The sequence below is a fragment of the Molothrus ater genome, chromosome 17 (genome assembly GCF_012460135.2).
Source record: "Molothrus ater isolate BHLD 08-10-18 breed brown headed cowbird chromosome 17, BPBGC_Mater_1.1, whole genome shotgun sequence".
Classification (NCBI taxonomy): Eukaryota; Metazoa; Chordata; class Aves; order Passeriformes; family Icteridae; genus Molothrus; species Molothrus ater.
The window spans coordinates 5,926,139-6,061,176 of NC_050494.2; the positions used below are offsets into that span (position 1 = coordinate 5,926,139).

Sequence of the window (135,038 nt, forward strand, 5' to 3'; positions counted from 1 at the left end):
ATTAATGTGTGGATTTTTGTTCTATAGTAAGGAAGAATTTTCTGGATGAAAGCTTTAATTAGATTTGTTTGGACCATGTTCACATGCCTCCTGGGTTCACTTTCTCTGAATACTTTAAATAACAGTTTTATTGGCAGGAACATTTGTGCAAACTGCAAATTTGGGGTCAGCATGTCAGCTGATATCAATCAGCATGGGCCCCTCTGAGGTGGTGGAGGTACACAGATTTACACCCACAGAAAGGCAGACTCCCTGAACGAATATTGAGAAATTAGTCTTGGAACACAAACTTGGAGAGAAAACCTCCAAGTGTTTGTACTGGAAACCCTATCCTGAGGCTGCAGCAGCTTTTGAATTGCAGCAGGGAGCATCAACCACTGGTCAGGGGGGATCCTGGCATTCTCCTGCACCTCCTCTGTCTCCCACACTGCAATGCTCTGCTCCCAGCCAGCCCTTCCATGCTGCTCACCCTCCTGTTGCCACCAGCCAGGCTGAGCTCCACAGTCTGCACTGGTTGCCCCAGCTGCATGGAGAGCCCTCCTCACCCTTCTGGGACATGATCCAGCCCAGCTCCTCGCTGGGGGCTTTGGGGGTGTTGAGTTTGGAGGCTTTTGAGGGATGGAAAATTAGGGGGGCTGGGACTGAGCCTGGGGATGGCAGGAGAAAAAGGAGGTGAGGGGCCCTCTTATTGCTGCCTCCTGGAGGAACTGGAGCATGCCCAGAAACAATAAATGTCCAGCGATGATTTGATGTGAGTTAGGATGGAAAAGCATCACAGAGGGTGAGTCTGAGACAAACTCATTTTAAACTGCAGTGAACTCTTGAACAAATTATTGTGCCTTTGCAAAGCTGTGTTCCATATGGGCCAGGAATCCTTGGAAAGGGGGCTGTTCTCTCCCTGGGATGCAGAACCTGCTCAGGACACCTTTGGCTAGTGCTGCCTCAGCTCCCTGTTGGTCCAGGGGGCATTCAGGACCAGACCCAGCAGGGATCAGGTCTAACTATGGCACTGCTGGCAGGATACTTCCCTGGGTGCATCAGTCTTTGCACACAAAGTGCTCTCCAACACATTTGTCTTGCATGATGCAGACTGCAATATATTGTAAAAAATTATCTGTAAACCTAGAAGAGGCAAAAGCTACTCCCAGGTTACTGCAGGTAAAATTGGAGACAACCATCATGGAATCATGGAATATCCTGAGCTGGAACAGACCCACAAGGATGGTAGAGCCCAGCTCCTGGCCCTGCACAGGACAACCCCAAAAATCACAGCACATACCTCAGAGCATTGTCCAAGCACTTCTTGAGCCATGCTCAAGGTCTTTGTGGACTTTCCATACACAAGTGACAAGTCCCACACGGTGATGGGGACAGAACCTCTCTGGTCCCACACGGTGATGGGGACAGAAGTCCCAGTCCCAGCTGGTACTGGCCACTGAAGCAGGACTGGAAGAGGACTCAGGTGGGATTCAGGCACCCTCTGGGAGCAGCCTTGCAAAGCCCCCATTTGATTTCAGCACCCTTGGCTCAGCCATGGAGCTGAGCTCTCTTGGGAAGCCCCAGCATCCTCATGGCAGCAGGGCAGCTTTCCCTGGGTGAAACACACAGCTGGAGCTGGAGCCCCTCAGCACTGTGCCAGTCTTGCAGGGGCATCACAGTTGGCTGGCTCTCACAGCCCTTTTTAGGCAAATTCTGCACATCTGGCTGGAGCCCCCAGCTCCAAACTCCCTGTGTAGGACTGCAGGTGGGCAGAGGGTTTTCATCCTTCACTAAGCAGATTATTTTCCCTTCCCAGGCCAAACCTCTCAGAAAGGAAGGATGACATTGAGTATGCAAAGCAGGCATAAATGCCACCCAAACCAATTAATTACCTTGCTGATCACAACATGTAGGGCCAAGGGGAGCTGCTCCCTGCCTCCCCAGGCAGCCAGGGTCACAGGGAGTTATTCAGAGAAGGAAAAGTCCTGTTTTGATGAGGGGGGCTGAGAGGGGCATGGGGGATCCAGGCCTGGACTTGTCCATCACTATCCACCCCCAGAGCAGTGGAGCTGAGCCCTGGGGTCAGGCAGGTAAGGGGCTCTGGAGTCTGTGCAGTCACCTGGAATAACAGGGGAAGGAATGTGCAGAGTGTGGCCTTGCTGAGGGGCTTTGGGGTGATTGGAGTTGGTAGAGGAGGGAACAATTATCTCCTGGGGCTTTGCAGGGGGCACTGCTCTTCTGGGAATTGGCTGTCAGTCCTCAAAATAACAATGCAGCAGAGGGAAATGCTGCATCCCACACATCCAGGGTTTGCCTGACACCAGGGCTCAGCAGGCAGCACCTGAGCAGCCCCAAAGCCACCTCAGAGAGCAGTTTGGCTCCTTCTCCCATGGCTTCCATGCAGGGCTTCCACAGCCCAGCAAGGGGGTCCTGCACATGAGCACATCTGTGCAGAAGGTCCCAGCACACACAGCAAAAAGGATCCCAGAAAAACAGTGTGAGTCCTCCAGCCCCACTCCAGCAGGGTTTTGGGGAGGGAGAGGAGGAAGGCCGGATGTGGGCAGCCCTGCCCTCACACCCAATAAAGTGAGCCTGGGTCTGGTTTGTATCGAAGGCAAAATGAGAGAGAAAAAGCCTCTCCAAAATGAGATTCCTTACATGACAGCATGCTGACATGCTCCGGAGTGATTTTGGCAAGAAAGGGGAATACTAAGCAGGAGCTGGGGTTTGTAGGATTGCCCAGGCACTGGGGGAGCTTGGGGAGGGCTGCTGTGCTCCCCCTCCCCAGCCCTGCACCCTCCTGACCCCTCGTGCTCTGAAGATGCCCCCCAATCTGGGTGCTGATGTCCCCAGGGCACTGCCCTGCTGAACAGGGAACTCTTTATAATGCAGGGGGTTGGGGTTTTATTTTTTCCCCTGTTTTTCTCTCCCTATGGTCCCTTCAACTCTGCCTAAGCCATCAGTGAGGGTGCCCAGCCCCGCTGAGCTTTGCAGACTCGGTGCTGGTGGTGCAGGTGTGTCCCCAGCTGGGGACAAATTGAGTGGGCACATGAGGTGGGTGATGCTGCCCCTATCCATGGGGGAAAGGGAGCAGGAAAACATCAGTCTCCAGTGCAAAATATCTCCCTGTAACTCCATCCCTGGACTCTGAGCAGCCCTTTGGACTCCACTCATGGACTGAGGGAGCAGGCAGTGCACTCGGGGGTGCAAGCACCCACAAAACCTGCGTGTCCAGGGAGCAGCTGCACGCCCTGCTCTCTGGGAATGTCCCTCCAGAGTCATCCCCGCGGTTCAGGGCATCGAGCTCCCAGCTCGCAGCCCCTCAAGCCGTTCCTCATCCCCGCCGGGTACCCGCAGCCTGGCGAGCGTTTCGGCACCGCGTTCTTTACGAGCTGCCGGCTTTGGCCCCGGCAAGGGCCGTGTCCTGTGCTGCTGCACCGGCCCAGGGTGGGATGTGGGATGGAGCCCGGCAGGATGCGGCAGGGACCGCGGGCGCCGCTCCCACCGACGCGCGGGGGAATTCGCCGGCGCTTTTTCAAGCATCTGGTGGTTGAATATTTATGAAGTAGGAGAGCAAACCAAACACGGGGAAATCAAAGGAAACTGAACCTAATACTTGGAGTTGCTAAAACAGTCAGGAATCGGTTTCTTCCTGCCGGCTGGAGGGCAGGAGCAGCGTGTCCCTGCGGACGGTGGGCTGGGAGGGAGCAGAACCCATCAGGCAGCTCCATTCCAGCAGGACCGAGTCGGGCTGGTGAAACCAGCTCATGACAGCCACACTAACTTACACCCCTGCTGCTGCTCCAGCCCCAAACTATCCATCTCCTTCAGCAGGATCCCAATCCTAAGGTCTGCTTGAGAAATTCAATGCTGTCTCTGCACGGGTCTAGTGCAAAGAAATGCCTGTTGCTTCCCTGCCTGGAGGGCAGGGACAGCCTCATCCAGCCAGGAGGAAAAGAAACCTCTGGGTCACTGTTCCTACCTGGGCTCATAAATTTTGGGATCTCTGTGCCACAGCCTTGGCTGCCATGCCAGCAGCACAAGCACAGGCAGGGACTTGGACTGGACTCCAGTGCCAGCAGCACTGGAGACTGGGACTTGCATAGCCAGGATGTATTTCTTCAATCTCTCAGCATTTATTTGGTTTGGTTAATTTTAAATTATTTTTAACAGTTTTTCTGAGTGCTTCCTGGGGCCTTTTTTCTCAATTAGGGATTTGAGCAAAGCTGGAGCAGAAGGGAAATATCATCAGCCAAGCTGGGATTTCTACCAAAATGAGGGGGTTTGTGGTAGCCCCATGCCCATCAGGACCATCCACCCACACTCACACACTGACAAAAGCCAAGGAAAGGGTCTTTTCCAGTCACTCAGCCCTGGGAGCACAGCATCCTGTCCTTTCCCTAGCTGGCTGCTACCTCTGTGTCACCACCAAAGCTTTGCTGGTGACTGGCCTGTGTCCCTGCTCTGAGGCCATCAGGAGGACACTGGGGAGAACCTGCAGGATTGCAGGAGGCAGTGCAAGGGGTAGTGATAATTTTATTCTCCTCCACAACAGAGAGAGGACCTCAAGCTCAAACATCCCACATTGCCAGGCTTCTCCATGCTGATGGTTCCACCTCACCCTGCTATTCCCCAGGCTGATACAAGCCTCACCCCCAGTGATACAGCAGCACCTTGGACACAGAGCCCATGCTGAACCATCCCTGTTCACCTTCCTTACTTGCCAAGCAGAGCTTTCTAAAAGGCTTTTGAAGACAGATGTGCCAGAGAATCCTACCCTTGGAGATTTCATCACTTAGAAGTGCTCTGGGAGCAGGGGATATCTCTTAGCAGTCCTTGTCTCCAGCAGTGTGGAGGATGGAGGGAATCCTGGAGCTGCTCAGCACTGGTACTCATGGCCCTGGCAGGAACTCAGTGCTCTGCTGTATCTTGGCAGCTGCTGCTCCCAGAGTTTCAGTGGATCCAGCTCAATCCCCAGCCCCTCTTAGAGGGTTTCCAGCTCCAAAATCTCTGGATTTCCAGTGCATATAGAGAGGGTTTTGCTGGGATGAGTTTCCAGCAATGCCCATAAGCCTGCCCTGCCACTGCTGCCATGGGATGTGGAGGGAAGGTGGGCAAATGTTCCCCACATCAGGAGCACTACTTTGGGCTGCTTGCACATCCCCAGAGGAGGTAACACCAGGAGTTGTGGGTGTTCCTTCCTGCAGATGGAATCCAGCCAAGGAGCCCAGATCTGACATCATCCCAGGAAAACAGGAGAGTTTCAACATGTTCAGTGGGAATGATGCAAACAAACCCATCTGTAGGAACCTTTCACGAGTTCCCATCCCACTCCCAGCTCCCATCCATCCTCCTGTCCAGAGCTGGGCAGTGCTGGGATACAGGCTCATCACTGGGGTGGCACAGAGCAGAAGAGATCAATAAATCCCTTTGCCAACAGGAGATGATGCTGGAGGGGCTCACATGGAGGCTGTTTCCTGGGAATGCTGTCAGCATGGCATGGAATGCTGGAGGCACTGCCAGCTGCCTACTCCTGGAGGGACTGGGCTAACTAGGAGAGCTCTGCAGCACCCAGTGCTCCCAGCAGATGGGATGGGTTTGGGTCCAGGCAGCCTGGCAGGGGGATCTTGGTGGGGCACAAAGTGGGATGGGAAGGGGAGGACGAATGGCTCTGCAGAGAAATCCATATCAACAATTTAATAAGACCTAGGAAAAAAAAAAAAATCTCCCAGCTGGGATTCATCAGTGAGAGCTTTCCAGGAGTTATAATAAGGAAAGCAGACTGCTGCCAGCACAACAATACCTTCGTGCTGGCTGGGTGAGGTGTGGTCCTGGGAAGGCAGGTTGGGCAGCAGATCAGCTGTGGGGTGCCTGTGCAGTGGGGCAGGAGCTGCCAGGCACAGAAGGGCTGTCTTGGAAAGCCCTTTGCAGGCATTCAGAGCAGGGACTGCTTCCCTGCAGACAGCCCCTCAGCCCAAAGCTGGGTTGGGGAACAGGCTCCTGCTCCTTCCCAGCCCTGGTGTATTAAGCCTAAAAAGGGAATTGTTGGAATCTTTACCAAAGAAGGCCAGCTGTGCTGCTGGCAGGCAGAGCTGGGGGGAGGGTGCCACAGCAGAGCCCACAGGTCTGGGGCTCACTCTCCTGCTTGTCCTGGGCTCCCTTGAGTGCACAGGGGCCAGATGCAGCCCAGAGGTGCTGCACGAGGGCTGCTGCAGGGAAGGAGCTGCCTGGACCCTGTGCCTTGTGTGCAGCAGGTGTTGGGAGGCAGTGGGGGACGAGAGCTGCACTTCCCTCCATGGATTCACCCTGATCCTTCCCTGCCTGCACAAGTTTAAACAAGGGTCCCACAGGGGGAGAAGGAGTCATAGCCCAGCTTCTTCCCAGTCCTCCTCTATGCTCCACCTTCCACCTGTTCTACAGGCTCCAACCTCAACTTTCTATCCTCCACCTTCCATCCTGCATCTTCTACCCTCCACATTCCACCCACCATTCTCCACTCTCCATCTTTCATCCTCTCCCAAGCCCCCAGATCCAGGTGGAGCAGCAGAGGAGAGCTCTGCCCTGGATGTGCAGAGATTTTGCACTGCCCTGCATCCCACAGAGGGGCCCTGGCCCTCCTCCCCAAGCTGGCAGATGTATTCCACCTCCTCATCCCTCTGTCCCTGTCACCACCACCAACCAACTGAAGCTCAGGCAGAGACAGGCAAGACACCCTGAGGCTGCAGGGCTGTGCCACCAGAGCAAATCTGCCCTGATCAGTGAGTGCTGCTGTGCCCAAAGGTCCCAGCAGGGACCAGCCAGAGGATCTGGGGGTGACACTCCCAAGCTATTTTACAATGAGGGATGGCAGCTCTTGATGGGCTGCAGGTCAAATTCACAGTTATTAGAACTTGGTAAATGTGGTTTTAACAACCATCTGGCTCTCCTTTTATATGCAATAACCATCCCATTACATCGAAATAAAATCCACATTTAAGGCTCTTAATTGCACAAATGGCCTTTAGCTTTTTTTCCTCTCATTTCAAAAAAAAAAAAAAAAAAAGGAAAGGAAATGTCCCATTTCCATCTGTCATAGCAGAAGAATTTGGCTGAGAGTCTCCAGCCTCCTCCTGAGGCGGGGCTGGTGCACGTGGAGTGTTTCAGCCCTGGGAGAAGGCACTGGGGCCAGCCAGGCTCCCCATGGCCCCTGAGGATCCTTCCCTGGGGCAGTGGTGGGGTCAGGCACCCTGAGGGGTCCCAGCACCCCTGGGGATTGTGTGGCCATTTCCTGATATGGACTGGAATAGGGTGAGGATAAAGACTCACCTGGTAGCTTGAATAGAAGAGAAATACTATCTCACAAAGGGGTTTGAGTTCATTTTAGTTTGGTTTTGCTCCAGTTCTGGGCAAATCATCTTCCCCTCAGCCCAGTTTCTCACCAGGAAGGGCAATGGCGTGGGAAATGCCATCTCAGATGGCCAAAATGTGACATTTGGTTACTGCAAAATGTGAGGTGATACAAACCCAACCTGGCAAAGCAAAAGCATTTTCTCAGACAAAGCAGTAAAATCAGGCACACCTATGCAGGACATTTTCTGCCTTCCCCCAGGAATTTCACACTTCAGAGGAGCTACATCTCCCAGGAGAGACCAGGACAGGAGTGACCCAGTGCAAGGCAGCAGCCTCTGCATGGCACGTGCTCAAAGTTATGAGCATCTCCTGTTGTCTCAGACATGTTCAGGCTCAATAATTGGGAGATTTAGCTGAGATTGTTGGGTTAGCACTGTGGAAACCAACCTGTGGGCAGCACACCTTGGCTGGGCTTTAAACACTACCAGGGAGCCCTTCCAGAGCTGACATCTCCTCATCACTCTGGCACAGAGGGAGAAGCAGAGCAGGCCGATTTCTCAGCAGTGGCTTTTCCACATTAAGCAGCTCCTTGGTTCCTGGCTTGCCCCCAAGAGCCCTGTCCATGTCACACCAAGTGTCCCCAGCCCCAGGGTGAGCAGAGGCAGCAGGGTGGGTGTGCAAGTGGCAGCTGCACCAGCTCCAGGGGATCTTTCCCAGAAAGCAGAAAGAACAAGTTCCCAGTGCCCTCTGCAGGAGGAATCACAGCCCTTTTCCCCAAATTTTGGGGCCTTCCAGGAGGACAGTGAGCATTGGGATAGGTGTTTGTCACCCATGGTTTGCTGTGTCCCCTGTGGGGAGAGGGACAGGGAGGCCCATCCCCAGGGGCTCACAGGGAAAAAAACATTTTCTACCTTAATTTGTACATTGCTTTACTGAAGGAACCTCAGGACCCTCATAGCATGGCCATGGCCATTCCCAAGAGCCACCTGAAATAATCACTGCTGTTTATTCCCACAGGAAATCCAGCTTGGTTAAATGAGAGGTTTGGGTTGTACCCAGCAGAGCTGGGGCTTAACATTACACTTGCTTTTTTGTCTCTTTTTATTTAGCACTTAAGGAAAAACAAGGGGAAGAAATGAACAGATGGAAAACAAGGTTCAGCACTACGTGGCCTGTGGCACAGGATTGGTATCCCAAGCACAGGCTTGTTCCCCAGTGTGCAGCACCAATTCACACACCAAGGGGAGGTATTTTGGGTTTTTTTCCTAATTTGCACAAAGTAGGGAGCTGGGTGATAACCCACAAAAGGCTGGCTCCCTGCTCATCAGGACTTTACATTATTTATACATTTTAACAAAGCTATTAGTATTCATTGGTTGCAAATTACAGAACTTTTTGTTAATTAGCACTCAGTCCCCTAGATCGTGTCTCTTGCTAATTATTCCACAGGCAGAGTTCTTCCCTCCATTGGAGTCTGGGGTCTGTTTGGAGTAGGTGATCAGTCAGTGGTTTTACTCTCCCACTTCCAAAATTACCTTTCCCCTCAGTTACCGTTCAGTTCTCTAACTTCACTCCTGGCAGCTCTCAGCCAGACAGCCCATTCCTCTTTCCCTTAAAACAAAAGACTGGAAAATTACAGAATCAGAACAGAACATAGATTAGAATATTGTGAGCTGGAAGGGGCCCCTCATGATCACGGAATCCAACTCCTGGCCCGGCACAGACACCCCAACAACCCCACCCTGTGCCAGGGAGGGTGTTCCCACGGCCAGGCTGGGCTGGGCCAATTCCCTGGGCCTGGCACGGCTCTGCACAGCTGCACACAGCCGCTTGTGAGAGTACCGGGCCATAACAGCCCGGAGGGCAGCCCCCCACACACACCCGGGCACTGCCCTCAGCCGCCTGCCCGCCGCGGCCCCTTTAAGGCGCCCCGGCCAATCAGCGCAGCCCACATCCCCCGCCAGGGGCCGCCCCCGAGGCCCGCCGGGAGGCCCGTACCACTCCTCCCACCCGGGGGGGGTCACTCCTTCCCGTGGCATGGCAGCCCGGCTGCCGCACGCCCACGCCTGCTGTCTCGCCTGCCCAGCTCGTTTCACTCTCATTCACGGGTTTTCAGTTATCGTAGAGGGCAGAAGTGCAGCTGAGGGACCCTCGCATAATACACCGTTCCTCTCATCCCCCCGTGGCATGATGGCGCGTTCCGGGCGGGGCGGGGCGTGGGGCGGAAGCGGCGCCGTGGCGCGGGAGGGGGCGGCATCATGGCGGCGCCGGGTGAGGCGAGGGCGGCAGGGCTGGGTCAGTGTCGGTACCGGTACCGCGGGGATGGGGGGACGCAGGGTAACGCGTTTATCTCTCCGCAGGCCCGCGGCTGCGTCTGGAGGCGGCGCTCAGCTTCCTGCTTCTCCTTGCCTGTGCCCAGGCCCTTGTCCCCAGCCATCGTCTCGATGCCCGCGACCTGGCGCGGCTGCGGGCGGTGCTGGAGCGGCCCTTCACGGACGTGCGGGCCGCCTTCTACTCCATCGTGGGGCTCAGCAGCCTCGGGGTGAAGGTGGCGGACGAAAAGGTGAGCGAGGGAGAGCCCGGCTGTCGCTCCCCCGGGGCGCTTTGCTGTGTGAGGGGCTGCTGCATAGCAGTGAATGACGAATTATTAATATAATATAGGTTTATAGAGAGAGCTCTGCTTGGACAGGGCCGTGTGGGAAATGTAAAACGTTTACAACCGCGTTATATCCTTGGTAAGCACCGGAGTATCACTGGTAGTTGGCGAGCCTCATGTGTTGTTTGCATAAATTGCGTCTTTGTGCGGGCAGCAAGGTGGCCCTGGCTCGCTTACACTCACTGCTGTGAATGGTGCCTTCAGGGCTCGCTCCTCCAGGGCCCGCTGTGATGGTACTGTGGATATCAATTTGTCTAACTGCCTTTGAATAAGTTCCCTGCCTGTGGCACATTTGGTGCACTGTACTGTTAAATAGAGCTCCCATTAATTTGTTTCAGTTCAAGTGCTGAATTCAGGAGCAGTTAAATTCTTGGTTATTTGCTGGTTAAAATGCATCCCAGTGATCCATCTATCCAGCTGTCAGCTAACACAAATTAACAAGCAGTCCAATTTCTTGCCTTTATGCTGTTCCTACTTGCCCCACTTTTCTCTCTGCACTCTTTGAAATTCTATATTTGTATCCATTAATGCTGGTGTGATATATAGCTCACCTACAGAATTTCTGTTCATCTGTTCTCTATCTGGAAGTTTGCCCTACTAAATACACCTGTTAGACTTTAATTTTGATAGGCTTTATAATTATACTCAATTTAGGTTTGAATTATGGTTACAGTAGGGCTTATGTGAAAATTCCTTATGTCTTTTAGGAGGAACCACCCTTGTTTCTGTGCAGCACTTGACAGAGTAGGATCTGGGGGGTGTAAAAATGCACGGTATTCATGGAATTGTCTTAGAGTATCATTTAAATCTCTCAGTGGTTTAATTTAACTTCTGTTTCTGCACAGGCTGCATGCAAGTTCATCAAATCTCATGTGGACTCCAGCAGTGTTGAATCCCTCTTTTATGCTGCCCAGGCCATGCAGGTCCTGTCAGGCTGTGAGGTGAGTGTGGAGTTCTGCAGACAGATACTAACAAGGAAATACTTGCCTTGATATTTTTCTTGGGTTTATTTTATGCATAACTTTTACTTTCTTTTAGTGGATTGTTCTCTGTTGTGCCTTAGGTAAATAAATGTTTGGGTGTGTTCTACACAAGGCAAAGTGTAAATATGTAACACAAGTATTTGGTCCTGGGTAATCCTGAGGTGATATTTTTTAATTAAATACTGATGCCTGAAAAAAGGCAGCACATGTTGTTAGAATCCTCAGCACTGTGTCAATTAGAAGCTCTCTGTGTGTGTGACAGACTGTTTGGGTGCTGGATACAGATGCAGAGCACCCTTGCTGAACTGGGGTGGGTTACCCAAGCCCTCTCTATCATCAGTACCCCTGGCTACTGCACAGTGAGGTGATGCCACATGAAAAGCTGTAGCAGGTTACCAGGGTACAGCTGAATGGATTATCCTGACTAATTGATGGTTGACAGCAAAACTTAAGGATTTAATCAATTAAACTAAAAAGTAATGAATGATAAAAGGATTTTCCCCAGAATTTTATGGAAGTTCACCAATCTAGTATTGCTCCAGGAGGAAATCCGAGGTGATTTGAAGACCATTTTTTTTCAAGTGTGAATCACTGTGATCCCTGTGCTCCTCCTCAGGTCACCATTTCAAATGAGACCAGGGAGCTGCTGCTGGCAGCTGTCAGTGAGGATTCCTCAGTCACCCAGATCTTCCACGCTGTTGGTGCCCTGAGTGGCTTTGGCCTTCCTTTGGCATCCCAGGAAGCCCTGAGTGCTCTCACTGCTCGGCTCAGCAAGGAGGAGAGCGTGCTGGCGTGAGTCTCACGTGGGAGGGAGCCATGTTTATCCTCCAGGCTACTGGGGTTTGAATTAAAGGCTGTTTTACTCCTCAATATTTGGAATATAGGTGTGGTAGAGTAGGTGCTGTCCAGTTCATTGTTGTTTCTCGGGGGAAGGAAATATATGGGGGCTTGAGTTTTGGGGCTGTTTTCGTATGATTTTGTAAATGAACTTATATATTCACTTTAGTTCAAGGATAATGGTCAGTAGAGGGATGGTATGCCAAAAAAGCCTCCTCTTAAAAGGATTGATAAGAGAATTTTTACTTTATAATCAACCATGGTTCTGTGTCATTTGTGGTTGCAGCAGACTTAATGCTCTTTCTCAGCCCTGTTTGTAGTTTGGGGTGCCTGCATTTTGAGCTGGAAAATATGTGCCAGTGAGCTGAAGGAATCTTGGCATTTATCACCAAAAAAAAATTGTTTCACTGTGAAACAAGAGAACAGAATGTCCCTTAAAGGCTGGGGAAGAAAGAGAAACTTAAAAACTTTTTTTTTTGCTGACTAAAAAAGTGGATTCCTGGAAGCCTCAGAGGCGAGTGTGGGATCTCTGCTCTGCAGGGATCAGTTTGTTCTCTGCTCTGCCATTGAGTCCTTGCAGGTCTGATGCAGCTAAAGTGACACTCTGTAATGAATGCCAGGTTCACACTAAATCACTTCAGATTAATTCTCTTGAGTGAACTGAAGGCAGGAACAGCTGTTTTACACTTCATTCAGAATAGAAAATGCAGTTGCTTTGATTTAAATTGTTTGGCTTTTAAGGAAGGAATAATCACACACTTGTTTGGTTTTGTTTGTTCTTGTTGAAGAACCATCCAGGCTTTGGAGACGGCATCTCACCTGTCCCAGCAGGCAGATCTCAGTAGCATTGTTGAGGAGATTGAGGTAGGAACACACTGTGCTCTCTAATTACTCACAAATTTGCTAGATTGCTTTAGAACTAAAAGATGGATTAATGTGAGAAACAAAATGAAAAACCAGCCTGGCTAATTGTCTGCCTGCATGATGTGGCTTGGCTTTCAAGCAGATAATTCCTTGAACTTTTATCTATTTCACAGTGGACTGAAAAACAGACAATCTTGACATTTACATATAATTAAATCCACTAAAGGCTGGAGGATTTTCTTTCTTCCTATTTCTAAATAACTATTACAAAATATATCATTGCTCCTATACAGATAATTCTTGGTTAAAGACCTAACAGCAGAGTTAACTTCTGTGGATCCACTAGAATGCAATTGAAATTTTAATAACTCTTTCTGTCAGGATCTTGTGGCTCGCTTGGATGACCTGGGTGGAGTTTACCTGCAGTTTGAAGAAGGAATTGAGACTACTGCCCTGTTTGTTGCTGCTGCCTATAAGCTGTCAGACCATGTGGGTACAGAGCCAGCAATAAAGGAGGTGTGTACCTGCCCTTTCCTTCCTTGCACACTCCAGCTCCCAGAAAGGATCTGCTCAGTCCCTGTGGTGCAGTGCCAGAGCCTGGTGTAACTGGGTAGAATTTCTACTGCAAAAAGTATTGAGCACACTCAGTGAAAAGGGACATTGTGGAGGGAATGCTAGGAAACAGTATCTAAGAGGAAATTCCAGCTTAAAGATCACAGGCTGGTTTTCTTGGGTTCTTTGCTTTTTCAAGTGTACAGAAGGAAATTGCAAGTGAAGCTTAGTTTTTCTTTGTTTATTGAGACATGGTGTTGAAAAAAAACCCTTGTTTCAGAGTTTATTCTGGTATTTGGCACTTGCAGCACTTTCCAGCATTTCAAAGTGTTTTGCAAATGTTATTTATGAGGAAGTGCAGGCACCCCAGTTTGGGGTGCCCAAAAGAGAGACAACATTACCTTGTGCCTGCAGGAATCCAGATGAAAAAACTTATTGTCTAAGATGAAAGACTGCTGGAAAATTCTTTTGATCTTGGTTAAGCCAGAAGTCATTACTGCAAGCTATCCACTTGATTTTTATTTTTTTTTCCCCACAAGTTAATGGAGTTAGATGTACTTTGGAGTGAGAATGGCAGCTCCCTAAAGCACGAGCCTAAGTGGCAGGGTTAAGACAGAAGCCAGTGTAAGACATCTGAGTTCAGTCCTGGCCCTTTTCCACACTGCTGCCAAACAGACTAATGCAAAGTAATTTTAATGTCATTTTTGAGGTGGTGATTCTGCCACGTGCAATTCAAACTGTCAGCATCCAAATGATGCTTTAAAAAAAGACCAATTAAAGGAAACTGTTTAGTTTTTTTCAGAATTGTGCTGTCAAAAGTGCTGCTGTTGGGGCATGAGGCTTTATCTATGGTGAATAGTGAGAGTGCCTTTGGAATGCCACAAAACTGTCTTTAAAAAGTAACATGTAGTATTTGAAAAATTAACTCCCTCGTTTTTTTCCCCCACAAGTTCAGTGAGAGTCTCTGTTGCTGATTAGGGTCTGGAGCAGTGTCATGCCCTCCACAGACATGAAAAACACTGCAGGATTTGCACTGTGCAGGAGTTTTGTAGCATTTGTCTGGATGCTTTCTCTAGTTGTGATGTTGTTTGTTGTTCACTGGTACAAGCAGAAGAGTGAAAATTTGATGTGCAGTGGATTTCATTTAGAAGTGTTCTTTGCAGGTCACTAACTTGTATCCTTATTGCTTTATTTGAGATTGTCTTTGATTGTACTCATTCTCATTAGGATTTAGCCTGAAATCCTTGGTTTGGATCAAAGTCCAGGTAGCCAGTCCCTGTTTTCCGCACTAGCAGGGAGTGATGGAAGAAGCTGAATAATGAGGGGTAATGAATAATCTGCAGAGAGTGGTGCAGATGCCCTAACCCTACTGAGTCAGCCTTCAAAACCAGCTGGGGGGATTCTGTCCCACTCCTGCTTTGGGGAGAACAAATGAGCTTTGGCACATCCCAAAGGCAGAGCTGGCTCTGTGCTCCTGGTGGTACTGCTTTAAAGCTAATCCTCTTAGCTTGAGGACACTGCTGAGCCTGAGGGGATAAGCCTGCATGGACCTAGGCTGGCTCCTTCCAGAGCCATTGGGGTGCTTTGTTCCATGGCCTTCCCAGCCAGGATATCAAGCCTGGTTCTGCTCCACTGAATGAGGACAGTTGTGCAGCTCTTGCAGCCAAATTGTCTTTTTGCAGCCCCATGCAGTCTGGGTAGTTGAGCTGATGACATCTTTTTACTCTGAAACACATCATTTGCAGAGGTGGATCCATATTCTGCTTTTCTAAGTTCTTGAGACAGTTCCAGCTGTTGTGGTTGGAGTCTACCAGCCAAGAATAAGAATGCACATGAAATTCCAAAGGTAGATAATTTTTGGTTTGCCTCATAATTTGAACTGTTTTTAAAGCAAATGGAAAATTAAACAGTCTTTTATGAATGATGTTTTCACTAATAACATAATCCTCAGCCAGTTTGCAATGTTGTGGGAAGCTGCTGGTGCTTAGATGTGGTTGGCTTTTCCTCTTTCAGGATCAAGTTATCCAGCTGATGAATGCCATTTTTAGCAAGAAGAACTTTGAGACTCTCTCAGAGGCTTTCAGCATTGCTCGTGCTGCAGGTGCCCTGTCCCAGAACCGCTTCCACCTGCCCGTCATCGTTGTCCCTGACGGGCCTGCAGCTGTGTCTCACCACCAGCCCCTGCTCAGGGTAAGGCCTTAGCCCCACAGCTTGGCTCAGTCTGTGGTGCTGGAACTCTGGGCTGGCTGAAAGTGTGAGGTGATGTCTTTCACTTTTAGCTCTGTGGCTGAGGCTCCAGCAGATCTGGGATTGTAGCGCTTTTGTGAAGTGATTCTTAAGAACTTTGGTTTACCAGGACGCTGCCTCAAGGAGGCGTGGTGTGGAAGTCAGCTCTTCACCTTCCCCCTTGTGTTAGAAAGAACCAGGGAGGCTGGGATGCTGAGCAGGGGAGAGCTCTGGGTGTGTAACAGAGTTGTCTGTGCTCCTGCATTCCTTTTGGGCCAAGTCTCACAGAAATGCTGGTTTTTCTCTCATAGCTTCAAGTGACCAATGTTATGTCCCAGCTACTGACTCAAGTTTCTGTAAAGCTTGACCAAGCCAAGTCTGTGTCTAGCAAAGCCACTGTCCTTCAACAGCTACCATTTACTCTCTCTGGGTAAGAAAATAAGATTATTTTTAGAGTAAGACAAAGAGGTGTTATTTAAGCAATGTTATACTTTCTTTTCCATAAGTATTTTTCCACCAGAGAAATCTTTCTGTGATAGAAAACTCAAAATGCTGTGGTTGTGTTTTGTTAGTGTAGAGTGACTGATCACATTTGGTGATGATGGTGAATTTCTGTTGTTTTATCTTTTGAGTGGGAGTGGGAAATTCCAATGTTCTTTTGACTTTGGTCAGCTTTGAAGAATTCTTTTCCTGCTGCACTTAGCAATGTTAGTTTTATACTGTTTTTGTTTACCTGTTTAATGTAGCATATTTGGAGGCTTCTTGACACCTTGGGTTTTTTTTGTTACAGAGATTTCTTTGAGCTGAACTTCATGAATGTGAAACCTGCTAGTGGATATTATGATTTCTCTATCAGTGTAGATGGAGATAAGCGATTTATTGCTAATAAAGTGGAGGTGGGTGTGCTCTTTGATGTATTTTCATTCTATGCCTATTCACTGAAACAGCTTTTTATTTATACTTGTGAAAGATGTTGCCAGTTGTATGGAATTTTTATCACATGCTTTTCTGTAATGCATTGGATTTTGACTCAGGATTATGGCCAGTAACCAGATTAAGACATGATCAAAAGGGATTTGTGTAAATTTCAAACCTGTCTTATCACTTAGATGCTGATCTGACAGCGTATGAACCAAGGGTAACAGTGGAGGTGTTTATATGGCAGCCCTAAGTCGATATGCAGAAATGATTCCCAGTGTTAGCTCTTCAGAGCATTCCAGAGTTGAGCCCATAAATCTAAAGGCTTGGCTGTCAGTTGTCTGGGGATTGCCTGCTGTGTGGAAGCTGAGCATTTGTTGTTGTCTGTTTGTATAAGCTCTGGAGCCCTTCAAGAGAGCCAAGGGGGTCTTTTGGCATTTCCAAACTGTGTAGATGGTGAAGATTTTATAGTAGAGAAGCAGTGGCCAAAGCAGATTAAGTCTTCTTTTCATGCATAGACAGCCCTTTTTTGGTGACAAAAACTGTTAAACCACACCTTTCTGAAGAGCAGTTTTATATAAACATTTGGAGTTTTTCTTTCCTCAAGTTTGTTACAGTGAGAGGAATGTGACCTCTCTGATTGCTCATGTAGTCACCCCAGTGTCAACAGCTGAGAATGCTCTTCTCCAAAGAGGTCTATTCCCAGGGTTAATTTTTGCCCTCAATCACCTATTTAAGGAAACAATTAACATTTCAAGTCTTCCAACATATTTAGCTTGGAGTGGAGGAAGACACAACAGCTGACCTTTACTCTGAGTATCAAATTGGCTCTGTCAGTGGAGCACTAATGGCCCTCAGGGGTGTCAGAAGGGGCTGGATTGTCCTGCTTAAGCTGGGGCTGGCACAGGGAGGCACTGGCAGGAATGTATTAGCTCCAGCAGCTTTGTGGGAACTGCTGCTAATAAGACACATTGTTATGGGGGAGGACTGCTGGGGAGCTGCTTTTTTTCCTTACTGTTATTAGCATTAATTGTCCTTAATGCACCATCGTTTTGACAGTAATGAGCTAAACCAGTGGGTTATTACTCAGGCAGAGACTACATTTCCTGGCATTAAAATATTTGAGAGATGTTTGTGTACTGTGCAGCTGGGGGGGCTGTGTGCAGCAGTTCTGAGTTGCTTCCACACAACTTTTTTAAAATTAATATTTCTTAATCCATCTTTCTTTGCTCCTGTCTTGGAACAAATGAAGGCTTTGCTGAAGTTAGCCTGAATCATCTGCATGTTAATGGATCCATTTTTTGGGGTAGCCTCTCTCTTAAATTACACTTTTTTTGTTGTAAAGCAACTGCCAAGATGATTGTGTTTGAAGTCTGACCTGAATAGTTTAGTTAATGTTTTTACATATTTTTCCTACAGGTTTTCTGTGAATTATTTCTCAGGCTGAGGGTGTGGGGCTGGCTCACATGAGCAAACCTGTAATAACAAATTGTAGTATAAGATGAAAAATGTCTTGGCAACGAAACTTCAGTTCTCTAGGGGAGCATTTGTAAGCTGTGAGAACAAATGTGCTAATTAAAAACTACAGACTGCAGTAACTGCTTGTGTTTGAGAGAAGAATTGAAATCAGTCAAACCCACTCGGCTTAGTGCCTGAACGGGCTGTGGTTTGGGGCTGGGGAAAGGGCAGGAAATCATTTCTCTGCTTGAGGTTTATACTGCACTTAGCACAGAGGAGTGAGATAAATGGCAGGGCTTTATTGGCTGCCCTGCACTGAGGGGTGAATGCTGTGACTCTGCAGCAAAGCTTGCTGGACAAAGTGCAGGTCTGCAGGAATGCTTTGGCATTGGCCTGCTGGTAATAAAATCAACAGAAACCTCTTGGGCTTTAGGAGCCAACAGAGGCAGAACTGTTGCTGTCCAGAGACCTCTTGTCTCAAATTGCTGTCCAGAAAGCAGAAGGACATAGGCACAGGCAGTGTGAAGTTGTATCATATGTGACGTAATCTCTACTAGCTAGCTTCTGCTAGTTCAGAAGGAAAACTAGTTGGATCTGGGGAGCTGGACTGTTTCATTCCAAACAGCTCTCTCAAGGACAGCTAATTGCAGCCTGCCTGAGAACTTGGTGTCTGCAGAGCTGGCTGCTTGTGCAGGGAGGAAGGGGATGGGTCAGTGATTGGTGCTGGAGCTTTGCCAGAAGGAAAATTGCTGTAGATCCTTCTCTGCAGGTTAGGCTGTGACTTGGGCTTAGTCATGAGACCCTTTTTGGGGAAGAGGCACTGAAGAGCTAAAACATCTGCAGTGACCTTTGCCATAATTGGTGTACGTAGAGTGCTCTGAAGAATTTTCTATTGTGTTTTATTGCAGCTGAAAGTAAAAGTTTCCACAGAAGTGGGGATTACTAATGTAGATCTTTCTACTGTGGATAAGGATCAGAGCATTGCACCAAAAACAACCAGGTAAAACAGCTTGGGGTGTGTGATCCTGGAAGGGCAACCCTGACTCTAGACTAGAGCCTTGGTTTCTCTGAGCACCAGGCCTTCTCTTGGAAAATCACCTCAGTCTAATCCTCAGTTCTGTCGGTTTTTTTCCTCCTAGGGTAGCTTACCCAGCCAAAGCCAAGGGCTCATTCACTGCTGACAGCCATCAGAACTTTGCTTTATCCTTCCAGCTGATAGATGTGAACAGTGGAGCTGAACTCATCCCTCACCAGGTTAGGACAATTTTTGTCATTGCTGTGTTACCAAGATGTTCCATCATGAAGCATCTGAAGTGACAGTTGCTCTTGAAAAGATTTGATGGGTTTTGAGAAGCCTTATGTTTCTGACATGTACTGTGAAGATCACTGATCTCACTAGCTGGGAGATTCACTTCATTTGTTTTGTCTGTCTGTTAAATGAAACCTCTCCTGGCTCTGGTATTGTGTTGTATTTAACTCCACAGATTGAGTGCGCTGTAAAAGCACACTTCTGATTTTTTTTTTTTCAATGTAAATTGCTAACTGAAAAGTCCTTGAATGTTACAATCTTCCTTGCAGACTTTTGTTCGACTTCACAACCAAAAGACTGGCCAGGAGGTGGTGTTTGTTGCAGAGCCAGACAGCAAGAATGTGTACAAATTTGAACTGGATACTTCTGAAAGAAAGACTGAATTTGACTCTGCCTCTGGAACCTACACACTTTACCTGATCATTGGAGATGCCACTCTGGAAAATCCAATCCTTTGGAATGTGGTATGTAGCTGGGAGTGGGGTGATGTGGTTTTGTCATTACTGACAGTCTGACAGGAGGGCATGGTATGGGCTTGGAAGCAAAAAGCTCAAATGTTTTGTTCTTTTTAGTGAACCAGAATTCTTTTGGCCATTTGTGGGCTCTGAGGTTTGTTGTTCATTGCAAGTTTTAAGTAAATATCAAAGCAAGACAGGAATTAACATTTATTTCCTCATGTGGTGGTGCAGAAGCTTCAGAATGGGTTTGATGCAATTTCACAGCAGGCTCTCAAGGTTTAACCTCTCTGTTCTTTCTCTGCTGGAAATAAGTCCAATTCTTAATGATGGGTGAATGACATTACTGCCCCTGTTTAGGAGAGGTTCCTTCTTAAAAAATATGATGTCTTTTTCTCAATTGCCTTTAAAAATTATGTAAGTCATAGATTATCAAATAATGAAATAGAGCACAGTAATGGAATAGGTTTTATGCTTTTAGATCTAAATGCATGAAGCTGCACAATTTCATTTCAGGCTGATGTTGTGATCACATTCCCAGAAGAGGATGCACCATCCACAGTCCAGTCCAAGAACCTCTTTGTTCCCAAACCTGAAATCCAGGTACAGTCAAGATTATATGTGGAGATGAGGGCTTAGTGTTGTGTTCTCATCATAATTTATTTGTAAGTAGTGTAATTAAAGGAAGCTCTTCTTAATGGAAATAAATTTGTTGGAATTCTCTGATGTATGAATAAAAAAGCTGTGTGTTCTAGCTATGAGAGAGCAAGTGGTGTCAGTGAAAAGACCCAAACATGAAAATTTGGCCAGGTAAGCAGCACAGAAAGGTCTCTGTTTCATTCCAGCCATCTGGGCTGATGTCAAGCTGACAAGTGCTTCTGTGAGTGCAAGGAAAAGTTAACTGTGCAAGAAATCAAATGTGCAGAGACTGGAATAAACACAGTGTTAAAGAGTCAGTCTTTGCCTTAAGAGGAATGGCTCTGACCCAGAGGAGCCTCTGGGAGCAGCACCAGGGCTGCAGCTTGGGAGCAGAGGAGCTGCTCTCTTGGAACACTGCTGCTCATGAGTTGGTTTTGTTTGTTTGCAGCACCTCTTCAGGGAGCCTGAGAAGAGGCCTCCCACAGTGGTCTCCAACACTTTCACAGCACTGGTTCTCTCCCCACTGCTTTTGCTGCTCATCTTGGTGAGTGAACTGGGTCACAGAAGAACAGCAAACACTTCTTCCCATTCAGTCAGAGTCACTTAGGAGGTTGGACAGCTCAACTTCTTGCTAAAACTTTTGGTTAATCATGACTGGCACAGCAGTGCTGGAGTCACAGCTAGCAGATGTCAGTGCACAGCACTGGTCTGGTTTGGTTTTTTGAGGTTATAGTCAAAGCAGAATAACACTGCTGCCAAGTTGAAGTAGGTGGATGAGTTTCTTCAGTGTGCTTCAGCTGGGGCTGGTGAATAACAGTGGGCAGATTAAGTTAAAATAACATTAGACTTCCACAGGAAAAAGGCAGTTTTTCTGCCTCACATGTAATAAATCCATCACAAAATCTGTGTTACTTAATCCTGTCAGATTGAATTCCCATTTATGGACATTTGAGTGTAGTTGAAACATCCCCTGCTACTCACTGTATCATCAGGTCAGTGCTTTGAACTTAATGCAATAAAAATCTCACTGAGACAAGTTAAATTATTCCTTATTTGGGAGATGAAACTGGTTCCAACAGTCATTTCCCATTAGCCAGTCTCAGTGAAAGCTGGCATTCAGCAGTCATGTCCTCTGGTCTGTGGACTTCACAATATACAAGTTGATGACACTTTAATGAAAAAACTCATTGTTGCTGCTCCTCTTTTCCATCCTTAATGCCTTTATCTTTTGTAGTCAAAAACTGTAAGTGTTATTATGAGCAAACATCTTGTATCTACAGCTGTTCTTTGGATGAGTCCAAAATGAGAGCATTACCCTTTTTTAAATTATTTTTAAAGGAAATTATTTCATCTGGGTAGAAATAGCAATATCTATTTCTTTTTCACTATTTAAATTTGGTGCAGTCTTCTCTCATCAGTTTAAGATATTTGAGGATCTGCATTAGGGCAGTCAGAAGTAGCAGGAGACATTTCCACTGAAGGAGCTCAACAATGCTGCCTTTAGCAAAATTACTACTGTCTCCTCTTGCAGTAGTAAACAAGTGCTTCTGTAGAGAATACACTGGATTCACTGAAGATCTTAAACAGGCCTGAAAGATGTTGAAGCTTAAAATAAAAGCTTGTGTTTACAAGGCTGTTTAACTCCAATTTTGTTTCTTTTCCTTTTTAGTGGATCAAGATAGGTGCTAACATCTCCAACTTCAGCTTTGCTCCCAGCACCATTGTTTTTCACTTGGGACATGCTGGTAAGTGTCAGAGGCTTTGTGTGTGTTTGACCTCCTCACCTGGGAGTAGGAGATGAGAGCATGTGGTTAATGGGCTCGTGGTCTATTAACTCTAATGACATAACAGCATAACACTTGTTCTCTTGTTTCCATCTGCCTTCCTGCTTTTCATGATTGTTAGTATGGTGATAAACCTGTTTGGGCCATCAGCTTATAACAGCCATCATTATCCAGGCCCCTCTCTCACTCCATTTATCTGTACTTAATAGAACTTCTTATTTCCAGAGGTCACACTTTATTGCATGTTTGTCCTCTGAGAGTGGGGAGGTTCTCTGGGGATTGAGACCTGCAGGACTCTCAACAGTGAAAAGCTACATCTTTTCTTTAAAGCTCTTCCCGTAAAAGCACTTCTGGTTCTCTGGCTGAACCAAATTTTTTCATCCATTTTATTGTGTCCTTGGTTACACAGTTATTTACTGTCTTGGTAGAATTTCAAAACCATAGCAGGTTGGGAGAACGCTGATTTCCAAATGTCACTTTTTTTCTCAGTCCAAGTCAGGTTACTTGGAAACTTTATAAAGCTGTAAGCCCTTAGAGATGTGTGAGGTTAATATCCCCTATTGAAATCCAGAGTATCCTCCTCTTTTTAATAGCCCTTAATGTCTATAATATGTCCATAATTCTGCCACAGGAGAGTTGGTTTCAAGCTGTCAGTGTCACATTTTCACTCCAGAATGGGAACCCAGGTGTCTTCATTCCCTGGCAATAATGTGTGGTCTTTAGAGCTGCCATTCAGAGCTGCAGAGATGGGATAGGACCCAAATGCTTAGGCCTGGCAGTACAGTTGTTCTGAGGATGACAAATGGTTGGTCTTTGAAATGTAGTTCCAGCCATGGGCTGTCTCTTTTTTTTTCCCCAGCAATGTTGGGACTCATGTATGTCTACTGGACTCAGCTCAACATGTTCCAGACTCTGAAGTACTTGGCCATTTTGGGTGGCATCACATTCCTAGCAGGCAACAGGATGCTGGCTCAGAAAGCTGTGAAGAGGTAAGGGGGGCACAGAGCTTTAACATCAGTGGGGAGGAGGTGACAGGGTGCTGCTGTGTGTCAGTGACCACTGCTTTGGGCTCTTGGACCTTGTGTGTGGGGCTGGGCTGCTCAGCCCCATTCCCTGCCTCTTGATCTGAGCAGGGCAGTGAGGGACTGTGCCCAGGGAGCAGCTCCTGCACAAAGAGTTGGCCATGTGGCATGTGCTGAAGGAAGCTCTTAGAATAGTGTTAGATTATAGAAGCCACTATAAATGTAGAAGAGGCCCAACTATTTGGGAGCTCTGCTCGTGATGAAGGTTTTAAGAGGAGGAAGATAAGGTGGGAGTAAATGACTGCTGTGTTCCTCTAGCTAAGGGGTGATTGTAGGGAAAAGGGAAGCAGCTGCTTATCAGCTGTGCAGCAACAGACAAGAGGCAACAAACACTGGCAAACCCAGGGAAAATTCTGCTAGATATGAGGGATACAGCATTCCTTTCTTACTGGATTGGATTGATTCTGCACACTTGTGTCTTCTGCCACACAATGTCTGGTGACTGCCTTGGTGTGGGCAGGCAGAAGTTTGCTGACCCAAACTGCCACTGCAGTGCCTTGGTTAGAGGTCACACCATTCCCTCTCCTTCACTTCTGCCACACACAGTTTCCATGTGGGACTTAAGCTTTTGTACTAATGTAGCATTTGACTTTGAAGATGATTTACTGACCTGCTTTGCCATCACACCTGTGCTTTCCTTACTTTCCCCTTTTTGAGCTACTGGATACCCACCTGCATAGATATCCCTGGGGTCTCACCTTTTTGATTGCACTCTATTAAAACCAGGACAAGTGCTGTAAAAAAACCCCATAAGAATATAATTTTCAGGAGGGTTGCATTGATTTCTTTTCTTTAAAACATCTCTACATTGATGGCTGTGTCAAGGAGGATTATTAATGTAATTAACCATTTTCTTACTGTCCTCCCTGTTTTCTCAGCCTTGCTCCCTCAGATGTCCAGCTCTCTCCACTGGCATTTTATTGTGTTAACATAACTTCCTATGGGATTTTGTTGCCCCTGGGACTGTTATGTCATTTAATAATGAGTAATGAGACACTGTTATTAAGTGCAGATTGCCTAGAATACAGATTTGGGGGAAAATAATACAATGAAGCAAATTTCTAAGTGTCTTGGCTTAACCAGGGCTTCTGTTAGCAGATAAATGCATGTGGTTGGTTCCTGCTTCAAACCACTGCAGGGGGTGTCCGTGTGCTTTTTCACTGTAAATGACACGAAGCTGCAACTACAATGGCAAATTTGAAAGTAAAACTTCTCTCTGAGGCTAAAGTTAAACCCTTTGTACATGACTTTAAAGTTCAAAAAGATATCTTGTGAAGGCAGTGCCTGCCTGTCTCAGATGCTGGAGTGCAGTGACAATTAAGCAGATTGCACTTTGAGGCCAAGCTGTGGAGGCCAGCAGCAGGCGTGGGAAGGGGGCTGGCTCTATAAACCAGCTTGTTACAGAAGTTACCAGAAGGCCTGGTTTTGCTTTTTGCATTTCTTTCACTGGGTCTGGCTCCTGGAACAGGGCTGCTTTCTTCCTTCCTGTCTTCTCTGAACCTTTCTCCCTCTCTCCTTTTGGCAGGATCGCTGCAGAGCAGAGCAGTAGGTTGGCAAAGTATAGAACGCTGCGGTAAAAGGGGGTTTGCTAGTGACCAGCTCTTCAGGAAGTAAGGGCCTTTTTGGATTTTGCCTTTCCCTGGCCATGCTGCCTGCTTCATTTCACCTCATCACTCACTCCTTTGATAAAAAATATGTGAGCTGAAGCTGCTTCCCCCCACATTGCTTAGTGGCTTTAAACCAGTCCTTGGGTGCCCTGGCTGCAGCTGGGTTGGGCATATTAGCAGGACAGGTTCTCTGAGACTAAATTGCATTTGTGTGATTTCCTGAATTATCTGAAGTCTCTCTGGTGATATGTGCACGTGTAAATATGCTGTTGTGGGCATCAAGCAGCTCTCAGGTGATGAAATAAAACAATATTATTGCTCCTATAAATAAATTATTAGCAATGTCAGCTGGAGGAGATCCTGGTGAAAGTGGCTGACACTGGGGCTGTTCCCACCCTGCTGCTGGTCCTCCCTGTCCCCACCTGCAGTATGCTGGCTGTGCAGCTGCCAGGCACTCTGCCTGCTGAATTACATCCTCATTTGGGCTGGTGAGGGCTCTGTGCAGCAGAGCCAGGTCAGCACCACCTCTCTCAGCTGAGAACACGACCCAGTCCCGGGTCACCCTCCCATTAGACTGAACTGGTCATGATGGCTCAGGCAGCAGCAGCTCCCAGCCCCCTCCATTCCAAACAGTCATGTGCTGGCTCTCCATTGCCCTTTGCCAGGAGAAAGCCCTTTGTGTCCTTTCATTCCCAAAGGTAAGGTCCCAGTTTGCTCTGTGCACTGTGCTGTAGGGGGCAGGAGTTCTGAGTGTGTGTGCATGGGGGCTTCATTCCTTGTTCAGTGCACTGGTTTGTTGTGGGGAAGAGGAAGAGTTTGTGGGATGGGTCCTGTGATGACACAAATCACTGTGCAGTGTGCTGCACAGGTACATCTGAGCATCAGCTTCCCCTCACATCCACATCAGTGCTCCAGGTACGTGCGGAGCTGAATGGAGCCCAGTTTCTGTGGTGCAAATCAAAACCAGCACTGGGGGGTTGTGCCACACAAATGGTGTGCACTGTGCTCCTGTCTGCAGATCAGGGAGAGTGCAGGGTGGTTGCATGGAAATTACCTGTGGAAAATCTGGCACCCTGTCAGAAAAACACCCTGTCTTTTCTCTCCCTGAAGTGTTTTGAGATACTTGAGCACAGAACAAACTACAGCAAGTTATTGGAGAGGAACTGGAGGTGGCTGTCACTTGTCCTTTTGACTGCTGTGTTTGCTGTTCAGGCTCCTGGATGCTTCTCTTTAACATCACTTTGGGCCAGTGGTTTTCAGCTTTTTAGTGGCCTGTTACCAAGTGCCTCATGAGCATGTTCTCCACAGCCTGCATGTTTCCTGTTTCGCAGCCTGGTATTTTAACTCCTTCATTCCTTATGGGCTGTAAGTAATCCTAGAGGATCATGGAATCACTGGTTTGGGCTGGAAGGGATCTTAAGGTCCTCCAGTTCCAACCCCCCTGCCATGGGCAGGGACACCATCCTCTAGACCAGGTTGCTTAGGGCCACATCCACCCTGGCTTTAACAAATTCCAGACATGGGGCAACAACAGCTTCTCTGGGCAACCTGTGCCAGTGCCTCACCACATTCTGAATTTAAAATTTCTTCCTAACATCTAATCTAAACCTGTCCTCTTTCAGTTTAAAACCACTGCCCCATCTGCCTGTATAAAACATCCCTGTCACTCCTTTTCATAAACCCCTTCAAGTCCTGCATGGCCACAGTGAGGCCTCCCTTGGGTCCTCTCCAGGCTGAGCATCTCCAACTCCCTCAGAGCAGAGGGGCTGCAGCTCTCAGAGCTGTCTGTGGCCCTAAGATCTTGCAAATAACTTAAAACCCACAGACCCTAATTTAGATTTTGCTGCCATTTGGGGTCACAAACATCTTTCCTCACAGCTGAGTTTTCTGATGCCCCAGCTATGGCAGTTAAGAGTGTCAGGCCATGTGTGCCTGTGTGGCATCATGGAAGGCAGAAGGACCTCAAAAGGTTGGGTTTGCTGTGCTAACCATACCTGATCTTCCTGGGGAGATGAAGATCTTTGTGTTAACATGGACCAACAATTGCCAGCAGATGGATCAGCCCTGTTAAAAGGAGAAGTTAAGGTACTTGCAGGCTTTGCCTTCAGCCTGGGTTGTTTTTTCTTTGTTCAGTTCTGTAATTTAATGGGCACATTCATCCCTTTTGCACCAGAAATTAATCTTCATTTTCTCTGACCATTTCCATGCTCCTTGGATTCCATCCCCCATTCCAGAGCAGTACTGGTTTCTCACTCAAATAAGCTGCTTTGGGGAAGTTTGTCCAACAAGCTGCTTTTGAGAGAGAATGAGGGGTCTGGGGACACCTGTACTGCACAAGCAAGTGCTTTGTTGCCTGGAAGAGTTAATATTTTTTTTATTTTTCTTTCCAGGACACAATAGTACCAGAAGAATGGAAGAAATGTGGAAAAACAAAGCAAATGCTTTCAGAACAGAAACAGATAAATAACTGAAAGGCCAGAAGAAGGAAGGCAGAAGATAAAATTCTTTTTTATATATTAAGTCAAATGGGTGCCAGTTAAACTTTTTTTAAAATCTTTATTTTCATCATTGTGTTCATGCTACTGGAGTGCTTTTCGTATGAATCTGGAAAATCTTTTCTTCCCTGGATCCTCTCCCCTTCTCCCAGGACATTTGAATTTCTTTTTGAGAAAAAGGAAGAAGAAAATACAAATCTGCTTTTTCCCCAGGTGCCCTTTCCTCATCCTAAAGATTTGTGAATAAAGAGGAGGAAAGGATGGTCCTGAGTGTTGTGTTTTGGCTGTCTCAGAGGCAGTGATTGGAAGCTGGGCTCACATGAGAATGAAAAGAGCTTTTTCTGGTGGGTAGTTTTGTGTGTGAGTCACTGTGAGTGTGAAGCTTCCTGTTCTTTCATGTCCTTTCCCTGGGGGCTGTGTTCATTGGGGGGGACTTCCCTCCTGCCTGTCCCTTGGGTGAGGCTGTGGCTGCCTTTCTCCACTTGTCTCTGCCACTCCAGGCTGTGCCCAGCTGCTCTGGGCCCTGGGCTCAGCCCTTGTGGGGGCCAGCTGTGCTGGCTGTGCCTGACCCAGCAGCTTTGGGGGTCCTGTGGGGACTGCACTTCCTTTCCAGCCTCTGGCAGTGACCTTCTCACTCCAGACTGATGGAGGTTGTTGCTTCTGCTCTCCTATGAAACCACAGCCAGCTGGCTGCTGCTTGTCATGTGGCTGTGTTTGAGTTACTCAAACTCTAATTTCCCACCTAATTACTCCCTTCAGGACCACCAAGCAGTGCTGAGGCAGCAGATTTGGGTGTTTCTGAAGGACTCACAGATAGTAATAACAAAAGGCCTAAATCTCCTCCTGCTGAGCAACTTTCACATGGAAAACTTAACAGTTGCTCCCTCCCCTGCTCCTGTGCATCCTGTGTCAAGGGTAGGTGCTTTAGGGGCCTTTTGGCAAAGGAACCTTATCAAAGTCTTCTGGAAATCCAGGAAAATTACATCAGCAAGCAAGCATGTGGATAGAGGGTGTGGAGCTGAATCCTCAAAAGCATTTCACGTGTGTGAGACATGACCCCACTTTATTAAATCCACCTTGCCTGTTCCCCATGCTGTTGCTCACACTTAGCTCACAGTTCCTGCTCTTTGTAGCTGTTCCTACCTGCTGGTGCAGTGTAAACATTAGGGTGGGCCCACAGAGGTTTAATGAACTCCTTTGACCTCCCCTGCACTCCTTCAAACACCAGCTCTCAGGCTGCATTCGAGTCCTCTGGGACTAAAGGAGTTTTAGACAAGAAATAACTAAGCTATTCATAGTCATTTACCCTGAAATATTTTTTTTTAGGCCTGTATTTTGTTACTGCTCACTTAGCAGCTTTGTTTTGTAACTAATTCTTTCTGCTGATGCTTTGTGCTAAGACAGAACTTTCCCTGTGCTTATAGAGCTGCAGCATGTTCTCCAAGGAGAGCAGTGATGCAAAAGGAAAATCATGGAATGCCCCTATGAGGTGTCTTCTCTAAGTTATGTGTGTTGCTATTGATTGTACTACTTATGGATTAGGAAAGATTGTTTTTATTATTTTGGTCTTTCAGTCCTCAGATATTTTTTATTTGCTTTGTTTGTTTTTATATTTAATCTCACAGAGGTTGAGCATTTGTTTCCTCATTTTGAAGCAAACTGAACCTCCAAAGGAATCTCTTTTATTCCAAATAGCTACACTCACCCATCCATTTAATCACAGACTTAATCACCCAAACACTTTCTGAAATGTTTTTGAAAGGGTTTTGATTTTATTGGCAGTATCCAATCCAATGTTTGCATATGCCTTTTATGCCACTTAACAGAGTTTAAATTCATCTTGCTACTATGTCTACTTACTGCTTTAGGAATCTTCATTTTTTGAAATTCCTTTCCTTGGAGGGAGTAAGTCCTCATGGCTTTGAGTGTGTTGTTACAGGATATGTTTAGAAATCCATTTTGGACTAGGCTACTCAGGTAATTCTTTTGTGTATTTCTGCACTGTGGAGCAGGAGGATGGCTCTGGCAGCTGCCTGCCCATGGAAGGGCAGCACTTACCCTTTAGTGCTCCTGCTGCTGTCACAGCTTCACTGCTCTCCCTCAACATCCTCTCAGTGTTCCCCATCCTGCTGGGTGGTTTGTAACACCTCCCTAGAGCTGGAATTGTAAAACCTGAACAGGCTTTAACAGGGAGGGAGTTGGTGCAAGGATGAAATCATTTCCATGCACACTGGAGCCTCCTATCCTAAAACATGGCACCTGAGGAAAAATGAGATGGTAACTACTGCAAACTAACGTGGAATTGTTGGAGTGCAAGGAGGGAAGGCTTCCTAGGCCTTAACACACATTTGTATTGGGATATATATCACAACATGTGATGTGTATGTATATTATATATATCATTGTGGTTCCATCCTTGTGGTGTTATTGGTTCTGGAGCTGGTGCCTTTGTTAGCCCAGTTTTGAGTCATCCTTGGTGCACCTGACAGTTGTCTCTGAGGAGCATCTTCCTCAAGAAACTAAGGTCTCAACAAAAGAGCCATCTTGACCTGCTGTTGGACAGGTTTATTTAGAACAACTCTTATTTCCTGCTCTGATGGGAGACCAGACCCCATCCTGGTGATATTTACATTTCTGAAGACATAATAATTACACAAACAACAGGGGGATGGGGGTGAGAAGGAGCAAGGAGCTGTATGAGATCACTGGGCTTATAACTTACTCCCTGTAAAACATTCACAGCTGCAACAGGAGGTTGAGTTGAAACAGTGACAGCCCAATCTGATGCACAGGGATCTCCTTTAGCTCTGGCAGAGCTGTAACTTCAGCTTGAACTCCTCAAGGCTGAGCAGGAACCATAGCTGAGCATTTTAGAGTTCATTCTGTGTCAGGCAGGCAGCAGCAGCCCTGGGCAGTGCTTCCAATGAATGGGAGATGTGTGAATTCATCCCTCACCTCACCCTGATCCTTGCTGTGTGTGGCTGTGCCATCAGCATCAATTTAGAGAACGCTGTAATCAATTTACTAAGTTGCCTAAAGGTGCCCTTTTGGTGGCCTCATATTTATTAATCAGGCCCTCAAACAGAAAGATGACTTGGCAGAAATTTTGCCACACTTTGTGATTTGAAACCTTAATTAGCAGACAGAGTGTCCCCAGGATTACAAGTGTTTCTCTTGTTTTAGTCTCTGTGTAAAGCAGCCTGAGGTTAAACCACAGAGGTGGGGTTTTTTTCTGATTTTGTACAGAGCAGTATTTCAAGAGGGGAGTTAAACTGTAAAGACTGGAGTAAATTAGGTAGTGCTTCAGCACTGCATTCCTTTGATCAGATCTGAGGAGTGTATGCATCAGTTTCCAGCTGCTCACATCTGGGAGTGTCTTCACTGCCACGAAGGGCTCACTGTACAGTTTGGTCCATGAGCTCTGAATTATTCTAGACAGAAAGAGGAGGGAAAAGAGAATTACCAGAAAACTTCATAAGCACACACAGAAATTTTTTCATCCTTTGGAGGCTTTTCCTGACTGACCTTTTCTGTGGAAAGGTAACCAAGTCAGGCTTGGCAAGGGAGATGCTGGAATATTATGCTCTCATAGCTGTGTGATTTATGTAGAGTTCTGATCTTCCCCCTCTTCCCCAGCCCCTCTTTTGTTCAGTGTGCACACTGATCTCTCCACACCCCTTTGTATTGTGCTGGCAGGATTGGACAGGCTTCATTTCTGTGGGACAGCAGATCAAGTGAAGGGATTCCCGAGGATGGATGGTGTGCTGGCACTCGTTCCCCCAGGAATGGCAAGACTTAGAGCATAATTCAAGTTCCAGCTGACTGTTTTCATGAGTGAGGGATACAGAAAACAGTAAAACTTTCTCTGCTGTCCAGTACAGGGAAAACCTGACATGTCCCAGGGACCTAGAGACAGGTTCTGCTGCTGGAGAAAGATTTTGTCTGCCTTGAGCCTGGGCTAGACCCTCAGGCACTCCATCTCAGATGGCTTTGCAAGGCTGCTGCAAGCCTGTTCCCAGACATCCACATGCAGCTTCTTCAGCACTTGTGTTCTGTCTGTTCAATCTAGCAGGGCTTTAGGTACTTGGCAATACTGATTGGGAGCCTTTCCCCCCTTAAATTGCAGCAAGCATCTTTTTCATGGGCAGCAGTGGGAGCTGGCATTGCTGAAGGAGAGCCTTCAAACCTTGAGCAGTGCAGCAGCAGTGAGTTATGCACAGGATTGAGCAGGGAATGGTACTCACCAGAGCGTGGGGAGGTGGAAAAGGGAGAAATATTTACATGAGCTTGGCCAGGGTGCTGGGAAAGCCTTCTAGCCCACTGCTGTCAATGTCCTGAGGCCTGTCAAGGAAGACAGGGATGGCATCATTGGCATCAAGAGAGAAATTCTCTTTTCTGCTACTATTTGACTGCATTACAAGGCTGAGAAGACAGCAGAGTGATGTGCTGCTGTGTGGTGCAGGCTGGTCAGGACAGGCTGTTCTTATCAGCACCCTGCTTGTGAGCTCAGCCTCGTTCTTTCCCTGACTGTTCCTGAAATGACCCTTAATTCAGTAGGTTCACCCCTGGGAGGCAGGCAGCAATAAGGAGCTGGGTGTGTTCCTGCAGTGAGCAGAGGAGGACCTGATTGCCACCCACCTGTGGCTCTGCAGGATGGCTCCCAGGAAGTCCCTCAGCACCATCTGCTGCTGGTACTGGCTGTCCATCAGGATGCTGTCGGACTGGCGCCTGCTCAGGAATTCCTGCAGCCCTTCCCCTGCGCTGCTCTCGCTGCTTCTGTTGGGTGAAGATGAGAAACCTCTTTGTTTCTGAGATGCTTTTTTGTCCCTCACTCCAAGTTCGGCTCAGCACAGAAAGGGAGCCTGCTGGGACTGAGCCTAAGGACACTCTGCTTAATTTCAGCAAGGAACTGGTCACTGTATTTGCTGCTTTGTTAGAAGATGGATTGGGCTGGCTTGCATCTGACCAGTTGTTCTTGTTCAGTGTCAGTCAGTGATCTAAGTAGCCAAGGGTAATGGAGAGGCTGTTTTCTGTGTTCAAATCAGGCCAGGATAATGGTTCCTGTCACAGACATATTTTGTGAAAAATCCTTTCATTAGGATTTTTCTCCTGAGAAGCTGAGAGGCCTCAGAAATGAAATGTAAACAATGATTATCTGCTGCTGTGGAATGCAACAGGTGCATCTGGGATTGGTCTCAGGTGGTTGTTTTTAATTAATGGCCAATCACAGTCAGCTGTCTCAGACTCTGCTCAGTCACAAGATTTTATTATCATTCCTTCCTTTCTAGCCTTCTGATTAAATCCCTTATTATTTTAGTATAGTTTTAATATATCATTTTCTTTTAATGTAATATATATCATAAAATAATAAATCAGCCTTCTGAAACATGGAGTCAAGATTCTCATCTCTTCCCACGCTGGGGTTGCCTGCAAATTCTACAGGTTCCCTACCAGTGAAGGATCATTGCAAATATTATCCACAAATATTATTGCTTGCTGGTATTGCAGCAGAACTCTCAGCTGATCTGATGCTTACAGCCTTGGAGGAAAGCATTAATTAGGCTGCTTAATGATAACTGTGATTAGGGGTATCCAAGACTGTAGGGATGCAGGATGCCCTTTGGGACGTGGAGCAGCAGGAGAGATTGCTTCTGCTGCAGTGAAAGACAGCCACTTCTGCCCAGGGTAACAGGCAAAACCCAGCCCCAGGGCAGCAGGGTGCTGGGGCTTACCCAAGCCTCTTGCCAATGATGGTCTGGAGGAACTTTCGGGCTGAAATCTGCCCCAGGAATTTCCTGTAGTTGTCAGTGAATATGGCGTCAGCGTGGCGCTGCATCCTGGGGAGGGAAGGAAGCACAGGGTGATCTCTGAGCTGTCAGTGAGAAAAAACTGAACAGCCCACGTGTACAGGGCTCATTCGAGGGCAGGTCACCACAGCAAACACCTGGTAGTGTTGGACTGCATTAGTGTTGGAGGGTAAAAGGATTTGAGGGAGCTCAGTCCTGACATGGAGGCAGCAGGCAAAGGGAAATATCTGGGGCAGGGCTGTCCCTGTGCTCTGCAGCAGCACCAGCACCATCACCTCCTGGGAGAGCTGTGTCTGGGACAGGGTGACAGAGCCTCCAGCACATCTCTAGCCTGTGGTTAGACCCAGGCTCCAGAAAATCCACAGGTAAGGGAAGCACAAACCACTGGGCTGGTGCCGCAGTTCTAGGGATGAGTCCCCAGTGCTTCAGACAGAAATAATGATCCTCTGTCTCCAGGCAGAGGGAAAGGAGAGGCTCTAGCATCCCTGGAGATAGAATTGTCCACTGAGCTCTGGGAATCTGTTCCCTGCAGGAGCCCTGGGCCTGTGAGCCTGCCCCTGTCAGTGTGTCCTTGCTTGGTGGGACAGCAGGACATGGCTCTGGACATGGGTGATGGTTTGGGACCAACTGAGCTGCTCCTGGGCTGTAACCAGCACTCTCTGCAGCAGCAGGGCTGGCAGGTGAGGCACAAACCTTTTCTCAGCGGGGTCTGTGAACAATCCCTCCTCCTCCTGCTCCTCTGCCAGGGGGCTGTGGCTCTGCAGGGAGCTGCTGTGCTGCAGCTGGAGGCTCATGGCCTTGCCAGCAACCGGCCCTGGGCTGAACCTGCAAGAGAAACCCCAGGCACACTGTGAGATGTGCTCAGGTGCCAGCTGGGGCTCAGTCTTCTTAACCATCATTCCCTACTCTCCTGCTTGTTCCTTCTCCATTTGTCATCCCATCTTAGCGTGACACAAGTAGTGTCTGTCACTCTCCCCAGCTAGAAACTGCCCTGAAGCTCTCCCAGCAGTGGGAGGATGGTTTGTAGAGCTGCCTCAAATACACACCCCCCTCCCTGAGCTCCCAGCAGAATCCCACTGTTGTTCCTGGTGTCATTGTGCCATGCCTTTGGCACAAGGCTAAAGCATCTTCTATGGGACATTGCAAATCCACGTCAGAGAAGCCGACGCTCAATTTTGGGTTTCTGTTGAGTTGTAGAGGTACAAATCAGTGTTGCAACTTGTAAGACCCAACAAGGAAATACTTAAAATATTAATAGGTATCTGTAGATTTCGTGTTCTAGAATATCTGCAGTTCTGACTTCAGTGCAAGTGCCCTGCAGCCACAAGTTTTTATCAGTGTTTGGGCTGGAGGTGCTGCCTGCTCTGGAGATTGCCAGATTTCCCTTTACAGAACTCAGCATTCAATTCTAAACCCAACTGTTTGGGCTGAAATATTCCATCAGGTGCCTGCCTGCTTGGCAATCTTTGGAAATCACCCCTGCTTGGAAACCACCCCAGCACTGTACCCAAAAAATTCAGACAGGACAGAGAAATAGGCCTAGAAACACATTTAGAGCTCATCTGGCTTTCAGAAGTGCTGGCAACCTTAGTTTGGCACCTGCTTACTCTGCACAAGGTCAGAGATGAGGCAGGTGAGAGTGTGGATAAAGCACTCAGCACTTACCTGAGAGCTGGGTAGAGAGGGGAGGAGATGGAGCAGGTGACTAAATGCAGGAACAGGAGCAGGGTGGCCTTGTCCAGCATCTTGCACCCCTTGGAGTCACCTAAAATGCAGAGCAGCTGAGTCAGGGCACTGAGGGGAGGCCAAGCTCCACCTTGGTGTTCTCAGTCCCTGTCACTAACATGTTTTATGAAAAATCCTTTCATTAGGATCTTTTCTCCTGAGAAGCTGAGAGGCCTCAGAAACAAAATGTAACCAATGGTTATCTGCTGCTGTGGAATGCAACAGGTGCATCTGGGATTGGGCTCATGTGGTTGTTTCTAATTAATGGCCAATCACAGTCCAGCTGTCTCAGACTTTCTGGTCAGTCACAAGATTTTATTATCATTCCATTCTGTTCCTTTCTTTCCTTTCTAGCCTTCTGATGAAATCCTTTCTTCTATTCTTTTGGTACAGTTTTGGTATAGAATTTTCTTTTACTATAGTATATATCACAAAATAATAAATCAGCCTTCTGAAACATGGAGTCAAGATTCTCATCTCTTCCCATGTTGGGGTTGTCTGCAAATTCCACAAGTCTCTCTACTCATTTCTCAGCACAAAGGGACTGGAAACGTTCCTCTGAGGCTGTGGTGCTTCCCAAGGCAGAGATGTCTTGGTGTGGCACAGTGCCCCCATGGAGGGCAGCTCCTGGGTGTGATGCCCTGGAGCTGGTGCCTGCTCTGTCAGGGTTTGCTGCTGTGGGAGCCCCTCACTGACCTGGAGCTCTCTCTTGGGCTGCTGTGAGCCCCAGGAACCCCTGCAGGGCTGTGAAAGCACCTGGATGAGGCCAGCAGCTGGCAGGGATGTGAAAGGAACCTGCACAGAACCTTCTGCAGCCAGCCCTGGGAGCACCCCTGCCCTGCCCTCATGGCTGTACCTGCAGGGCACAGGTCTGTGCCTGGGCTGCCTCACTGGCTGCCCAGAGACTGGGCAAAAACAGGGAAATCCAAATAAAACTCCTGGGCAGAGGGTTAATACTGACTGGTACCCCTGGCAAAGCCATTTATCAAAGGCAAGTGCTGGGCTTGGTTTGCCAAACAAAACACAGCCTGTTCCTTCAGTGGAGAGGGGACTGGACTGGAATATGGAAATATGTCCCTTTGGAAGGGCTGAGATGCTGCTGTGGAGAGGGGACTGGACTGGAACATGGAAATATGTCCCTTTGGAAGGGCTGAGATGTTGCTGTGGAGAGGGGACAGGACTGGAAAATGGAAATATGTCCCTTTGGAAGGGCTGAGATGCTGCTGTGGAGAGGGGACTGGACTGGAACATGGAAATATGTCCCTTTGGAAGGGCTGAGATGCTGCTGTGGAGAGGGGACTGGACTGGAACATGGAAATATGTCCCTTTGGAAGGGCTGAGATGCTCCTGTGGAGAGGGGACTGGACTGGAACATGGAAATATGTCCCTTTGGAAGGGCTGAGATGTTGCTGTGGAGAGGGGACAGGACTGGAAAATGGAAATATGTCCCTTTGGAAGGGCTGAGATGCTGCTGTGGAGAGGGGACTGGACTGGAATATGGAAATATGTCCCTTTGGAAGGGCTGAGATGCTGCTGTGGAGAGGGGACTGGACTGGAACATGGAAATATGTCCCTTTGGAAGGGCTGAGATGCTGCTGTGGAGAGGGGACTGGACTGGAACATGGAAATATGTCCCTTTGGAAGGGCTGAGATGCTGCTGTGGAGAGCAGCTCCAGCTTTGGAGCAGTGAGCTGGGCTCAGCCGTGGGTGGAGTTTTTGTGTGCTGGGCTTGGCTGAAGGGCTGAGGATGACTCAGGCCAGAGTGGCCCGGGGTCACCCACGCTCGGGGGCTGGATACCGAGCTGAATGCCGAGCCTTTGTCCCTGGAAGCCAGCAACAGGAGGAAGGTATTTCAGTGAATGCCTCTCTTCCCCAGCTTCCATTGAAAGCGACTGATCTTTTGCTCAAAGAAGGTTCTTTAAGAATGTGGATAGGAACCTTTAAAATACCAAGTTTCCCTGTTCCCTGTCTTATTATACACAAGAAAAGAGCAGAAAGGTGTTTGATCTCCCTAAGAGGAGGGGAAAAAACCCTCTTCCAAATGTATAACGAGACTTCCTGTAAAAGGAGCAGCTTCCAGATGGAAAGGGTTTGCTTGGACTTCTGGTTGCTCAAGTGAACTTTCAAGGAGTGGGTTTTACCCGTGGGGGGAGGAGGGAGGGAGGCTCTCTGCTGGCAAACACCATCAGTGAGCTCTCCTTTCTGCTTGGACAGAACAGGGCAGCACAGAGAGGGGGAGGCTGATTCAGGACCTGAGCTCGTGCGGGTGGGTCTGATGCTGACACCAGGCGAGTTAATAACAGAATTACTGGCAGTGCCCGAAGTGCACAGACAGACATGGAGAGGTGTCCCTCCAAGAAATGGGGTTTCTTATCACAAAGTCATTCTCACCCAGGCTCTGTTTGCAGTTACTTGTGCTCCCAGATGGGACCAGCAGCTTCCCCAGCCTTTCCCCTGGGAGTAGCACAGTAGCTCCTGCAAAGCTCCTTGTGCTCATGGGGGGCATCTCCTCCTCCTGCACAATCACTTTGGCCCCCCAAAGAGCCAAGGAATGCTTAGAGGGACTTTGATAGATGTACAGGACTTCTGCTTTTAGAACAAATCCCCTGCTTCCCTTTCTTTTTTGACTTTTTCATTTGAATTTGGAAAGACATGCTGCTTCTGTGCCTCTTCCCTAAATATCTTCAAGAAAATCCCAAGTCAGATCTTTCTAGATAGAGGAAATTATCTAAGGCATCTATCAGTGGGTACCAGCAGACCAGTATCTATAGAAAGTGCCAACCAGGAGATTTAATCAGTATTAGAGAAGCTTCTATGTGAGCTCAGAAGTTAAGTGCCCATGTAAATGCCCAATGTTGTCTGCTTCCCCTTCCTAGGACACAGCCCTGATTATCACTTTCTTTCTGTCTCTGGCTTCTCTTTAAATGTTGGATTTTTCTCTAGAATTGCTTTTTGAATATTTGAGATTTTTTTTTAATTTCTCTACTATTAGTTTCTTTGAAATTATTTTTTCTTTGTTTCTGGCTTTGTTCTTCTTCCCCTATCCTGCTTTGTCTTCTCTCCCTTAGCTACAGCTTGCTTCCAGATTTTGGGGTACGTCTGTCTCCCTTTTTCCCTCAGGAATAAATCAGAAATGAAAGTTCTACATCCCTTCCCAGATGTGTCTGCTATTTCAGAAGAGAAGCTGGGAAATGGAAGTGTCACCTTGTGTGCAGGCAGCTTGACAGCTCTGCAAAACATTGTCACCTTCGAAATTCTCCTGAGGTGAGGGACACCTTCCCTTTCCATTCTGGCAGCATGTGAAAAAATGATTAATAAATAAATCCCCCTTAAGATGAAGAGCTTTTAGCACCATTCCAGCAGATGAAGTGTAATAGCTTTGTTCCATCCTGTGCCGTGGGAACAGCAGCATTGTGACAGTGATGTTGGAGGGCTGGGTAACTGCCTCTGGCCAATTCTGAAACCTCACCCTGAGCAGTCTTCAAAACACCTCTGTGTAGATGAAATGAAGCTTTTGCCATGCCTGCTGTTTTATAAAGCTGAAACTTTCATAGCCTGAAATGCTGCATTAGAAAAGCAGAAATCCTTTCAAGTGCCTCCCTGTGCCCAGGCTGGCTTTGCATTACCTGTGGCACAGAGTTGTGTTCCTCCTCACACTTTGGTTTGGCTCAAACACAGTTTCATTGCTGGGTGAGTGAAACACCGCTCATTTGCCAGGGAAAGAGAAACTCACATCAACATAGCAAAAGAGAAGAACTGTGCTACAGCTGGTAATCATCTAGCATGTTTTATAAAGCTCATCTAAACATGTTTTATAAAGCTCATCTATAGTATAATTCCATTGGTTTGCATTTATGATGTAGCTCAATTGTTGTTTCATTCTATAACTTGGTACAAAAACATGTTGGTATAAATCTTGATATGGTACAAAGGCACCGGGCAAAGCTCATTCCTGATGCCAGTTTTGATTGCATTTCAGTGGAATTTAATTGTCCTCAACTTCCAACTAGACATTATCCTGTTAAATGCACAGAGAGAGTCTCCCACTTACCGTTCCTGGAGAAAACAAGCTCTTCTTGGACCAGCTCCTGCCCAGGTGCTCCTTCCCCTGGTGCAGATCCGAGTTCTCCCCGGGAGCCCGCAGGGTTGTGCCGGGCAGGGCACTCCCGGAGCTCCCCGGTGTCCTCTGGCTGCCAGGGAGCTTCATCTCTGCCTTTTATACCTGAGCTCCCTCAGGAGTCCCGTGGGCTTCCACCGTCACAGCATCAATTATCCTCCTGAATTTCAAAGGCTGTGTTTGCATCCTCTTTGTGTGTGTGTGTGTGTGCGCGGAGGGGGCTGTGCCCGCAGCCCAGGGTCATTTGCACGATTTCTCTTTATCCCTCCAAGAGTGAAGAGCGAATAACAGCAGTAATCTGGCAGAGTGAATGACAAATTTACTTTGCCAGGTAAACTTCGTTTTTCCTCTGCAATTCCATTTTTTCCTTCTGCTCCACAATGAGAGTGAGTTAACCATTAGTACTTTCTCACACTGCATGAACAGGAGGGTTGATCTTTTATTGCTATTTTATTTTTCTTTGATTCTCAGCCTTTTTCTCCTTCTCCTTTGTTACTCACACCTGCACCAGGGGGGCAGTTCAGTCCCTCACAAACCTCACAGCTTCACACCAAGCCCACAGAGCAGCTGGAGAGCCCTGCTCCATTGATGTGCTCTGGAAAAAGGCAGGGGTGTTCCCTGGGGTGCTGCACCACCAGCAGCTGTGCTCATTCCTGAAACAAGGTTCATGAAAGCCCCATTAAAACCAGCACAGAGCCTTCAAGCCAAGAAGACCAGGACAGTTCAGAGGAGCTCAAAATGAGGCGACAGCATCGGCTCCACCTGCCAGGTTTTCCATATTGACTTCACAATGCCCAGAATTGATGGGGATGCAGACTGTCCTGTCTGAGGGCTTGCAGGACTCCATGTTGGGAAGAAGTTTCAGCAGGTGAGATGACTCATGTCTGCCTGCTGCCAAATGCCTTCACCTGGCACCGCAGTGGCATCCCAGCTGCTGGAGGCAGAGAGGGATTGCAGGGAGCCTGGTGCAGCTGGGGTGCACGTGGGTGCCTGTGTGTGCAGGGGGTCAGAACCATCCAGTGATGGTCTAACCCTGTTACTGCCTCTCATTGCTTCCTGCAAATCAGGCAGCTGTATCATCTGTCATCCCCTGGAGATGGGGATTCCTGGCTAGCACAGAGCAGGTTTTCCAGAGTCCTGGTCCTGGTGCACACAGCTGCATGCAGTCCCTGCAAACTGGAAAGGGATTTTTGTTGGCTTTTTTCAATCTGTTTTTGTTCTCTCATGTGTGAGGCCAGTTGCTCTAATTTTTCAGCATGACTTATTTTTCTTCTACTGTCTTGGTGCTGCACTGGCTGAACAGATGAATCAGATCAAGCTGTTAAACCAGCCAAGAGCCAGTGCTATTTCAAGGTATTATCTTCTAGCCTGGTCTTGAGCTGATTCTCCATCCAGCTGGCCCCTTGCCCCTTACACAGAGCTGATATGACACCAGGCAGTATTTCTCTGATAGGGAGAATCAGTAGATCAAGGATAATCATTCTATAACTGACTTGTTTATAGCTGCCTGCTGGCCAGCCTGGGTTAGGAGAGCTGGGGTCTGTGCTCATATCTCAAGTGAGCTGCTTCCACAGAGGGCTCTGTAAAGCTCCATCATCCCAGGGCTTTCCTTGTGCTGCCTAGGTTGGGTTCCTGCCATGCACAGCTGGACCTAGCAAGACCCAAAACAATGGCTTTGGGTTAATTGAAGGAGGCAGCAGAAATTTCTAAAAACCCTCGAGGCTCTGTTGGGTGCATCCAGCTTAGGAGTTCTGCAACAGCATAAACAGAGCAGTGTTTCTGTCCTGGGATTTCCTGTCTCAGCTCCAATCAAAACCTTCCTGTCTTCCCAGGACCCAGAAAGGTCATTTTTGGAGCTTCTCCACCAGGCTCCACAGGCTCTCCCTCTGGCTTATGCAGAAATATCTGTGAGAGGTGGGGTGGTGACTGACTTGTGGCAAATGCCCTAATAGAGAATAAAACAGAACTGCCTAAGACTAAAAATTATGGGTTTTTTCCTGGGTTTGCCACCATAGAGGTGGGATGGAACCCATTTTGGTTTAAGTGTCTTATCCCAAGTGGCAGAACTCAGACACATTATAATAAATTCATAATCATTTAATTGCAGTGTTCATTACTGCTGTGTTCACAGTAACTTTCATTTCTAAGTTCTTTGTAAAAATCCTGTCATTTCTGTGGAAGGCAAGCAAATTAAAATGAGATGAGAAAGACAAGATTTAGCCTGTGATACCAGTTCCTTCTAAGGAAGAAACAAAAAAAACAAAACTCCAACCCAGCGGGTGTGGTGAGACTTGCCATTAGGAAATTATACAAGACTCGGTTTCTTCTTCTTGGAAGGATAAAGTGTTGAGACTTGGATCTTCAGATCCTCCAGACTCAACCCTTTGAACATCAATAGAGTTCCTGAGGAGAATTTTTCCTGGAGGAATTTAAATTGGTAGGAAGCCCAATACAAACATTTATCAAAATAATCTCAAGGAAGGAGACACTCTGGGTGAAAGCACTGTTTGCACTCTGAGAATGAGTCTGAAGCAAGGGATCAGATTAAAAACAGACAAAATAAATCAGAAATTCAAAATGTGCAAGAAGGGCTGTTGGAAGGACTGTCTTGTGGTGTTAAAAGCCTGCTTGAAAATCCTGCTTAATCTTCAGACATGAGCTGTCCCTGAGCCTGTACAACAGAGCAAGTGGCAGCAGCCTGTGAGATGTGCATCTGTCAGGAGGCACGATGGGCTCTGCAGGTGGGATCCATTTATAGAGCCTGTAGATACCTGTCTGCCTCTGTTTATTTCCTAGCAGAGCTCTGGAGCATTTCAGCATCACCCAAGTGAACTGCCAGGAGTTTCAGCCAGGCATCAGCACGTTACACTCAGCTGGAGGCTTGAGAGTTACTGATTCCCAAATTTCTGGCTCTCTAAATATCATCTCCTTCCTCCTCCAGCCGTGGCAGACAGAGCTTAGATGCCAGCAGTGAATGTCAGTAATTAGGGAGCTCATTTTTGGTCTTAGCACTCTCATTTCAGTTTGGAAAGGAGCCTTGGCTAGAAGGTTACACAGCACATTACAGCCAGGATCAGTGAACAGGGAGAGGCAGCTTCAATCCTTTGAAAAGCCTCTGATAAAAAACTGAATAAGAGTGAGATGGTACTGGCATAAAGAAGGCAAAATGTGGTTTATGGAGAGGGAATGAGGAAGGTTTTTTTTCCAGTAAAGGACGAGAAATGAGAGCAGTTGTGAGTAATTTTTTTCCTGGCTGAATACGAATGTGCAACCTGAGGATGATGAGATCCTGGAGAACAAGGGTCACACATACAGTGAGTGATAATAAAGAGGCCTCACTGCAAAGACAAGCAGCAAATACCACAAGAAAGAAATGTAAAAAGGACTAAAAGAAGCCAAAGATTATTTGGATTTGAAGAAAGACTTCTTGCCTGAGCATTGTCCCAGTTTAGAACAGAGTGCTGACAAAATTGTCATGTGCACTTGTTTAATCAATTTTGGCTTTGAAACCCACTTACATCCAGTAAGCTTTGGGGAAATCTTCTCTTTTTTTAGAATAAATAGCTTTCTTTTTGTCATTTCCAGTCAGGTGCAAGGAGTGGGTCAGTGTGGTGCTGTGCAAGGTGGGGAGCCACAGAGGGCGGATGGCACCACCTGCTTGTGGCTCCCAGCCTGGGGCACTCCTGGCCTGGAGGGTTTGGGGTGAAATAGAGGGGGAGAGAAGGGGCAGGAGCTGCCTAAAACCTGAACATTTCACCTGCCTAATTCTGCTTGGAGTGAGTTGTGCCATTTCTGTTGGGGAGAAAAGAAAGAGATTAAAATATACAGTAACAAAGGTCTTTTCCCCTTTGCCTGCAAACCCCATCTGAGAGGACTGAAGCGTGTGAGAAGGTGTGTGGACAGCAGCACCAGCACATTCAGTGTACTGGTAATACTGGGAAGAATTTAATCTGTCTGTTAATCCATTCTGATAAGATCCCTCCTGACATTTTCAATAATTATTTCTTCCTTCTCAGCGATTTTTTTTTTCATCCTAAACATTTAAAGTTTGGGAGGTAAGAAGGTGAAAGGGCAGAATTTACTGCTTTCCTGAGCTCTGGCATTATCCCTTAGTCACTCACCAGGGGCAGGAGAAGCTCCATTTAAGAGGAATTTTCTCTTAGGATTATTATGCCAGGAACTTTCTGTGTATAAATGTCTCTGGCTTCTGCCATTCACTCAGCAGTGTTCTCCAGTTGTCTGTAATGTCTTCTGCACTAAAAAACATGAAGGATTATCTAATCCAATTGCTAAAAATCTTTGAAATTGTTATCATTAATATCCACTTAATTCAAATGCTTGGTAACAGCCTAGAAAATCCTTTTATTATAAATACCATACCTTACTTCCTCAGTAGATAAGTAACTGATTCGGTTTCCCCCAAAGTATTTAGGCTCTCTGGTAATAAAGCTCTGCAGAAAAACCAACCTGGCACTTCTGATAGTTTAGGGATAGGAAAAGGGCAAAACAAATCAGATTCCTTAAATACCACAAACAGAGCAAAACAGAGCCCAAGGCATTTCCCCCTTTGTAGCTCATCTTATGGAGCCATCCTCCAGTTCAGAGCTGGAAACTGGACAGAACATTAAAAATAAATCCCTGTCAAGAGCAAAGACAAAAGCACATCTTAATTGTTGCTGCCAGAGTATGTCAAGGGAGCAGGTGAAAACCTTGTGGATAAAGAGAGACCCACCAGGACTGGAAGGCCACAGAATTGATGGTGGGATTAAAACCCTCACAGGGATTTAGGGGGTGAGTACATTAGGCCTGAGGTGTAAAGGCCTGGGGTGCTTCTGCCATGGGCATCCAACAGGATGAGAGGACACAGCCTCAAGCTGCACCAGGGGAGGTTTAGGTTGGACATCAGGAGGAATTTCTTCACAGAAAGGGTGTGGTGGTGTTCACAGGGGTCCCGGGGAGAGGGAAGAGACGAGGATCTGACTCCAGGTTTCAGAAGGCTTGATTTATTATTTTATTATAGATATATAATATTAAAACTATACTAAAAGAATAGAAGAAAGGATTTCATCAGAAGGCCAGCAAGCAAGAAAAAGAATGGAATGATAACAAAAGCTTCTGACTCTCAGAGAATCCAAGCCAGCTGACTGTGATTGGCCATTAATTAGAAACAATCACATGAGCCCAATCCCAGATGCACCTGTTGCATTCCACAGCAGCAGATAACCATTGCTTACATCTTGTTCCTGAGGCCTCTCAGCCTCTCAGGAGAAAAAATCCTAAGGAAAGGATTTTTCATAAAAGATGTCTGTGACAAAAGGGTGATTAGACATGGAATGGGCTGCCCAGGGAGGTGGTGGAGTCACTGTCCCTGGAGGTGTTTAAGGAAAGATTGGACGTGGCACTCAGTGTCCTGGTCTGGCTGACAAGGTGGTGTTGGGTCATAGGTTGGACTGGATGATCTCAGAGGTCTTTTCCAACCTCACTGATTCAGGGATTCTGTGACCCACCAGGGACCCACAGGCTCCCACAACTGGGCTGGGCCCACGCACCATGGGGCTGATTGGCCTCAGGGGGTTTGAGGGACACAGCAGGGCAGCCCCCACTGCCCCTGCTGCCCCAGGCCCTGGATCACCCTGAGGCTGCCCTGGGAACACAGTGCACAGGGGGTGTGGGTGCTTGCACAGGGCGGCTGTGGGCGGGTTGCTAGGGGCTGTTGATGGGATGGTTGCTAGGGGCTGTTGCTAGGGGCTGTTGATGGGATGGTTGCTAGGGGCTGTTGCTACAGATGGCTGCTGGGAGCCATTGCTAGGGATGATTGCTGGGATAGTTGCTAGGCACGGTTGCCAGGGGCAGTTGCCGGGATTGTTGCTGGGATGGTCATCAGGGGTGTTTGCCAAGGCAGTTGCTAGGGATGGTTGCCAGGGGCAGTTGCCAGGACGGTTGCCAGGGCAGTTGCTATGGATAGTTGCTGGGATGGTTGCCAAGGAAGGTTGCCAGAGCAGTTGCTGGCATGGTTGCTAGGGGCAGTTGCTAAGGTGGTTGCTAGGGATGGTTGCCAGGGGCGGTTGATGGGACGGTTGCTGGAAAGGCTGACGGGATGGTTGCTAGGGCGGTTGACAGGATGGCTGCCAGAATGTTTGTCACGGTCGGTTGCCGGGACGGTTGATGGGATGGTTGATGGGATGGTTGATGGGATGGTTGATGGGATGGTTGATGGGATGGTTGATGGGATGGTTGATGGGATGGTTGCCGGGATGGTTGCTTGGGCTGTTGCCGGGATGGTTGTCACGATCGGTGGCCAGAGGCAGTTGCCAGGGATGGTTGTCACGGTCGGTGGCCACAGGCAGTTGCCAGGGATGGTTGTCACGGTCGGTGGCCACAGGCAGTTGCCAGGGATGGTTGTCACGGTCCGTGCCGGGGCGGGGCCGGGGCGGGCGGTGGCCGGGCCGTGCCGGAAGCGCTTCCAGCGGCCGGGAAGCCGTTCCGGGGCGGCGGGGCCAGGGAGCGCAGCGGAGCGGGCGGTGAGCGGGGCCGTGCGGGGCTCTGCGGGCACGGGACACTGGCCAGGGGCGGCGGTGGCTTCAGCATCTCCCCGGGAGCGAGTGCAGGGCCGGGGGGGCTCGCTGGTCCTGGCGGGGCCGGGCGGCACCGCGGGGCTGGCCCGGCAGGGACGGAGGGATGCAGGGACGGAGGGATGCAGGGATACAGGGATGGCGACAGCGGTGTCCCCTCCCTGGGGCTGCCCAGCTGGGCCAGCCCCCGGCCCCTTGTCCCAGGCTGGGCTCCTCGGCCATGGATCCAGCGGCGCGGGCAGGAGCACCCGGTAAAAATTGCCCAGGCTCCATCCCGACACCTGCTGAGCCTTTTGAAAATTCCAGCTTGAGCTTTTTTTTGCCCTGTCCTTTGACGGAGGAGGCAAAAATTGGGACAATTCTTTTAATTGTCAGAATTGTTTATTTATTTATTTGTTTCCACCCCAAGAAGAAGTTAATACATATTACTTGAGCTGTTCCCGTGGCTTTGCCCTCTGCCAGTTATTTATGTAGTGCCAGGTGAGGACACCAGCTGGGAAACACAGTGCAGCAAGAAGAAAGGCTGGAGTCTCTCCTGGCTGGTGCACTCTGGAGTCTCTCCTGCTGGTCCTGGGGATATGCTGGTTATTTATCACGGGGGCTGTGGGGATATGTTGGTTATTTATCACAGGGGCTGTTCCTGAGCCGTGGGGAACAGCCACATCCTCTGTGATGCTGTCACTGAGCACAGCAGGAGCTGCAGCCCCGAGGAGCCCTGGCTGGCTCTGGGATCTGCCCACTCCTCCAGCTCATTCACTGGGTATCAAACCTTGTGAATAAACTGGAGGGGCAAGGACAGCTCCCTCTCAGGGTCTGACAGACGAGTATTCATCTTCAAAAGCAATTTAAGAAGAGCTGCTTTAAGTGTGGCCATGGAGAGGTGGTCTGAGGAGAAAGGCAGCTGACAACCTGTGGAGAAGAAGAGATGTTATCTGAGGAATAAGTGGCGAAACTGAACTTCTTGGGAACAGGGAGGAAGGCTCCACCATCCAGAGACCTGTTGGTTTAGGTGAAAGGCAGAGGCTTTGGGCACTGTGTGAACCACTGGAGTTTTTTAAAACTGGAGCTTTGCTCAGAGTTGGGCTCCAGTGATGGCAGGAAAATCAATGGTCAGAGCATGGGTTCCCTGAGCAAGCAAGGACACTGCTGTAATTAGCTGGAGCACAATGCCAGGTGTTTTCTGACCCTGTTTCATGGGGTACTGCCTCAAATGGTGGTGGCAGCTGCTGCCAGGAGAGCTCTTAGTGCCAGGTCATGGCTCCAGGATTTGTTAGAGAACTAACAGGGGAACTAACTTACTGATGCCCTCAGGGGAGGTGAGCTAGAAGAGGGGAAAGGAGGGGAGAGTTGTAGAAGATGACAGAGGATTTTTTGCTTTCATTGTTTGTGTTTCCTTTTCCTGTTTATCTCTGTGTGTTGTGTTTCAGGTGTGTGAATTGGGGTTATCAGCAGAAGGTTGTCCTGAGAAGACTCCAGGTGAGGAATGAAGGAATTTCCCTTCCTGCTGTGTTTGAGGACTGGGGCCAGTGTCAGGCAAGAATAATGTTTTCAAAAGATACCCAGATGAGATAAATGCAACTCAAAGGTGATTCTCTGTCTTGTTTAGGAACTGCTGCCTTAGTGGGCTGGGAGAGATGATTTAAAAGGCAAAAGCAGTTGGGATGAGCCACGTGCATGCAGGCTGTGTTCAGGCATTGAGGAGCCATTGGCTGAGCCCTGGGTCAGTGTGTCCTGACTTCGTGTACAGGTCCCACACAGCCCTTGCTGACTGGATTGAATCAAAATTTAAAACATTTTCCTTCACTGAAGTACAGACCTGGACAGGACCTCGAGAGGTCACCTGTTCTTATCTCCTGGTTCAAAGGCAGAATTGTATATACCCACACCCATCCCAGGGCAGTGCTTATCTGATCTGCTCTTCTGAATCACCAGCAGCAGGGATTCCACAGTCTCTCTATTCCAGTGGCTGGCAGTCTGTGAAGTTGGAAATGTTCTCCTGTCCTAAAATTCAAAATAACATTCTGTGTTTCAGCTGAATGAAAACAAAATAATTATTTTTTTAATTTATATACCTCTCCCTTTAGTGTGTCACCAGGTGATAGTTGCCTCTTGAGGATTGAGTTGATTCTCAAATTTATCAACTATTACTTTGCTGGAATTTGCCACATTTACCATCCTTCTGGACTGGGTCACATCTAGATTGTAGATTGTAACAATCTCCTCCCAGCCTGAGAAATGCAGAGATATCTCCTGCTTTGGAGATAATTCCTAGGGGTAAACTCAGCACACAAACTCAGTCACACCCAAATTTTAGTGGTACAGAGAACTGTGGTTCTCAGTGAGCAGTGCTGATGCAGGGAATGCACACTGGGATCATCCAGGCCAGGAAAACCGAGTGGGGCACTAATCACAGCTGAGTGTGATGGCATCTCAGACTAATTGGATTTCCCTTTGGGGACTTCCTGAGGCTTACTCTAGCAGTTCTGGCAGGAGAGTTCTCCCTCGTTGTAAAAAGCCATTACTCATTCATAGGACAAATTGACAACTCCATTAGCAGAAGATAAAGGGAGGAAGGAAGGATGGTCTCATGGCTGAGAAGCCTGGGACCCAGGAGATCAATATTTAACTCTGCCACAAACTACCTGGGAGACTGTTTTAAGTTGTATGGGGCTTAGTGTAACCAGCCACTAAAGCCACACTTAAATTTGTACACATAACTTGTTCCTCTGCCTTCAACAGCTCTGCTTCTGTGTGGTTCAAGTTGCTGGGTTTGTACAGCATCTAAAACAACAAGGCTGTGACCACAGAGACAATATAAGTAAAAATAAGTAGTAATCACCTTGCATGTGTGATCAACTTCAGGAAGAAATTTATTCTTGCTTATTAAGCTTTTCCCTTATTGTTTTATGAACATGGGTTGTATTTTGTCTGCTCCTCATCCACAAATGGCCTAATACCAGGAGTTGAGTGCTGTTTTTGTAGGCAGGTGACAAACACCCAAATTGAACACAGCTTTCATTTTCCTTTTTGTTATTGCTCCAGTAGATCAAGAGTATCTTCCAAACTCCATGAGGGAGTCTGTCATTTTTGGATAACAGAAAGCAAATGCCAGAAAAGATGATGCAAAAAATTGCTCTGTATTTTCCCCCTTGCAGTGACCAGTTTTCCTCAGAGCAGTAGAGGAGAAGGGTGCACTGACAATGGCTGCAGAGTTGGATTTCTCCCCACCTGAGATCCCTGAGCCCACGTTCATGGAGAATGTGCTACGCTATGGACTCTTCTTTGGAGCCATTTTCCAGCTGATCTGTGTGCTTGCCATCATCCTGCCTGTGTCCAAGTCCCACAAGGCAGTGAGTAGTGCTCTTTAATATTGATATAAATGGGCAGAGTCAGGGAAAACAGGATGGGAGGGAATGTTGAGTGGCTAATGGAGACACAGCTGCCCCTGGGATTGGTGACAGTTTCATTGTTCAGTCTCCTTCCTTCCCTCTGGCTTTCCCTCCACCAGCTTCTATCTTGTGATTTACCACCAGATAGGAAAGTCAGGAATAAATATCTGAGCCAGGATCTCAGTGAAAAAAGCAACCTGAAGCACTGACAAGGTGCTAAATGCATGTGCAGTTCCTGGCTGCAAGAGAAGGCTTTGTCCCAACCCATATTGTTGTCATCCTGCTGCTGTTTTCCTTCATTTATTGCCAGGCAGGACATCCCCTGGCAGGACCTGCCTTCAGGAAGGGACTCTGGGCTTGAGTTTGTGTGTGATTTCTGGAAGCAAGGTGCAGGTGAGATTTCTAGTATCTCCTAAAGGTGAGGAAAGCAGTTTTCTGGACTGACATCCCATCCACTGCCCAAGGGTCCTTTGGTGTAGTTGGCACTGGAGAAGTTGAAAGGGAAACGTTGAGGTGAAGCTGAAGTTGAGGTGAGCTGTTCCTCTAGACTGAGGGATCTCCTGCATCTTCCTGGCTTTTCTCATTAAAGAGAAAAATGTCTTTGGTGCTGGGGACAGGTATTTCAGGGCTGCAAGGTGATCAGGATGCAGGTTTGGTGCTTTGATACAGATGTTCATGGTATATTTTCAGTAACAACTCAGCATGGGGAGTTTTGTTTTCAGACTTTTTATTTCCATGTTTGCCCCCTCCTGTGCAGAGGAAGACTGGAAATTATCAACCTCTTGGGGGAAGGGCAAGTTCATGATCCAATTTTTCCACCTTTAACTGCTGGTGTGATGTGATGCTGTCCTGCCATGGGTCATGCTCCCTCCTGCTTGTCCTGCCACAGGAACAGGCAGTTGTTGGACACCATGCAGTGCCATTGCAAGTCTTAGAATCTTACAATCATTCAGGTTGGAAAAGACCTTCAAGACCAACCTTTGCACTGTTACTCTGCAGCCACCAGCACCTGTCTGTCAGAGCCCATCATTTCCCCAGTAAATTTTTGAGAAATACCAAGTAACCCCATTTTTGAAAGTTGGAAAGAGTGAGAGCTTTGGTCTGGAGTGGGAAACTGGAGTCCAGCCACCAGTTAAAATAAGGCTCAAGGACCTTTTACTGCTTACATCTGTAGTATGCCTTGATGTTTGCATAGTCTAATGTTTATTTTCTCCATATATAAACCGTTCTCTTGATGTGCTGTCCATATGACCTGTAAACAAGGCCATAAACACCCCAGGCTGCCCCTCCAGATCCTGAGAATGATGTTTGAGTCTAGGTAGGATATTGGGGAACTTTGCTGCCTTGGAGCCTCAAACTTTGAAGTTTGGACATTAGAAGGCAGCAGTGTTCACATTATGGCAGCAGCTTTCTGCATCCCTGAGTAACAACCCTGTGCACTGATCACAGCTTTGGAAAGCCATCCAAGTCTCCTTCCTTGGAAAGCCACACAGATGTGAGCTGTAATAGCCCAGGAACTTGAGAGACTTTGAACCAAGCTCTTTGATTAAAAGGACACTGTCAGATGCTGCCTCCCCCTCCATTATCTGGAGTTCTGGCTGGGAAGCTTGGAACTCGCATGTCTTGCTCAGCCATTTTTTGTGTGTCCTTTTCCAGTTGGCACACTCAGGCTGAGAGAGCCCAAGATGCTAAAGCAATATTTATACTCAAATGCATTTAATGAAAGGAGGCAGTCTGGATGTGTGTGCTTTCTCAGAGGAGACTGGCACTGTTCCCTTGTGTTTTCACAAGATAACTGGGTTTTATTTCCCATGGCTGCAATATTATCTCTCATCTTCTCTGAAGGAAACAAGCATCACATCTCAGTATTTTGTTAGTCCAGGTGAAGAAAGCTTTGCCTGCAATTCCCTCCTCAGATTTTAGAGGCTCTCAACTTTATATTCTTACTGCTGCTTTGGGGAATATTTTTTTGTCTTGCACATGATAGTGATTAATGTTTGGCAGAAATGCCTGATGCCTGTTTCCATGTATCCTGGTCATTATATGTTATCTTTTCCTAATTCAAATAGTTTTCATTTAGTGTTGATTTTCTTCTTGCCTTCAAAGTTTTTCTTCTCCAAAGCCTGTTTTAGCTATTTAAGGTTTTAATGGCATCTCTGGTAACAAGCTGTTTCTGTGCAGAAACTCACACTCATCAAAAAGCACATGCAGAAGGAGCAGAGATGCTGCTGCTTGAGTCTCATTAAATGTGGCCTCAGTTTGACATCAGTGTGTTCCAACAGAGATACTCAGCCCTTGTTTCCTCTGGTTTATACGTGAATCCCCAATGCAACCTGTTAGCAAATGGTAAAAAAATAGTTACTGACTGTTTCTTAATTGATTCTTGTAGGACTCGGACAGTTTTGAGCCTAAGAATTCAGAGCCAGTGAAGAAGCCAAAGGCAACTGCTCCACAGATAAGCAAGAAACCTAAGAAGGAAACCAAAAAGAAACGATAGAGGTGTGACTGATGAGCCTGCCAAGACCAAACAACCACCTATAATTGTGCTTCCTCAGAGACAACATCAAAGGCAACTAACTCTCTTAATGGTTTTCTGGCATTGCCATCTTTTACTTTTCAGGGGCAAGGGAGAAGAATCTTAGAAGAGTGGAAGGGTTGGGGTTCTGCCATAGATTTCTTACAAGCAAAGAGAACTTCACATATCCAGGACTTCATTTGACTTGATCAATGTGTCAGTCACCATTAAAGTGACTTCTTCCAGTTCTGGTGGGCAGGGAGGGCTGTTGGCCTGGCTCCTCCCTGCTGGCTGGGATTTGTAGTGAAGTCCCTGTGGAAAGTGGAGCATGAGTTTGCTGCTTTGGATACCGGTTTGTGTTGTGCTTTTTGAAGGCAGAGGGATCAAATGGATCAAGAATGCCACACTACACAGCTTTGTATTCATCTCTGTTGTCATCTAGTCTGAAATACATAGCTGCATTTTATGGCTTAATCATAATGCCTTTGTCATATTCTTTAATTCTTTAGGTAATAACTCACCAGATTCCAGACTGCTGGAGATGAAAGCTTTCATTTCCCCAGCGTCGCTGTTTCCCCACCCATGCACTCTTCCTTTCCATTCCCACCTTTGAAAGCAGGTACATTTCAGGGAACTGAGGCTGTGCTGGGGATTGCAATGACTACAGGAATCAGGAAACAATTGGACTCTGGAAGGTGCAGAATTTAATGCCTGTGCTAGGGGAGTTGTTCTTGGAGACTTGGGAAGACCAGGTGCTGGAGAGGAGCTGCTGAGGTGGGAGCCTGGTGCTCTGGTGGTGCATCAGCCTGCTCTGCCTCTCTGTGCCATCAAAAGGGATAAACCCTCCTGCCAGCTGGCTGAGCCCTGACCATGGCTCTCTTTCAGCACAGCTGGGCATCATTGCACTTGCAAATCCCCTCCCAGCCTTCCCTGCCACAGTCTGCTCCATCTCCTCTGGCTGAATTCCTCCTGAGGGTGAACACCTTCTCAGCCTGAGGAGATGAGGTATTTTAAGATCCAAGGGGTGGCAGGCCAGCTGTGTACCATGGCTGCATGGCAGGAGATACAGACACTGTGTTCCTTCAGGCTCTGGCTCTCCAGGCCCAGGGACAATCCAGGGTTGGATTTAAATATGGCTAGACAGGACTGGAAGGAGATAGGTGGTGACGTAGCCACGGAGTCTCTGCAGAGCAGCTCAGGCTTCCTGATGCCAGCTCACATCTTGGTTTGTTTGATCAGGAGTGAGTCAATGGGAGGAGAACCTGCTCTCTGAGGCGCACCCAGGGTTCAGAGCAGCTTTGAAGGAAGGGTTCTCCCTGGCAGGGCTGCAAGTCTGTGATCCTCTTTGCATACACAGACTCCCATCCTCGAGTCACAAATGCCTGGTGAGCCCAGGTGTGTGTTTGTAACAGCAGGTGAGCAGCACATTCACAGAAACCATCAGTGCTGAGAGCAGCCACGTCCTCTGCTCACTCTTGCTGTTTTTGGGGGTGACAGATGGATCCCAGAACCAGTGTGGCTCTGACTTCCCTGCTCCAGGCTCTCTGATGCTCTTTGCCAGAATGCTGGCACCAAGTTGCACTTCTTAAAATCCAGCTTGGAGTTCTGCTTTAAATTCTGCTTTTTAAATTAATTTTTTTTGAGCTACATGAAGGCAGTACTAGGAGGACAGAACAAAGCATAGGAGACACAAGCACTCTAAAGTTGCTTTAAGTTCTCAGTACAAAGAAATATTACAAAAAGTTCCCACGCAGATAGCAAAGAACAGTGTTGTGCCATGAGTTTCCATGATGGACCTGTGCTCTGTCTCTGATCTGCAGGGCAAAGAAAAGTCCTGAGTAGGAACTGCAGATCACTCTTTCCATTTTAATACATGAGAATGGTTTTATGTAAATCCCAGCTTTCTGCAGGTTACCTAAAGCAGGGAGTTAATGCTTTAATGGAATCACAGGACACGTTATCCAAAATACAGAGTCACTTCTGCAGCTCAGAGCCAGTTAGCAGTGGGCACTGTGTGGCTGTTACTGAAACAGCAGCTGCTACATCAATGTCCACACCCAGCTGTTTGCAGGCTGCTCACTCATTGCTCAGTAGAAATCATGGATGTTGGGGTTTGGTTTTGTTGGGGGGAAGAGGGATGAAGAGAAATTCCCCACTCTGTTCCTGACACCTTTATACCTATTTGAATGCTCTTGTTTGCTGAACTTAGAGTATGTAGAGATTACCAATAACCCATGTATTTTAGTTTATCCTGAAATGTGTAATAAATGCCATCAGAATCTTTGTTATAAAAGAAATCTGTGTTTAAAGTTGTGCTGTCTGTTCCCTCACATTTCACTGTGAAAGCTGCCAGAACTCCCAGACTATAGGAACACAGGGACATAAATAACCTATTCATTAAAATGATCCATTAAGGGAAATCCTTTCAGATCCTTTAATCTGTGAGAAATTGGTTAGTTAATACTGTCAGGCATGTGTGCATCTGTATCTATGTTTGACTTGGAAGTAGCAAACTGTTTCCTAACACTGCTTCACCTTCCTGGAAGGAGGTAGAAAACCAGCCAGTGACTAAATCAATTTGCCCCCATGAAGGTATCCCCAGTAAAGGCATTGATTGTTACCAATGCAAGCAGGGGATTAGGTGGGGATTCAGTAGGCTGGTAAAAGGGATTCTCAGGAGCTCAGGTTTGCATGGCTGGAGCATGGGGCTGTCTGGTGGCTCTTCTTGGCTGCAGTGAGACCAATGTGGCAGCCAAGCTCTGGCAAGTGTGTGTTGGTTCTTGGTAGCCAAACTCTGGCAAGTGTCTGCTGGTTCTCTCACCAGAAAACCAAAGCAGAGAAGGACTAGTGTGGCGACTCCTTTAATTCCCAAGCACTTTTCTCCAGGCTGTTTTGTAATTAACATCCCAAAGGGAGCTGAGACCTCATTAAGTCAATTTTATTGAAGGGGAGGTTTTCAAAGGTCTGTCTCCAGGTACCTGCCAGTAGGCAGCACCTCTGCAGCCACACCTTGCTGTGCCACCCAAAGCCAGGAGCTGGCTGAGGATTTCCTCTGCTGATGTGTGTCACAGGGTTCCTGTCCCTCAGCAGGCCATGCTCCAGCTCTGAAGAAACGTGGCTGAGAGCTCTTTCCCGTGTTTCTGATCACATTGAAGCAGCTCTGCCTCTCTGGCCATGCTCCTCTCCAGAGCTGTGGCCATGGCTGTCCCCTGGAGCTGTCCCAGGCTCACAATGCATCCTTGTGCTCCCCCAGAGCCAGCAGCACAATCCCTTGAGACAGACTAATAAGTAGCTCGTGACTGGAGTTCCAGTTCACATAGTTCAATTAAATCCCTGTTAATCTTGTTCAGACCTAATTTACTTTCATTCTCATACACACTCCTCTCTCAGCAGAGGGATTCTGCTGAGGTTCCCTGCTGCCAGGGCTGGAGAGCAGCCCCAGGCCCTCAGACACTGATGTTTGCAGAGCAGCCCCCTTGTCGAGTCAATAAACTCAGATTATTTCCCAGCCTGTCACAAAGAATGAAAACACTCCTTCAGTGCCTGGCTTTAGGGAGGGTCAGGCTATCTGGCAATGCTGGAGGAGACCATAAGGAAGCTGTAGGAAGGGAGGACCTGCTCTGTATCTGCCAGGGCACTGCTCAACCTTTCCTCTCTGTGTGTGTGTGTTAATTTTTGGGTGCTGGACTTCCCTCCTGGGAGCATCTCTTCCACATTGATACTTCTTCCTTTCAGGCAGAAGTTGTGTTGTTCACAGCCTGTGGCCTGAAGGGATTGAGATGACTGTATTGATTTAGTTGTTTGTTCATTAATCTCATGAGGCATCAGAGACTGACTGCATTGAGAAAATGGGATGATGAATGGAGAGTGCTGGCATTGCTGTGTGCTTGATGATTAGCCTGATTGCTGGCCTTGGCACTGAGAAGGGATCTGACCCTCCTCTTCCTCATGCAGCCATGGGGGATGATTTGTTTGGGAAGCATTCCCTTTCTCCCTGGCCACAGATGTGGGCTGTAATCAGTGTTTGCACTCCTCCTCCAGCTGACAGTCACTGCAGGTCCGAGGTCCAGCTCTTCTCTGGCACTTTGTGCCTTTTGAGTGGTGGTTTGTGGGGGTGTTTTCTGGCTGTTGGTACCCAGGCCACTGGGCAGTAGCTGCTCCAAGTGTCTCTTGCTTGGAGCTGGCAATCGCAGGGCAATGAAATCGGCTTCCTGCCTCTCCCTTGAAATTCAGCTGATGTTCCCATTTCATGGTGCTTCTTCCCAGTTTGTGACTTTTCTGTCACCAAAAATCACTCCTCTTGTTGCTTCCAGCCTGTAGACTCATGTCCAGGGCAGTAATTCTGTCCTTGCAGACACATTTTACCTGCCAGTGACAGTGAGCATTGCCTGCTGTTATCAAGGACTGATACAAAGAAGGAGCAGGTGCAGGAGCACCCAGGATGGAGGAAGGTGTCCCTTTGTAATTTTTGGCAATTATATTTTCAGCCAGCAGATGTAACAGCCAGGGAAGGAATTCTCCCTGCCTTGGGAGCCCTGGGTACCCCTGGAGAGCTGTGCCAAGCCATGAGGAGCCAAACCCATCCCACACCACACTTCTGAGCTGGTGATGAGCAAGTGCTGTGGTGCTGCATGTGCCCCACACCACCCCTCAGAGCCTGCTCCTCATGGGCACACACAGGATTTGTCTTGTGCAAACCCAAACCTCTTGCAGTGCCCACTTCCCTCCTCACAGCTTCCCTGGTTTCATTTACTGCCTGCAGGCCCCTGTGTGGCTGTGATGCCCCCTGCACTCTGCTTGCCATCCCTAGGAAACCACAGGCCAGGTGAGGACTCAGTGATGCAGAGCAGGGGGTTGGAGCTCGGAGGCTGATGGGCTCCTCTGTGGTTCCAGTCCAGCCTTTCTGGCTGCTGGGTACAAGGTAAACCTGCTTTGGTCACATTTTAAAGCATCTGTTGCCTGGTTGATGTCTCTCATTGGATGAAAGGAGCTCAGCTCCCAAATGGGGAGCTGTGGGTAGAAGGGCTCTCACTTCTCCCTATCTCCAGCTCCAGGCAAGGAGCTGTGTCTTTAGCATCATGCTCTGCTGGAAGTCCTGTTTGCACAGCATTCCTTTTGTGTGAAACCTGCACAAGGGACAGCTCCATGTCTCTGCCAGAGGCTGTCCCAGCCTCTGAGCTGCCACCCCTGTGTCGAGTTCAGCCAGTCCCAGTGCATGGACTGGGGCCATAGAAGGCATCAGCAGTGGCCTGAGACATCTCATATCTTGCCCAAGCTAAACCCAGGTGTCCCTGGCTCCAAGGCTTGTTCCTGCTGCCTTCCCTTTGGCTGCTCTTGATGGCAAAAGCCATCCCAAGCTTATAAATTCACCTTGCCATGAGCCAAAGTCCAGAGTACAGCAGACACCATCGAGCTCTGCAGGCAAAGCTGCTTGTGCAGCTCCAGGAATCAGCTCCAGACGTTTCCTGCTGTTATTTGTGCCTCAGCTCTGGCTGCACAGGCAGGATCCCTGCTGGAGCTTGTGGGGTGACATCCCCGTGGCTCCCTGAGGGCAGCTCTTGCCCAATGCTCTAGCCAAAGGGCCAGGCTGCAGCTGCAGGGCTGTGTGCAGGAGAGGCTCCTCATGGCTGTGGTTCCATGCAGCAGCTCCTTGTGGTGCTGTGGTGGCTCCTTTGGTGAAGCAGATATCCCCCAGTGTCAGGCCTGGCAGGAGGAGCAGATTTTGAAAAAAGGTACAAGCAGTTCTCATCCCTACCTCCCCCCTCACTTGACTTGTTTTAAACTGAGCTGGGATCCAAGCATCACATGGTTGAAGCTTTTCAGATTCAGACTGTGGCCTCCTTTGCCCATCCCTCGCTCCAAGGACCAAGGCTGGATGATTAAGGGGAAACACCCTCGTGTCTGCTCCAGCTCTGCCTGCTCAGGCTGCAGGCAGGCCAGCCAGCAGCTGGGTGCTGGCAGGGAGGGAACATCCCAGCCCTGGGGCAGGGTCTGCTGGATGTGGCTACCAGAGCTCTGCACCAACCAGCCATCCTCTACTGCTCTTCTCCCAAACCAAGCCAGAAGCAGGGCTATAAATCTCAGCTGCAGGAGCTTCCCTGAGTTTTTCTGAATCACTCTTTTCTATGGATACTAAGACTGGCCAAAAAGCAGAATTTCCATGCTGGGAGATGCCAACATCTTGTGTGTGGCTTTCATGCTGAGCTGAGGCAAGAAGCAAAACGTGTCAGATTTTTGCCCAAACAAGCTGTATTCCCAGATACTTAATTCAGATTGCATCAAAGCATATTTTATCAGTCAGAACCCTGACAGGAAATGTTGTGCCTTTATTGACCATGCAGATAATTTCAGCCCACAGCTGTTGAACTCAGTGCCTCCTTATTAAATATTTGCATGTCACCGAGTCAGTGGCTTCCCCGCAGCCCTTTCCCCCAGGGAATTTTGCAATGACACTTCCTGGCAGGGGCTAAGGGCCCCTTTTGCATAGCAGATTGTCACCACACTGAGGGACACAACAGGTCCTGAGCCCCCCTGGTAATTTCTTCTCAGGTGCCCCTTTTTATCCTATAAGCTGCAGAGTGCTGGCGATTGCTGCTCCTGCAGCCCCGATGCTCAGTGTGGGAGAGAATGGCCAGAATGAGCATTTCTAGCATGAAATATTGCCAAATGGCTCGTGCTGCAGGGTTATTCTGGTCAATCCCCCTTAGTAAATCAGCTCCTGAGCTTGAAACTGCAGCTTCCCTAACAGGGCTGATGGTGCTGATCATTTCCCATCTCACACTCACTATTTACAGGGCTGTAAAGCTCAGTGATCATAAAATCTCAGGGCAAGAGCCATGGCTGCCTCTCTCTCTCTCTGTCCAGCATCTCAAACATAACCATTATATTATTAATAGTAATAATTCCTGCAACTGTATTTGCAATTTGCAGTGAACAAAGTGCAGCCTCAGGAGCAGAATCCAATATACAAAACTTATTCACGTGTGCCAAGGGGATGCTGAAAAATAAAGCTGGCTGGAGATGAATAGATGTTTTGTTGTAAATCCACAGTTACTTTGGGGAGGTCAGGGCTCAGATCAAACACTGGACCCAACAAGCACCCTCTTACCTCACAGGAGGATTTCGGGAGCCCTGTGGAGCAGTTTGATCTGCACACCTGGAGGGGAAGGAGCCACGTACTTACTTACTTACTCATGAGCATGACGGCATCTGCCCACAGTAACTCTCATTCTTCTTGTTGCTGATGAAACTCGTGTAAAGGTCAGCAAGAAAACACAGAAATACCTGAGCGTGTCTTCATTTCTTTTTAAAGTATCTTTTCAAGCCGTCCTGTAATAACCAAGCCACTGGAAATGCTCACTGCTACTTTTGTTCAAATTGAAAGTATCTGGTTTTCAGTTTCTGTAACCCTCTTCCTCTCTCTGGGGTGGGTTTTATCAGCTCTATTTAAAAGTGAAGAATCATATCAAGAAAATGAGTTTCGGACGAGAGACCGAAATCTCTGGTTGGGTGAAAAAAGCAGCAATTTGCATTAGACTGCTTAAAGATAAATATTTGAAGAGAGGCAGGAGGCAAAGGGAAGTGGGTGGCCAGGGGCTGTCGGGCTCCAGACCTCATGTCTGAGCCAGGAGCGTCCTGAGGTGAGCTGGGTTGTTTAAATGGTCTTAAATCGCACTATCACCAGCACTTCGTGTTTAATGTCAGCCCTGTGAGGGCACATTCCAGCATTTGAGACCAAAAGATAAGAGTCTGGCTTTAGACTGTGTCTGTTTGTAATTTTAGATTTGCACATTGGCATCATCTTAGAGGAAGAAGAAGAGGTTGTGTCGTGGACTTGGTCTGGCTGTTGAAAGGCTCAGTGCTGTGGGTGTTTGCCTTCCAGCCATGGGCCGGCACCGCCAGAGATGGGAACTCCGATTGGGAGGACAGCCTGCAGAAAAGAAGTTGATTGCAAAAGAGAAAAACAAAATACAAATATTTATAAGTCATAATTGCATCTTAGATTTGGGTCTGCATCCAGTAGAGGCTGAGTCATCCTCACCAGCTCACCCGGGGCTGGAGCCAGGTCCCCACTTCCCTGGGGTGTTCTCCCCTCCGGCAGAGCTCCGAGCTGCAGTGGGTGCTCCTGGGACAGGGAGGGACAGGGGAGCGTCCCTGTGTCCCTGTGCAGCACAGCAGGGAGGAGGTGTGGGGCTGCCCAGGCATTGCTGTGACCCCCTCTTTCCCCTGTGTTACATCCGTGGGTGAGCAGAGCAGTACTCCACACCACAGGGTTAACCCCTTCATCCCACATCGGATGAAAAATCCCTCTCTCCACAGCTGAATAGCAGAGAGGGTGGGCTAAGAATTAACACCCCCAAGCCTGCGGTTGGAGCAGACAGGGCCGAACCCCCCAGACCACGCACACCACGGGTGTCCGGGGAGCCCGGCCGGCCTGGGAGGGAGCCCAAGGCGAAAGCGTCTCCTGCGCGGCCGGAGGGACCTTATCAGCGCCAGCTCCTCCCAGGGAAGGGCCCCTCACAATGTGCTGGCCACGGCCGATGGATCGGCGCGTGCATGACTCCCTGTTCCTGGTGACTCATGGATTCGCTGGCCTTCGCCAGTGTCATGGGAAATACTTCTTTAATAACTCAAAAGGCGGGGGGGGGGGAGTGGGAAACAGAAAGAAAAACTCCACCACATAGTTCTTTCAAAGTTGTTAACTTCCCAGATTGTTTCTGAAATGTCAGATCTTGCTCAGAGGAAGGAGGATTTTGAAAAGCCCCCGCGGAGTGGCTGCAGCGTTGGTCGGAGGGGTGGGCAGGGACGGCAGAGGTGCTGCTGGCTGTGGAAATACAAGGGTCACTGCAGCTGGCCGGCAGCCGAGCGTGCCGCATAAAAGAGCTAAATGTGGGTTTAAGGAGTGGACTGCTTCACCCCCTTTCCTCCTGGAGGATAACGTGACAGGGAACACTTCAATGGATCGCCAGTGGGGGAGGTGGGAGGGCTGCCAGCGCCGCTGAGCTGGTCGGGCAGCCCCGACGGGCTGGGTGCAGGCACCGGGGCACCCGGCAGAGCCTGAGCCCGTGTGTGCACCCCGGTGCCAGGGCAGAGCTGGGCATTTCCCACCTCCCGCTGCTGATGCTGAAAGGGGAGGCTGCTGAGGAGCAAGGGGAACGATGGGTGGAACTGTTCCCGTGTGCCCACCTGCCAGAGTGGAACTCAGGGACACACACACCTGAGGGGGGGATGCTGCCAGCTGGGGACTGGGACCCCCAGAACACCCGCAGCTCCACTCTGCCTTGTTTTGGATCCGACACCGGCTTCAGGGGCGAGCAGGGGTGGGACATGTTCACCCCTAAACGGAATGGATGCCCCAGCGGAGCTCAGACACCGCTGAGTGCCTGTGCTGCCTCCAAAGGGCCCCACAAAGTTCCCCGGGGAGGCACAGGACGTGGTTTATCTTTCTCTGCTTTCCATCTGAAGTTTTGCCTCCTTCCGACTTCAGGGAAGGGGGAACGTGGGTTGCAGTCCTCTGGGAAGGCGAGGTGTCCCTCCTGGGGATGAGGAGGAACAGAACCTGACAAAACAGCATTTCCCCCGCAATTCGCCGTGTGTTAGAGCTGTTGAATAAAGCGAACCGCAACCTAGCCAGGAGGTTTCAGCCTCCTGAAAATCACTTTTGTGTTACCAGCTCCGGCTTCCAGGTACCACACCAAGCCAGCCCGCCGGGGCGAGCAGCGCTGGGCTCGGGTGGGAGCACCCCCAGCCCGTCACCCGCGGGGCGACGCGCCCTGAGGACCGCGGCCGCCGCTCCCACGCGTGTCCCCGGCGCAGCCAAGGCGCTTCCCCCGCCGCGGGCCGGGACGCGCCGGCAGCGCCGGCGGCGGGGGCGGCCCCTGGCCCGTGCGCGCCCCGCGGAGCCCGGCTGCCCGGAGCCTTCTCCCTGGAAAAAAAAAAAAAAGCCACGGAGGGAGGGGAGGGGCTGCTGCTGCCTTTTCCCCCATCCTCCGTTTCCGGTTTGCTGCCATATTACTCTTTTTTTTTTTTTAATTTTTTTTTTTTTTATTTTCCCCTCCCCGTGGTGCTCCCCCCCGCCCCGCAGAAGGGGTGAGCGGGGGCGGGCGAGGCACCAGCGCGCCGGGGCCGCGGCGCTGCGCGATGCTGCTGCCGGCGGCGCAGCCCTGAGCCCGGCCCGGTGCGGGGCGGTGCGGGCACCGAGCGCGGCGGCGGCGGCGGGGGGCGGCGGCCGCGCCCCCGGCGCGGAGACAAAGCCGGGGCCGAGCGCTGGAGGCGAGCGGCGGGGGCGGCCCCGCTCCGCGGACAGGCGGGAGGTGAGTGCCGGGGGTGCCCCGCTGTGGGGCAGGCGGGGGTCCCACGGTCCGGCAGCGGGCTCCGGCGGGGGGTGCCCGGGCTCCGGCAGTGCATCCGGAGGGGGATGTCCAGGCTCGGGGCATGGGTTCTGGCGGAGGATGTCCAGGCTCCGGCCGTGGGGTCCGGCGGGGGATATCCGCAGTGGGGACCAGCGGGGCGGCGGGGGGATGCCCGCAGTGGGATGCCCGCAGAGGAGTCCGGCGGGTCGGCGGGGGAATGCCCGCGGTGGCCCGAGCTGCTTGTGGGTCCGATCGGGGATGCTGGCAGCTCGGCAAGGAGGCGATGGCTCCAGCCGAGCGTGCCCAGGCTGCCGTGGGGCAGCTGTGGGTCCGGCAGCGTGCGATACCCTGGCTGCGGGTCCCCACAAGGATGCTGGCGCTCGGGCGCCGGGTGTCGGTGGGGCGGCGGTGGGTCCAGCGGGATGCACATGGTCTGGTGGGGCAGCCGTGGGGCCGGCTGGGGGTGTCACTGCCCGGCGGGGCAGAGCTGGGGGCGCGGGGGCTCCGGCGGGGCGGCCCCGCCTGCCTGCAACTCCCCTTTGTTGTGCTCAGGGGCTGTGGGGGACCCCCGGGAGCGCAGGGCGGGGACAGCCGGGCTGTATGTAGGCCAGGACATGAAATATTCATCGCCCCCCTGCTTTGATGTCTCGTGATCCGCTTCCCTTGTTGTGTTTGTTCACCGGTGATTCTGGGACCAGTGTCCAGCCCTGGTGGACCGGGCAAGTCGTGCCCCTCGCCGTGCCCGCCTGGCTCAGCTGCTGGGGGGCTGCAGAGCCCCGGCTTCTCCCATTTAAGACTTCTTCCAGTCGGGAAGTTCCCCGTCGCAGCCTGGGCGATCCAAGCCCCGTGTGCGGCTGCGAGTGGTGGCAGTGGCGTGTCCCCACTGTCACAGCCCCCGGTGCCATGGAAGAGCATCGTGGGCTTTGCCCTGAGCCACACTGGGGTCAGGATGAGGTTTTATCCTGCTCACTGCCCAGACAGGCTGTGCTGCATCCTGGGGCCACTTGGGATGGACATGGGAGGCAGCCTGCAGGGCTGAGGCTGCTGCACAGGGCTGTGTGCATGGGGACAGGTGTGGCAGAGCGCTGGCATCTTGTGGCACTGATCCTGGCATGGTCCTCTCTGCATCATGTCAGGGAGCTGTGCAGGCTCGTGTGAGACCTGCTGGACTGAGTGGGGATCTGCTCCACCTCCCTGTGTTTTGCTGGCCCTGCACAGTGCCCTCCTCCCTGGTCCTTCCTCACCCCAGTGGCTGCTGTGGTGTGCCAGGGCTCAGCCCTGGACTCGGTGCCAGGAAGTGACTGTGGTCCTGGTCCCGGTCCCAGAGATGTTGAGCAGCAGTAAAGGCTGTAGGTGGCAGGGAGCAGGTTGTGCTGCCCTGTGTGTGCCATGGCCCATCCTCCTGGCTCCCCAGAAGTGATGCAATGGAAGGGACATGATGTGACATGCAGCCAGGGGTCCCTCAAGACAGGGGCATTAGGAGCTGGGGACAGTGGAGGGTGCAGAGCACAGGGCTCCCTGAGGTGAGCTCCTGCCTGTGCAGCAGGGACAGGGACAGGACAGCACATATCCAGCAGCGCTCTGTGAAACTGAACGAAGGTGGTAACAAAAGACTTGATTTTTCTTTCTCCTGCCTGGCTGGTGCTCCCAGAGGAGGAGGTGCTGGGGATCTTTGTTGCTCTCCTCTCAGCCGAGGAGATACCCACTGCCAGCATGACCAGTGCAAGAACCGAGTGGTGACAAACATTCCAATATCCAGCCATTAGTGGTGGGAATCCTTTTGTCCCTGCCAGACTTGGAGATGCCCCTCAGAACCCAGGGGCTCAACATGTGCCCAGGCCCCCTGTGCAGCAGGTGTTGGTCAGACAGTCACAGGGCTGCCCAGGAAGGCATGAGGAAGGGGATGTAGAGGATGACATCAGCAATCTTGCACTTTAAAGCAACGTCCTTTCTGTCATTTTCACTGTTGGGCTGCTCCTGACACCTTTGCCATAGAGTTTGATCCTGTGCTAAGCCATCAGCTTCAGCTGGTTCCAGATCCACCCAGAGCAAAACTGTGGCACTCAGTGTCTGAGCCGAGGCTTGTGTCTCTGTAATCATTAGCCAGTTATTGCTTATATATCAGGGAGGAACATCTTGGCTTAGGAGATCGAGGGTCAATTCTCACTTCCAAGCTTTGACCTGGGAGCAGCAGGGCAGATGCTCCTCTAAACACCTCTCAGCTTCACCAAAACAGCCCAAGACAGGGTTATTTATGGGCTACACAGCAGCAGCAGGGAAGGGAAGTCCAATGTTCCCTGTCTCGATCGTTAGTGGCCTTGCAGTGCTCCCTGTGTGATGGAGATGCCCTAATGATAGCTCTGCCCTTTAATGACTTTGTGCCAGAGTGATGGAAAATCAGGGAGGTTCCACGGGGAGGCAGAAAGGGCCATCCCAGCCCCTGGCTGGGGAGCAGGGGATGAGACGAGGAGAGCGCTGCGGTGACCCAGCAGTGTGGAGGCTCTGCTGCAAAGACAAGAGGGTCCTTTTCTGCCTTGGTGGCACAGAGGGGACATCAGCAATCCTGAGAGCTCCTGCAAAGCAGCATCATTTCACTGAACTCACTGAGGCAAGCAGGGGATGGACCATGGGGCTCCCACGCCTTCAGAATCCCATCTGCCTCTCCCTGTTACTGCTGTGGGATCCTGCCTGGCCTTTGAAGTCATCACAGAGCTAAACTCTTATTTAATGACACCTGAAGGACTTGGTCCACAACCTCTCATTTAAACAACCAGCAAATGCCTGTAAGATCTTGAAAGAGAAGAGGTAGGAGGGAACAAGAAGCCTGCACCTCCTCCCAGCATGTCTGAGCAGGGGGGGACCCACGAGCATCCCTGGGACAAAGCACTGGACTCCTGGCACGGCTGTGGGAAATTGGAAAGCCTATCTGAAGTGCTATTGTTTCCTGTGCTGTCTATTTTGCAGCTCGGTTTCCAACTTGTTTCTTTATCTCTTGGAACAATTTCCCATCTGAGCTCACTTCCGCATCTCGCCCCGGAGCCCGCCTGGAGATGTGTCCAGCATGCATCCCATCAAATACAGCCTTGTCAGACAGCAGCACACCCCTGCACCTCCCTGCAGAGGGGAGCCCTTGAACCCCATGCCTGGAGAGCAGCTCGGACCTGTGGATGGAAATAATCATCCATGCATAGCTGTTCCTGGGACAGGAGCGTGGATTGTCACTGTTTCCAGTCCAAGCCGCTCTTCCCGACTGCCCGTAGCTGTGGGTGGTGCAGTCCAGCTCCCCAGGGCTCGTGTCTTGCTGAAGTTTCCACCCATCAGCAGAAAACACGCCGTGTCACGGGGCTGTTTTAAAGCCTTTGGTTCCTCTTCGCTTAAACGGGCAGCAAAGTGGGAGATAGTCCAGTACATCACAGAATTGTGGGCTGGTTTGGGCTGTAAGGGACCTTAAAGCTCATCTAGTTCCCGTTCCCCTGATCATCTAGTTCCAGACTTGCCCAGAGTGTGCTTAGGAGGGCACCCAGGCCCCCAGCTCGGTGCCAGGTTGGCACAGTGACCTTGGCACTGGCTGTGTTGGGAACCAGCGCACATGGCTCTGCACACGCGCGCTTCGCAAAGAAAACCCTGAAACAGATTTCAGGAACAAATGTGGTTTGAACCTGGGCCAGGAACCAGGACCTGCAAATCTGCATGTTGCACTGACTTCCCTGCAGGCTATGGATCTGCTGGCTGCTCTCACTGGGGAGCAGGGAGGGGTTTTCAAGGGCTGGGGGCTGGCCAGGCTGCCAGGGGGCATCGGCCGCTGGGCAGGGTGGGACTGGTCATTGAGTTTAACTCAGCCCTTAAACAAATCTGCCCAACTCCATGTAGTCTCAGTGGAGATGCAGCATCTGAAACATCCATAGGATGGCATGTGGGATTGGTGAGCTTGTCTGGAGAAATGTGGAGAACAGAACTGCCTGGATGTTTAAGGCAAAAAAATAAGAAATGGGGCCTGTGCATAGCAAGCTTGCCCTCACCTCACAGCTGTGGGCCCCATGCCAGGAGGGCGCTGGGATGGCTTTGGGGTCTGCAGCCAAGAGGGACATGTGTGACTTGGGCTGTGCTGTGGTTCTTTCCCTGAGCTTCAAGACTCAAAGGCTGGCCCTGAGTTTCCCAGCCCATGCTTGACCTGTTGTGGTCTCACTCCTGTGACTGTGAGGTTTCAGCTGGGCCTGAGCCCCCTGGGCTGAGAATGGATGGCTGGATGGATGGATGGAAACCTGACTGCATGCTGTGCAAGAAGCTTCCACCCAGTGCAGCTGCTCCCACCGTTCCTGACTGTGCTTGGCAACCTTGGCCACCAAAAACGTGGGAGATGAGGGTAAAAACCCATTTCTGCATTGCCCCCTCTACCATGGCAGAGGTTAACAAGTCCAGCTACTGTCCTGAGCAATGTGTCCCCTCCCACACCACACACCAGCATGGGGGCAGCATGAGAGGGTCAGGTCAGTGCTAAATTGATCCTAAAATTATCTCACCTCGGGGCACCCTTTTGCAGTAATTTGGGGTTGGAGGCATATCATTGTGTCTGGGTTCACTTCTCCACTTGCTTTCCCGCTGCATTCCTCAGTTTCCCCTAGGAACACCTGAGGAGAAGCTGTTCTTGGAGTTGGTGAGGTTTTACACAGAGTATGTGCCTCAGTTTCCCCTTCTCCCAGCCCCAGCGGCACTGCCCTACCCCATGCACACACCATGGGCAAAGCCTCCCCTTAGGGCAGACAGAATCTGATCTCTGTGAAGCACAAGCACCTTCCTCATCCTCAGCTGCAGCAGGGTCAGGCAGTGCTCTCCCTGGGCTTCCCATGTCCCCGGGCTGAAGCATGTGCTTGCTGACTTATGCAAAAAAACTACACAGAAAGGCTCTTGGAGCCACTCCCTGCTCAGATGGGCCCTTTCCTTCCCCTGCCCAAGGGGCGAGTTCTGGTGGGGCCCTGCTGTGCTGGGAAAGGGATTTGGAATCCTTGGAGCAGCAGGAGGGAGCTTCCAGTGAGCAGCCTGCTGCACCAGGCAGGGAGGGTGACGTGGGATCAGGAAGGGTGCAGATGTAGCTGCAAAGTCACTGTGACCAGGATGATGAGTTCCATGCTCCAATGCCATGAGCAGCTGAGCTCAGAAGGCTCAGGCTGCTGGGAGCAGGGCAAGGAGGGCAGCTGCCTGCCCTCCTGGCTGCCTGCACAGGTGCAGGTGTGTGGGGGGGTGTGCACATGTGTGTGCACGCTCACCTGAGCCCTCTGGCTGATTTGGGGTGGGCACAGCTCTCGTGCTCCACAGTCAGCACAGGGGGGCTATGCTGAAGGCACTGTGAGCCACAGGTGATGGGAAGCAGAGGAGACGCCCAGTGTCCCTTTGTCCCTGCATCCCTTCAGTCTGTCCCTGATTGAGGATGAGCAGCACAAGCAGGGGCTGGGGAGATGCCATGGGAGGGTGCAAGGTTCACGTGTCACTGGTCACATCCACCTCACCCATAGTCCATCTCTGCTCCCCACCACAACTGCAGAGCAGTGCCAGAGGTGGGCAGAGCCCAGCTCTGCTCCAGGAGCGACAGGGATAAAAGACACCAGCTCAGCATTTTTCTTTGTTTTTCATCTGCTCAGGTTGTTGATAGTGAGCACCATCAGGGGCTGAACCTCCCAGCTGGATCCTCTCTGATGTGAGCATCCCACTCACCCTGGGAGCAGCTGGCAATCCAACACAGCATTTTGGGCTTGGAAAAGCTTTTTGGGGCTGGCTGATCTGGGTCTGCTCCTCAGGACCCTCCCTGGTTGTTCCTCTGATGCATCCTGAGCGATGCTTTGTTTCGGTGGTGCAGATGGGAGTGTCTGTGGGGACCAGCATCTCTCAGGGCTCTGTTGCCAGTGATGTCCTTGGTGTTCCAAGGCCAGAGCCACAGTCCATGCTGTGATCACTCATATGGGACCTGCTCCTGGTCCCATCCATGCCCATGGAGGTGAAAGAAGGAGTCAGGTGTGCACTGCTGGAGGCTGACTCTGCTCATCCAGCCCTGACCTGCAGCCACACATAGCACATGTACATTAGGGCTAGTGGCTCCATGGTTCCCCAGAGCATGAGGCTTGTGCTGGGCAAATGCCCCAAAGTCCCAAAGTAACCCAGGAAAATGATCAGCATAAATTTGATAAATTTGCACTGTGGGATCCTGATTATTTATTTGAAAATGTTCAGGGGTCTGCAAAGTGGAAAATGGTTGAAATTTGTGACAGAAGAGCCTTGGCCTCTGCTGGGCTTGTCCTTCATCCCCTCCCATTGCAGTGAAGCCCAGCAGGTGTCCTGCCAAGTCTCCAGCTGGGAGAGGGGCAATTCCCAGCCCCATGGGTGCACATACCCACAAACCCTCCCAGCATTTTTCCTTTTTTTCCCCAAGAGTGTTTCGGTTCCTGTTCCATGTCAGGAGGGCTGTGGGAGGTTTCCTGCCATGGGGGTCCTACAGGACCCCTCAGCAGGGCTGATGGGGCTCTGGCTGTGGTCCTGGAGGGCCAGCGGAGCCCTGGGAGCTCCTTGCCTGGCTGGACTGGATGGGCTGGTTTCTCTGAAAGTGGAAATGTTTTAGCAGTGACGCCAGCGTGGCCAGGGGTGGTTGTAACTTGCTCAGATGTGGAGCTTTTCTGCCTCCTGCGTTCCTTGCCCCCTTCCTCCCCCTGCCCTGGAGATTTGCTGCCTGCCTGCACTGATGTCTTGCCCAGGTCAGAATGGGTGTGTCAGCCCTACAGCCACTGTTTTATCCGGATCTGAGACACCTGTGAGTCACAGCAGCCTCCTGCTGCCACCTGCCCCTTCCCCAGGAGCTGGGCAGGGCACGGGGTGGGCTGGGTGCTGCCACAGCCATCCCCTGACAGCCCCCAGGGTGGATGTGCACTTCCAGAAAGCAGAAGGAAAGCACATTTCCTGGAGCCTGAGGCTGCCTGTGCTGCAGGGAGAGGCGCTGCAGAAATGGGGAACAGAAATCACCCCTCCTCCTCCAAGGGCTAGCTCGTGTCACCAGGTCTCCATCACCCCCTCCAGTGGGATCAGTCCCTTGTCCTGGTTCTTTGCCTGGAGGAGGATGGGAACAGCAGGGCTGGGATGGGCCATGGGAAACTGAAGAGTTAAGTGGCTGGCAGTGGGAGCTCAGAGGTGCCAGCATGCCCAGGGGCCAGTGTTAAAAGGGCACATTTTGAGGAGTGCTGAGCCACAGGGCTGTTTTGGGGAAGCATTGTCCCGTGGCTCCAGGCAGTCCTGGTAGCCAAGAGCTGCAGCTCCCAGTGCCATTCCAGCTTGACATCAGAGTTTCCCTGCCTAGCATTGTCTCTTCCCAGCCCCACGGGCACTCCTGCCCTTGGAAGCATTTCCTTTCGGTTTCCTTCTCCCGGACTTGGCAGGAGGAGAGTGGTGCCCTCATCACCTGCCTGGGAGAAGCCAGCTCAGGTTAATGCAGGCCAAGGGCTTTGTGTGCCTTGGAAAGCATTTGCTGGAGCTGGTTGGGCAATTCCTGGCTTTGGCTGGTGTCCTGATGGGAATGCTGGAAGTGCAGACTTGAGTCAGGCTGGGAGGTACTGGGAGGCATCCCTGCTCTGACCCAGAGCACAGTCAGGCTGCACAGCACCCAGCCAGCTCTGAGCATCTCCTGCTGGGGATCCCACCACCCCTCCAGCCCCTGTGCCTGTGCTGGACCACTCTCAGGGTGAGAAAGCTTTGTGTTCCCTTCTGTAGTTGTTGGATGCCCCTACAGTGCAGAAAGGATGCACCCACACACTGACAGATCCAAAGATGGTCCCTGTTGGTCCCCAGGCCTGCTGCAGCACAGTGACAAGGATGTGACAAGGTGTGGCAATGGCCACCTTCCCTTCTCACATCTCTCAGTGGAGAAAAGGCTTAAAACTGAGTGCTCAGCTCAGCACCAGCAAGCACAACTTGCAGCACATTCTGCTTCCTGCATCCAGCTGCTTGCATGGTTTCAGGGAGATAAGACTTGTGGCTTTATGCAGGATGGTGCTTGGGGGTGTCCAGTGTCAGGATGCCCCTGCCTTTGTCTGGTTTTGGGCTGCTGTGGGGGCAGGGGGGGCACAGCCTGCAGCTCTCTGTGCCACTGAGCCACTGCCCATCACCCCAGCAAGCCAAAATCTGCCCGTGGAGGGGCTGACCCTGTGATGGCTGGGAGGGCTCAAGCTCCCTACATGCTCACAGTGTGCTTGCTTGGAGTTTCCCAGTTTCTTGGCCACATGAACATGCAGAATGTGCTTGTGTGCTTCTCAGGGTTTGTTTTGGTCTTTTCAACTCCCTGTTTTGACATGTCTTTTTGGAGGCGTTTTGCATCGCTCCTGACTGTGCTCTCCCCCATGCTTAGGGGGAGTGAATTTGGATGGTTGATCTAATTATCCTTTCCCCTCTTATGAAGCACTGGCCTCTGCTGTCTTGGGCTGAGGAGCTTTAATTAAGATGGTCTTAATTTTAACGGGAGTTGACAGGGCCAGAGAGGAGGAGTTGGGACTCATATCTGTGGGGAGTGTGTTGGAACTTATATCTGTGCTGGGCCCCTGCACAGCAGCTGCACTGCCCTCCCTACTCCAGCCATTCTTTCATCTGGAAGAGCTCTCCATCAGCTGGGGGAGCCAGGGGAAGGCTGGCCTGCCTTGGCTCAGATGCCTTCATCATGCTGTTACTGGGTGAAGCAGAGATCAGGACTGAGGACACCTGCCTGTGGCTGCTCCTGGCTGGAGCTGAGGGATGAAGTGAGCATCCCTGCATTGTTCCTCCTGTTTTAGGAATCAGTGCAGGTGAGAAATGAGTGTCCTTGTGGAGGAGAAGGGCTGCAGGCACAAGCCAGACATGTCCTCACTGCATCAGCCAGGCAGGGACAGGGTCTGCAGCATCACACCCCACTTTGGGGCTGGGGCAGCAGCTCCCCCTTTTCACAGCTCCTGGGACGCATTGCAGTCAGCCTGGTCCCAGCCTGGCAGAGACAAGCCTGTGTTCCCTGTCCTGTACTGAGCAAAGCCTGATGGCAGGGACAGGGGACAGGAATTGTCACTGGCTGGACACAGTGACTGTGTATTCAGGTGGCAGAGGGGATGGTGGGCTGGGCCAGGGCAGCCAGGCTGTCCCCAAAGCACGGGGGCTGTGCTGCTGCTCGCTGGCCCCCAGCTGTGATGCTTGCCGTGGGAAAGGGCAAAACCAGGAGCATCCCCTGGGACAGAGGGGGAAACTGTTCTGTGAGCATATCCGGGGCTGTGCATGCACTGAAATGTGGGGAGGGAGCAGAGAGCAAAGCAGGGAAGGGGACAGGGTGCCACCTTAAGATGACTAAAAGACTCCTCGATGATTAAAAGACCACCTCGATGCCGTGGTAATGGCAGCACTGACCAAGCTGGGATTTCACCCACAGCACTGACCCCACTCTCTGGGGGCCACGCTGGCAGGGGCAGCACTGCTGCCACTTCGTGCCCCCCAAGCAGCAGTACGGGGAGGGTGGCAAAGTGCCCTTCGGTTGCCTCCAGCCTGAGACCTCTGGTTTAATGCCCCCCTTGCGGGCAGCTTCCATTGATCCTGCACGGATCTGCCCCGGCTGGCCCTGCCCTGGCTGGAAGGGGGCTGGTTGTGTGCCAAAGGGATGGAGGGGCTGGGTGTGTTCGGGACCTCTGCTCTGTGCCTCTCCCTGTCCCCGGTGCCGGCTGCCATGGGCTGGGTGCCGCCAGGCTGCTTTGTCTCGCCCGCCGTCCCGCACGCTTCATTTTTCAGTCTGGTGTGAGACAGTTGCCGTGATTAATCTCACCGGGGCTCTGCGAGCTGAGGACACGGCTCAGCTCGTCTCCCTCCATCAGGGGCTGGGTGCTGGTGCTCCCAGCCCCTCGCCCCCTGTCCCCAGCACCCCCACCCTGCTGCGGGCAGTGCTGCTCAGCACCCCCGGCTCTGGAGCAGCTCCAAGGACAGCGCCTTTATTGCCGGAGATGTTTGTTTCCCTCCCCAAAGCTCGGGTGTCTGGTGCTGGGCCCCAGCTTGTCGCGGCATTTCCCAAGGTTTCTGCCTCTGCCGTGTTTTGTCTGCTCCCAATCAGTGTCTTTTGTTAGTGTCTTTGCGAAGGCGATAAGATCGCTTCCCCTGCGCTGTCAGCCTGCCCGTACCACGGCCATTGTATCCTTGGGCGATCCAGGAAAGCAGGAAAGCAGCCGGAGCGGGACTCGCCGCGGAGCTGCCGCTTCCCCTCGCTGCCAGAGCATCTCTCCTCGGGGAGGTAGGGCAGAGGATGGAGCCTTTTCCTGCCACCCAGCTTGCCAGTGAATTTTCTGGGGGGAGACAGCCCGGAGCGTGGGTGTTGGGCGGTCAGGTGGCATTTCCAGCGCCGGCAGCGGGGGACGGGGATGCCGCTGCCTCGCGTACCGTGATCTGATCCGAGCTGAGCTGTGCAGCCGAGTGTGCTTCATTTTTAATTGCTTTTGGAGAGGGTAGGACTGGGCTGGCCTCTCCTTGCTGCGGCCTCTGCCCCGGGCAAGTTGCTCATCCCTGGCACCCTCCCCTCTGTCGAGGGAGGAATGGAGGCAGGGAAGACCCCAAATGCAGAGCCAGCAGCACAGGCGATCGGTGGGGATGGCAGTGCTGGTGTTCTCTGAGCCTGGCTGTGGCTGTGCCAGTGATGTGCTGGTGAGGATGGCAGCCCCACTGCCAAGCCAGCAGCAGGGCAGTGCCAGGTCGTGCCAGATGTGCCAGGGAGTGCCAGACCGCTGCCACAGCAGCCACTTTCAGCCACCAAACAGGCAAATCTCTCAGCATGAGGTTGCTAGTGCGTCCATTCACCCAGGGACCGGCTCTTCCCCATCAGCAGACCTGGTACCTTGCGGCTCTGGCACAAGGCTGACCCAGGCTGAGGCATATTTGGATTTTCCTCGTGGCTTTTTTGGGGGTAAATTATTGTTGTGGCCCGTGTCACAGTGTGCCCGGGGGGCAGGGACAGGGCACCACGTGTGTACACGGCACAGCTTTATTTGTATGTGCTGCAGCCTGGAGTTGGGGCTGCAGCTTCCCCCCTGCATCCCGCTGTGCAATCATTGCCAGCCAGTATTTGTCAAGTACAAATTACAAACCATTCAACGTCTTAAAGAGCTGTCAGTCAGCTCCCACTCATTATCCTAATCAAATGCACTAAAAATAGTGACAAAACTTATTAGTAAGGGGAAGGGGAGGCCATGAAAACAAACCTGCGGTGCGGCACGGCCCCTGCATGCAGACACTGGGATATTCCCTTTATATGAGGTGTGAAATCCGGGATGTTGCCCTTGGATCAGGTGTGAAACCGGGGCTCCAGCTGGGACAGGAGCCTGGTGGGATACTGCTTGGGGCCTTGAAGTAGGGTCTGAATCCCCTCTGTGCAGGAGCAGGAGCCCCTCGGTGGTGGCTGAAGCCTCTGCCCAGCGCTGGGTGAGCAGGGCTGGTTGGAGAGAGAATTTCCTTTCTGTAGGAGAAGAAGGAGCAGTTCCTGCAGGAGCTGGCACTGGGAAAGAGTGGCAAAGCCAGGTGAGGGGCTGCCCTGGCTCTGCGGGGCCATGTCCTGCTCTGCTTTCCACCTGCAGCTCTGCTTTCCACCTGCAGCTCTGCCCCGAGCTGCTGCTGCTGACTGGGGTCCCCCCATCACGCAGGCTTGTGACAGAAAACCGTCCTTTTTGAAAAATTTAGCTAAAGCACGCTTTTCTGGATGAGCCAGGGCTTGAGCAGCACAGGTTGCTCCCATACCTTGTGCTCAGTTTGTGCCGTAGCATTTGTCTCAGCTGTTGGAGCAGATGACTCATCCCGGGGGACGAGGTCTCTGCTTGGTGGCCGACCATGCCCTGCCACAGGTCGTGGCTGTCCAGAGATGGAGCAGCAGGGCTGGAAATGCTGGTGTGTCTGGAGGAACTGGCTTTGCTTTTCCCCTGAAAAATCCCTTGCTGGGCTGGGGGTGCCTCTGCTCCCCTTCCACTCTGGGACATGGCTTGGGGTGGCTCCAGCCGCCTGCTTTCCCATCCCCAGTGGGGTTGATGAAGTGGAGCAGAGAATCATCCCCTCTTCACACAGCAGAGATCAGAGTGAGCGGTGTGAGCTCGCCAGAGGGATGGCGAGGAGGAGGAGGAGGAGGATGAAGGCAGCCCTGGGCACTGAACCGTGGCGTGGCGGGAGAGGGTGTCGGGGCTGCCGCGGTGCTGACGCTCCCTCTCCTCGCAGGCTGCAGCGGGAGCTGAGCTGAGTTCTCTGGCAGCACCTCCCCACCCCGCGGCCAGGCTGTAGCCGAAAGCACCGGTAAGACATCACCGATGGCCTGGGCACCGGGCAGCTTCACCTTCTGGGGGGCTCACAGCGGCGGCACTGCGTGCTGTGCCACAGCCACAGCATCCTGGAGCATCCCGGGCGGGCTGGGGCTGGCTGCAGGTGCGGAAGGCACGGCCCTCCACAGTGCTCCTGGTGGAGCTGATGCCTCGCAGCCCATGCCAGTGGTGGTTCCGAGGCCCCTCAGCCCATGCCGATGGTGGTTCTGAGGCCCCTCAGCCCATGCCGGTGGTGGTTCCGAGGCCCCTCAGCCCATGCTGGTGATGGTTCCAAGGCCTCACAGCCCATGCCGATGGTGGTTCTGAACCCCACAGCCCATGCCAGTGATGGTTCCGAGGCCCTGAGGCCCCTTCTGGTGCTGGTTCTAAGGCCTCACAGCCCATGCCGGCGGTGGTTCTGAGGCCTCACAGCCCATGCTGGTGATGGTTCTGAGGGCTCTCAGCCCATTCCATTGATGGTTCCAAGGCCCCTCAGCCCATGCTGGCGGTGGTTCTGAGGGCTCACAGCCCATACCACCGGTGGTTCCGAGGCCCCTCAGCCCATTCCAGTGCTGGTTCTGAGTCCTCATAGCCCATGCTGGCGGTGGTTCTGAGGGCTCTCAGCCCATGCCAGCGGTGGTTCTGAGGGCTCTCAGCCCATGCCAGTGGTGCTTCGTGCCGTGCCGCTGGCGCTGCCCCCCAGGCGGAAGGCAGGGAGTTCCTGCAGGCTGCGACGTGCCCGGGGTGCTAATCCCTGCCGCTGCAGGAAAGCTTCAAGCCGAGCACAGGCAGTGCTGGCCGTGCTCCAGCCCCCTGCACAAGCCCTGGCAGGGGGACAGGGGCAGTTCTGCTGAAAGGTGAATGATGGGGAGCGATGCTGAGCCCCCCGTGTCAGCACTGTCAGCTGTGAAAAGCACGGCAGCTGGGCAGAATCCCACTGGGCATCAGCCAGGCTGCCCTGGCTGGGTGCTGGTGGTGCTGAGCCTCCCTGCAGCCTGCTGCGTGTGGAAATGCTGTATTTATTAGACATAAATTTATTAGACATAAACACAGCATAGCTCCTGGCAATGGGTGTTTTTTGCAGTCTGGCTGCTGTTCCACAGCTCCCAGTGATGCTGCTGGGGTGTGCTGGGAGCAACCAACACTTCCTCCCCTGCCCTTTAACTCCAGAGGGATTTTCATTGTCAGCTGTGCCAGAAGCAGGGGGGTCTCTCGCTGGTGCCTCCCGAGGACCTGAGTGCACAGCACATTCCTGCTGTCATTAATCACTCCTTTGCCAGGCTCTTGCACAACCCTGTGTTCTCCCAGGGGAATCTGCACCCTTTCCTTTCCGGCTGCCAAGGGGGTGTGGGAGCTGTAAGGGTTTTCTCAGGCCCCTCTCCTCCCTGGGGACAGGTGGAGAGCCACAGGGCTAAGGCCACATGGTCATGTAGGCTGAGTTACCTGGGACTCAGAATGGTCATGGTGCAAGGCTGCCAGTGCCCCTGGGCACAGTTTGGGGTTGCCAGCCTGTATTTTGCATGGGCCAGATTGAAGGCAGATTGAGATGCAAAGCAACAGGAGAGCTTGGAGTGGGGCTCTGCAGCCCCTTCCCCAGAGAGCTGTGGGCTCCTGCCTCCTCCTCCTCCATCTTTGGCTCTTGCAGCCAAAGCCCTGCCAGGGCATCGTGTCCCAGTGACCAGCACATCCAGCAGAGCCCTTGCCTGGGAGGGTCAGCACCCCAGTGCAGGGTGGGAGCTCTCCCTGCCCAGACTGCTGTGTGAGGAGGGATGAACTCACAGTTCATGGTGTTCCTGGCCAGGACATGGCTGGAAGTTGCACATCCTGTGCTCACAGGTGTGAAGGTGAGGACCCCCTTGATTTAGGGAAGTCCCTCTCCCCTCTCTGTGCTCTGCTTCTACCTAATCTCTGGGCATATTTACTATTTGATATCTTGATTTCCTCAGCACACTGATAAATAATTTTCTGACCCAGGCTAAGAAAATGTGCTTGGGGGACACTTGTGTCCCCAGAGTGCTGCTAAATCCACCACCCTGGCTGGGGTGTTTTCCTGCCTGGGGAAGTGCTGGTTCCAGGGGAAACTCTGAGCAGCTCTGCTCTTGCTCACTGTCCCGTGGGGAGTCACAAGCCACACGGTCACAGCCCTGCCATGCTCCCACTTTTCTCCCTGCACTGCCACTGGCATCCCGGGAGCCCCAGCGGGTGCCAGAGCCCCGGGCAGAGGTGAGCAAGGGGCTGGCTGGGGACAGGGAGGTGGGGGCTCCTTGTCATCACTCCTCAGGTCTTGCTCTCCCCTACTGCAACAGGCTTTTAAAGTGCATTTATGGGACAAACTCCTTCTCCTTGGCTGCAGGATCTGCCTCTGGATTGCCAGAAGTGACCATTTGCAAATCCAAAGCTTTTATTTGACCTTTATTTGCTCTGAGACCCCCAAAGCCTGGCACAGGTATGGGTGGACTGAGTCCTGTGCAGATAGAGGCATAGCCCCTCTTCATCACCTGCATCCACAGGGGAAGGACAGCTCTGCTGCCCACTCTGCTGGAGTGGCTGCTGGAGTCATACCCAGCACAAAAATCCCCAGTTTATTACATTTCCCAAACCATGGCAGGATCTGAGCCTGCCGGCACAGGTCACACAAGGACACTGCTGGTCCTCTGTGCAGTGTGGGAGCTGGAAAGCAGTAGATGGAAATTGTGTCTTTTGGGAAATGAGCCCTGATCATCAGTCAAACCCTTGCTGTGGGAGGGGAGCTGAGGGGGACAGGGAGCAGCTTGTGCCTGGCACCCCTCAGCTTTCCCACAGCAAGAGCCAAGGCTTTGCCCCAGTGACACTGGGGCTGTGCAGGCTGCTGGGGCTGCACATGGCTCTGGGGGCTCAGCCCGAGCTTCTCTCCAGAGCTGGGCTCAAAACCCTCTGCTGGATGAGGCTGAGGCCTCCCAAAGCCTCACTGCATCCAGGTCTGCACCCTGTGGGCAGCAGCTGCCTCCTCTGCTGCTTCTCTGCTTGTTTTCTTATCAGAGATACTCTCCTCCCTGCTTGTCTCCACCTCCCTTTTCCCTCCTGCCATGCGTGATCTAGCCTAAATATTTCCTGCCATAGCTTCAGGACACTGCTGGGTATCCTGCCATCTTTAGAGACTGCAAATAATTCCCTGCCTTCATTTATGTCATTACCTTGAAGGTATTTATAGAGTGTGGTCTTGAGTGGAAAGGAAGGCTATATATAAACTATTTCACTATATATAAAAGCGAGATCCCTTGGTCCTTAGCTGCAAACTGCCTGAAACTGCTCCTGATTTAAACTTTTATCCTGTTGGCTGCATGCTTTGGACTTCAAAGGTCCATCTTCAGTACTAAATCCCCATCCTGGTAGAAACTCGTGTGTAGGAGGAAACACGTGGGGACTGAGCTGTGTCCCATGGCAGATGCCTGGCCCCAGAGCTGCCACAGTCTCAGCACAGGTCCAGATTCCACACTCAGCATCTTTGCTCTGCACTCCCACAGCTCAGCATGCTTCCGTCTGCTCCCAAACCATGTCCTGGCTGTTTCACTGCCTGCTGCAGCCGCACAGGAGGTGTCTCCATGTTAATGAGGGGCAATGGTATCCCAGGGCAAGGGCAGCATGGCCAGACTGCCCAGCAGCTGCTGCTTGAACTGACTCCAGAGGTTGTTTCGTTTCCTGGTGGGCAGGCATCTGTCACTCGAGCCCTGGGAAACAACTTCTTCTTCTTAACAATAATAATTACGATAATAATAATAATGATGATGATGATGATGATGATGATGATGATGATGATGATAATAGAAGCCCTCTGTGTGTCCTCCAGCCCGGGACCATGGGGAGCAGCAAGAGCAAGCCCAAAGACCCCAGCCAGCGGCGGCGCAGCCTGGAGCCCACGGAGAACACCCACCATGGGGGTTTCCCAGCCTCGCAGACACCCAGCAAGGCGGCTGCCCCCGACGCCCACCGCACCCCCAGCCGCTCCTTCGGCACCATGGCTGCTGAATCCAAGCTCTTTGGGGGCTTCAACACCTCGGACACCGTCACCTCGCCGCAGCGCGCCGGGGCGCTGGCTGGTCCGTGGGGCTGGGGCTCGCCAGGGTGGGGTCCGGGTGGGTTTGTGAAATGTGGGGCTCCTCGAGCCAGCTCAGCTACCTTAGAAGGCATAAAATCAGCAGGGTGGCTTCTGTGGTAGTGTTGGAAACAAAAAGGTTTTAATAAAAGGCAAAATAACAAAACTCTTTACTGAGAAAAACCGAGCCAGGTGCAAGACGTCCTTGCCCCTGCTAAAACACCTCACAAAAGTTATTATTTTCTTTGTTCTCTTCTTTTTCTAGTAAATTGCTTAGGTGGGACTTTTTGGCTTCTGTCCAATTAGCTGTCATTAAGTTTGAGGTGAACTCCCCAAGGTTCTATGAGATGTCTTTTCACCTAATTGAGGAGTGAAACTTCTGGGCTTATTTCCTTTTTAAGGGGACAAAGGATATTTTTGTCACTCCGTCAACAGGGGGCACATTCCTATAGGTTTGTGTCCAGCTTCTTGGGGTTTGGGGTTTTTGAGGGACTCTGGGCTTAGGGGAGAAGCAGCTCTGTGTTATCAGCCAGTGGGAGGATGGTGGGAGGGAGTGTCCCTGTGGCTGTGCCCCTCCTGAGTGCTCTTTGTCACAGGGGGAGTCACCACATTCGTAGCCCTCTACGACTACGAGTCCCGCACGGAAACAGACCTGTCCTTCAAGAAAGGAGAGCGCCTGCAAATCGTCAACAACACGTGAGTGTCCCTGCAGCCAAGCCCACGGGGTGAGCTGTCACTTCTGCCCCTCCTGTGGAACCCCAGCCCAGCCTGGCAGGACCAGCTGCCCCAGGGGTGGGTGCTCAGAGGGATGTGCCAAAATGCACATGGACACGGTGACTTGTCCAAGGACACTGACACTGAAAGCAGTCATTTGCCTGCTTCCTCATCCTCCTCACCCTGCTGCTGGTGACTGTGGCCTCACAGCCTTGTCACCAAGCCATGTCCTCTCTTTGCTGGCCATTCTGTGCCACCACAGAGCCATTCTGTGCCCTCCAACACAATCCTGACTAGTCCTGTCCCCATCCATGCTCAGCTGCCTCTTGTTAGCCTGGACACCTCCCTCAGCTTCATGGGTGCTTTTACCTGTGCTTGTGTGCTGCCTCTGGTCTCAGCTTCTCTCTTGACTCTTCTTTCTCTCCCTCCATGCTGTCGTTTAGGAGAAAAGTGGATGTCAGGTGTGTATTGCACATTCTTACTGTTATTATAAATGACCTAAATGATCAAAGCCTGTCTGCTGCCCACTTGAGGGCAGGTTGGATGGAGCAGGGCTGGGAGGAGATGGTTTCCAGATGGTTTTGTGGTTGGTTGCATTTGTCCTCTTTGAGTGACCAGAACAGAGCAGGGAGTCCCTTCCCATGCTGGGAAAATGTTCCATCCAGAGCTGTGTCTGCACCTGGGAGCTTGGAACCCATCCCCTTTCCTTGTCCATGTGTGGCTCCCCTCTGCACTCTCTTTCCAGCTGGCTCTTCACTCCCCCCTGCCCTTTGCATTTTTCTTTTGCATTATTTAATTTTACTTTTATATTTATGAGTGGCTCTCAAGTGGTGATTCAAGTATTTCCTCAGGGGTCTGACCCCCTGGTTTGCTCCCCATCCTGGGTACCACAGCACATCCATCACGTGCAGGGCAGCATGGCCAGCTGGAAGATGCTCCTGAAAATGATCCTGTATTAACCCCATGTGTGCTCTGTCGTGTCAGGAGGCACACACAGTCCAGAGCCTGGCTGGCAGAGCCAATGTCCCCAATGTCCCCAGCTATGGAGCTGCCACAGGGTCCTGAGGGTCTGCAGCTGCTGCTCCCCCTCCACTGCTGCCTTCCAACCTGGGCACCCAAAACAGCAAAGTCAAAGGGTGGAAAGACAAGGGAACATCCCAGGAGTGAGATTTCTCCTGCAGTGCTTGGGCAGTGTGGCACAAACATGTTTTCAATCTGATCCTTGTTCTCGTTGTTCCAGTGCTGTTTATTAATGATTTGTTTCATCTATGAAGTATGGGATGTGCAGCGTTTCAACATTGCAGGAAAAGCCTGAATTTGGGATTTTTGGTGCTTCTTACTTTCAGTCTCAGCAGTGTGTGAGCCCCATGCTTGAGTTCTGCTCTCTGGCTGTTGCAAAGTGAGCTTTGCCCGTGGGGGTCCAGATCAGGCCATATATGAGGGGTTTTTCTTTTCACCTTTTATCAGTTCTGGGGTTTCCACACTTTTTTTCCCCTTTACTGCTATTTGTCCAAGGCTCAGTCACAGGGAAGGCTCAGTCTGTGATGGGCTCTGCATCACCCTGGGGAGCAAAAGGGCTTTTTTTGGTGACACAGTCCTTTGGTGGAAGATACAGGATGTGGCTGCCAACCTTCCCAGTGCCTGTGTGGGTGAGATGTCCACAGGGAGAGAGGTGGTGGAGGAAGTTGGGAGTTTGTTCAGTGCTCAGGGGTGAATCACTCTTCTCAATGACCTCCCAGAGATGCTCACACAGTCTGGGAACAGCTCAGGCTGCTGCACTCTGGGGACAGCCACAGACAGATGTGTGATGTCCCCTTCCTCTGGTCTGCCTGGCAGGACAGGCAGTGCCCTGGAGCTGCAGGGAGAGCACTTGGGTTCAGTCCAGGAAGGGCTGGCAGGTGCTGGGCACAGTGGCCAGGGTGGCTTTGCAGGGTAGCAGCAGGTTTTGGCTGCTCTGACAGGGCTGGGGTTGCTCAGGGAGAGATGAGAAGCCTCCACATCGCTCACCTCCCTGCTCTGGGTCATCCTACCAATCTACCCAGTGCAGAAAGGCTCTTGTGGTACCATTTCCAGAGGGAAGAAGTCTCCTCCCAGCCAGCAGGCAGCCAGCTGGGATGTGGTGGGATATTTTGGGTAAGATTGTGCAGGGAATTGTTGAAATGCTTTGTTTTGATGATGATGATTATTATTATTTTTTTCCCCACTGAGACATTTTTGGAATAGTTTGTTTTGCTGAATTCCCAGCTTGTAGCCTTGCAGCCCAAGCTGGAATAAAGCCACAAGTCAAAAGCTGGGCATTTTTCAAGCAGATGTTTACTATGGTCCTGTGGGAAAGGAGCCCAACCAGCCTCCTGTCCCCTTCAGAGCCACCTCAGTAAAGGTGACTTGGGCAACAGCCCTGGCTGAGGGGCACAAGCTGCCTGCCACAAGATGTGCTGGGGCTGGAAGAAGCTAAAATGTCATCCAGGGCTGCTGTGAGGCTGTTCCAGGGGCAGAGCCCAGCTCTGTGAGTAGGAAGAGATGCCTGGAAGGTCCCCACCATCCCCACCAAGTGACACCATCACAGGGAGCTGGGGGCATGTCTGGATTATTCCAGTGCTTTGAAGCATCACTGGTTTAGCTGGGAAAAGCACAGATCACAAGCAGCTGGTGAGTCTGAAGCAAGGATGGAGGTTTACACGTCTGCAGGGTCAGGATGGGTCTGGATGTGGTCTGGTGATCCTTGTAGTGGTGGCTGAGGTTATTGGTGTTTTTCTGTAGCTTGTTTGTGGAGGTTATCCTGCCAAGTTCTTGTATCCTTACGGGGCTGTTCCCACGAATCTGCACTTTTCCCGTAGCCTCATCTCCCTTGTGGTCAGGATGAATTCAGAGGCTGTCTTTGATGGGCAAGAAGATGCAGGTGGTGGGAGGAAAAGCCCTGCTGTCCACAGGAAGGGGAAGCCACCTCCTGCCGTGCTCTTGTTGTTCTCTATTTGTTGTCCTTTCCAGCCCCGTCCGGAGCAGGAGCCGGTGGGAAGGAGGGCAGAGCACCCTCCAGCTCCTGGGGACATGCCTGGGGCCACTGTGCCCGGGGCAGGAGGGCTGGCTGGGGCTCAGCTGCAGGTTTTTAGGGACAAGGAGCCTCACTCGTGGCTGTGCAGGCACAGCCCTTGCTGGGGCAGCAGGAGGCTCAGGGTCGGGCTGCAGCCTTGCAGGGGCTGTGAATGGGACACCCGGGCTGGACAGATCCTGCTGCATCCAGGCTGGACACCACAGACCACAAACCTCAGCCCTGTCCTGCTGCTTTTCTGCAGCCTGTGTTTAACTAACTCCTTGGGTTTTCCTGGTTCCTTTTTCAATTGCTGCCATCATTCTGTTGCTTCTCCACGTTTCCTGTCCCTCCCCTTGCCTGCTGCTCCCTGCTGCCAGGACCCCGAGTGGCCCCCAGCCTCCAGCCAGATACCCTTCCCATTCAGGTGGCTCTAAAGGTGTTTTGGCTTGCTGGCTGCCCTGCCTGATTCGGGTTTAAAGCATTCCATATGTGGATGGATGGCCCCAGGAGCGAGAGCTCACCCAAACAGAGCCAGGGGCAGGGGCTGGCAGCAGGAGCTCTCCTGGCTGGGCTCTGGCTGTGGGGCTGGGGGCTGTGGGGCTGCACCTTTTCCCAGTGGGGCTCTGTGCTGGCTCATCCTGCCCCAATGCCTGTGGGCGGGTGAGGGGCTGGCTGGGGGGCTCCTGGCTCCACACTGAGTGTGTTTTGGTTCTCTTGCAGGGAAGGTGACTGGTGGCTGGCTCATTCCCTCACTACAGGACAGACGGGCTACATCCCCAGTAACTATGTCGCGCCCTCAGACTCCATCCAGGCTGAAGAGTAATTGCCATCTTTTAGACAGTTTATAGACAACTGATAGCAAACACACCCTGAGCACTCCCCCTCCACCCCTGCCCTGCTCCTGGGAGAAGCCTCCAAGTCCTCTGGGTTTTTCCTTTTTGTTAGTTTTCCCCTGTGAATGTGCAAACCAGCCTCTCTTTAAGGCCATAGTGCAGTGCTGCAGCGTGCTTGCATGGTGGAGGGGTGAGTGGTGGCATAGCAGGGCTGTGGATGCTTTTGCTCTGGTTTTTGTGGAGAGCCTGGAGAAGAGAAGGCTCCAGGGAGATCTCATTGCAGCCTTCCAGAACTTAAAGGGCATTCTAAAAAAGAGTGAGGTGTTTTACACAGGCAGAGAGGCCTGTGAAAGGATAAGGGGGAATGTTTTTAAACTAGAAGAGGGGAGATTTAGATTAGATGTTAGGAAAAAACTCTTTACCCATTGGATGGTGAGACACTGGCACAGGCTGCCCAGTGTGGCTGCCCCATCCCTGGCAGTGTTCAAGGCCAGTTTGGGTGGGGCTTTGAGTAACCTGGTCTAGTTGAAGGTGTGGCAGGAAGGTTCCAGCTCCTCTGGCAGGGAGGCGATGCCCAGCCCAGGCTGTATGGGGATGTGACACACACCGAGGTGCCCAAGCCCAGACACAGCCCCTGCTCTCCCAAACCTGCAGTGGGAGGTCAGGGCTGAGCCCCCTGCTTGGGCAGGCAGTGGAGGGGGGTGGTGCCAGGGGCTGAGCCCCTGCCTTTGTCCTGCAGGTGGTATTTTGGGAAGATCACTCGCCGGGAGTCCGAGCGGCTGCTGCTCAACCCTGAAAACCCCCGAGGGACCTTCCTGGTCCGGGAAAGCGAGACCACGAAAGGTGAGCAGGGCTGGGGGGGTTGCTGGCCTGGAGGAGACCCTCTCTGGGGGGTGGGGGGGTACCCTGAGTCCCCTCAGTGTCTGCTGCTGGTCTCCAGGGAGCCAATGCTGATGTGGCCATCACATCACCAGTGACATGCCTGTGCCAAAGGCACTGTTACACCACTGAGCCCATGGGCTGGAGGGATGTGGCCACTTCTCTCCCACCTCTGCCCACCCAGTGAATGCCCTTCTCAGAGGTGGTTCAGCTTATGGCAGGGTGGAAGCCAGGGGTCTCACCAACTCTGGCAAGACCACCAGGCAGGATGGTCTCTTTTCCTGTTTTGTTGTTTTGTTGTTGGTTAATTTGGCTGGGATTTTGTACACCCCCAACTAGATTTTTTTTTTGTTTTCTCCTGGTCCCTGTATAGTGACAGAATCTTGAACACATGCTGCCTGGGCAGCCAGGCTGAGGGAATGATGAACTTTAGTCCTTTCAAGTCTGACACTTCTGAAAGTGCGAGTTGTGATCTTTGAGGTCTGACTGCCTGAGGATGTTTCTTACCTGATTTAGTTTGGCTCCAAATGCACCTTTGGGAAAAGCTCTTTGATGTTCCTTTCTGGTTTTATGCCTTGAACTTATCACTATTTGTTTTATTCTCATGGAAGCAGCTTCTTCAAGCAGCAGCATAAATCTTGCCCTCTGCTATCTGTGGCCCCAGCAACACCACATTGTTCTCATGTGGGCAGAGCAGACCCAGGCTCCTGAAGCCTATGGTGGGACTTGTGCAGGAGGGAACTGGGCCCACCAGCCCCTTAGCTCCTCTCTGAGACACTGAGGAGCTGTTGGTCAGCAGCTCCCCCCAGCCTGGCTCTGCCTGCTCCGCTCCCCTTGTTAGCACATCCCATAGGATGGCTGCTGGTAGAGCTGCTGTGCAAGCAGAGGGCAGCTGGAGGTTGTGATGGTGTGGCATGGCTGTAGCTGGGGGATGTGTGCCATTCCTCCCTGGCACCTGGTGCCAGCTGGTGCAGCCAGGAGCTGCTCCCCATCCTGTGCTTTTGGGTGAAGGCAGCACCTCCATGCCCAGCCCTGCAGTGGGACCCCATGGGGAGCACCCACCCATGGCACATCCCCTGCAGCCCCTCTGTTGTGCCCACAGGTGCCTACTGCCTCTCTGTGTCTGACTTTGACAACGCCAAGGGGCTCAACGTGAAGCACTACAAGATCCGCAAGCTGGACAGCGGCGGCTTCTACATCACCTCCCGCACCCAGTTCAACAGCCTGCAGCAGCTGGTGGCCTACTACTCCAGTGGGTAGCCATGTGGGTCCCCCTGGGCTCTGGGGGTCACCCTGGGTGCTGTCCCTGCCCTTGCTGCAGGGTGGGTGCTGCTGGGAAGTCACTGCTGCACCAGGGGACACCAAAGCAGCTGTGGGGAACTGTGGTGAAAAGCTGGGTTCAGGGCAGAGGGTGAGGGTTTGGGTCCCCAGGGTGTTTACAGGAAAGCTGTGGGGTAAAGACATCGCATGCCTAAGTACCCAGGTGTCACCCTGCTGCTGTCCCTTCCCGTGCCAGAACATGCTGATGGCCTGTGCCACCGTCTCACCAACATCTGCCCCACGTCCAAGCCCCAGACCCAAGGCCTTGCCAAGGATGCCTGGGAAATCCCCCGGGAGTCGCTGCGGCTGGAGGTCAAGCTGGGACAGGGCTGCTTCGGAGAGGTGTGGATGGGTAAGGACCATTCCCACCCTGCTGCCCCCTCCCTGTCACCACCTGCATCCTGTCCCCAGCCACTGGCAGATGCCTGGAGCTGGTGCTGGGGTGGGGGAGCACAGGAGGGACACAGCCCCCTGCCCCGTACGTGTGTCCTGAGTAGTGTGTCCTGTGCCACAGGGACCTGGAATGGCACCACCCGGGTGGCCATCAAGACACTGAAGCCTGGCACCATGTCCCCAGAGGCCTTCCTGCAGGAGGCCCAGGTGATGAAGAAGCTCCGACACGAGAAGCTGGTTCAGCTCTACGCTGTGGTGTCAGAGGAGCCCATTTACATTGTCACTGAGTACATGAGCAAGGGTGAGCAGTGGAGGGACACTGGGGGGGACAGCTGAAGGGCCCTGCTCCTCTGGACTGGTCTCACCATGGTCTTCCTCACAGGGAGCCTCCTGGACTTCCTGAAGGGTGAGATGGGCAAGTACCTGCGGCTGCCTCAGCTCGTGGATATGGCTGCTCAGGTGGGTTTCCACATCCCTGGCCTCCCTCATTCCTTGAGGGGACACTGGTTGCCTGAGCCCGTCACTGGGCTGTGGTGGCTGTCACTAGTCAGGCAGTGGGGTGCTCTGCAGCCTCACTTGGGTGGATGCCAGTGTTGGGTCTCAGCCCAGAGCAGGGTGGCACTCCTGAACCATCATTTTGCCTGCTCCTGTTGCTGCCAGCTCTCCCTGGCCAGCAAACCCAAGTCTGCATGGCATTCCTTGAGCAGCTGGTGTTCCCCACACCTCAGCTGGGTCCCACTGCAGGCCTGTTCCCCTCAGTGGTGGCAGGCTCTCCCCCGGGGACCCTCGTGCCATCCTGTCAGCCACAGTGCCCCACGTGCTGCTCCCCACAGATTGCATCTGGCATGGCCTATGTGGAGAGGATGAACTATGTCCACCGGGACCTACGGGCAGCCAACATCCTGGTGGGGGAGAACCTGGTGTGCAAAGTGGCTGATTTTGGCTTGGCACGACTCATCGAGGACAACGAGTACACAGCTCGGCAAGGTGCGTGCCCAGGGCTGCTGGCCAGAGCAATGGCCACTGGTCCCACGGTGTGTTTGCCTGGAGCCAGAAGGGGGGCCCTGGAGGCACCCCCTCACTCTGCCTCTCCATCCAGGTGCAAAGTTCCCCATCAAGTGGACGGCCCCTGAAGCAGCTCTGTACGGAAGGTTTACCATCAAGTCAGATGTCTGGTCCTTTGGCATCCTCTTGACCGAGCTGACCACCAAGGGCAGAGTGCCATACCCAGGTGAGGGCTGGCACTTGCTGGCAGAGGCCCGATCCCCACTGTGGTGCCCAACACCAGCTGTCCATGCCCAGTGCTTGCCCCTGAGCTGCCTCTTCCCAGGTTGGATCCTGGGGTGAGCAGATATTGGCCAGGATGCAGCATCCCAGCCACCCTATCCTGCTCTAGTCCCTGAGCAAGGTGACAGGGACAAGTACTGCTATACCAGGGGTCCCTCTCTCCTTGAGTCACTGGGATTACCCCTAAGGTGGGTCCTGGCACAGCACCCTTGGTGTCCCTCAGGGACGGGCAGGGTGCAGGCCTGGCTCTGCTCAGGGACAGGCAGGGTGCAGGCCTGGCTCTGCTCAGGGACAGGCAGGGTGCAGGCCTGGCTCTGCTCAGGGACAGGCAGGGTGCAGGCCTGGCTCTGACCAGTGCCATGTCTCCTCTGGCTGCACACAGGGATGGTGAACAGGGAGGTGCTGGACCAGGTGGAGCGGGGGTACCGCATGCCCTGCCCGCCCGAGTGCCCCGAGTCCCTGCACGACCTCATGTGCCAGTGCTGGCGGAAGGACCCGGAGGAGAGACCCACCTTCGAGTACCTGCAGGCTTTCCTGGAGGACTACTTCACCTCAACAGAGCCCCAGTACCAGCCTGGAGAGAACCTATAGACACAGGGCTCCTGCTGGCACCAGGGACACTGCTGTCCCCAGCGCGGGGCGCCGAGGGTTGGCCTCCCCAGCGAGGGGCTGTGTTTGTGGAGCAGCCCTGGAGCAGGACAGGGCACTGTGTCCAGATGCAGCCAGGGGAGCCCCTGGGTTCCCCCACCGCTCATTAAGACTTGTGGCCCGTGTTTAACGAAGCGGCGCTGTTCTGCTGGCGAGAGGAGCCTGTGGGCACCAAGAGAGCCAGCTCAGGAGGGCAAGCAGAGCATCTCCTGCCAAGAGACTTGGGTTTTGGGAGACTTTCCCCCTCACAGCTCTAGGGTGAGTCAGGAGGATTTGAGGGACAGCATCACCCCACCTCAGACACACGGTCCCAGTCTCCTGCAACTCCTTTCTAAATCAGCACAAATTTCCCTGCCCCTTGACCCTCCCGACCACCTCCCTCTTGGCTCCCACTCTCCTGAGGGTGCTGGCAGAGATGTTTTACCACAGGGATGTCACAATTCCAGGCTGGCTTGAATGGGGTGATGTGCCAGGGTGGTGGTGGCATGGGATGACAGCAGAACTGGTTGTCCCTCTGGCCTCACCATGACCTTAAGGGCTGGTGGGTTCTGGGACTGTGAAATGTGACAGCTCCAGGCTCTGGTGAGCAGCACTGTCCCATTGGAGCACCCAAGCACACGATCAAATCTTCCAGCTATGTCTGTTCCCCCAAGGGACACATCTTGCCTCTCTGGGGAGCAGGACTGGGGATACCAGCAGAGCCCTCACCCTGCTGTGCTTTGCCCCTCCACATGCTCCAGGTCTTCCAGCCAGACCCTTGGGAAGTACCCCCCAGCCACCCTCCCCAGCTCTGCCACCAGCTTTCCCACCAGCAGAGTCCCCTGGGCTGGCCCTGCCACCAAATCCAGTGCCACTGTGGTGCTTGGGTGCATGGCCCACGTCGTGTTCTGGGTGTGGGAATGTTTTGGAGGAAGTACTCGACTTTCACAGATGGTTCTGTCCACCTGGTATGTTTTTAGCTGCCTTCCCTCTACCCACTGTGTCTCAGCTTCCCGGCAGCAGTCCCCATGCAGCATCCCCAGCCACATCCCCCCCATCTGGAAGTGCTGTGCCACATTTGCATCCTCATCTCCCCTCTGCTCGCTACCAAAGGCCTCAGCCATGTCTCAGCTGTGGGTATTCCTGCCCAGCTTTGTCCCACACTCACCCTGTGGGGCTGATCCCTGTGTAGGCAAGGCAAGGCTCATCCCCTGCCCTCTCCCACCCAGCACCTGCTTGTACATAACCCTTGAGTGGTCCCTGCACCGTCCCAGACCTTGACTTCATTGCATGTGTCAGTTTTCCCTGTCCTGTGGCTGTACCCTGCTGGAAAGCCTTCACCATGGTGGTTCACAAAGCCTCACTCCTTCACCTCCTGGGTCGCAGAGACGCTTGCTCAGAGAGACCTGGGGGTCTTCAGATGCTCTCCTGGAGCACAAAGGGTTGGGGAATTGGGGGATGCTGTGGGGCAGGGGTGCTGGAGGGAGGGACCTGGAGAGGGGAGCCAGTGGCTGTGTCCTCAATCCTCAGGCTTTCTGTGCCTCCCCAGCACCTTTGGGATTGTGTTTGCCTCTGGCACAGCCTCCTGGCAGGCAGCAGACCCAACCCACCCCTCACCAGCCCCTGCCATGGTGCCAGTGTCCTACAAAAGCTGGGTGGGAGCCAAGCATGGGCAGGAGGTGGCCAAAGCCCGTGCCCCAGGTCTCCACCAGAGCAGGACCCAGGCAAGTCACTGCCACTCACTCACTCACTCACTCACTCACTCACTCAATCACTCCCACAGTGCCCTGGTGTGGTTTGACCCAGCCACTTATTTATGAACCAAGTACATGGTTGTTTGGTGGCTCCTTTTTTAATAGTAAAGCTTTTAAAATCAGTTTGAACAGGCTCTTCAGCAGTATGGAGAGGACATGCTAGCTGGATAATGAATTTTTTTTAATGATTTTGGGAGTTGGAGCCTTTTCTCCCCCCCTTCCTTTCCTAGCAGGTTTGCTGTGTTAGCATTTCTGCTTTTGGGCAGGGACTCCCCAAACCTCAGTGTTCTGGGTCTTCCCATGTTTGCAGCCTTTTGGGATGGGCAGCTGCCACAGATACCCTGTCCCATGGTGGCTGTTCCAAGGGGTAGCTTGTGCCATAGCTCTGCCTGAATTACACAAATCCCTATCCCTGGGAGAAACCTTTTACAGCTGTAACATGTGGAAGGCAGATTTGGTCTGGAAGCTGGGAAGAGAGAAGGCAAGCACACGTGTTAAGGTCTGGCCTTTGGTTGTCTGGCACGTGCAGGGCCTTGGGTGCAGCAGGGCAGGAAGGCCAGTGCAGCCTCTGGCTCTGCCCAAAAGGCAGCAGGTGCCCAGCATGGCTGAATTCCCTCAGGCTTTCAGCAAGATCTGGTGAAGGAGATGTGCTGGGGACACTTCAGGGCAGAGGGCAGTAAGAGAAGCCCTTCTCCATGAGGCTGTGTGTCCACATGTCCGTGTGTCCATGCATGTGTCTGTGCAGTGCTTGTGGTGGGACCAGGTGTCACCAGACTCACCACCACAGCCAGCATGACCTGGGAATGCAGAGCTTCCCCTCCATCATTCTGTCTGCCAATTTACTTTTTAAGCCAATAAACGCCAGAGGGGAGCCTGCACCTAAGGATGCTCTTTGACTTCCTGGGGCCCATAAAACCCTACAAGTCATTCTCCTCTGCTGTTACCATTTTTTACACAGTCTTTTGTAAGATCTCCAACTGACTATGCAGAGAATGTGTGGATCTGTGTCTCTCTCCCCAGCTCCCCTCACTTCCTCACTTGCCTTTTTTGGTGTCTCAGTAAAATATTTAGCTTTTTTTTTTTTCTTTTTTTTTTGGATAATAATATAACTTTGGAAAAAAACCTGAAAAGGTCCAGCTTTTTGGGTGGTGGGGGGGTGGAGATGCTTTGAAACTCTAACGTTGATGTAAATACTTTGCTATTTGATAATTAAATACAAACAGACCTCACAAAACCGAAGTGTAGCTTTTGTATGAGGAGATGGTTGCTGGGGCAGGCCAGGGTATTGCTGTCAGCCTGACCTCTGGGAAGGTGCAGGGAACTGAGGTGATTTGTGTGCAGGGGATGAGGGGACTGGATTCAGTACTTCCAAGCCCTGCCTATGGCACTGTGCTTCCTCCTCTCCCTGTGTTGTCCTCAGCCTCAGTGGCAGCTGAAGCATTTTAAGAGGGCATTGGGGTGGGGCTGTGGCTGCCCCTGAGCAGCTCTAGTGAGGAGAAGGGGGTCCTGTGCTGTGCAGTTTGTGTTGGCAATGGGCTCTAAAATGGTGAGGATGAGTTGTTGTTTGACTTGAGCATCCCCTTCACTTACCCAAAGCTCAGTGGTAGCACTCCCCAAGAACATGGATCCTGGCTCCCACAGGATAAATGCTTTTGAGTACACAGGGTCAGCCCTGAACTGCAAATCCCGAGTTGTGCTGAGGGCTGGGGTCTCTCCCACAGCCTAATGCAGCAGAAGGTCTCCTGGGGCAGGAGCAGGGTGCTATAGTAAAGGGTTGCTTCACAGCAGGACTGTCCCCCTGTGTCAGGCTCTCAGGTTTTGCTGGCAGTGCCACCAGAGCTCCCACAGTGCCTGTTACTCACTGGTAACAAGGGGTGGACAGGAGGCTGCCAGCATGTGCTCCCTCAGAGGACATAGCCTGTTGTCACTTGGATCTCATCCCCTCCAGCAGCAGGTCTGGGTGGCACCTGAGCCATCTGTCCTTCCCTGCCCTACTACCAGAGGATTTGCCTTTGCTGGAAGAGTAGCAAAGCCCTCTTGCCAAGGGGTAATCTTCAGGCTCTGGGGGGAGGGCTGAAGTCCTTACCTGACTGTAGCTTACCTCCCACGGCTGGGAAACCACCTGGTGGCAGAGAAAAGCTGCAGGGCAGGGCTACCTGTGACCCTGAGTGATGTTTGTGTCTGCCTGGCTCAGGAGATTGGCTGGACCAGCCTGGGTGACAGCATGAGGGGACAAGGCTGATGCTATTGTCAGTGGGACTGTGCCTCCAGACTCGGCTGCCTCCCTGAGCCACTGGGGGGTGCTTCCAGCCCTAATGGCTCCTCCATGGGATCAGCCTCTTTCCTCTGGCAGCTGCTGTTTGTAAGGCCATGCTGTGGGTTTGTCTTAGGGTGAGCAGGAAGAGAATCCATGCAGGGGGCACTGATCACCCAGCAAGATCCGTGGCTGAGAGGCAGGTGCTGGGAGAGCAGCCTGACTCCTACCTGCACCCCGAGCACTGCTGGGGAGCTCAGCTGCCAAGTATCAGACCCTAAGATGATGCACTAAGACAGATATCAGCCAGATCTAAAGCTTAAAGAAAAAGGTAAGCCTTGTGGTATTCCAGCTGCTCATCCTGGGGGTGTTCCCTCTCCCTGAGAAGGGTTGAGGAGGAGTATGAAAAGCCCCTGGGCCCTAAGGGTCTACTCACGAGTCCAAGGACTGCCTGAGCCAAGCTGCATCTCTAAGGACTGGAACCTGGCTTTTGTTTTGTTTTTTTTTCCTTTATTGACCCTGCTGTGTCACTGATCTGTTATGTGACCTAGAAAAGAAAATGATCTCTCCCTCATACGGAAAGACAAAGGAACAGCTTAAGGCTCCAGCTCCTGTATCCAGGGAGCATCAGGCAGATGGACACTCTGTAATTCAGCAAGGTGATGACACTCAGTCTGTGCCAAAGTGTCAAGTGACACTTGTGGGCACTGCCCAGGCTCAGTGGGGCCAGCACAGCAGTGGTTGTGTTCTAAATCCCACTGCTTTGAGCCACTGGAGCAGCTGCCCAGCTGTGTGTCCCCACACAGAGCCCCCAAGGTGCCCCAGGATGCCCAGGGACAGAGCCACCGCAGTGTTCTGGCAGAGGAGGGCAGGACATCTCGTGTGAGCATTTCCCATGGAGCTGCCAAACGCCTGGCTGAGCACTCTGGCTGTGTCTGTCCAGGCTCAGCCCCATCTGTGGTGCACGGGCAGGGCAGCTGTGATGCTGCTTTTCAGAAGCCATCGGGTTTGACCTGTTCTGCAGTCACAGGCAGGTTTTTCACAGTCTCTTTATGGAGAAGGATGAAGCAGGCATTAGCATGGGATGTGAGACTTGGTTGGGTTCCTCCTTCTGCCCGAGGCTTTCTGTCTGACCATGACGAAGTTGCTTTACTTTTCTATCTTTACAATGAAGATGGTATCTCAGGCCCTAAGGGAGGGTAAGAGAGTGTGCTGGAGAGTGCTGTGTGCACATCAAAGAGTGCTCCTTCTCTGCAGTAGGGGTGGGAAGCTTCTTACCCCACTGAAAGCTGTCCTGCAGCCTCCCTCTTTTGAAGTGCTTTTTTTTGAGCTGGGTTTCATACAAGGCAGGAGCCTGCAGCTGTACCTTGTCTTGAACCCCACGCACAAAGCCAGGCCTTGCTCTCATCCAAAGCACAGTCTGGCTTGGTGGCTACCATTTATTTAAATTGCTGTGAAGTGCAACTCGGCTAGTGAGCAACAGAAGTGTTCTCTTGACAGAACACAGTGCATTAGCTTAAATACATTAAAACTTACAAGTTGCTCAGAGCACAGCTGTGCCACAGCTTGCAATGGGTGCCCTCCCCTCTCCTTTCCATTTGTTATTTATGCCTGAGTTGATGTGACAGCTACTGGGACTTCCCTCAGCCTGACAGGTGACAGAGCTGTCACATCTATTTTTGATGTGGCACATGCTTTTCTTTAGTCATGTAAACAATAAATATGTCCTGAACTCTTTCTAACTTGGACCTGGTCTTCAGAGAAGGGATAAAGCCAAGCCTGTTTCAGCTCCACACCCTTTAACACTCTCAGGTGCTTCTGGGTGCTGTTGGACCCCATAGTCTGCATGGCCAAGGCTGGGGAAGGGCTCACAGCAGCACATGTGTCCCCCTGGATGGCTGGTGGCAGCTGGGCTGCCCTGAGCAGAGGAACAGGCTGGGGTGATGTGGTGTCATGGCATGGGCTTACACCACGTGGGCACCCAGCAGACACTTTTACTGTTGCTGGGGATTAGTGGCTTCCAGGACACAGCTCAGGGGTTTAATTTCCTAAGCAGCAAGAAAAAGGGGAATCTGTCATGTAAGTGCAGAGACATACAGGACACAGAAGTGCTTCTGGTTGTGAGATGAGGCTGTTTAGGAAATTGCCAGTCTGGCTCCCAGTCAGCCCAAACAGTCAAGAAGAGTCAGTACTGGGAGCTACAGGGCAAACAGGCTCTGCCTCTTGCTGGGGACTGCTGGGGGTTGCTGTGCTGGGAACAGGAACGATGCAGGGACACGTGATTGCTGGGCTAAGGCATCCACAATGAGCAGCCAATGCATCATGCTGGGCAGGAGGCCATAGACCAAAGTTTATAAAGCTTTATTAAACATTTTGAACAGCTGTGCAATGAACAAACAATACTCTGGAAGTTTCACAACCTCATAGCTTGAACTGCCTCAGGACAGCAACAGCCACTTCTGCTGCTCTCCTGCACCAGAAGACTGAAGGAAAGACAAACAGATGGCAAAGGGGAGGGAAACCTTCAAAGTTTAGAGGTAAGTGTTTTGTGCCAACCTCTAAGGCTTCTCATAAACCAACCTGTAGGCCTGACCACCATCACCTTGGATTCTTGCCATCCTTCTGCCAGGGAAGCTGGAGACACCAGGCATTTTTCCAGCCTCTGCCCTTCTCTAGTCAGTAGCACCAGCACCTTCTGTCACCTCTGGCCCAAAACCATTATCTCTGAAAATGGCTGAAGCATTTACTGCTTCAAGCCATGCCTCCACCTCATGGATCCTCTCCTGCCCTGCCCACACCCAGCCTTCAGGGCTAGCATGAGTTCTGTAGGGTTAAGTTCACAGTGGCTTCCAAAACCCTGTGTCTTGCAGCATGCTGGTTCTTTCTCCCAATGGTCAATACCTTGGTAAAACCAGGACATGGAGGAGGAGGGGAAGAGAGAGTCTCTACTGCCTGTCAGGCTTTATAAAAGCAGCAGCATAAGTGAGGCTTTCAGGCTGGGATCTCGGAGCAAAGAGTTCAGAAAGCACTCGGGCAGTGCACACATCTCTTTGGCAGGCTGAGCAGGAGGAGATGACTCAACTGCCTCTGGCTCCAGCAGCTTTTGGCCAAGTCCATTTGTGAGCTGTTGCACTCGCCCTTGATCAGCAAGGTGGGAAGGCTGGCTCCCCACAAAGAGAGACTGAGAGAATCTTGCAGCTATTCAAGCAGGATCAGTGGGCCAAGAGCCCTGAGTTAGACCATCATGGCCTAATGCAGACAAGTGACACACAACTCCAGCACTCCCAGCTGGGCAGGGCCAGCAGCTCAGGCTTCCAGCAGTTCTCAGTTGAGAGGGCTGGTGTCTGCTCCCGGTGATACGGGAAAGAAAAAGAAAGACTTCTGCTCCTAAAAAAGCAGGTGGTACTGCCAGAGTTCACACAGTAAACGAGTCGATTTCACAGGCAGAGTGGGAAGAATTTGCCACTCCAGTCCACGCACAGTTACAGGAAATAGGTTGTCCTTACTCCAGTCCCACACCCAACACCCCCCTCCTCCCCAGCCCCACCCCTTTTTTAAAAAGCAAAACAAGAGCCCTCAGCAGACTGGAAGATTATGATTTTCTAGGTGCCCACTATGCTGGGATCGTGAGCTGATTCTGGTAACTGGGATCCTGTGCAATGATACAAGAAGCAGTTCCCCCAGCAGCTGTAGCAGATGAGGAATAGAGCTGCCAGGAAGACCAAGGCACAAATTGTGCAAGGTTTCCGTTCCAGGAGAAAACTGAGCAGGTAGAATCCCATGAACATCGAGTGACTGAACCACAAGGCTGGGTTGAGGGGCTTGGGTATGAGCAGGACAGGTAGCAACCACTGAAGGCAGTACATGGTGGCTGGCTGGGGCCTCGCTGGCAGTAGCAGTCAGATGTGCTCCAGAACAGGCTCCAGCAACTCCTCCGGAGGGCAGGCTGCTCTGTAGGGAGGAGGAAATGTCAGACTCTCAGAGAATGAAGGGAAAAAATCAACTGACATTCTTCTAAAGCTTCATTTACTCCCAAGCATCATATGCTGATGGTTGAACTCCCAGTACTAAATTCTGGTGTGTCTTGGAGCTGGTGGAAAGCTTCCTGCTTTCTGAACGACTCAGCTGGGGACAGGATCAGCTAATGCTGGTATAGAAATGCATCCTGTGTGCTCTGTTACTCAGGCCTTTATCCAGGCTAACAAGTGAGACCCTTTTAGCACAGTGCAGGTACAGAAAGGGAGAGGTGGAAATGGGAAACAAGCTGTCACAGCCTTCCCTACACACATTGATCCAAGACAGTCCAAAGGCTTGAGTGATGATATAAAGAAATGCAATTGAAGGGTAATCATTATTTGGTGCTACAGAGAAGTGTTAAGGAAGCATTAGTGTAAGGAATTGTTCAGCACACAAACAATGAAGTGTTCCAGCAGGACAGCACCAGACCCAGCTACACATCAAGGTACCCAGGAAAGCCCTAGCAGTGTCCAGGCTGCAAAACAAAGGGGAGGACAGTCCCAGCTTAAAGATTTATAATCCTTGCCAAACAGCTAAAGTCAGATAAGATGAAGTATGTGAATAGATCAAACGGGGGGACAGGCTCAGAATAGGCAATTTCCATTAAGTGCTGTAAACACAGGATTTCCTCACTTGGATTATTATAAAACCCTTTGGAAACTGGGCTTTAAGGGCTTTCCTAGGCAGGGATGGCAGCATGCTGCAAGTCCAGAAAACCTGCTCCTACCTTCAGCAACCCCCTCAATGACATTAAGTGTGTGCTTTTGTTTTTTTCCTTTGAAGCACTACAAACCCCTTCAAGAATTTCAAATGGCTTTAAAAACAATAAATGCCTCACCCCCACCAAGAAGGCTGGTGGGGACAGCTCCTTGCAGAAAGCCTTGTGTCTGCAATCACTCAGTGGAGCAGTGCTCCCTCAGAAGGATGAAGGGCTCAGCCGAGCCTGTCAGGATTACAGCTGGGGGGTGGGAAGGTTAGTAGGATGAAGGAGTGAGAATGTAAACAAACAGCACATTCCACTGGCTCCTGTTGGCAGGAGAAGGGATTTCCTGGCAAAGGGAGGGAGAATGAGGGATTGCAGAGAAAAGCCAAGAGAAAACCACAGGAGGTTCTCTTCCAAAAGAGCTCTGAGGTCAGACTTGTCTCGCAGGTAGCAATGGGCTCTGCTGTCAGCAGCAGGAAATGCTGCCATCCTGAGCAGCACCATCTATTGTACTTTAATGTTAGTAAGAAAATGCAGGCCAACATCTCCACCAGCACAAACATTATGTGGGGAAAGGACATTGTGCTGGTGCTCCTGCAAGGGAGTGCTCTCCAGCAGAGAGAGCAGCTGGAGTTCCATTAGTAAAACTAAGCTGCAGCTCAGTAGCCAAAGAGTAAGGAAAAAGTAATTTTATGCTGCAATACAGATAAAGCCAAGTCACAGGAATAAAGCTCCCAATGTTAGTCCTGTTTTAGGCAGGTCACTCACTTGCACCTTTAAGGGCAAGTCTAATCCCAAGCCTTTTCCCCCATCTGTAAAGTGCAATTAGCTATTACTCATTTCATAACAAAACATGCTCTCTGCTTGCCTTTGTGAATTGCTCAGATGTCTCTGGAGTAAACAATACCACAGAAGTACTACAGAACTTTTTTCCAAGGGGAAGAATGGAGAGAAAAAAAATCTAACAACAAATATTTGAACAGGAAGGTAATTAAACCCCATCACCCAAGTTTTCAGTTCAGACTGCATTGAATGCAGCAAAGTTGCACTAAATCAATGATCTGCAGCTGCTTTAATCCTCCTGAAATGTTCCCTTCTTGAAGTTTCCTGCATTTTTTCTCACAAGTGCTTCAAACACCAAGCATTAAAAATCAGTGCCTAAACACCATCTTTTGTTTTTGCCAGATCCAGCCCTAAGTTGCATCAGCTTGACTTCTGTGGCAATTTGTGTCAGCTGTTCTCAAAACTTTAGTTTAAAGTGCCTACTTTGCTTTGGGTTTTCTGTCTCTAGAGTAAAATAATGGGTAGAGAATGTGTCTGTTAAGTAGCAAAAGGCTGAAACAAAGAACTAGAATTTTTCAGAACTAATGTCACAAATCTCTCAGCTTTAATAGGGTCATATCTCACTATTGAGCCTTTAGCCCCAAACTTTAAGACTACAGTTAGAAAATAATTATAATTTGTGTTGTAGCTACACTTTGTACTTCATGGTCTGGCCTCCTCACTCCTACAATGCTCTTAACAATAACACTCTAAATACTGAGTTGATTTTAAGTGTCTAAGCTTTACTTAAGCAGCTCCTACAAACACAAAGCCACCTCACAACAAGTTATTCATTTTTAAATATTAGTACTTCCTGCAAGAACCCGTTGCTTGTAGCAATCAATGCAAACACTGCAGAATAAAGAACCATTTAATAGCAGTTATTCTTACTATGAAGTTTCAATGCCAATGCCTTTCAACCTGCAAAACCTCTTGGATTTCTGCCAAATGCAGCCATTCAAACAGCTGCTCTTTGTATCTGTAGCCAGTTTGCTTTTATTCTCAGGAGTCCCTTCACTACCAACCAGTTAAAGGCTGAGGACCCTCTGCTGTATCCCACAGCTGATCCTGTACTAAAAGTAAGACCAAGTACTTACTACAGGAGCAACTACAGTTCTGTCTCCCTCAAGGGACTTTCCACCAGTAAGATATGTGCTCTTCACTAGAGATTCTCTGTACAGCTGGCACTGAGACTGAGTTCTCTTTACACTCTATTGATCCAAGAGAAACAGCACCTCCTGCTATCAGCTCTTTACTGAGCAGGGAACATTCTCCTTCATGCCCAGGACAGCAAGATCCTTCTGGAAGCCACAACAATATTTGGTTTTGCCTGGTTTCTCAAGCAAGGTGAAATTTGCAAATTAAAGATTCCTACTTTGTTGTCTTTGTCCCCTTCTCACAACCCAAGCCAAAGATTACCATGTTCCAGAGCAAATAATAACCTGTCACCCAACAGGGCTGGTTTCACAACTGCATCCTGTTTTCCCTCAGCCAGCTGCTCTTGTTCTCCCCTGCCTGACTCACCTCTTGCCTCAGCCAGCCCCGTGTCCCACTATCCCCAAACCTGCCCCTGTGCTGCTCCTCATGTCACCTGATTTGGTGGCCACTCATGTTTACCTGACAGCTCCTTCCCACTTCCTCCTTTCATCCCTCCACAGCTCTTGGAGCCACTTGAACTCACTTCAGACCCCTCAGCAGCAGAGCTGGTGATGCTCCCACTGTGTCCCAGTTTGATCTCCACGTGCTGCCAGAGCCTCCTCTGCCAGTTCCTGCAGGCAGAGGAGCAGCCAGGGGAGGTTCCCTGCACACCTCCTTAATAAGCAAGCACCAGCACTTTTCCACATGCTTATTAGCTGGCTTCCATTGCACTGCAGCCCTCCCTGCTGTCATCTTCCCTCCCAAAAAACATTCAGGTCCTACTGGTGTGTGTTTGTGCGAAGGATTTTGGAATTCCAGTGCAAAGGCAGCAGCAGACCTTTCCCAAGCAGAAACAAAATCTCAATTATGACAGGTCTAGGGTGAGTAGCACACAGCACTGCTTTGCAATGGATCAGTCACGTTTTGGAATAAATCCATCTGAGGAGCTAGCAAGCTGTTCCTTCATATTCTACAGACTAACTCAGCAATCAACACACTGAGAGGTGTTCCTACACCACAGGTTTGGCACATCACTATGTCAATACCAAGTCTGTACCTTTCTCAAGAACATTTGAATTTTTTAACAGTCCATTTACCCTGCAAGGGGAGAATGATCAGCCAGCCTTCCTTAAGCACTTCAAGGGTAAGCTTGTTCAGCCCTTACAAAGGCAGCCTTTAAGCCAGTGCTGTCCACACAGAACTCCCCAAGCAGATGCTGCAGAAAGAGTCTCCCAGGCTGAGAGCTGAAAGGTCTGCAATAAAACACTGAGTAACCTTTTTATTGGGGCGTGCTGGTATCATCCTCCCCCTTTCCCAAAAGCTGAAGTCTCTGCTTGTGATGAAAAGCCACACTGGTTAGATAAAAGTCTTTTAAGTCATCCAGTGCACATAGACTGAAGAGGAAGGCTCAGGGATGTGTTTCTTACCTACAATGCTCACCTGTCTGCTTAAAATTGTTTTACTCAAAAACCCTGTCACAAATACTAACTGATGTGAGTGGGCAGTGCTTCACACTGCCAGCGTGTGCTCAAAACCAACTCAAATATCACACAGCACCCAAAACAGCTGCTGAAAAATACACAACAGCTAAAGCCCTGGGACAAAAAGAGAGCTGAAGAACTATCAAGTGACAAGTTTGAAGAGTTCAGCTAAAAAAAGCAACAGCAGACCAGCTCCCCAGATGCCAACCTTCTGTCGTAAACCCAAGAACCATAACTGCTCAAACTTTAAGACCTATTTGCAGCAGGGATTAACTTCTCTGGGGTTTTTTTTTAGTCTTGCCACTATTATTTCAATTTTTTAAATAGCTTTATCTGCTGGTATGACTCAGCTGGAAAGAGTGAGTCTATACTTTTTGGCAAAGGCCTTACCCTAGTCTTGGATCATGCCTTGGACACTTTGAGTGGAGTCAGAAATGGTGCAATATAATTCACAACAGCTTCCAAAAAGAGCAACAAATCCTTTAGTAACCAAGCCTTGGGGTTAGTATTCTGATTTCTCAAGCTAGACACAAGCCAAAGCAACCCACTTGGTGAAAAGTGGAGGCTCTCTGTTGAGCCACTCTTGTCACCACTTCCAAAGCTGCCCTCTGAGCTTCATTCCTGATGGGGATGGATGAGCTTTTGTCCAGAGGCAGCACCCACTCCATCTGCAATGCCCTCACAGCACCAGGGTGAATCCTTCTCCACCCATGAGCAGGAAGGCAGAGGAGACATCCAAACTAAAACTAATTGTTTTTCTCAGAGAGCTTAGAATGGGCCTGGAAATCATCAGGAATCAGAGGAGCAGAAGCTCTTAAGTCAGCCAGCTCTGTGATGGGAAGAGATGCCAGCAGTCACAGCTGTCATCTGAAGTATTACTACTTCCAGTTGTACCAATTCAGAGGTCCTCATTCCCACCTTCTGCCTTTGTCTAACTGCCACAGATCACAGCTTCCAGGCCCATTCCAAGTTCCCTGAGAAAAGCAGTTTTAATTTAGACCTCTTCTCTACCTTCTGTGCCTTCAGCAGGCTTCAGAGGTCCAAAGAGAGCCTGATAAGGGCGAATTTCTGCATCTCAGATTAGGAAAGAGTTATGAGAGCTATGAAGAGTTATGACCTCCTGCAGTTTGAGAAGACAAAGGTTACTGCACTATGACAGTATGACAGTACTTGCAAGGTCCATTGAAATGTTTCGGTACCAAGGAAGTATGAGAGAGTTCAGCATGCTGTGGGCTGCATTTAAGAGCTTGTTTTTCCTCTTCTCTTGCACTTGCATGTCTGGGATATCATGAGCAATGTTCCTATGACAGAACCGCTTGTAAACTCACTTTGTAGCTGGCTCAAAGCACGTATGGGTGCTCGGGGAGGGCGCCTGGCTGGGCACAACAGTCTGTATTCACAGATTATCACAGAATAACCCGGGTTGGAAGGAAACCACAGGGCCCATCCCGCCCAGCTGCCTGGACAAAAGCTTATCAGAGCATTGTGCTGCCCTGGGGAGAAACGGGCCCGGCTTTCCTTTCAGAAGGCGCTAACGAGAGCCAGAGAGGTTCGCAGCCGAGAGCAGCAGGAAGGGAGGGAGGGCACACACAGCGCTGTTATTTCCATGCTGGCACCGAGCTCGGGGTCGGTTGAAGCCTTTCCCATCCCGGCGCACTCAGGGCTACGAGCGCGGGGCTCCTCGGCGGGGGCAAACCTTCCCCCTTTCCCCCGGCCGACCCCCGGAGCTCGCAGCGCTGCCCCGCTCCGCCAGCCCCGCCGCTGGGCCCCGGCCCGTACTCACCGCCTCACGCCGCCATCCCGGGGCCGCCCTGAGGAAGGAGGGAGAGGCCTGCCAGGCCTCCCCAGGCGGCCGGGCGGCTGTCCCCGGGAGCGCGGCTGTCCCCGGGAGCGCTGCCGGCCGCGGGGCGCTGCTGCTGCCGCTGCTCGGCCGGCGGGGCGGGGGCGCGGGCAGCGGCCGCTCCTCAGGCGGGTCGGGGCAGCCCCGCGCGGCGGCTGCTGCGCCTGCGCCGACGGCGCTGCGCCTGCGCACGGCAGGGCGGTGCTGGGAGCCGGCCCGGGCTGGATTCGTGTTTTGTGAAAAGATTTTCGTGTTTGTGGGTGCTTGTAATGAGCCACGCTTGGGCTGTTCCGCCTGGGGAAGAGGAGGCCGAGGGGGAGAGCTCAGCGCTGCTTACAGCTTCCTCAGGAGGGGCAGCTCCGGTCTCTTGGCTCTCATGAGCAGTGACAGGAGCCGAGGGAATGGCCTGAAGCTGGGTCAGGGCAGGGTTAGGTTGGGTATTAGAAAAGGATTTTCACCCTGAGGGTGGTCGGGCACTGAACAGGCTCCCCAGGGCAGTGGTCACAGCCCTGAGCCTGTCTGAGTTCTTGAAGCGTTTGGACACCGCTCTTAGGCACAGGGTGGATTCCTGGGGTGTCCTGGGCAGGGCCAGGAGCTAGACTCGAGGATCCTGAGGGGTCCCTTCCAACTCAGAATATTCTGTGGTTATTATTCCATTGTGTTTGCACGCTCTATTGCACCTTGTACTGTGCTGCCTCAGAGCCAGGGAAAACAGCGAGGCTGGGCAGGGACCACTCCAGGCCATCCCTCCAGGCCCCTGCTCCACTGGGTCCCCTCGAGCACAGTGCTCTGGATCACCGTGTCCAGGGGCACAGGAATATCTCAGTGCCTTGCTCCACTGGGTCCCCTCGAGCACAGTGCTCTGGATCACCGTGTCCAGGGGGACGGGAATATCTCAGTGCAGCCTGCTCCACTGGGTCCCCTCAAGCACAGTGCTCTGGATCACCGTGTCCAGGGGCACAGGAATATCTCAGTGCCTTGCTCCACTGGGTCCCCTCAAGCACAGTGCTCTGGATCACCGTGTCCAGGGGCACAGGAATATCTCAGTGCAGCCTGCTCCACTGGGTCCCCTCAAGCACAGTGCTCTGGATCACCATGTCCAGGGGCACAGGAATATCTCAGTGCCCTGCTCCACTGGGTCCCCTCAAGCACAGTGCTCTGGATCACCGTGTCCAGGGGCACAGGAATATCTCAGTGCCTTGCTCCACTGGGTCCCCTCAAGCACAGTGCTCTGGATCACCGTGTCCAGGGGCACAGGAATATCTCAGTGCCCTGCTCCACTGGGTCCCCTCGAGCACAGTGCTCTGGATCACCGTGTCCAGGGGGACGGGAATATCTCAGTGCCTTGCTCCACTGGGTCCCCTCGAGCACAGTGCTCTGGATCACCGTGTCCAGGGGCACAGGAATATCTCAGTGCAGCCTGTTCCACTCACCCATGCAGTAAAGTTCTTCATGTCCAGGTGGAACTTCCAGTGTTCCTGTTACCTCATCCCACTGTTCAGCACCCTGGCTCCATCCTCACAACACCCTCCCTGCAGCTGCTCATGGGCAGTGACAAGCTCCCCTCTCTGTCGTCTCCCCTCCAGCCTAAACAGCCCCAGCTCCCTCAGATTTCCTTGTAAGACAGATGCCATCTTCACAGCCCTCCCCTGCCTCACCCCGGGGAGCTCCATGTCTCTCCTGTACTGAGTAACCCAAGGAAAGAAGAAAAACAGCCCAAGAAAAACAAAACCCAAAACCCCAAAGACCAGGATTTGGCATTTTCACAACCATTTAAAACCCACCCAGCCACAGTTGCAGGGCCACCCACATTTCCCACAGTTTTCCACTTGGCTGGCCTGTGCATTTTTGATAGTTATGATAAGACCTGCTCTCCCACTGGCTCTACAAGCGTGTATCCAGCCTGGGAGAGTTTCCCTCTGCTCTGCCATTATTCTGGCCTGACCTTTTTATGGGGTGTTTAAAATTCCTGGTTTATGGCACTGCATAGGAATGGCCCTAAAGCCTTTGGCTGATGCCAACTCTGATGGTTCATAGTAAAAATAACTACTAGATGCCAGCTATGATTCCCATGGCACTCAGGGGACTTTCAGGATCCCACCCCACACCAGCAGCAAGCAGGCTTCACCCAGGGAACTGGGCTGCTCTGAGCTGCTCCAGCACATGATGCTGGTTGCAGTCTGCAGGACTGATACTGGATCCAACTGATACAACTTGAGGTCTCCAAATCCTTTTGCAAACTGCAATGTGGACCCTCATGCCTAAGACTGCTGTGGGAGCTGTGTGCTTGCTTGGGTTTTTTTTTGATTGTAGTTCCAGCTTTCTATAAAGAAATTCCATTTTGCACTTGCAGCCTGTGAACTCCCAGCCCTGTGGCACCTTTTTCAGCAGGCAGGAACACAGAGGGATCATCCAAAACTTGTATTTCAGCAGGCTCTGCAGGCTGCATGGAGCCATCCAGTGGAGTGGATCTGTAAGGAGCTGCAGAGTAAAAAGCATCTCTGGCATGGAAGGGAAAGGTAATCCCAGGCTAGTGGGAACAGCTTGTTCTGTGCAGGACAGGAGGCCATGGGGTTTTTATGGCCTTTCTGTTCAACAGAAGCTTTTAAAGGACCTCTGGCTGTGCTCTGCTTTGATTCTGGAGAGTATTTCTTCCAGTGATTTCCCTGTCCTTTGTTTAGCTGGTTGTAAGCAGTGTCTGTTGCAATCACAAAAGCCACATCTGAGATGGAAAGGGTGTAGCCCTGAAAGCAGCACTGTCAGAGGCCAAGCAGCACCAGCACTGACCTCCCACTGCTCTGGGTGAACCACAAGGTGGTAATCTGTGTTTTGAGAAAATAGCTGAGGAGCACAGTGGTGCCAGTGCTCCTGCATTCCCAGCCCAGGGCTGGCTGCAGCTCAGCGCTTGCGGTCTGCTGAGCCAAGGCTCCTCAAAGCCCCAGGGACACTGTGGGTGCACAGGAGAATCCTGTGCTGTGGCAGAGGGCTGAGCAGGTGGAGGGTTTCAAAATCCTGCAAAGAGAAGTTGTGAGCAAGAAAAGCCTTTTCCTGTAAAAGAAAATAAACCCTTGCTGTTGGTGAGGGGGCAGACATACCCTGTGGCCAATAATTAATTTGCAAACTGGCTCCAATGTGGCCAAGTCTGACAGGACACATATGTGTGAAACAAGACAATTGTGAAAGGTGAGATGTTAGAGCAGATGAATTCCTCTCTTTTCAGCAGATCAAACCCCCTTGCGTGGTCCTGCCTGCATCAAATCCCAGCTGATCCAGGCAGTGTGCTACAGACTTGGCAGTTCACAGCCTTAGAGGGTCAACTCTGCCCATGAGCTGAGAAAGCAAAACCAACCAGGAGCAACACAAGCGTACAAAACACTCCAGTTTACTTCCAGCACCATTCCCAGCATGTAAGTTACACCTCTCCCAAACAGAAGTCTTACTTTTCCCAGTCCCACAGCAGTGCAGTTCAGTAGTCAATGGGCTTAGAGCCATTTCCCATCTTAGCAATGGAAGTGATCTTTCAGCTTATTGGATCCCAAAGAGAATTCCTGGCAGCAAAACAGAACAAGCTGCTTCCAGCAAGACAAGAGGCAGCAGTGCTCTGCTGTCTGTCTCCCCACAGAGCCCTGCAGGCAGTGCTGGCTGCCCTGGCCCCTCTCAGAGCGGGGGCACCCCCCTGAATTTTCGGATGACGTTGGCCAGCCGCTTGGCCAGCCCGCCCCGGCTGGGCTCCTCCACGTGGAACGTTCTGGTCAGCAGGTTGTAGAAGGAGCCGTAGCACACGGCCACCACGGTGCAGGTGAGGCAGATGACGTTGTAGGGCATGCTGAAGTCTGGGGTTGGCAGGTTCACCAGCAGTGGCTCCGTGTACAGGCGCACAAAGTAGCTGGAGCCATCGGAGGAAGGAAATCTGGAGAGTGGAAGATGGAAAGGCAGGGTCAGCCTGCACAGGACCAGTGCTTGGTGCTCACCAGAGAGGATGAGAGCAGCTACAGCCCACAGGTTGTGGCACAGCCCTGCTTCCCAGCACAAGCACACTCACAGTGAGGTGAAGAGAGGGCTCTGCTCCACATCCATGTCCTTCATTGCAGTGACACTGGGCACCAGGGCACTGAGCACAGATGAACTAAGGGCACAAAGAACACGCCAGTGTCAGTCCTGACAGCAAAGACATCTCCAGAGACCTGGGCAGTAAGTCCTATGCAAAGCCCAGAAAGGGATGAGGGGCTGAGGAATATCATTACCCAACATAAAAGCCGTGATTGGGGTCAGGTGGATACTCTGTCCACTTCAATAAGGCCCTCTCAAACTGGATTGTGATCTTGGTGACGGAGTTGGCTGGCAGCTGGATCAGCATTTCCAAGAGGTGAGGCCGGCTCCGGTCCTGGGCTGGCTGGTAGTGGATGTAACCTAACCCCAAAGAGATTTCCACAATAGCCCCAGGGGAGCCTTGTCCAATCTCACATTGCCTGGACATCTCCCATGAGGTGGGTGCTCCTGCTTCCAACGTCCTGAGAGAGGTTTTCTGGGCAAGTGAAGATGTACCCATAGCAAAAAGTATGTGTTAAAGCTAAATTTAGCTGGTCTTTAAAGCTACTGACCCATGATGGTCAGGTATTCATAAGGAAAGGTTTAAATGCAAAAGAAAACCCAATTATCAGTTTTAAATTGAGCTTCCTGTGCTACAAAAGTTAATTCATGTTGGTTTAAACCCTTATTGGATTATGAAACACTATCCATGTGCCTCTTATAAATAAAACTGACTTAATGTTCTTATCTGCTGCGAGCACTGAACTTGGGGCTAAGAAAACATCCTAAAATGTTTTGTTTCACAATCCAGTTTCCCAGTGATCACTGGGGTCTGAGGGAGGGACTAAACCATCTTTGGAATGAGCTGCTCATGCCAAGGGAATGGGGTGGCATGTGCAGCTTGGAGGGTTCACTCACTGGGCTTGTTTTCCTTCCCTTTGGTGATGATGGTCAGGGTGTGCACGTAGAGGCGCAGGTACCAGGGCACAGTCTCCAGCAGGATCACGGGGAAGGCTCGGTAGGGGTGGGTGTTGTAGATGAGGGTGCAGATCTCCCCGGTCTGCAGCCCATACCCCCCCACGTAACGCTGAGCATGGAGGGTGGGAATGGGCATTTCCGCTGTGGAAGAGCAAGGACAGCAGAGGGGTGATTTTCAGCCCTGGAGCCCTGCAGTGGTGCAGATGAAGTTCTGCTCACTCACAGCTGTCTTGGGGCCGCTTCCACTTCAGCTGCACATTGAGGCTGCGAGATGTGTTGAAGAGGGAGGGGCTCAGCAGGTCATAGACAGCATAGGTTCTCCTGTCTCCCTGGACAATAGCTTCATGTACTGATGTTGGAGGGGGGGACACTTCCAGCAGCTCCTTTTCCTGAGGAGAGCAAATGGACCATGAAAGGAAAAAGTGCCCCTTGAAGAAACAGGCAGCACTGGGCAAAGTCCCCCTCTGGTAGCCCTGAGCTTTGCCACCTAACAACCAGCTCTGTGCTCTTGCTAACACCACCAAGCTCATCCCCTCAGCCCTCCTCAGAGCAAGGAAATCACCTCCCTTTCTTAGCCCCTGAGAGGCCAGGCCATGCAGAGGATGGAGGTGAGGATGTTTCACAGCCACATGAAGTGGCTGAACTGAGGGAGCAGGGCATGCTTTCTGGCCCATGAGCTTACCTTGTTCTTGGGGGAAATGTCAACGTAGACTTTGCTCTGCGATGCCAGAGGACACGTGTCAGTCAGCGTGCGAGAGAACATCTTAAACAGGGACCAGTCTGTGGGAAGCAAGGTCAGCTGGCAGGTCAAGTGCTGCAGGCTGGGAGCACTCCAGCACAGCCACCATGCTTACCTTTCTTTCCTTGGCCACTGGAAAAGAAGTCAAAGACCACAGTGAGGGTCTGTCTGAGCTCCCAGGACAGAGCCAGGCAGGAGGCATCCTGGACAAGAGACAAGCAGCTCTGATCACACCTTCTGGATGGGGAGGACACCAGGATGGAGCTGGACCTCCACCAGGATTGCAAGATTTCCATTGGGGTTACCAGAGAAACAGGATGACAGCTGTGTTAGACACAGTGAACCCACCTCAGGGTAGCTGGGCAAACCAGTGTGATACTTTGCAATGTGACAAGGGGGCTTTGGATTTTCTCTTGGGGTGCTCAGGGAGGGAACTGAGCCAGCACTTACCCTGCAGATGGGGCGGATGTGGACTGCCTGGGAATGGTAACTGCTGTGGAACAGGCGCTCAGCCTTCAGCAGCACAGCCAGCCCAGCCTGCAGGGAACAGAGGAGAAACTTAGCCCTGCCCTGTCCTCTGCTCCCACCAAGAGAAAGCCCTGAGGGAACTTCCCAGTGCATGCTCCCAGATTGCTGCTGGGAGCCCAGCTCCATCTGGAGTGGCCCAACTGGGCACAAGGACTTGTCCTTACCTTTGAGCCACATGGCAGCAGCTTCTTCCAGGGGGTGAGGTTCTCTGTGCAGACGACTTCCCGGGGCAGGACAGCATAACGCAGGAGATGGTGATCTGTCCCTGGGCAGGGAAAGGGAGGAGAGCAGGCTGGGATTGCTACAGGCATGAGCACAGCAGCAGTGTTCCACCCCCAGTGTACCCCACATCCCACCACCCTCTCAGTATGCCTGAAATGCTGTGAGCTCCACCAGAAGTAGACCCCACTCTGTTCAGAGTGATTGGAAAGAATGGTAAGGATGCATCCTAGCAGATCTTTTTTTGTGAGTGCCTTAAATCCTGTAGTCCTCCCTGCTTCATAAAAAACTTTTCATAGAGACAGATAAGGGCTTGGGAGCACCTGCCATGTATTACTTGTGAGTTTTCTCTGTTTAAAATCAAGCGTTGTTTGTAGGGAGAGGAAATCCTTCCCAGGAAAGGTTAACAGATGCTGTTGTACACACCCAGACCCAGAGTCATTGCAGGACCTGCACCTGGAATGCTGGCATTGGCACAGGACAGAACTAAAGTGAGACACAAGAGTGAGAGAGCAGAGCCAGGCTCACCATTGGCTAAACCCAGGGGTTTGAAGGATGCTGTTGGAATCACTGTGTTGGTCGAGTCAATGAAGTTGAGAGAAGCACAGAATATTCCCGAAAGGATGTTACTCAGTTCCTTCCAGGCTTTGTCAACACTGTGTGAGAACAGACACCAGAGATTACTCAGCAGCTCAAATCCTTGAAAAAACAAGTGTTAAGTCAGTAACATTCAGAAAATACAGCGGGGTGACTACATTGGGTTACCAAAGCTGCATGGAGTGTGCAGAGAGACAGCTGGGCTGGCATTCTCCAGCTCTCTTGGTATTTTATTCTGACACATCAGATCTGAGGAACACACAGCAGGGCCTCACAGACATCAGACAGCCAAGGGACATGGTGGTGGGCACAGCTGGTATGTGAGGAGAGAGACCAGGGGAGCAGGGAGCACACAGGAGGTGATGTGTGTGAATGGGGAAGGGGCTGTGAGGCCCAAAGCAATGCCTTGGTGCAGCTCCAAAGGCTGACCCAACCAGCAGACAAGGGATGGGACACCTGCAGGGAGGAGAGAGCTCTGTGAGTCCCCACAGGGCTGCTGCAGCTTGAGCAGGGCTGGTGTGCTAAGGGAGATGGTGACAGGTATTGGATGGGAGTCAAAGGAAGTGAGTCATGGATGAGAGGCCAAGATACAGCCCCACTGTATTAGCGCAGCAAGGGTCCTGCAATCCCCTCTGAACCCTCATGCCCCATGCTGTTTTCCCCCAATGACACACACACCCACTGCTTGGTTAGATCAGTGTTATTTCTCTCTGTGCCATCATTAAGTGCTTGCCATCACAGAGCCCACAGGGGAATTACTTCCTGTGAACAGATGGGGTATGTTCTGTGGGTTTTTTAAAGCTACTCCTGGGCTCTTCTTTCCAGCAGACATTTTTCAACCCAGAAGGCCCACTCACACACCATGGCTGCCTCAGGAGTGACAAACAACAGCTCCTAGGAGCAGCGGCCACAGAGAGGACCCAGAGGGTCCATGGCTGGGGTACTTACTCGGTGACCGTGGGCTGGAACCAGACCCAGAGCTCAGCGCCAGCGGGTGCCTGGAGGGGCGGCTGCCCCCAGTAGCGGGTGCGCCAGAAGCCCTGGGTGAGCGCGAGGTGGAGCTCCCGCACGCCCAGCGCTGCCACCAGCCGCCCCAGCGCCTTCGGGAAGAGCCTGTAGTGAGAGACTGTGGGCAGCGTCAGTCCCTGCCCCTCTCATCCCCTTCCCGACATCACACCAGGACCTGCCCCAACATGACATCACCGACACTGCCTCTGCTTGCGCCATCACACACAGCCTGATTGCGTCACGGCCCCGAGCCCCCCCCGTGTGATGTCACCGCTCCGTCCCCACAGCCTCTGCCCTGTCCCTGATCACCTCACCCCGCCTCTGACGTCACTCCCACCCTTGACGTCATAGCTCGATGCAAACCATCACGTTGCGCGGTCCCTCCGCGATACCCCCGCCCATGCACACCGTCTCAACCAATAGCAGCGCGGTCCGCCCCCGGACCAGCCAATAGCGGCGCGGTCCGCCCCGGCCGGGCCCGCCCTACCTGCGCCCCGCTGCAGGTCCGCGTCCCAGCGCGTGCGGAACTGGAAGGTGGCGGCCACATCGCCGGTGGGCAGCGGGCTCAGCAGCAGCTCCTCCCGCAGCGCGTCCCGCCGCTCCCGCCCCGCGTCCGCCCGCCCGGGCCCAGGCCCTGCCGCCGCCAGCAGCAGCAGCAGCAGCGCCGCCGCCGCCATCCCACCGCCCGCCCCGCCACCCGCCCTGCCCCGCTTCCGCTTCCGCCCGCGCCGGCAATGGCGGCGCTTCCGGGGGTGCCATGGAGACGCTGTGAGCGCCGGGCTGTCCCGGCCTGGCACCGGAGCCGAGCGCGGAGCGAGCCCGGAGCCCCCGCGGGGAGAAGCGCCAGCCCGGCTGTGCCTGCGCCTGCCCCAGCCCAGGGGCGAACGCCAGCGCTCTCACAGAGCCGCAGAACGTTTGCGTCGGAAAGGACCCAGAGGGGTGATCGCGGTTAACTCTGGTGCTGTGAGAGGGCATCGAGCGGCTCTCCGAGCGCTCCCTCCGCCACTCCGAAATCGGTGCTGAGGGGAGGCCCTGGCGCCGTCTCAGCTTGGGCGGCTCCCCGTGGGGTGCCCCAGGACGCTGCGAGGACTGTCCCTGTCCCCAGGTGACTTCCACTTCTCAGCCATTCCCGCGGCTCTCCCTCGCTCCTCGGCTCCTTCCCGCAGAGCAGCGCCCATCTCCGGGTGCGGAGCCATCCGGGAGCGCCCCGCTCCCACACCCGCCAGCCCGGGGCCGCCCCCGGGCAAGGGAACGGCAGCCACAGCAAGGCAGCGCCGGCGGTGACGGTCCGATGGCGCTCACAGCATCTCCTGTTCTCCCCGTGATGATCTGAGTGTGGTGATGATTTGTTCCAGTAGGAAATAAGCATAAAAATTATAGCAACGTGTGGTTGCCACTTACCACCTGTCGTACCTTGTTGATTACCCACTTACTTGCTCAGATCTAAGGTCCTTATGCAACGTTCACTTGGAACTGACAATGTGATTCAGTATTTGTGAGGAATAAGGAGTTACTTTATATCTCTTTTTCCCCCTCTTGCTAATTAATGGCATCACATAAAACCAAAAAGTCAGCATGCCCAGAAAAAAAAATAAAGGTAATATTTACATAATATTGTTGGTTTTGTTATTTGATTTTTTTTTACACTGGGCAACTCCTTGCAACAGGATACTGGTAGGTAATAAAGGTTTAGATGCATTTTGGAAGTGATCAGCCAAATTAAAGGTAAAAACATCCATCCAGAGCTATTAAGTACCCTATACCTAGGTAGAGAAATCCCTGTGCTACAGCCTGAACAGTCATGAAGCCTGCCTCTTTTTTGTTTATCAATTCCCCAGCTTAAGGCAGCACATGCAACACATTTCTGCTGCACTTGGATATGGGGTACTCCAGCTGGTCCCACAAAGTGTTGGTTGACCCAGGAAGAGTGCAGTAATGTCTCAACACCCCCTGGGAAGCAGCCAGGATGAGGAGAGCGTTCCCTGCTTATCTGCCAGGCTCCTTTCCCCGTGGTGACCACGGCTGTGCTGATGCAGGGGCAGGGGCAGCACTTTCCTGGCCTGCAGCCACTGATGGTGGCAAGGGGTCTGTGGCCAGCTTTGTGCCCAGCTTTGGACCAAGTGGGCTGTAAAGTGGCCTCATGTTGGTGGTGCTTCCTCCATCCTGTGGAGCAGCACAGTGGGAGCAGCTGCTGCTGTTCTCTGCTCATCCCATCTGCATGGGAAGTGCCCACTGTGCTCATGGCTGGTGGCTGCAGGTCATGAGCACCCCAGCCCTGCTCAGGCCAGCTGCCTCTTTCATGCTCCCCATGGTGCCCTTCTCTGCCAAGGTCTGTGCTGTCTGCTCCTGCCCTGGGCACAGGAGCCAGCCCTGGGCTGTGCAACAGGAGGTGTCATTTGCTTCTGCACGGCACAGTGAGCACACTGGCTCTGCACTGCTCTCCCTCCTGCAGTTCCCTCTGAGCCCTCAGCCCCCAATGACACACACACCCACTGCTTGGTTAGATCCGTGTTATTTCTCTCTGTGCCATCGTTAAGTGCTTGTCTGGATAGAACCTTTGTCAGTAGGGCAGGGGGAATGGGATCCTAAGGGATGGCTTTCTGCAGGTGGTGGGGCTGTGGGATGCTGAGCATGTTGGAGGGTGGGGGGAATTGAAGCAGGGAGTGTTAGCAGCAAAGCCTGAAGAGTTAATTTTGGGAGCTTACAGTACCCCTTTCCTTCTCCTTTAGCTGCCAGGAGAACACATGGAGGGAGAGGAGAGGAAAACCATCTCTCCCCTGTGGCAGGGCAGCAGTCCAGGATGGGGTTCACTGAGCACCAGCAGCTTTCCTTCTGGGCTGGCCAGTCCGTAGGGAGGAGGCTGGGAGCAGGGCAGAGCTGCCTGCTAGCTTCTCACCACCTGCTCTTTGGGACTGTCCTCCTGCAGGTCCTCCTCATCCGACTGCACCACAGGGGTCTCGGCCCCCTCCTCGCTGGTGTCCAGGCTGTTCAAATCCGTGGAGGCAGAGGAGGTGGAGGAAATGCGAGATTTGCTCTCAGCTGCGTTGGGCACTTGCAGGGTGATCTCCTCTGAGCACTGGCTGGCATCTGCTCCTGGAGAAGAGAGCAGTATGAGAATGAAAATGGCTCTTGGAGGTTTATTGCTGCCTAAGCTTCATGGATGGCCCCTCCAATTCTCACTCCTCAGTGGGCTGTGCATTCCTGACCGCTCCCCACGTGGCTGCTGCAGCCATTCCTCACCTCACACCCCCGGCTTGGCTCAGGGCAGTTGCTGCACATTCCATCCCCGTTTTTGGCAGTGGAGCCTCTTCCATCTTGCCTGAAACACGGCTCAGAGCCACGCTGTGTGAGGCTGCTGGCTGCAGCAGGCGAGGAGACCTTTGGTTTGACCTCACTACAGTGTGTGAGTGGGGAGGAATGTGCTGGCACCCTTTGCTTTCCCTGCAGACCCCAGCCCAGCCCCTGGGGTGTGGCTGGGACATGTGGAGGCTCTGCAGCCTCCCTGCTCAGCACAATGGGTTCTGCAGCATGGAGGGGACCTTGGGAGTTGTGACAAGGCACTGGCTGCTCCAGAGAACCTTCAGGACAAGGGAATTTGACTCAGACACTCTGGGAGGTGCCTGGGCTCTTGTGTCTTTTACAGCACAAGGAATTTACAGGGGTCTGGATGTCTGGGCTGGGGAGGTGGATACTGATGTGAAACAGCCCAGCCCTCCAACTTCACAGACCCAGCACCAATATCTGCCTTTGGGTGGGTGTGGATCTGCCCCAGGGCTGCGAATCAGTCAGTGTGGGCACTGGGGGCAGGAAGGGCTTCCAGCCTGGCCCACAAAGGGCTTGGGACTGCACATACCTGGCAGAGACCCAGCAATGCTGCTCTCCTCTGTCCCACAGCCCAGAAACACATCCACAGTGTCCTGGTCTGACAGGTCCAGCACATCCATCTGCTCCAGCATGTCCACGTTCACCTCCATGGAGGAAATGCTGCCTAAGGGGGCTGCAGAGACAGAGGACAGTGAAAAGGTAAGTGATAGTGCCAGGCAAAGGGCACCATCAGCTCTGGGCAGGCAGGACCCTGAGGTGGGAGACCAGCCTTGCCACAAGGAACTGAATTCTACTTGCTGGTAAGAGGTTCCAGGAAAATCATGTTTCCTTAAAACATCCCTCTGGAAGCCCCTGCTGTATCACTGCAGTCCTTGTCCCTGCTCCAAAAGGCAGCCTGCCCAGAGCCAGACTCTACAGGGCACAGCCTGGGTACCCATGTGCCTTCAGTGGAGGGCTGTGAGTGACCCACAGCACACCCACACACAGCCACTGTGGTCCCACCTTGGTTCAGGACATGCATGTCCTGTTTAGGCTGGGGATGTCCCAGCAATCTCCAACCCCTGTGTCACTGTCCCCTGTGTCACTGTCCCCTGTGTCACTGTCCCCTGTGTCACACCCCCAGCCCCCTGCTGGTGCCCACAGTACGTACGTCTCCGGTGCTCAATCTGCAGGTGGGACATGGGGAAGAAGAAATCCACATCGTGCTGGAAAACCTCCTCAAAGAACTTCTGCCTGTCCCGCAGTTTCAGCTGCTGCTGCTGCATCTGCTCTGCATCCAGGTTCCGCTGGGCCTGCTCCATCTCAGCTGGGGAGAGAAGGTGAGGAGAGTTGGAGCAGGCAGGGCTGTCTGAGCCCTCCTGGCTGTCCCAGCTCACTGCACGGCTGTGCTGGATGGTTGGTGGTTCCCTTCTGCTCTGCTTTACCAGCACACATTGATTTAGTCACCGTGGATGCATGTGACACACCAGAGCAGCAGCATCACCAGCACTTGCTGTGCTGGAGCCTCAGATCCCTCCCCTGAGGTGCAGGGCAGCCGGGAATGGGGAGCTCATGTGCCGTGCTCACAGCTGCTGAAGGGAATTCTCGAGGGGGAAGGGGAACTGGGGTGAGATCAGCCGCGGTTTGCACACTTTCAAGTTTCAGTTTCCCTGCTACCGAGCAGAGGGCTGTCTGTGAATGCTAACAAGCAGGGGAACTCCCAGGGTCAAGAGCTGGCCTTAGTGCTCCAGGCTTTCTGGGCTGAAGGATGTATAAGGAATGAAAAGAACTGGCAACCGTGTCACCCCTGCCCTGCCTGTCACACCCCCGCCACCACCGTCACTATAATTGCAGCCGCACCCACGCTCCAGGCTCACATCCCTGCTCACAGCCAGCTTGGCTTCTGCCTGCACAAACATTTTCATTCCTGTAATTCCTCCAGCAGTTCACTGCCGGCGCTTGTGTCCCCAGCTCACGGGAGGGAGTGATGGGAGCCCTTGGGCTGTTGTTGAAGGAGCTTGTTGCTGCATCCCCTGTCTTGGTAACTTCCTTTTGGGCTGGGTACCCAAAATAACAAGGACCCAAGTGGCACAGAGAGGCTGTGGATGGCGGCCCCAGCTGTTCCCAGGCTGGTGTTTGACCTCAGCCATTCCATATTTCCTTTCTGCTGCACTTGGCCCAACCGGCACAAGGAAAATGTGATCATTGGAGCAGGCAGTGTAATAACCAAGGAAACCAAACAAACATCCTGTGCTCTGCCTGAGCACAACCCAAACCCTCTGCTCCTCCAGCCTGGGGAGGAGGGAACAGAGGGAGCAGCATCCCCACCCTGTCTGGCAGGAACAGGGGCAAGGACAGCAGGGAGCTGGCTAAGAGCAGCACAGAGCAGCACAGGAACCATGCTGGAGAAAGATGCTGAGCCTGGTGAGATGTCATGGAGATCGATGTTACATTTTCCTGAGAGCTCTTCCAGGGCTTCTCTGCATCTTGTTTCTGGGGCATCCTTCAGTGAAACCCATCATCTGCAGGTGCTGCCCAGCAGGCTGGGCTGTGCTGGCAGCACCACGTGGGGATGCACCGTGACTCAGGGCAACTCACCACGCACTCTGGAAGAGGCTCTGGTCCTCTTCTGGCTGCTCAGCGTCTTCCTGCAATGCCTTGGGCAGCAATCCAGGCTGCCTGAAGGGCTCTTTGCCTTGGTCTGTCTGACCAAAGCACTGGTGCCGAGGCTCAGTGCAGGGCCCGGGATGGTGGTGCCAGTGAACCTTTCCTGCTGGGAAAGCTGACTCGCCAGGTGGCTGCAGCCTGATGCTGCTGGGTACAGCAAAAACCTCCAGCCTCCCTGTGCTATCTGCAGAGCAGAATGAAGCCAGGGACAAGGAGGAGGGGTGATCAAGGCACTGATTATGGAGCTGTCTCCCTTCAGCAGCTGGCTGTCCCAGGCAGAGCTGTGCTCCCCAGCCCAGCTGTGCAGAATCCATGGCAAACTGCCGCAGTTCACCACACCGAGGAGAGCCCATCTCCAGCTGTACAGAGGCTGGGCTCAGGGCAGAGGCTGTGCGGGCTGCAGGATTCAGGGTGACAGACTGGCTCTCCACGGGACATCTCGCCAAAGAGACCTCAGTGCAGAGGTAAGGACCAGTGTCCGAATCCTTCTGCAGTGCAAATACGAATTAAAGCAGAAAGCTCTTGTGCGCTGTCCTGAGTGCCATGAGTGCGGCTGCTCCGGGCTGTTCATGCTCTCCCTGCACGTGACCGATACTCGCAGTAAGTGTGCTCGGCGAGAGTGATGACGGCTGCTGGTGGCAGCATTCCTGTGGGCGCCAGGGTTTCTCTTGAGGGAGAAATTAGCAGGACCTGTTTATGAACTTGTTTTCGAGCTCTGGTCGGGGAGTTGGGCACGAGCACTGAGATCCCATTATGTAAGGAACGCCGGCAGCGGGAGGCAGCAGCTGGGGCTGTGCTTGGCCCTGCCTGACCCGTGACCGCGGTGAGAGCCAGGGATGGAGCCTTCCCCCCTCGCACGGCCCTTCCGAGCCCAGGGGGAGCGAACAGCCCTGCCAGTGTGGCTGCCCCTCGGCAAGCCCGGCCGGGGAAATAAAGGAGCGCGGCGTTCCCTGCCGCGGCCCTTCCCATGTGACGGCCGGTCACACTCGGTGGCTGTCAGCCGCCGGGATTGTCTCATCCCGCTGGCATGTTCCCACCGCGGGACACGTTAGCACACACAATGCGGCCCCTGTGCACCGTGGGGGATCTGTCGGTACCTGCTGGTGGCCTGGCTTTTATTACTATTGTCATGGTTATTACGAGAGCCCGCTGAGGCGAGGGGCTGGAGGCTGATCAGCATTCCGAGCCAGGCTCTGCCCCGCTGCCTGAGCCGCCCAGCGCGGCTGCGGCGGCTCCGAGCGCCCCGCTGCCTTCAGATCCTTCCGGCTCTCACGGCTCATTCAGCGCTGCTTGGACAGCAACCGGGGCCGAACACTGCTGCAGAGTTTGGGAGGGCAGGACAGGGCAGGATTCCCCGCAGGGATTTCCTCTCACCTGCTGCTAGGCAGATGGCCACAGGGTGGGCTGCGGGCGAGGAGGATGGCCCCAGCGGCCCCTCTGCCCTGCCAGAGCACACCAAAGAGCCACCACCCCTCGCGCTGTGTGGGCTTGGGGCCACGCTGTGGTGGGGAAAGGCGTGGGAGGGCTGGGAGGCAAAGCTCTGTCAGCTCTCCCATCCACACCTTCGCCAAAGCAGGCTTGGGACAGGAGCAACTCCTGGATGCAATTTGGATGGGGCAGGGGCCAGACGGGGCTGGAGGGTGCTGGGAGGACCAGCTCAGGGTGTACTCGGACCCAGCTGCCTTTCTGCTGGGAGAGAATGCATTTTTCATCCCTCATGGCCATCGGGATCCTGGCACACCCCCTCTGTGCCGGTAAATAGGAGGGGTGTGTTTGGGTTGGGAGAAGGATTGTTAGTGAAGGCACAAGGCCAAGAGAAGATGGGATTGGCCTTTTCTTGAGGCCACAGCTCTGCAATATCTTGCAGAGATTTCGAGGGATTTAAAGAAGGTCCTGAAAAATAATAGGGGCTGTGGAAAGGAGCAGCAGGTGCTGGCGAGGTGAGCAGAGTTTAAGTGGGAGGTTGCTCCAACCATGGGTCAGTTCTTTGGTGAATGAAAGGGCTGGAGTAAGAGCCTTCCTGGAGCCCAAACCCCTGACTCTGCTCGTCCAGAGAAGCCCAGAATGCCCCACTGCCCCCTGCTTGCCAGAATGCACCTTCCCCCCCCCGCCCAGGTCTGCAAGGAGATGGGTGGGGGGCAGTGCAGCTCCTCAGCTGCCTCGGCATCTTCTGGGAGGCTGTGCAGAGATGGCAAAACTTTCCCTGCCACCCTGCCCCAGCACAACCCCTGCAGAACAAGGATAACTCCCAAGGGCTTTCAGCTCCTTCAGCCTTGGGAGAAGCAGCTGGCAAGGAGAGTTGGGAATGCCCAGAGAATCACGCAGGGTCAGACCATGCAGAGATGGGATGCTCAGACTCCAGCTGCCTGAGTGTTATTGCCCTGCACAGTTCTCCATGGGCACGTCTGACCTCGTGTTGCAGCACAGCAAAAAATAACCGTAGTTCTGATGAGAGGAAATGCACCGGGCGAGTGCGAGGGAGGCAGTGGTTTTGGCAGGGCTGCTCGCTGGGAAAAGCAGGGAGGAGAGGGAATGGAGAAATGGAGAGAGAGGACACGGCACCTCGTAACCCCTGTGTGTGCCGTGGTTTCATCGCCTGCACTCCTCCGAGCGATCTCCAAATCCCCTGCGTCTCAGCACTAAAAATATCCTTCCCTGCCGCCCGGAGCTCTTCCCCGGCAGAGGCTGTGTCATAAGACCCTGCTATTTGCGGGGCCCTGCTTCCTTTCACGCGAGGAGAAGCATGAGAACGGAGCAGCGCGGTGCCCGAGGCACGGCAGGCACAACCCGGGCACGGTGCCTGGCGGGCTGCTCCTCCACAAGCCCCGCTCCCCCGGCTGCCGCTCGCCACGGAGTTTGCTGTGCCCAGCATCCTCAGCCCTGCGGGTACGGGGGGGATCCGCTCCTTCCGGCAGCCACGGCGCTCTGAGGGCTGCCGATCCCACTCCAAAACAAGCCCGCGACCCAACAGGTTCCCGAGCTCTGCCACTTCCCAAGCAGGTGTCCCTCCAATCCCCCGCTCCCCGAGCATCCCCGTCCCAGGCACGGAGCTCCCCGCCCGAAAGCAGCGTGGCCGGCAGCAGGTTGGTGCGGCGAGGGGGCTGGAGGCTCCGGGGGCAGGTGGGGCACAGGGGCTTTGCCAGGGGCATCAGGTGGGCGCTGCGGGGAGGATGGAGGGGATGTGGCACCCCAGCCCTGCCCGCCCGGTGCGGTGCCCGCTGCCATCCCGCCGAGCCCACCCCGCGGCCGGCACTTACCGGGCAGCCGCCGGCTGCGGCTCTGCGCCCCGGGCCCCGACATGCGGCTGCTGCCACCGGGCCGGGCCGGGCCGGGCCGGGCGGGGGGACGAGGATCAGTGCGGGCCCCCCCGCCGCCGCCGCCGCCGCCGCTCTCCCCAGCCGCGCTGCGGGGCGGCGCTCGGCGCGGCACGGGGCGGTACCGGCGCGCCCATCGCCGCCGCACCGCGGCCGCGCCTCCCGCCCCGCCGGGGTCCCGCACCGCCGCTGCCGGGGATGGGGTCTGCCGGGCACAGGGACAATCAGAAGGTCCCCGTGAAGGGTCCCTGGTGCCCATGGAGAGCAGGGTCCCCGTGCGCGGTACCCGGGTCTCTGCTTTGCGGGACCCGCGGGGTGTCCCCACGCAGGGTCCCTGGTCCTGCAGAGGGTCTCGCCCCAGGCACAGATCAGTGCCCGCAGTGCTGGGCTGCAGGAGCCCTGCCCCGGCAGGAGCTGTGCCCCGCGGGCAGGAGGTGGGCAGGGGGAGGCAGAGAGAGGCAGGGGCTCTGCCTGGGCAGGGAGAGCAGTTACCATTCATGCTCGCTTTTTCTTTGCTTATCTTCTCAAAATGCCCAGCTCACGCATTCCCGCGGCAGAGAGAACAGCATCATGTATTAATGGGCCCTCCCCGTGTCACTCCTGGCCTTGTGAGACCCTTATCCCCGGCAGACCCCACTCCGGGGTGCTTTCTCCCACGTTCAGCCCTGCACATCAGGGCTGATCCTTGGCATGGCCAAGGGCTTGGCCGCCGCCTCCTTCCTGTGTCTCAGCAGGGTGAGTCAGTGCCTCGCCGTGCCCAGTGCCAGCTCTGCCCGGAGCCTGGTCAGTGCCAAGCCGGAATGGGGGAGATCCACTGTGCCCTTTGCTGTGGCTGGAAGGGAGTTTCCAGTGTCTGTGGCGTGTCCCGCCTGTCCCGTTCTCAGTGTGTTCCTCTCGCTGTCTGCATAACAAAAGATAACTGGGTATTGTTTGTGTCCCGGCTTTATTTTGGCTACTGTTGCTTTGCTGTCCCCCCTATTTCTCCTGGGACCTCCTGCTGCCCGAAACCGGCTTTGTGCTGGGTACCCGGAGCCTGCACCCGGGGGCTGGCTTCAGCTTTCACGGTGGTTTTGAATTTTATCCACGTAAATGTTTATCCCTGTCCATAAGCCCTGCCAGTCCTTCCTGCCTGATGTTGGCATGTTGTGGGGTGCCAGCACTGCGGTTTGGGGGGACCAGGCCGGTGTAGCACCAATGGGGGCTCGTGGTCTCTGAGCAGCTGCATGACCAAATCTCTGCCGGGTACCTGCCGGCGCTGGCTTGTTCACAGCCCCGTGTGGCCTCGGGGCAGCATCAGCCTGTGGGCACCGTCCCTGCTGCCCCCCTGGCCGGCCCTGCCAGCGGAGGGGCGAGGAGGCAGCGCCGGGGAATTAGCTCAGGTCTCTGCTATGTGACACGTCTGTGTCTTTTGGCACCGGGCACTGCTGCGAGGCGTGGAGGCTCTTTGTGCACTCACGAGTTTCCGGAGCGCCCCGAGGTCCCCAGAGCTCACTGCATCCCCAATCCCCGCTGCGGGGACGGCACATGTGGGTGCTGCCCGTGCAGAGTGACACGTTCCCAGATCCCTCGCTGTCGTGGCCCCTTCATCCTCCCCTTGCCGGGAGGGCGTTGGAAAAGCACTGATATCATCGGCACCGAGCCTGACTCATCCTGGCTCTTCAGCACAAGCCGTGCCGCTCAGCGGGGCACACATTTTATTCCAATTAAACCATTGCAGGCAAGCCAGCTCTACATAATGATTTTTTTTTTATTTTTTTTTATTCGTAGCAAAGCGTGCCTGCCCCGGGCCAAAAGGTGAGAGGGGACAGAAGTGACGCTGGAGTCAGTGGAGAGTCTCCACTTCTGGTACGGAGCCCTAAGAATAATTCTTGCCAGAAACCTGCAGGGTCTGTCTCGGCTGCCGCAGCATCCCCGCCTGCCTTGTGCCTCCAGAGCAGGCTCTCAGCACTGCCCTGTGCCAACAGCCCCCGCCCTTTCCCCAAATGCCCAGGTCACGAGCCCAGGTGGGAATGTCACCTCTTCTCCCCACGACACGGAGTCCAAAAGACCCCAGGGGGGGCAGCATCAAAGTGCTCCTGTCATTGTGAGAAAAATGTAAGGTGACTTGTTCCTCCAGCCCTTCCTGCTCAGGTTTTTCCCGTTTATTAGAGGTTTGGGAGGTGAGTCAGGGAGCTGCGGGGTGAGGATGGAGCTGGGGAGGAATCGGCAGCTAAGGAAAGGCAAACCAGTTCCGGGCACAGGTGAATCACTTGCTGGTGAAAATACATCTTATTCTCTGGGAAGCATGCGTGGATGGGGTTGGGAGTGAGCTGCAGCTTGACTCCATCAGAAAATTGTGGAGTCAAGAAAAAAAACAAGGCAAGGCAAGGCTGCTTTTCCAGTAAATGAGGCGATACACTGCAAAGGAGCAGCCTGCAGCCGGCAAAGCTCCAGCAACCCGTGGTCCTGTGGCTCCCTTAAAAGGGGCGATTTTAGCCTGGGACAGCGGGGAGACAGAAAAGCCATAAACACCCTCAAAGGAATGTGGCTGCCGAGAAACGAGAATCTCCGCAGGCGAGGCGAGGTGGGGGGAGCCTGGATGGGGTTTGCACCAGCACTCCGTGCCTGGAGCCAGCCTCTTCCTTGGCCATGCCCTGTCCCGAGGGAACACTCCCTGTCGCAGTGCTAACAGTCCCTGTGTGGTGCTGGGAGAGGCTCCTGCCAAGCCCCGGGGGTGTCGTGTCCCCATGTCCTCGGGATCCATGCCATACAGACATTCCTGCTTGCCAGCTGCTGGCACGGGAGCAGGTAGAGCTGGGAGGTGCTGTGGGGACAGCAGGACACCAGCCTGGGCCAAAGAAGGAGCAGGCAGGGCTGGCAGAGGGTGCCTGTCCCAGGGGAATTTCCTCTTCATCATATCCCTCTTCTTTTTTGGGCAGCTGTGCTATTCTGCACAGACTTTGCTTTAGTGCCATGGAGCAGCCCTGTGTGTCCTGGGACATTGTGCAGCTTCTTGGGAAGAGCCCTTGGGGCTGGCTTGTCCCTGCAGGTAGCTGTGGGCATGTGGTGACACCTCTGGGCCAGGTTCTCCCCTGCGTGTCCCAGGCTGGTGGCAAATGCAATGTGCTTGACTGAAAGGAACACGCTGCTTGATTTTCTTCCAGGACTGATGAAGATGCAGCATGTGGCACTCATCTGTAAATAAATGTTATAGTTCATTGTTTTTGTTGATCTTTCATAAAGAAAAAGTCTTTGGTTTTCACACCCCAGCCCTTTTTGCATTAGATTTGGGTACATGCAGTGGTTGCAGAATTGTGCTTTCCAATTGCTCCAAGTTCTTGGGGCTGGAGGTGTCTGGGTGTGGTGGCACAGCTGCCCCGGGGGTGAGGGTACCCGGGCACAGAGGGGTCCCACTTATGAGGGTCCTGGTAGCAGTCATGTCCATGGGCTGGTGCAAAGCAGTGTCCCCAAGAGCAAAGCTGTCACCAGCAAAGAGAGGGGTCTGACATCCCCAGCCTCCACAGCAATGCCACCAAAGCAGGCAGGAAACTTTCTGCTCCCCTTCCTGCTGGAGCCAAAGGGATTCCTGGAGCAAGAGGTGGAATCAAGCCACAGACATGCAAAATCCCAACTGACGCCACAAAGACCACACAGCCTTGGGAATTGCTGAGCCAGGGTGTGGGCAGAAGGTTTTGGAGCTGTAGGTGCTGATGTTTAGTCCTTTGACCCTTCAAACGTTCTAGGTTTTGCTTCCAACCCTTCATTGTGCTCTCCTGTGCTGTTCAAGAGACTCAAGGAAGGAAGAGTTCCTTGCCTGCTCGGAATCCTGCTGCTGGCAGCGGGCACTGTCCCATGTCCCCGACTGGTGTGACACCCGGAGTGAGCAGCAGAGGCGGCGGTGGGCAGGGGATGGGGGCCTTTGGGGTGAGGATGCTGGTGCGGGGGTGCCGTGTTCCCGGAGGCGGATGCAGAGTGTGGGCAGCGGTGGGTGCTGGCAGAGTCCCGGCCGGATGCGATGCGGGAGGTGCAGGGCTGCGGGATCCCGGGGCTGAGGGTGAGGGGCCGGGGGTGCCCCTGGACGCTCGATAGCCTCGGCCCAGCCCCCTCCTTAATTAGCCGCGGCCGGAGCCGCTCATTAGCGGCGGCTGGGGACGGGTGCCCTCCCCGCGGAGGCGGGAGGGAGGGGAGCGCTGCCGGCCCCGGTGGTGCGGGCACCGGCACCGGCGCTGGCACCGGCAGCGGGGCTGGAGCCCGAGCCCGGCGGAGGGATGGGGCAGCGGCGGGGCCCGGCCGTGCTGCTCCTCGCCCTGGGTGAGGGGATGCGGCGGTCGGGGCGGGGGGACCGGGCGGTGTCCGGGGGGATGCGATGAGGGTTCCCTTCTTCCCTCCCTCTCTCCCTTGGTCCGGGAGGGTCCGCGCGGCTCCCCCCGCCGGTCGCTGTCCCCCGCCCCGGGCCGGGGCTGCCGGTGTCGGGATTGTAGCCCGAACTGACCGGGCTCGGGTGGCCCCGTGTCCGCGGGGCTCTGGGCAGACCCCGACAACGCCGGGCACGGCCGGGGGGCGGCGGGGGCTCGAGGCTGTCCCGCGGGGAAGGGGCCGCTCGCCCAGCCGGGCACCCCGGGGCGGGGGTGGGCTCTGTCCCCAGAGGTGCCGGTGCTCACCTCGGCCCCCGGTGCTGGCAGGGCACCTGGCCGGGCTGCTGGCAGCCGGACCCGCCTGCGCCGACGCTTACCGGGGCCTCTCGGACTGCGTCCTCAAGCTGGGGGACAGCATGGCCGCGTACGAGGAGGAGGAGGGCATGGAGCTGCAGGGGCTGCGCAGGGTCTGCAGGTGAGTACGGTGCATGGCCAGCCTGGCTCCTGGCATTGTCCCTGTCTGAAGGCTCCTGCCCTCCCGAGTCCCGTCGTGCCTCCACACACACATGTGCTCCACACCTCACTCCGGTTTCACATTGACCCAGCGAGCTTCTTTTCTATGTCCGTCCATCCATCCATCCACTTCCTAACTGTGTCCCACCGGAGTTTGTATCCCTGGTCCTTGGCAGCAGCTCCAGCCCCAGCACTGGTCCCATCAGCCTCTGCATGCCCGCAGCCAGGAGGAGCCGAGAGGGATCCAGGGAAATGTCCCCTGCACCCCAGCTTTCAGGCAGTGCTCTGCCCCAGTGCCCAGCACTGCCGGGAGCAGCCCAAAAGAAGCTTTCTCCCTCCCTGTCTGGACCCTTCATCCTTCAGGCTTGGATTTGTCCCAGCCCTAGTTTGCCCGAGTTTGTAGCGATGCCCTGAGATGACGATATTAGCAGGATGTTAGCTTTAACAGAACTGAAGAAGAGCTGGGCAATGAGGGGTGGTGTTGGGCAGTTTGGAGTAAGGCCCGCTTAAAAAGCAGACGAGAAGCAGCAAGGTGGATGTAAAATGTTTGCAGAGATAAATGGAGGCAGCTTTGCATCTCCCGAGCGAGCTGTGGGGAGTGAACAGGAGTTCCAAGGAAATGCAGATAGCAATGAAGGGAAAAGCCACGTGCCTGGGGGCGGTGGAAAGCTGGCAGAACAAGGTGGAGGGCTGAGTGCCCTGGGGTCAGGCTTTCTGCGCTGCTGGGAACCACCCTGCAGGCTGGGACATGCTCTGTGCTCCCCTTCTCCAGGAGACAGCCTGGATCAGGATGAACAGCCTCTCTGGGGCCTGCCTATGGGTGGGCTGAAATGGGAACTGCTCTGCTTTGGACAGAACTGATACTTTTTGGTTCGTTTGGGTTTTTTTTTAAAGGAGGCTTCTTGGTATTAGAAAACACCCAAGAGTCGGCCCAGCCCATGCTGCTGCTGGCTGCTGGAGGAGAGATTCCTTTGCTGAAGGAGCTGGGTGTTTTTACACGAGAAATGTGTGAGCTGAGTTTTTCCTGCAGCCCAGAGGCACAGACCATCCCAGAACAGGTCCTGGGATCTTCCCTAGCAGGAAGCTGATGATGTCCCAGCTTCCTGCCAGGAAATATTTCTGAATTATTTGCCTTTGACACTCAGCCTTATCCACTGCTGCTTGCATTTCTGGAGCTGGTCCCCTCTCCAGGAGGGGGGGTGAGGGATGGACAGGGAGCCTGGGGGGCTGGTGGTGTCTCAGCTCGGTGTGCAGCCTGCCTGCCTGAGCAGATGGGGGCTGTGGAGGGTGAAAGGCTGGGAACTGCCATCCCAGCTGAGAGCAGATCCAGGCCGGAGCTGCCATTCTCCTTCACCTTCCCAGCTTGTCTTGCCTGAAGACATGGGGCAGGTTTAACTCTTACCTGTCTGAGCTGCCTGCTGCTGCTGCAGGTTGGGAGTGAGCACTGGAGGTTGCCAGGGCTGGCACCAGCTTTTCTCATTATCTGGGGAGGTTTATTCTGCCACAGTGACTCGGTTTAATGAACTCCCTCACAGCTGGCCTTCTGACGTAAGCCCCAGCTCTGAGCAAGCAGAGTGCTCAGGTTTGCCTGTCTGCACAAAGTGTCATCTCCAGCACAGGGCACAGCACAGCACCGTGCTGTCCTTTACAGGTGCACAGTGTCCCCTCTCAGCCAGCTGGACTGCATCCCCTTCCTGACAGGTGACATGTGTGCCTGGAGTGTTGGCAGACACGGGGAAGGTGTCAGAGCAATTGCTCCTGTCCTCTAGACTCCTGTCTTCCAGCTTGCAGGGAGCTGGGCGAGGTGCCCAGCCCCAGCCCATTGGGACAGGACAGCAGAGCAGCTCCTGCTTTATTCCTGCAGGACCAGAGGTTATCTTTGCCTGTTTTTTCCTTCTGGTAGTCTCCAAAAGCCTCTTTCCACTGAACAGCTTCTACTTGTGAAAGTAATACCCAGCAGATAAATGGAGATGATTCTAATGAGAACACAGTGACTAACTCCTCCTGCCCCTGCCCATACCTCAGGAAAGCTGAGACAGCCTGTGGGAGCTCTTGTCCTTCTCCATGCTTTGTGCTCCCATTTGCCCTTGACTCTGCTTGGAGAAAGTGATGAATGAGATGTGCTGGGCCTTTGTTTGCAGCCTGTGTGAGATACTCAGGGAAACATTTGTTGATGGAAAATAATGGATTTTATTGACTTCGAGAGAAAAGGGAGGGGGGAAAAAGGAATAAATAATTTCAGTGTTTTGAGATTTGGAGTTTTAGCCAAGATGCTCTGGGAGATGATGGAGGGGATGAATAGTCTGGGAAGCTTGCACAAAACACAAGGGTTGCTGCTGCTCAGAGGGCAGCAAGGCACTGCCTGGCATCCTGCACTGTGGGAGTGCAAAGGGACTGACAGTGTGGTGTCTCCCTGGCTGCAGGTATTGGGATGAATTCCACACCTGTGCCCTGACAGTGCTCTGGGAGTGCCAGAAGGAAGCAGCAGCTGTCTGGGAGATGCTGAGAAGGGAGTCCCGAAAAACCAAATTTCAAGGCAGCTTGTTCGACCTCTGCAGCCCCAGCATGGCCCAAAGCTCTGCCTGGACCCACGTTCCCAACATTTCCATCCTCAGCATCCCCCTCATTGTCACTTGGCTGAACTTATAAACTGCAGCTCTGTGAGTATCCCAGCAGAAGTGGTGGCAGGGTGTGGTGTGGCATCTTTCAGATCTGTTTTCCAAACCTTTGAGGAATACACTGTGTGGAGCTCAGAAACTCCCAGCTCCATCCTGCGCCTGTGAGACATGGAAGAGCTTGGCAGCATCTCCAGGGTGTTGAAATTTCTCTGTAATTTGGAGTAACTCCTCTCCCCCTTCTGCCTGAAGGCATGGGCACAGATCTGGCTGTCGGGAGATTTGGGAACTTGTAAATACAGGGCACGGGATTTGGGGAGAAATGATAAATTCTGGAAAAAGGATGAATGCTGGATACTTCTGCACTCTTTTATGGCAACTGGAAGGAAACCTGTTTACTTTGCTGACTCTTTCCACCAGATCAACTCTCCAGGGTTTTGATTTGGACACTCAAAACAAGATGGGTCTTTTTCCCACTGCTCCCTGAGGTGCAGGGGATGGTGTCTGTCCTGTCACAGGCTGAAAGGAGTCCTTATTGCCCTATACTGGCCTTTCTTCTTTGAGGATGTGGTAAAACCCCTGCTGAAAAACAATCACAGTTGCATGACTTCTCTTGCACACATCTGAATTCCTGAGTAACTTCTGTGTTATGTGTAAATCCCTTTTCTATGGACAGAAGTGAAAAATATTTGGGGGGAGAGAGAGTATCAAGCTAGGAGGAAAAAAGGGATTTATAGCAACTCTTCTGTTTTAAAGCTTTCCCCAAGGTACCTGTAAGCAGCTGTGGGTAGAAGTGTGTAATTCCAGAGTATTAAAGTTTGTTGTAGAGCCAACAGCATGACAGAAGTTATTTGTCCTTGCTCTTGCTCTTGCACAGTCTCCTCTTGTCTCCTTTGTGGCTCAGAGTGTTGTCAGTTTTGCAGCTTCAGTACAAGCATGGAAGTACTTGGAACAGAGAGGTGTTTGCAAGTGATTTCTGAGTATGTTGGAGAAACACAACAATTGTATTAGTTAGCCCAAGGCAGTCTGTGTTTTAAGGATGCTGATGGATCTCTGTGCCCTGCCTGGCTGCACAGGGCCATGGGGTGTGTGCTCACAGTGTGAGCAGGGAAACCAGAGCCCTGCTAACTCCAGAGATCCCACCAGATGCATTCCAGGCATTGGGCAAGCTTCTGGAGCAAAGGATCTTAGTCCTAACAGTGCTGTTGGGTCATGCTGCTTTCCTCTGGCATTCACGTGTTCTTCCTCTTACCTTCACTATCCCTCAACACTCTGCTCCTGCAGCAGCAGCAGGAGATAATGAAGAAATTAGAGCAAATTCCAAGAAATAAGCCAGAGCAGCTGGTGTTCAGACAGCACTTCAGTGCACAAGTTGTTACTTATGTATTCAGTACTCAGCATCTGGGGCACAAAGCCTTAGGGTGAGCAGTGGAGAAAGGGTAAATCAGAACATTGTAAAACCTGGAGTGAACCACTCAGATGCTTCACTTTTCTCTTTGTACTCCATGCCAACAGCACTGTTTGTTGTTTCATCCTGTTCCCTCTCCCCTGTTAACTTTAGTGGCTGGGGAAAGCTGAAGCAGGGGAGAATGATGTACAACCAAGACTGGAGTATTTTGGCTCCAAATCCTGTACCTGCTCTTTGTTTAGAACAACCGTTTAATGCCATTAGGAAAAGAAGTAAGCACAGCCCCCTAAAATCCCACACCCCTTGCCTTCTCTTTGAATTTGGCAATTCCTGTCTTAAAATTTTCTATGTTGAAACAGCTTTGGGGAAAGGGAAGGTGAAAGAATCAGATCAACAAGAAATCTTTCAGCAAAACCATGGATGCAAATGGCTGACTGCCACTGTCTTTGAGAAGAACAGGTCTTGGGACGTATCTTCCCTGGAAGCAAATCCCTCAACTACTGCACACAAAAAAACCCCCAAAAGATTCATTAAGAAACAAAGACCATCTGCCACTGTTCTGGTATGGAGCAGCAGATTTTTTTTTGTAAGCCAAAGGTGCTTCTAAATCTGACTGAAAGCATGTGAGAGAAAACTAGGTCTCACAGTATGGGAGTGATGAGTTTCCTCAATCAGTATTTCATTTTTAGCAGAACTTCCTCTATGACTAGGACAATTAAAGTAGAAGTCCTTTAAAAAAAAAAAAAAGTAATACACAGGTTCATTTCTCCTAGGCAGTCAGCAGCCTTTCAGAAAGATTTCTGATCCTACAGCACACTTCATGCTGATGCAGTGCAGCTCCTGGGATGTCCTGCAGCCTCAGTGTTAAAGCCCCATTTGTCAAGGATTCTTCTCATGGCCTTGCTGTTACAAGGCTGTTCCCAGATCTCCACCCCAGGGGAGCTGCTGAAGCTGTTACTGCATGTCTCATGTATTCAGAAAGAAATGGGTTAAGTGTTCTTTAGTCCAAAGTCTTCACCTTTGTTCTTGCAGGGGAACAAAGGTGGCAGCTCTATTAATACAGACCCACAGCAACTCTGGGAGCAGCTGGAAGACAGTGGCTTTGTCTCCTTGCTCTCAAATTCACTGTAATTAATCCTCAGCACCTGCTTGCCTCAAGAACAGCCCTGAACACAGGAGTTCACACAAGGCTTTGGTGTGGTATTAAGCCTTGAAGGAAACCTGCAAGCTTTCCCTGTCCCTGCAGGACTGGGATGTTCTTTCTCAAGAATAGCACCAAGAAGCAGCAGAGGACAAAATGACCCTGAAGCAGTATGAAAACATGGCTAACAGCACGGCAGTACTCGTCACCCCGAGGCAGCACTGCCCTCTGCTCCTCACCCTGATCCCCACACAGCGCTCCCTGCTCCTTTCTGAGTGAGATACTGGCACCTACTGGAGATCAGTTTATATCCAGGCTGAGGTGACTGGGACAAAGGCAAGTATCCTTGTACGTGAAAAATGAGATTTTAAGAAGGGATGGACTGTCTTGCTGCAGGGGCAGCCCTAGGAAGTGACCTTTGGGTGGCCCTCCAGGCTGGCTCCTGCCCAGAGAAACACTTGTGTAAACTCCTCCCTCTGAAAGCTGCTGCTGTTTGAAACTCTGCTTACAGGGGCTGTGCTCAGGAAGGGGTCCTGGTGAACTGCCCCAGTATAAAAAGTGCTGGTTACATTTGTTTAGACAGAAATCCTCCTTTGGAGACCTGCTGAGCATGTAAAGCAGCAGGATGTCATCCTGCCCCCATTTACAGTGTCTGAGTGTGAGAGCAGGGATTGAAATTCAGCTCAGCTGCCCAGTAACAGAACTCAAAAGAGCAGCTTCAGAGAGTTTATCAGTCTCACATTATCCCACCACTTTTCAATGAACTGAATTTGCAAACGATTTCTGCAAATTAAAACTTGCAAATATTAACATACAAAGGGAAGTTACTGCAGCAAGAGGCTGCACAGGAGAAAAATCTGTCTCTAGACCTGGCTTTGCCCTTGTTTGGGGTTGCACAACATGGCCATCCCTCAGTGGAAACCAGGCAGGATGTGGGGCTGCTTGCTTGGGCCGCTGGATCTGGAGGAATCACCCAGTCTGGACCCTCAGCAGTAAGGGGATGTCTCTGCCTGGTGAAGTTTATTTGAAGGACCTCTAAATGTTCACGAAATAACAACAGTCTCTTACTTAACATCACCTCTACCAGGCAAGACCTGTTGCTGGACTGCTGAAGCCTGATAGGAAAGCCCATCCAAGGAAGAGCATCATGGCTCCAGGACACTTCTGCAGGTTTCCCCAGGGCAGCTCCAGGCTCAGGCTGGACAAGTGGAGATCCTGGACTGCTGACACTCCCTCTGAAGTGGGCTTATGCCAGCTGACTTCCCAAGACAGCACTCAATGATGCCTTCCTTCCAGAGCAGAGGTATGAAATGTTTATTGTAGGAATTTTTATGTGGCCCAGACAGTGGGCACCTCACAGCCAAGTGTTCTCTGGCTGCATCCTCCTGTTGCCATGATACAGACACTCGTGGTATTTCTTGAAGTGCTCAGCTTCCCAGGAGAGCCGTAACACAGCAACATTATATTTTTATTATTACAAAAGATTTCTTTAGCAAACTGCTGTCTGTCACCTCTGTGTATCAAACATGGAAACAGCAAACAAACCCATCTAACTTTACAGGTTATTATTTAGTGTCTCAGCTGGTGATTCAGGTAAGTACAACTGTTTTCTTTCTCCCCATCCATTCACTTCCTTGACTCTTTTCCCAAGCAAAGCCCAAAGAAGTCACAGATTGGAAGCTGCAGCTCCCAGCCCCACTGCTCACCGTGCCAGCTCCAGCAAGAAGAGCTGACCATTGTGTTACCCATCCAGGGCACTCCCACATCGTTAAATTCCAAATGCTCCTCACGCACCGAGTTTTGCTACCTGGCTTTTAACAGTCTCACGAGTGAAGAGTTGAAGGGCACACTCTCCATCCAGTCATATTAATACTTTGTGTTAACAAAATAAACATCTGCTCCTCCCCCGCCGTCAGCCGATGCCAGAGGAGACGCTCACACTCATGCAGTCACCGAGGTCCAAAGGAAAAAAAAAACCAAAACCATAAAGTCTAAACAGACCTGCTGTGCTTCTTGAGGGATGATTCTGAGGCATTGGATGCATTGTGCTGGGAACAATGACAAAACGCAGCACGTGGTTGCCAGCGGCAGTCTATACGTTGGATTTGGGGGCGGAGTTGAGGGGGATCTCCCGCAGCTCTATTCTCATGCACAGGTACTCGCCGATGGCCGCCATCAGCGCCGTGCACACGATGTGCACCAGCCACCACGTCAGCGTCGAGGGGAAGCGCGAGTTGTAGATCCAGCAGCCCAGCAGGTGGAAGAAGTGAACGGTGACGGTGAAATCCAGGCACTGCTTCCCTCGGCGGATGAAGTACAGCAAGCCCAAAGCGCTGCAAAGTAAAGGCAAGGGATTTATGAACTCCACCAGACCTGTGGAAAAGGTGCTGCAGCAAGAGCTGTCAGCAGTTCTCACTGCTGATTATGCAGTGGGTTTAAAACTTCTTCAAATATTTTAAGAATAGGTTGTTTCTGACCTCTCTCCTGGCTGCTGCAGCAAGACTTGCAAGCTTACAGCTTTTAATTACATGATGGCAGGAAAATTAGATTTTAGTGCAGAGAACAGGTAGGAATTTATAGACTATCTCCTAATACATTAGTGTTTATAGACCAGTGGTTGCTGAAATCCATTAATTCTAACTTGTAGTAAAATCTCCCACAAAAGCAAATCTCAGTCCCAGCTGGGAAACTGAGGCAGAGAATTGAAATGACTTTTCCAGGTTCTAGAAGGCCAAGAGTCAGCAGTTCCCAACTGCCCTCGGCAGACACGCTTAAGAAGGCAGAGGGATTTTGGGAGATGTTTGGAGAGAGGCAGTAAACCACACTGAATTCTTTAACAGCTTAATGGTATGAAAGGACAAGATGCAGGTGCTCCAGCTAGCTGCAGACTTACCAGGTGAGTGCATTGAGGATGAAAGCCATCATGGAGAGCCTCCCCGGCGGGGTTGAGAAGCCTAAAATCTACATGGGACTATTAGTAGGAACCCGCGGCACAAATCGCAGCCCGACTCTCCCGTGGCACAGCCCTGCATGGATCAGGATCTACAGGAGGAGCTGGACATGTTTGTCTGTCTGTCTGTCTGGGGGCAACTACGGGAAAGGGAAAGGTCTGGTTCTGTGCTGAGGGGAACCACCTAAACTGGGGGTGGAGGGTGTGCGTCCATAGTGGGGTTATTTCTAGGGGGTAGGGGAGCTGTCTTTATACCGGGGTACCTATAAAGGGTATCACCCACAGAACGAGGTGCTCCCTCTCCACAGGGGCACCACCTGCACAGGGTCTGTCCCTCTATGGGGGTACCTCCCACCACACACCGAATTGCTGTCTCTACCCCGGGTACCTATTCAGAGGGACGGCTTTACCTCCACACTGGGGCACCCACACAGGACAGGTCTATGCATTGGGGGTTGCTATGGGGCAGGGGAGCCCTGAGCTCGCACCGGGGTGCTCCCAGGGCGGGGGGCTGTCCCTAGCACCGGGAATGCCCACACGGCAGCGGGCTCTGCCTCCCCCGGAGAGCCCCAGCAATCCCCCCGCTCCAGGGGCCTGTGCCCACGGCGGCTTGCCGGGGCGCGCCCTCACCTCGTCGCTGAACACCTGTTGGAGCGAGGGCCCGGTGCTGCCCAGGGTGCCGAGGAGGGCGAGCCAGAGCCCGAGGGAGCTGTAGTATCCCGCCTGCAGCAGCACCATCTGCGCCACGATCAGCGCGGGGTCCCACACGTAGCTGCGGAACTGCGCCGCCATCGCCCGCCCGCCGCCCGCCCGCGACGGAAGTGCCGCCGGCGCCGCGCCAGAGCGCCCCCTGGCGGGGGGGAGGAGCCGCTGCGGCCCCGAGCCCCGCCCGCTGCCCTGACCGGCTCCGTCCCGGTCCCGACCCCGCTCGGTGTCCCCGACCCCGCTCGATACCGACCCCGCTGGATCCCGATCCTGACTCCGCTCAGTCCCGATGCTGACCCCGCTCGGTGTCCCCCGAGCCCGCTCGGTCCCGATCCTGACCCCCCGCCCGCTGCCCCGAGCCCTCCCGATCCCACTCGATCCCGATCCTGATCCTAACTCCGCTTGGTGTTCCCGATCCCAACCCTGCTCGATCCCGACGCCGCCCAATCCCGACCCCGCCCGCTGCCCCCGACTCGCAGCTGCAACCTCCGTGCCCTCCGTGCCCTCCGTGCCCTCCGGCCAGCACCAGCTCTCCCACATCTGCCTGCCAAGGGCGTCCCCAGCCTTGTCCCCAGCCCTGGGTCGGTGCCTTCAGTAACTTGGCTAAAAGTTGCTAAAAGACGCAGAGTCCCCCTCCTGTGATCAGCTCTTGGCTGCAGGGGTTGGGTTTGGTGGCCTCAGTGAGCCGCAGTGTTTGCTTGGCTTCAGGTATGAGATTGTCGCTGTGTGAACAGTGAAATTCCCGAGGCTGTGAAGGACAACAGAGAATTTTGGAGATAAGGCTTCCCCAGCCCTGCCCTGCCCATCTGCACTGGTGTCAGTGTGTTCAGTAACTTGGCCGAGCAGCCCTTGCTAAAGACACAAATACCAACCATACAAGAAATTGTTGTCCCCGGGTATTTCCTTTCATTTCCAGGCCAGTTCCTGTAGGCACAGAGGCTCTTGGCAGCTGCTGCCCAGCTGTGCTCATTTTAGCTCTAGGCCATCGGGTATCAGGATGTTGTTCTGAGTCCTGGTGTGCCCTGGCAGCACCTTTCCGTTATGGGGCTGGGTTGGGAGGTTTCTTCTGGTACATGCTGATATTGTCTATTTAGCCTCATGACATGGCCAGGGGCCAGACACCCTCATGCTCCACTGTACCCCTTCTGTGATCAGCTCCTGGCTGCTGGGGCTTGTTGTGAGCTGTCCTGCTTGCTTGGCTTCAGGTATAAGAATTGTCACTGACTTAATAGCAAAATCCCCAAGGCTGTGTGGGACAACGGAGCATTTTGGAGATAAAATCTTTGCTGGAAAAAGGAGAGGAGGCACCCCCGGGGCTGTTTCGGTCGATGGGGGAGTTGCCACAAGAGCCGTTTTCACCTGGAAAAGAAGAGAAGGAATAAAAAGGGGAATCCAGGTTCTGAGGGAGGTGGTAGGCTCACATCAGTCGTGGGTGTGGAATATGCTGGCTATGGGAACACAGATTATGATCTCTGACAGGCTCTCATGACGTTTTTTCCATGCCTCTTATGGGAAGTTCCCTATGCAGCTCTGCTGTATGTTTTCCTTTCCTCATTCTGTGAATTTCTGCGCTGAGCCAGGTTTGACACATTTTGTTCCCTGTTCCCTGACCATTTCCTGGGAAAGATTGTGCAAGGCAGAGGCACATGTGTGGTGGATGTGGGGCACTATTGCTGAGTTCTCACTTAGGCCTTTGGAGAATTTATCTTTGCAGAAGCTCCAGCCTCAGCCAGTGTAGAAATGAACAGGGGAAAATCCCAGCCTTGTCAGTGCTGTCTGCTGTCAACACGTTGCTGAGCATAAATTGTGAGGCTCGACACTTCCTCTGTTAATTCTTGGTAGAAATTGGTTTCCTTTCCTGAAATCTGCTGTGTTTGGCTCTCAGAGACAGGCAAACCATCACTTAGATATTAATTCTCACTTACCTAATTCTTTTATAGTCCCTCAAAGGACTAACTTTCCTTTGCCAGCAAAAATTTTGTCAGTTTAGAAGAAGCTGACTAAAGCTCCAAGCTAGTGTAAGGGAGCACTGTTGGTGTCATTGTTGGTTATCTTTCCACAGCCAAATATCTGACTTATCCAAAAGTCCACGGTATCACATGATACAAGCCGGTGTTTTGGGAGGTGTTGACTTGAATTGCTTTGGAATTTGAGGCTCCTCCCTGCTTGGTTGCTGCCCTTGTGACCGAAGGCATTGAATAGCCACAGGTGAGCCTCAGGTGAGATTTGAGGCTCTCTCCTGCCCTGGACAGGCAGAGTTCCCATATGGACACGGGGAAGGGCTGTGGCACAAAGACATTTGTGCTCTGACTCAACTGCAGCCCAGTTTGTGAACTTGTTTCCTGTCTGACTTTGTGACAGCATCTTTCATGGTCATGTTTGTTTGTTCCTGCTCCTGATTTGGCTCTCTCTCCTCTCCAGGCTGCTCCAGCATAGGGGACTGTGTCCTCCTCCTGGAAAAGAGGGTGGTCTCCCTATGGGGTGCCTTGCCCCACACTCCTGCTCTGTGGAATACGGTTTAAAGTGGACCTGGAAAGCAAACAGTACTGGGGAATTAAACAGCTTTCTTAATTTCCCCTTTCTTCCTCTTTTGTTTAAACAAAAAGTTGGAGACAGCTGTGGAGGAAACGTCTTAAAGAGGAAAAGGATGTTGAAACACAAAGACTGTGATTTCTAGGGTGCCACAGTGGGTGCTGCTGGCCTGACTTCTGCTTAGAACATCCTTTTTAACCAGTGACTGTTCTGTGAGTGTGTGTGTGTGTTGTGAAGAGCAGCAGGTGGAAGGAGCAGGTGGCGATACGCCCAGGACGCAGCTGATGACTTGAGGGTGTACCCAGGTCACATGAAACTATTGTGGTCACTTCTTTATCA

At 52.4% G+C, this 135,038-nt stretch overlaps 9 protein-coding genes across 14 annotated transcripts; 4 read left to right on the forward strand and 5 right to left on the reverse strand.

The window, feature by feature from the left end:
* The first annotated feature begins 9,545 nt into the window (after window positions 1-9,545).
* On the forward strand, window positions 9,546-27,436 carry RPN2 (ribophorin II). Of its 2 annotated transcripts, XM_036395724.2 has the most exons (18): window positions 9,546-9,579; window positions 9,669-9,871; window positions 10,810-10,905; window positions 11,564-11,739; window positions 12,573-12,648; window positions 13,030-13,164; window positions 15,214-15,390; window positions 15,738-15,856; window positions 16,217-16,322; window positions 18,711-18,802; window positions 18,942-19,056; window positions 19,381-19,575; window positions 20,083-20,169; window positions 20,654-20,749; window positions 21,875-21,950; window positions 22,849-22,978; window positions 24,597-24,681; window positions 27,069-27,436. In XM_036395724.2, exons 1-17 carry the CDS (start codon window positions 9,567-9,569, stop codon window positions 24,646-24,648), a joined length of 1,944 nt encoding a protein of 647 aa, XP_036251617.1. In that variant the 5' UTR covers window positions 9,546-9,566; the 3' UTR covers window positions 24,649-24,681; window positions 27,069-27,436. The 2 variants fall into 2 exon arrangements, with proteins under 2 accessions (XP_036251617.1, XP_036251618.1); XM_036395725.2 differs by lacking the exon at window positions 24,597-24,681 and having other exon boundaries at window positions 9,550-9,579.
* Window positions 27,437-29,723: 2,287 nt separating this feature from the next.
* Window positions 29,724-38,878, reverse strand: GHRH (growth hormone releasing hormone). Its single transcript, XM_036395662.1, has 7 exons — window positions 38,757-38,878; window positions 34,646-34,745; window positions 33,674-33,805; window positions 32,906-33,010; window positions 31,812-31,949; window positions 31,418-31,514; window positions 29,724-30,604 (listed from the first exon to the last, which is right to left on the reverse strand). The coding sequence occupies exons 2-6, from the start codon at window positions 34,723-34,725 to the stop codon at window positions 31,451-31,453; spliced, it is 519 nt and encodes a 172-aa protein (XP_036251555.1). The 5' UTR covers window positions 34,726-34,745; window positions 38,757-38,878; the 3' UTR covers window positions 29,724-30,604; window positions 31,418-31,450.
* Window positions 38,879-45,284: 6,406 nt separating this feature from the next.
* Window positions 45,285-53,595, forward strand: MANBAL (mannosidase beta like). Its single transcript, XM_036395742.2, has 4 exons — window positions 45,285-45,343; window positions 46,822-46,870; window positions 48,550-48,744; window positions 51,173-53,595. The coding sequence occupies exons 3-4, from the start codon at window positions 48,595-48,597 to the stop codon at window positions 51,278-51,280; spliced, it is 258 nt and encodes an 85-aa protein (XP_036251635.1). The 5' UTR covers window positions 45,285-45,343; window positions 46,822-46,870; window positions 48,550-48,594; the 3' UTR covers window positions 51,281-53,595.
* Window positions 53,596-61,525: 7,930 nt separating this feature from the next.
* SRC (SRC proto-oncogene, non-receptor tyrosine kinase) lies at window positions 61,526-90,099 on the forward strand. 3 transcript variants are annotated; one of them, XM_036395693.2, is made up of 13 exons: window positions 61,526-61,611; window positions 77,782-78,031; window positions 78,624-78,723; window positions 79,185-79,202; window positions 82,493-82,591; window positions 83,345-83,448; window positions 84,587-84,736; window positions 85,001-85,156; window positions 85,319-85,498; window positions 85,580-85,656; window positions 86,031-86,184; window positions 86,297-86,428; window positions 86,867-90,099. In XM_036395693.2, exons 2-13 carry the CDS (start codon window positions 77,791-77,793, stop codon window positions 87,073-87,075), a joined length of 1,620 nt encoding a protein of 539 aa, XP_036251586.1. In that variant the 5' UTR covers window positions 61,526-61,611; window positions 77,782-77,790; the 3' UTR covers window positions 87,076-90,099. The 3 variants fall into 3 exon arrangements, with proteins under 3 accessions (XP_036251586.1, XP_036251585.1, XP_036251587.1); XM_036395692.2 differs by lacking the exon at window positions 61,526-61,611 and adding an exon at window positions 73,877-73,950; XM_036395694.2 differs by lacking the exons at window positions 61,526-61,611; window positions 79,185-79,202 and adding an exon at window positions 73,877-73,950.
* Window positions 90,100-93,461: 3,362 nt separating this feature from the next.
* Window positions 93,462-101,231, reverse strand: BLCAP (BLCAP apoptosis inducing factor). Its single transcript, XM_036395902.2, has 2 exons — window positions 101,063-101,231; window positions 93,462-95,070 (listed from the first exon to the last, which is right to left on the reverse strand). The coding sequence occupies exon 2, from the start codon at window positions 94,983-94,985 to the stop codon at window positions 94,722-94,724; it is 264 nt and encodes an 87-aa protein (XP_036251795.1). The 5' UTR covers window positions 94,986-95,070; window positions 101,063-101,231; the 3' UTR covers window positions 93,462-94,721.
* A 3,254-nt stretch (window positions 101,232-104,485) lies between these two features.
* Window positions 104,486-109,894, reverse strand: PIGT (phosphatidylinositol glycan anchor biosynthesis class T). 2 transcript variants are annotated; one of them, XM_036395850.1, is made up of 12 exons: window positions 109,705-109,894; window positions 109,158-109,335; window positions 108,141-108,268; window positions 107,558-107,658; window positions 107,316-107,402; window positions 106,981-107,068; window positions 106,809-106,906; window positions 106,350-106,515; window positions 106,067-106,235; window positions 105,364-105,630; window positions 105,162-105,245; window positions 104,486-105,029 (listed from the first exon to the last, which is right to left on the reverse strand). In XM_036395850.1, exons 1-12 carry the CDS (start codon window positions 109,892-109,894, stop codon window positions 104,777-104,779), a joined length of 1,809 nt encoding a protein of 602 aa, XP_036251743.1. In that variant the 3' UTR covers window positions 104,486-104,776. The 2 variants fall into 2 exon arrangements, with proteins under 2 accessions (XP_036251743.1, XP_036251741.1); XM_036395848.1 differs by having other exon boundaries at window positions 105,364-105,529; window positions 106,067-106,267.
* A 1,819-nt stretch (window positions 109,895-111,713) lies between these two features.
* Window positions 111,714-119,087, reverse strand: DBNDD2 (dysbindin domain containing 2). Of its 2 annotated transcripts, none has more exons than XM_036396014.2 (4): window positions 118,994-119,087; window positions 113,692-113,847; window positions 113,071-113,214; window positions 111,714-112,310 (listed from the first exon to the last, which is right to left on the reverse strand). In XM_036396014.2, exons 1-4 carry the CDS (start codon window positions 118,998-119,000, stop codon window positions 112,102-112,104), a joined length of 516 nt encoding a protein of 171 aa, XP_036251907.1. In that variant the 5' UTR covers window positions 119,001-119,087; the 3' UTR covers window positions 111,714-112,101. The 2 variants fall into 2 exon arrangements, with proteins under 2 accessions (XP_036251907.1, XP_036251906.1); XM_036396013.2 differs by lacking the exon at window positions 118,994-119,087 and adding an exon at window positions 118,445-118,575.
* Window positions 119,088-122,708: 3,621 nt separating this feature from the next.
* On the forward strand, window positions 122,709-126,796 carry LOC118694707 (neuritin-like). The gene is made up of 3 exons (XM_036395889.2): window positions 122,709-122,791; window positions 123,163-123,310; window positions 125,772-126,796. Exons 1-3 carry the CDS (start codon window positions 122,749-122,751, stop codon window positions 125,995-125,997), a joined length of 417 nt encoding a protein of 138 aa, XP_036251782.1. The 5' UTR covers window positions 122,709-122,748; the 3' UTR covers window positions 125,998-126,796.
* A 3,006-nt stretch (window positions 126,797-129,802) lies between these two features.
* SYS1 (SYS1 golgi trafficking protein) lies at window positions 129,803-132,261 on the reverse strand. Its single transcript, XM_036395888.2, has 3 exons — window positions 132,093-132,261; window positions 131,406-131,473; window positions 129,803-130,845 (listed from the first exon to the last, which is right to left on the reverse strand). Exons 1-3 carry the CDS (start codon window positions 132,252-132,254, stop codon window positions 130,605-130,607), a joined length of 471 nt encoding a protein of 156 aa, XP_036251781.1. The 5' UTR covers window positions 132,255-132,261; the 3' UTR covers window positions 129,803-130,604.
* Between the last annotated feature and the right edge of the window lie 2,777 nt (window positions 132,262-135,038).

Bases quoted from the DNA above. Each gene is read 5' to 3' on its own strand.
- MANBAL (XM_036395742.2), top strand. From the start codon at position 48,595: ATGGCTGCAGAGTTGGATTTCTCCCCACCTGAGATCCCTGAGCCCACG. The intron at 48,745-51,172 runs GTGAGTAGTGCT...TGATTCTTGTAG, and splicing joins TGTCCAAGTCCCACAAGGCA to GACTCGGACAGTTTTGAGCC.
- SRC (XM_036395693.2), top strand. From the start codon at position 77,791: ATGGGGAGCAGCAAGAGCAAGCCCAAAGACCCCAGCCAGCGGCGGCGC. The intron at 83,449-84,586 runs GTGAGCAGGGCT...TTGTGCCCACAG, and splicing joins GGAAAGCGAGACCACGAAAG to GTGCCTACTGCCTCTCTGTG. The intron at 86,185-86,296 runs GTGCGTGCCCAG...CTCTCCATCCAG, and splicing joins CGAGTACACAGCTCGGCAAG to GTGCAAAGTTCCCCATCAAG.
- RPN2 (XM_036395724.2), top strand. The intron at 13,165-15,213 runs GTGTGTACCTGC...TTCCTCTTTCAG, and splicing joins CAGAGCCAGCAATAAAGGAG to GATCAAGTTATCCAGCTGAT. The intron at 19,576-20,082 runs GTATGTAGCTGG...ATTTCATTTCAG, and splicing joins ATCCAATCCTTTGGAATGTG to GCTGATGTTGTGATCACATT.
- SYS1 (XM_036395888.2), bottom strand. From the start codon at position 132,254: ATGGCGGCGCAGTTCCGCAGCTACGTGTGGGACCCCGCGCTGATCGTG. The intron at 131,474-132,092 runs GTGAGGGCGCGC...AGTCCCATGTAG, and splicing joins AACAGGTGTTCAGCGACGAG to ATTTTAGGCTTCTCAACCCC. The intron at 130,846-131,405 runs GTAAGTCTGCAG...TTTACTTTGCAG, and splicing joins ATCCTCAATGCACTCACCTG to CGCTTTGGGCTTGCTGTACT.
- LOC118694707 (XM_036395889.2), top strand. From the start codon at position 122,749: ATGGGGCAGCGGCGGGGCCCGGCCGTGCTGCTCCTCGCCCTGG. The intron at 122,792-123,162 runs GTGAGGGGATGC...CGGTGCTGGCAG, and splicing joins CGTGCTGCTCCTCGCCCTGG to GGCACCTGGCCGGGCTGCTG. The intron at 123,311-125,771 runs GTGAGTACGGTG...CCCTGGCTGCAG, and splicing joins GGGCTGCGCAGGGTCTGCAG to GTATTGGGATGAATTCCACA.
- PIGT (XM_036395850.1), bottom strand. From the start codon at position 109,894: ATGGCGGCGGCGGCGCTGCTGCTGCTGCTGCTGGCGGCGGCAGGGCCT. The intron at 107,659-108,140 runs GTGAGCCTGGCT...TTCCCTGCCCAG, and splicing joins ACCCCTGGGTTTAGCCAATG to GGACAGATCACCATCTCCTG. The intron at 105,631-106,066 runs GTGAGTGAACCC...AACCTCTCTCAG, and splicing joins AGGGAAGGAAAACAAGCCCA to GACGTTGGAAGCAGGAGCAC.
- GHRH (XM_036395662.1), bottom strand. From the start codon at position 34,725: ATGCTGGACAAGGCCACCCTGCTCCTGTTCCTGCATTTAGTCACCTGC. The intron at 33,011-33,673 runs GTTTGTGCCTCA...TTCCCTCCCCAG, and splicing joins ACAGACCCCGCTGAGAAAAG to GATGCAGCGCCACGCTGACG. The intron at 31,515-31,811 runs GTGGGTGGCAAT...CTTCCTTGACAG, and splicing joins GCCATCCTGCAGAGCCACAG to GCCTCAGGACATTGACAGCA.
- DBNDD2 (XM_036396013.2), bottom strand. From the start codon at position 118,487: ATGTCGGGGCCCGGGGCGCAGAGCCGCAGCCGGCGGCTGCCCG. The intron at 113,215-113,691 runs GTACGTACTGTG...CTGTCTCTGCAG, and splicing joins GCAGATTGAGCACCGGAGAC to CCCCCTTAGGCAGCATTTCC. The intron at 112,311-113,070 runs GTATGTGCAGTC...TCTCTTCTCCAG, and splicing joins CATTGCTGGGTCTCTGCCAG to GAGCAGATGCCAGCCAGTGC.
- BLCAP (XM_036395902.2), bottom strand. From the start codon at position 94,985: ATGTACTGCCTTCAGTGGTTGCTACCTGTCCTGCTCATACCCAAGCCC.